The sequence below is a fragment of the Alligator mississippiensis genome, chromosome 2, assembly GCF_030867095.1.
Source record: "Alligator mississippiensis isolate rAllMis1 chromosome 2, rAllMis1, whole genome shotgun sequence".
NCBI classification, from domain to species: Eukaryota; Metazoa; Chordata; order Crocodylia; family Alligatoridae; genus Alligator; species Alligator mississippiensis.
The window spans coordinates 146,881,122-147,025,300 of record NC_081825.1 but is presented as its reverse complement, the minus strand read 5'-3'; the positions used below and the strand labels follow the sequence as shown (position 1 = coordinate 147,025,300).

Sequence of the window (144,179 nt, the reverse complement as noted above, 5' to 3'; positions counted from 1 at the left end):
GGCTTTCCTGGTTTGCTCTCTGCAAGTCCGGACCAGAGCAGAGTATTCCTCCTTGGTGGTGGTTCCAGTCCTCCATCCTATGTAGGTCTTCCTTTTAAGATGCAGCCTTTGGGTTGTGGCCCTTTATGGCCTCACTGACAAGCCTCCTGAGCTTGTCAAATCAGCTTTCCTGAAGTCGAGGACTTCTGTATTACTGTATTACTGACTGACTTGCCAGCTTTACCAGATGGTGAAGGTGATCAGCTCGTGGTCATTGACACCCAGCTTCTCTTCAATCATTAGGTTGCTGATTAGGTCATTCCCAGTTGCTAGTACCAGGGTGAGCAGTGCTTTATCTCTCATCAGCCTATAGACTTCCTGCATCAGATAGAGGTCATCCATGCATGAGAGAAAGCTTTGCGACCGCTTGGATTTGGCTGAACACTCCTCCCATGAGATGTCCAGATAGTTAAAGTCTCCCATGACAACCATACACTGGGAGCACGTGGCCTCAGCCAGTTCCCTGGCAAACTCCTGGTCAAGGTCTTGACCCTGGGTAGGGGGTCTGTAGTAGATTCTCACCATAGTATCCCCTGTGCCATGTTCTCCATGGATTTTAACCCAGAGGGTCTCAAGTCCACTATGGGAATCAATGTCGGCTTGCAGGGATGCACAGCTCTCCTTGATGTAGAGAGCTATGCCCCCACCCCCTTTGTCCACTCGATCCCTCCTGTATAGGGTATAGCCATCTATACCTGTGGCCCAGTCATGGGTGGAATCCCACCAGGTCTCCGTTATCCTTATGACATCATAGTTATTTGCATTTAGCAGGAGGACAAGTTCCTCCTGTTTGTTCCCCAAGCTCCTAGCATTTGTGTATAGGCATGCAAGTATCCCCTTGAAGGCCTTTGCCTTGCTTAGAGTTCATTCCAGGGCTGGGGCAGGGGTGGGCTATCTTAAGTGCCTTGGCCTGCTGGCTTTGCAAGGGTTGCTCATCAGGACAGCAGTGGCAGTAGTCGCCCCATCCCCTGGCAGGCTTAGTTTAAAGCCCGGTGGAGCAGGTCAGCCAGTCTGGCTTAGAATAGCCTCCTCCCCAGCGGAGAGTTCAGTGGATGTACTCTTCCTCTCAGAATACAGAAGATCCTCATTCAGTTCCTTCCTCTGCCTAAGGGGGTTTGGAGTGCATCTCCCATGTCCCCACTGACTGCTCTATCAAGTTGTAGTCTGGGATAGCACTTCTCAGTCCCTATTCCTGAAGCACTTCTGCTCTGCATTCTTTGGGCCACACAGAGAAAGCATGACTTAATAAACTCACAGGGAGCTTACAGGGAGGAGGAAAAACCTAGATTCCCAGTGCCCTAATTACAACTTGATGGTTAGACTAATCAGTTGACAGATGCAAGGGGCAGAAGCAAGATGTGTGTTCAAATTCCCCCTCAGAAAGAGAAGGGAATTGAACCCCAGTCTCCTACTTCACAGAAGAGTTTTCTAACCACTGATCTATTGGGTAAAAGATCAGGAGAGCTTCTCCTTAGAAAAGGCTGATTCTTCCAGGAGATGATTTAGGGTTGTGAACCATAATCAGTGAGAGGTGCTTCCCTACAGCCCAGGTAGGCAACTAAGTTCTGGAGAGAAATAAGGGCATAGTACACACCACTAGCCCCAGCATGTCCAGTTGACCAATTAGGGGGATTTATGGCTCCCATTCTTAAGCTGTCCATGAACTATACAATGAACCTAAGCAACCAACCCAGTGCTGTGGACTGTACTAAGCAGCAACACTATATGTTGTAAAGCTTAAGTCTTTCTGTGGATTCATTCCTTAGCATCTGATTCAAAACTGATTTAAGTCAATAGGAAAGATTACCACTGGCTTTACGAGCTTTGGAGCCAGTCTGTACCTTCTCTGTCTCTGTGGCCATATCTATACAAAATGCTTCTGCACAGAAGCAATGAGCAACTGCACAGTAGCTCATTGCTACTATGTAGTAGCATTGGGGGCACTAACCGTGACGTGATACTACTGTGCAGTAGTAATAAGTTACTGCACAGTAACACTAGCATAACAGTAGCATCAGAAAACAATGGTAACAGTAGCATCAGAAAAAAAACTGTGCAGCAAAGCTACTGCATAGTAACACCAGTTACTATGCAGTCATTTAATACTTGGTTATGCAAGTACTAAATGAGCGCAGCCTGCCACTCATGTAGATGTGGCCTGTAAGTAGTAGAGTTATTCATGTTTGTTCACCATTGTTAAAATGCACTTTGAGATATGTTTTTTAAAAGGCCTGTATAGGAAGAGCTGGGTCAAAATTCTTTTTGGGTAGAAGTTTTGTTATGTCAAAATACCATTTTTGCAAACTGGAAAATATTCATGAGGAAGTGCTGGTTTTTATTCACTTTTCCAAAAAAATTAGCATTTTGTTCCCTCATCCCCTTTTGTTTTTTGAATTTTCATTTTCTTTTTAGTAGCATAATGGAAACAAAGGGGGAAAAAAGAGGGATAAATGAAAGAAAAAAGGGAAGAGACAAGAAATAATCTTCATAAATTTCAAAAAATGAAGATTTCGATTTAAAATATTTTAAATGAAAATCTTTCCCTTCTAACACCCAGGGAATAAAAATAATAGAATATTTTACCGATTTTTTTTTAGTCTTTTGGTCAGCACTGGTGCTGTTATAACTACTAGGCCAGAAAATGGCCCATTATAATTGGAGCTTAAAGGGTATAAGGCACTTCTTTTAATCCTGGAACCCAATTCCCGTATTGTAAAGGACAGGAAAATGGGGAAGAATGCTTTTCAAGTGATACTGTTTCCTCTTCAGCAAAGGTGGGCAGGAAGTGGGTGGGCAGGGTTCCTACTGGCTACCTAGCTACTCCCTATTGAATAATTCATTCCCCAAAAGGGAGTTGAAAGAATTTTGACTCTATGAAGGCCAGGGTAGCTGTTCAGAAGAGAATATGTGGCAGTAAAAAGGGCTGTCAGAAATCAGTTCTCCCATGGAGGAAAGGGAAAACAAATGTTGTGTAACCCAGGCAGTACTCCAAGAGGTACCCCCTCTCCAATTGAAGGGATCAAAGCAGGTGCACAAGTGCTGTGGGAGGTGTAGGGACTCTCCTCCCGCTATAGAGCAGAGCCAGACCACCAATGAGGACTTAACCATATACCTTTTAATGAAGGAACAAATCCTGGGAACATAGGCATAAATCAGGGGGTATAGTTGACACCACAATGCCCCAAGGAGGCAGGATTCAACAAAGTTTAGACACTTACAATCAATGACAAAAGACAGGGTCAACAAAATATAAAACACAAACAACAGAGCAAACAATGCTGGCTGGTGAAATATAAAAAGGCACAAAATCCAAAATGTCAAATTACAAGGAAATATAGGGCCTAGGTACCTGGAAGGGGAGAAAGCACAATGGCCCCTTGCCACTGCAAGAAGACTTGCTTCTTGTTAGCTCACTCACCCCAAGTCACCCCAGCTGGGACTTGAACTCAGATTTCCCACATGGTAGACAGAAACACTGCCACACAGCCACTACTGGTAGCATTGCTCCAAGCTGCTAGGGGTCTTGACTTTCCAGGAGCCCCGGCCTCATGTCAACCTGCCTGGCCTCTGATTGGAGGAGCTGGAAGCCAAGCTGGGAACCTCTCAGGTTGCTGCTCAGATCTTGCTGGAGCTGGGGAGCCTCTCCTGCTGGCCACAGCCTCTTGTAGGGGATCCTGAAGCCCAGCGGGGAGCCTCTCCTGCCGACCGCACGCCACACTGCTGAGGGTCCAACTGCTGCCTGCAGGTCCTGCTCCTTCAGGTCCTTCTGGGGCAACTCCTCCTGCCCCGCTGGCCCAGCTCTTGCCAGTTCCTTGAAGCTCCTTCCTCGTGGTCCCTCACTGGTCTCTTCCCTGAGTCAGCCCCGCTGCCCCTTTTATCCCCCTCCAGGTGACCCAAGGGGCCAATCAGGGGACTTGGAGGGTAAGTCTCTGGGGCCTGATTGGTGAGGAAAGGGAATCCCAAGTCCTCCAATCATCTTTTACCCCTTCAAAACCCCTGGGCTAAGTCACCACCAGCTAGCCCATCACAGTTGAATTGTTCTCTGACTTGCAGCTTGGGTCCTGGCTCTTGAGGCAGCACAACAACTTACTGTCCCTTACTCAGACTTATAGCAAACATCTGATTTTACCCTCACATTTATGAAGAGCTATGGGCCACTCCAAATTTTAGTATAATACTCACATTGCGAACATGTGTGTCCTTTGCATTGTAATCCGTAAATCAAAAGGTTTTGTCCAGAAAAGTCACAGGAAATCCTTATATTTTAGAACCGTTTCACCTGTTTGCCCAGGGGTTTCTTTGTTTACTTACTTGTTTCAGTTTATGCATTGAGCTCTGCTCTCCTGGCGACAGCACAGAGAGTGCTTAGAATCAATTCATTAGTACATAACCCAATAGTTGCAGTAAGAGTCACCACTTAACAGAACTAACAAGTCTTGGTACCATATTATGCTGCAACTACAAGATGTGAAATATGCACTAGATGCACCATACATAGTCACCATTACATATCTGCTGAAGCTAACTTTTCTGTATAAGGCCACTCTTTCAGCCCCCATAGAAGAATCTTATAAAATAAGCTTCTACCATGCCACCCACTGAAAAGCATAGCACTAGCTTTTAAGTAAAAATATATCTCATGAGAAAACCTCAATCAGGGACAGCATTTGTATTTCCAGTTACAACAGAATTACATAACGCTCAACCACAGATACATATACAAACACTGCTGCAGCTTTATAAAGAGTTTTTTCACAGCATATAATCAGCATGCTGCAGTTTCAAAACCAGCCAAGTATATCTATTCACCATTGGTTCTTGCCCAAAACAAGGTTATTTAGTCCATCTAAAATATTCTAAAGCATTTTACATTTTGTTTCTTCAAAACTGATCTTTTCATGTTTTGTTTTTCAGCATTTTCTTTTCTTTTAATTTTTGTTTCAGTTTTAAAATTGGTTTATTTTCCAAAACTAAGTTTTGGCAAACCATATCACCAGGTAATTGAAATGACCAATCAAAACTGCCTATAGAAAAAAAGAACTTCATAGGATGGGGATGAAGGTAGTTGTGTAGGAAGATATATTGATGTAAAGGGGTATAGAATGGAGTCTGTATATGTATCTGTTGTAAAATTGTGGAGTGCATGTTGCAGCTATATCAGAGCTCTTAAAAGTAGAGACTCAGTCTAAAAGCAAAAATCAGCTGTGCCCACTGAGCTGGTAAAAAACAAGCTTGGATTCTGATGATTACTAAATAAGAACATAATTAATTATTTCTTCAACTGAATAGTTCTGAATCCTACCGCAAATCAATCAGCTCTCATAGCCTAAGAAGCTATAACTCTATTTTAGCTCAATGAAAACAAAATCAATGAAGGCCAATTATAACCCATCTCGTTAGAGTATGCAAATCGTGTGCCATACAAATGAGCAGCAATTGCCCAGGGGACTTCTGGAGCAGACTTTGGTGGTCACAGATACAAACATAAGCTGGTGCTGGCCCCTAGCTGTCTGTGCTATAAAACACCATTTCCACTTAGATTTATTTAAGGCAAATGCAAAAGAAGCAGATGATAGTTTGTATCCTTCAGGGCAGTTGTTCTGGAATTCCTTTAAGGAATTCATCAATGCTTGATTCCATGAACACATTTTGGGATACACATTTAATATATATTGCAATAAATGGTATACGCTAATATACAAATCTGCAAAAATAAAGCAAGTCTATTAAAACAGCTGAAGCCCTCCTGGCATCATGTTTGACTGACGAGAAAGCACTTTAAGAAGCATGGAATTGTGTGGCAAGACAGGGATTTCAGCTACTTATGATCTAGAACAATTAAACATCAAATGATAAATGAGTGAGGGATTATTTAAGGCCCAAAAATAGATTTTCAAAAACTGATGGGTACAAATGACATGTGTACACCTCCTTGGTTTGTGTGAATCTGCTGTTTTGCAGTGCTCCGAATTTGGAGTTGTACCCCAAATTGTGCCTTACTATTTCTTTACATTGCAGTTTGCTTGGATTTCTAAAATATTTTTAATAGGAAAAAGGTTGCGCCCTTTCCATTTGTGAAGAAAGGAAGACAAATTGTTGCTACTTACAACTCTAACAATATTTTTCACATTTCACATATTTTTTCACATTTCACATTTTTCACATCTATACATTAGACATGTGACCAAAACAAAACTCCAGGTCCACATGCCCCAATAAATGACATCAGGTCCTAATGTGTATTTGTAAGCAGTCTTTGTTTTTAGAACAAAACCAATGTCCCAGGCTGAAGCAACTGTGCACTGTAGGTTGTTTGAAATGAGGTTTTAAGTGTAGAATGAATTCTTCATTCTTTTGAATTTCAAGTAGCTCCCCAATTTTTATTTTTAATGTTTATGACTGGAAGCACACTAGAAAGCTAGCCCAGAACACTACTAAAATTGATTGATCATGCAATCAGCTTTATACCCAAATGAAAACTACATTTTCTTCAAATACTGCATTGAGGATGGCTGGCAGATTGTTGTGCAAACGAATGCTACTCTGAAAAAATAATTGCTTTGTTAATAGTCCTATTGGAAAACATCTCACAGGTTTTTTATGTTAAGGGAACAGACTCATTGCAGGACATGCATGAAGCATGCAATATGAGTGGAATTCTGAAAAGCTAAAAGGAAGGTAATTCTGTAAAGATTTAATGAGGTTTATTGGAACTGTCACCACATTCCAATGTACATGAAGGAGACAGGAAGCAGAAAAGAAGTCTTTAGGTCTATCAAGGTTATTCTCTCATTACCTCTTGGGATGTATTTCTGCTGCTTCCTCCCTGGGTCATGCCAGGTTTTTTAATTTTTCTTTGCTGGCCAAGTGCTTCATTTCCAACAGCACAAGTACTAGCACGGACCTTATCTCCTTAAAGAACCACAGCCTCGCATACTGGCAAACTTACTGTTCTTTGCTTATTTATCTGGTAAGTGCTTTTCTCTGTAACATTGCTACAAAGGTTGCACTACTAAAGGCCAGAATGTGAGACCATTAGGTGAATCAGGCCATCTTTCTCCTGAACAATCCCATGGGTAGCAGGGGAGTTACTTAAAAAGAAAGCTGCTGCTCATTCTGAAACCAACTGTCTAGGAAATTGCACCAGTTTAACTAAATTGGACTAGTTAATCTAATTAAATTAGTATTAGGGATTGATTTGATTAATCTAGTTAAACTGGATTAATCTCCTTTAGTTAATCTGGTTTAAAAGGGACCCATATCAGTGCTTTGCAATGCAGTTAATTCAGTACACAAGTATGGATTCATTTAAACCAGTTAACCCTACTTGGACAGAGTAAATTAAATTGGTAATGAACCAGGGTACAATGGCTGCTTACAGACGTTAAAAAACAAACAAACAAAAAACCCCATGTTTTACCAGAAGCAGCAGCAGGTTAGTTGGACCCAGCTCCACAGTGTCTGTATAGATCAGGTGCTTCAGTGAGGCTTTTGAAGCTTTTATCTAAAGTTGATTCAATCAGTTATTAAATAAAAACACCAAAAAAAGCCCCACTAAAGCACCTGGTCTATACAGATGTTGGGCAAGTCCGGTCCAACTAATGTGATGTCTCTTCTGGGTTTGGCATGACAACACACCAATTTTAAAGCAAAGCTCTGTTTGTTTGGGGTTTTTTTAACAACTATAAGCAGCCATGGTGTCGCTTTAAGCAAAAGTTCATCCAGTTTAAATGGCATTCAGCAAGCTATTTCATATACACATGCCTATCTTTAGGCAAATGACTAAGGGTAAAAACAAGCATTAGGTTTATCTTGGGACAAAGCCTGTTATATGGGAACCCAAGGTAAAAGAGAAAAAAAGAGGGTCTGAGTGCCCAGGGCTTTGACTCCCATCAAAACAGGCACAATGGTTTACATATGCAACTTGAATGGCAATTAACTTGAATAAGCCATGATGGTTCTGGGAAAAAGCATTCTCAGATATGTTACAGGTACTTAACGTGTGACAATGGGTTTGTACATCTGTAGAATCCTGAGTTAAAAGGCTTTGCCTGGGAGAAATCCAATGTCTGTTTTTAGATAACACTTTTTCCCAGGACAATTGAGTCTAAATCAAGTTAATTGCCTTTCATTCCAGAGACAACCTGTGTAAAGGGCTATGCCACTCCCAGATTTTGACTCAGATCAATCAGAACCAATTCAAATGCAACATCTGTTTCTACCCTTAGCCTCATTGGCTAGGGTCAGAAATTACAAATAAACTGGTATAAGTGATCAGAAACTGGTTCAAATCTGTGACAATAGAAATTCAATGCATATAAACCACTTTCAAAATGGCTGAAACTAATTTAAAATAAATCTAGATGGATGCAGTATCAGACTTAAATGATTTAGGTTAAATCGGTTTATTGAACTTCTGTTCCAGATCCCCTCCAGAGTCAAGTTAACACACAGTCCCCCAGCATCCCAGGATGCTTTGTACCTCCCCAGCAAACCCCCTGCCTTGCAGCATGGATGGGCAAGCCTTGGCTCAAGCTGTCTGCTCCAGCCAAGCAGGGAGGGCTGCTCTAGCACCCCTGGCTTCTGTCCTGGACTACTGCAGGCATGTGGCTGCATTTCTGGAATCAAAAGTGAATATCTGTTCACTTGATTATCAGTTCAATCTACGCAACTTAGACTAACCTGAAAAGCTTGAATTGATTCAGCCTCGGGCCTTTAGACTGTCTATACTTAGCCATTGACTTGAGCACATGCTTGAGTGCTTTGCTGACTTGGACCCCATGTCAGAACTGGGGTGGTAGCAGTTGGACAATCTCAGAACTGCTGACTAACTACATCTGCCTTCTGCCTACCTCTTCTTGTTGCTTACCCAGCACATCTTTTTGTACACATAAGCCATCTCTCTCATCAGTTGCTTCTTTTGTGTCTCTGACTCAAACCATATTGCTGCAAAGCATAATTTGTGAGATCCGCTTCTTACCATGAAAATGAATCTTAAGTTATGGTGAATAATGGCACCAGATCATCAGTGATGAATCAGGTCAAGAGGAGGCTGATGAAAAAGGATGAGAACTCTTGTTTATGTACAGCAATCAAATTCTGAGAATTACCCTTAGGCTTCATTGCAAAACTTGGAGATATTAGCTTTTGGGATGTATTTGTGTATAAGGAACTTTAATTGCACATTATAACATATATAAATCTCATGTTTTATTAGGAGCCAACAGTTTTTTATTGATTTACACATATATATATCTTTAGTTTAAATTATTCTAAAGTCCACTTAAAAATCATTGGTTTAACTGCTGAGCATTTCTTTTTATAATGCTATGGCTGCAGAAACTGTTTCCTTTAAGTAGTGTTTCACAGTAATATCAATGTTCTTATTTACCAGTTAGTATGCTAACCATATTACATGTATAATAAAAGGGCAAGTGTAATATACCAAAAAAAGAATGACGCTCACGTTCTGCAGGCTAAATATCAAGTTTTTGCCTGTGTATAGAATATCTGCCCTGCATTCTCTCCCCAGCACTCAGCATGATTTTAACACGGGTTTTTTTAATACTGAGCTGCATTAATTACTGCAAAAGGAACATAAAATTCCTTTTAGGTTTCCATTGTCCTTTCTAACTCTTCCAGTTTTTGTCTCTTTCTATTTCCTAGGTCATGATGAGCTCCTTGAAGTGGATCTGTTAATGTAGTGGTAATAAAATAAAAGAGACGTGCCTTGAAAATATGTGAGAAGTATAGGGCAGGGAAGGGGGGTTCCTTTGCTGTATTTAATTAAATCCCAGTACTTTATTTCTAAAACTTCGTTACCTTTCACATATTTCAGACAGATCCATGGGATAGAAAACTCATAAAGCTTCAAATATAGTTAAATGTAATGAGACTTTAAGGCAATGTTTATCTATATATGTGTGGCTGAAGGCTTTAAAAAACAAGTCAGATGCCTCAGGTCTCTGTCATAAGTAAACAAGAACTACATATGGTACAGTTAAAAGCAGTGTGATGTTTGGTCTCCTGTGTCCTCTTGTAAACAGTGTTCATTCCCAGTGTGCAGATTGCAATGTAGCCTGATTCCGTTTCTGTCATCTCTCTCCTCACTCACAAAGCTCTTACCAAACCAAGCCATTCTTGATGTTACTCCACAAAAGTTAATACTAAGAATCCTGTCGATGTCTCTATTTCTTTCACAACCATTTGCATCTGTGTGAGAGATATCAGTAACTCACATACTTCAAGCATTATTACTTCAGTTATCTCACAATGGGCAGGACTTGTAGCAATGAGTGCTCTAGCAGGAAGGGTTGGGAGTGCATGGCAACACTAGACAAAGAATCCAACCTTGCTTCCACTGATGTCAATGGTAGTTTTGCCACTTCATTCACTGGAAACAGATGCACACCTATCAAGAGGCTGAGGGACTGATACTATTAAGGGATAGTCTGAGGAAAGGGTCAATGACTTCTCAGTTATAGACTGCATACTAGGAAAAAAATGGTGCTTGAACCAATATTTCAGTGCTCCCAGTAACATAAGTAAGGGTGGGCAAAAGGGGTACCAGCCCCAGGTGCCAACTTAGGGGGGTGCCAAAGTTGTCCCCCACCCCTGCTGAGTCTGCACTCCCTTGGCAATGTAAACAGCCCCACAGCATTCCTCTTGCAGCAGCAGCCAGCGCTCAAACACCATGTGGCTGCTGCCTTAAGAGTAAGAGCTGAGAGGCAGAGCTTGTGGCGGCAGCAGCAGCAGCTGTCAGGAACTATTTTGGGTAAGATTCCTGAACCCCCCCTGCTCTTGAAGCCATGAGCTCCAAAGCCCCATCCCTGGTTCTCCCACAGGGTGCAATCCCTGCTTGTTACACTCAGTGGTTGCTAGGTAATTTCAGACAAGCAGTCAAGCTCAGATATTTGAAATAGTCTAGTTAGTACTGCTTTTGTCTGGTCTTCTTTAAAGCAGTGTAGACAACTGATAGCAAAGCAAGAGCTTTTAAATACTGTTCTCTTGAGTGACCAAACCTTGTTCAGGCAGGAGGGGTTTTGTGGGAAGCTGTACTCTACCACCAACAACTGTCACAGAGAGTTCTCTTTAAAGTGTTGTGGTGAACCTCCACTATCCCATGATCCCCAGGCACAGGAGCAAACACTGAGAAGTACTAAAACCAGACAGAGAGATGAGAATGAAACAAGAATAGGAGGAGTGCGACTAATAAAAATTCTGGAGGATTTAGAGGAGGACAAGAATGTGCAAAAACCTCAAAAATACTCCAGTGTGAAGGGAGATTGAACAGACTGGCATAGTTCCCTTTAGAAAGGGGATGAGCAAGACGGATTATGGTAAAATATCTGTGTGTATGCACACGCATGTCTAAAATAATTGATGGTGACGGAAGAGAAGTTCAGATGATAAAATCACAACTAGGAAAGTAAACTTTTCTGCACTAGTAATTGGACTGTGGAACACACTGTGATAGAAAACCTCTGGTACTGGACACTGTTGGAGCAAGGAAGCTGGATTGGATTTACTTCAGGTCCAATCCAGTGTGGCAAAACCTATGTTCCCATTGTTCCTTCCAATTTTAATAGGTTCAGAGCTGGTATATTAAGGCATGATTAAATTATCTGTGCCATTAACCTAACCAAGCAGGATTTGAAAAGAATACAGTGATCTGGTGATCTCATTTCATTTGGCAATCTGGTGATTGTGGCAAATGAAAAAGCTGACCTCTTTAACGAATTCTCTGCCTCCATATTCCTGAACAGGAACCGGGACATCTCCCCCACTAGAATTGCGGATGGACCCAAGGGAGGCACCACCATGCCTAGGGTCAGGGACGATCTAGTTAGAGAACTTTTGGAGGGGCTGGACATGTTTAAATCAGTAGGTCCAGATGCTCTTCACCTGAGGGTGCTGAGGGAATTGGCAGGGGTCATAGCGGGGCCCCTGGCACGACTCTACGAGTGCTCATGAGGCACTGGCCAGGTACCAGAGGATTGGAAAAGGGCCAGTGTGGTCCCCATTTACAAGAAGGGAAGAAAGGAGGACCCTGGCTATTATAGGCCAGTCAATCTTACCTCGGTCCTCAGGAAGACCTTTGAGAAAGTTATCAAGCAACACATCTGCAAGGGCCCAGCAGGGGAGGTAATGCTCAGGGGCAACCAACATGGGTTCATTGAGGGCTGGTCCTGCCAGACTAACCTGGTTTCTTTTTATGATCAGGTCACAAAGTCCCTGGACAAGGGTGTCAGGGTGGATGTCGGCTTCCTGGACTTTAAAAAGGCCTCTGACACAGTTTCCCACCACATTCTCTTAAAAAAACTTGGTGACTGTGGCATTGATGCCTATACAGTCAGCTGGGTGGCAAATTGGCTAGATGGTCACACCCAGAGAGTGGTGGTGGACGGGTCATTTTCGACCTGGAGGGATGTGGACAGTGGAGTCCCCAAGGGCTCGGTCCTGGGGCCTGTACTGTTCAACATCTTTATCAGCCATCTGGATGTGGGTGTGGGATGCATGCTGTCCAAATTCACTGATGACAGCAAGTTGTGGGACAAGGTGGGCACGCTGGAGGGGAGGGACAGAATCCAGCTAGATCTAGACAAATTACAGAGGTGGGTAGATGAGAATAGGACGGAATTCAACGCAGACATGTGCAAGGTACTACATCTAGGGAAAAGGAACCAGCAACACACCTATAGTCTGGGGAACACCCTTCTTGTTAACACAGTGGCAGAAAGGGATCTTGGAGTCATTGTTGACTCTAGGATGAACATGATTCACCAATGCGAGAAAGCAGTCAGTAAGGCTAACCACACCTTTTCATGCATCTACAGATGCATCACAAGCAGGTCCAGGGAGGTGATCCTTCCCCTCTATGCAGCTTTGGTCAGGCCACAGTTGGAGTACTGCATCCAGTTCTGGGCACAACACTTCAAGTCCAGAGGAGGGCCACTCGCATAGTCAAGGGGCAGCGGGGCAGGCCCTATGAAGGGAAGCTAAAGGGTCTGAACCTATTCAACCTCCACAAGAGAAGGCTGAGCGGTGATCTGGTGGCCATTTACAAACTCACCAGGGGGGACCAGTGGGAATTGGGGGAGGCTCTGTTCCCCCAGGCACCACCCAGGGTTACTAGAAATAACGGCCACAAATTGTTAGAGAGAAGGTTCAGTGTGGACATCAGGAAACATTACTTTATAGTTAGGGCTGCCAGGCTCTACTGAGAATCAACTTCCAAGTGAGGTGATGCTCTCTCCTACCTTGGGGGTCTTCAAGAGGAGGCTGGACAGATATTTGGCTGGGGTGATATGATCCCGGCACCCGTTCCTGCCTGGGGCAGGGGGTCAGACCTGATTATCTGTTTAGGTCCCTTCCGACCCTAAGTACTATGATACATGCCCCAGCCACCACCCAGTGCAAAGCTCTTGCATCATGGATTATACTGGGAAATGAAGGATTGTTATTCAAGGGTATTGTCAGTTTCATAATATTCTTACCTATTTCATATATATATATATATATATGTGCTCCTTAACTCATGCATATGTGATCATGGGACATATTTTAATTAGATCACAGTAAGTTTTACTACGAGTTAAAATGTTTTCTGAGTAGGTGCACAGTAATGCTTACTAGGGCTGTTCAAAGCTTCAGGTACTGATTTGATTCGGAGGAGATTCGGCCCAATTCAGCAGCCAAATCTCCAAATCTGAGTTGAATCAGGGGACCAATTAAAAGGCTTCGGCGATTCAGGCAGTCCCTGCTCACTGCAGCAGGGAGTTGGACCCGGACTCTGTGTTGGTAAGTAGGGGGTGGGGACAGAGTTGGGGGAGGGGACCATGGGGGGGACCCCTGCCACGGCCCATCCCCTGCCTGCTCCCCCAGTCCCCCCGAGTGCCTCCTGACCCCCGCCTGCTCTCCCAGCCCCTCCATGGCTGCCCTGCCCACCCCAGCTCCCAGTTGCTTAATAAAAAGTCCAGATTCACCAGCTGCTGCCAGGAGGGGGGCGATCCCCACTGCCCCACACCACATGGGGGGCTCACCCATGAGCCCTCCAACCCTCACCTGCCCTCCCAGACCTCCTCCCATGAACTTGATATGTAGTTTCAGTCAAACCATTTTTCCAGCCCTCTTAGTGAACTTCCAAAAGCCCTACAAAAACTACAGTCCTGATGGCATTCAAATAGCTTCAGTATCTGGAATGAATACACTCACTGAAAACATAAGTTTAAATCCTAGCAGAGCACTTTTTTCAGCTCAGAGTGCTTGACCAAGGAGGTAAATGGGATGCTTACATCACAAACATGTTCTGAATTTGGTTTTACTGGAAGATGTGGGATCTTGAGGACGGATTAAGGTGATGCCTATACCACATGGACTGTTCTAGAAAGCAACCACGAAAACAGCCCAATCCTTTTTTCCTCCCCCACCTGCACCAAGGTCACTCATGCTCCCACAAAGCAAATCGCAAACCTGTCAGGTCTAAGTAGAAACAGAACTGAAAGATGAAAGATGAAAGAAATCCAGAATGTGGAAAAGGAACATTAAATAAGCCTCAAAACAAAACAAAAGGTTATTTTTTCCTTTATTTGAACAGGAAAGTGCTAGCAGTCATATTGTTCAATGGATATCTGAAAGAGGCTGAGATACCAGAATGAAGCATGTGTTAGAAAAATCTGAACCAACTAGAAAATGGGAATGGTTTCAGAGTATCGATAGGATTCAGCAACCAATCTGCCACATCCCAGATTATTAACTATTTCCTAATTCAGGTGTTTGTTTGGAGCAGTTTTACATATGGGATTTTACTAAACATAACTCACTGGTGGGATTTTTTTTCTAAATTTTAAAGCAAATTGTTTCCCTGCCAGAGGTTCCTAAAAGCCATATTTTTCAAGATAGATTTTTTTAAAGATAGATATTTTTAAAGATTCAGATGCTTAAAGATACAAATAAATGCTCCTGCTATTTTCCAGAAAACCTATGTCCCATCAGACATCTTCCTGCATCTTAATTAGCTACTAAATGCTTTTGAAAACTCCACTAGACACCTATTTGAATCCTGACCTCAAAAAAATCTAGTTCTAACTCTTGCCTTAATCTAGCCCCAGCAAGTAGAATAGCTTGGCATAGACCTGGTGAATTCTCCACGGTTAACATGAGAACTAGTGCCAGTTCGTATACATTTTTTAACAAGATTCTCCATTTTTCTCTCTCTTAAATATGATGATATTTTCATTGTTAAGCATAACACAGAGGAGATTTCTGTTGCCAATCAGAAACCAGGCTTCCAAATTCTTTTCCTGTTCCTCAAGCACGAACCCAGCATTAGAAGCCACTTGTACAAGGGCAGATTTGATCATGATTGTTTGGAGAGGATTAATCCCTGCCCAGACAGCTGACCTTACCAGATGCAGAAATTAAATGAAGCTGTTGCATGAGGTGGAGCTAAAGGAAACAAATTACAGTACTTTGTGCAAGAGTTGTTTTGTAGTAGAGCTATCTCAATATTGGTTTAAATGTGATCATGCTCATTTTATGCTGTGCCGTCAAGCATCCAAGCTAATATATCGTCCTGGGATGAAGTGTGGAGGACACAGTGCTGACTTTTCTATGGGTTTTTTTTTCATTGTGCTGCAAAAGAAAAACAGTAGACAGAGGCTGACTGAACTACAGGAAGTCATTGTTTAGCAAAAAGGTTTAGGCCTTCTTTTTGAAAGATCTAACAATGCGTTAGTTGAATTATATGGCAAATCAGTAGTATAACGATGGATGGGTGCTGCCCAAGTGTGGGGCACCAGAATGGAGGTGGGGGAGGCCATCCTCCAGTGCCAACATGCAGAATTATAAAAGCTCATTGCAAGTTGTAGTAGCTTACTTAGAAGTATAAATAATTTTTTCTTTTGCATTCTGAATTCCTATAGAAGTTACTGAGGCATTTGGGCACACAAGGAATTTTGCAGAGAATGGAAAATCAGACCTAGAAGTACTGGTTTAGGCCAATTTATAGGGTTCCACAATGCTATAGTATGAAGGGCACAGATGTCCTGCTATTAAGAGAGCAAACTGTTGAATTGTCCATTTTTTAAATAAACAGACATTCTATAATAATGGTGCAACTCTTTGTAATTATATTCTTGAAAGTCACAGGTTAGTATCATTACATAGAGGGAGGTGTGTTTTATAGAGACTGTTTTTAATCATTTATGCACATGAAGATGTGAAACTAGCCTAATGCAATAGGAGCAACACACACCCAGTGCTAGGCACTTCCCAACATCCTGTCCCAGCTTGCTTTTCTTGTCTACCTCCCTCTGTCATACAAAACTCCCTGTTTCTTTTTTAAAAATCACTGCTTTAGGATAAGCACACTGGGCATGTATATTTTTCCTAACACTACCAATTACAAAAAGAAACATTTGATATTGTGACGGAAATATTATGGTCACAAGACTACTATCACATTGGCTATAATTTTAAAGAAAACCTTCTAACAGCAAACATAAACCTTGACTGATGCAAAGTTTAAAATACAAAATAATTACGTGGGTAACAAGGCAAACAGCAAAATCCTCTGTGTTGTAGGCTCATCAGTTGCTATTGTATGGTTCAGTCAGTGAGTGGTGTATTCTTCCAGATAGAAACCACTTTTTCATATAGCCAACATGAAGATGGGTCCTCCTCTCAGTCTAGTAGTGTCAGAAGGGAACACTGACACCATGTATGACCCAAAGACTGAGGAACTTTAAGGTATTAATAAGGGTGATTTGTTTAATATAAATTACAATAATTCATTGCAAAAAAATGGAATTATTCTTTGAATGTAAACCATGGGAAGAAATGAGAGAAGAGTCACAGTTAAACACAGAAAATAAATAAGACCCCAGCATTTGTGGTCATCCCTAGGAACAGTAATGTAATGTAAATTAAGCCGTAGCTGGGTAATTTTAGCAGCAGATTGTGCCCAGGTTTTTTTTTTTAAATCAATTTTTCTTAAGAGCTAAAGGGTAAGGAGAGGTCACATGCACAATTGTAGAGCCTAAAAGCCAGATATTATTTTTGAGAGACTGTAATAGCTTGGTGATCAGTTCAAGAAAATCACCGTCATTCAAGATGATGTCTTACATGCACTGGATTCTCAGTAAAATGAATTTACCTTTTCATTATTATTTACTGAGTATGCCTGTATTTCATTTGTATGGATTTTATCCAGCAAATAAAAAAAAAGAAAAAGAAAAAACCCACATAGAAAATCTAATAAGAAGATGGAGACAGTAAACAATCACTGGAGTCTGTATCTTGCCTTCTGAGGTCACATTTCTGCCTCTTTTATTATGCTCATTTAGGAGAAAGAAAAAATTATTCAGGATGGCATCAAATCAGATCCAATGACTAGACAGAGACATCTCTGAAGCAAAAGTACCAAGAGGCACAATTGCAATGAAGCCACTAACACTGATGCTACCTGAAGCAAGTTGCTGCTTGATTGGTCATTCATGATCTCAATGCCTGTAGCAAATGTTTTACTCCAAGTTAAGGTTGAGCACAAAAGTGTCCTGCAGTGCATCCTCCTATCTTGTCCCATGCCAATATAGAAGATTCGGTCCTTTTCTAGGATAGCGGTAATCAAGTCCAAATTTCTCCTTATCTAAAGAACCATAGATCAGAATTTTCAGTCATAGTGACAGATGGACCCTTGACTGTTATCCATGCCAATGGGGCTTCATGTAAGTCTAAGGCTTTCCTTATGCCATATCAAAAGATCAGAGTCCATAGCCTGGTCCTGGGAGAAGCTTGATGAACTCAGGTGTACCTGATCACAGCCTCATCTGACAAACCTACTGCAGTGAAACAGAAGCCCAGAAGCAAAAGTGCTTATGTGATCAAGTCACATTTGGGCAAATTCAAAGGCTAGGGACAGACATTCCCCTGCCACATCCCCTTCTTAGCCACTGGAGTGGCTGGAGGGGGGTGTGGGGGACAGAAGCCCACAGTGGGGCTTGGCTCTGCCCCCAGAGCTGGGAGTCATGCCCCCGCCCTCTCAGCTGGCCCAGAGGATGAGAAGAGGATGTGGCAGGGGACTTCAGCTTCTCCTAATCCTCCTTCCCTCACCTCCTCTCCCTTCTTCTCCCCTCCCCTCAGCACGGAGACTGACAAGAGGAGCTCTCTCACCTCCTGTGCTGAGAAGTCAGGATGCTGCCCTAGTCCTGGCACCCGCCACTTGGTCTGCACTTGGGCTAGCCCTCTCCCGGCAGGAGGGGACTTATTCCACTGGATGCTGCCCTGAGCACAGATGGGGCAGCAGCTGCCCAGCAGCCTGACTTCTCAGCACAGAAGAGGACAAAGTTCTTCTTCTCAGCCTTAGGGCTGGCTGGGAGGATCAAGGAGCCTGTATTGGGACTTGGCTCCACCACTCCAGAGCTGGGAGCAGGGCTGGAGTCCATTGCCATGTCCCTTTCTGTCTCTGGGCCAGCTGACCAGCAGGGGGTGGGAAGGAGGGACAGCAGAAGCTGAAGTCCCCTGCCACATCCCCTTCTCATCTTCTGGACCAGCTGAGAGGGTGCATGGCTCCCCGCTCTGGGGGCAGAGCCAAGCCCCACTGTGGGCTTCTGCCCCTCACACCCCCCACCAGACTCACCCAGCCCAGAGGCTGAGAATGGATGTGGCAGGGGACTCCTGCCCTGCAGTGGCGGGGCAGGGGCACAGCCAGATAGGGAACCTTGAGGGGGCAGGGATAAAGTTATCCCTCCTCCCTCCAGCATCCAGTGAAGGGGACAGCAAGGGGCCTGTTCCCTCACAGGGAGTGAGTGTGGTGGGGGTGACAGCAGGCAGACTGGGCTGTCAATGGGGGTAGAGTGGAGCCAAACTCTCCTCCCTGCCCCGCTTTGCCTCAGGGGCTATGGTGGCCCACTGCTGCAGCAGCAAGGGGAGCACCCAGCAGACCCAGCTTGGGTCCCTGCCAGTGGGATAGAGTGAGGGAATTAAACCCCTCCCTGGCCAGACCCCTGCCCCTGCCAGTCCCTGCTCAGGGAGCAGAGGGATGGGGCCAGCCTGGGTGGGCTGGAGCAGAGAGCCCAGCCCAGAGAGAGAGCATGCTGGGATGCTGGGGGTCTCTGGTTTAAGTTAAACCAGGAAGGGTTCTGGGACTGACATTGAATAAACCGGTTTGAACCAAATCAGTTAAGTCTGATACTACATTCAACCAGGTTTATCTCAAACTTGTTCCAGCCATTTTGAAACTGGTTTATGTGCACTGAATGTCTGTTCTGTTACAGGTTTAAACCAGTCTCTCATCACTTAAACTGGTTTATGTGTAATGTCTGTCCCTAGCCTAAGGGTGTTTATAAATGTGCTCCAGAAGAGGCTGGGGGGAGCTCTGAGAGCCATGCTAACTAAAAGTACCAGGAGCATCACATGTATCAGCATCTCTATGCTGAAAAATGGCAACAGGGCACTTTGGACTAAAGCTTGCCAAATGAACTTTAGTTTAAAGTGCCCCACCGCCATTTTTCAGCCCCAGGACACTAATACACATGATGCTAGAGTCTGCTGGAGTCGGTAATTTCTGCACTCCAGAAGACTCAGTTAATCAATTAATTGATTTACAGCGCTTTGGAGAAGCCTCTCTGCATGTGTGCAAGTGCCCTAAAAGTCCTTTTCATTAATGGGAAGTTTTAAGGGAAACCACTGCATCACAGATTTCACAGAGGTTCTTGCTCTGGGCCCAGGCTTTTATGCACTTTATGGGCACATCCACACAATCAAGCATATGCGCTTGCAGCAGCTCAAATAAAAGTGGTACAAATTTGAGCCAGGGCATGCTCGGACATGCACTTTGTTGTGGAGCAAATTGTGCCACTTGGGGCAAAATAACCCTGCACCTGTGCTGTCCTCAGCACCATGAAAAGCTGCCCAGTCCTGGCCCCATCACTACAAAAACCTGCCCTGGCCAGCAGCTCAGAATTACTCACTCTCAGGAGCTTCTGGGGGAGGAGCCTCTGGGAAGAATTTGGCCATACTCCTTCCTGTCCCAGGATGCTGCTGCTGTAAGCCTGGTCTCAGGAGCTTCTGGGGAAAAAATGGCCAGGCCCTTTTCTGCCTCTGGCTACTATTAGCTGCTGGCTTGGTCTCAGAGCTTTTGGAGTAAGTTGGCTGCACCCCTTCCTGCCTTTGGTGGCTGTTGTGGCTGTTGCTGCCTCCCCGGGGGGGCCCTCTGCTGTACGCACCTACCCCCCTCAGGGAAGGGCTCACTGTACCCCAGCACTGCACCCCAGATTCTACACCCCTGTTCCAGTCTGCTGCCCAGCCTGCCGCCAAGCCGCAGTTTGGGGACAGCCTGGGGAGGGAGCTTGTGCTGCCTGTGGGCCCCTCCCCCACCATCGCTGCTAGAGCCTAAAGGAACTTTGCCTGCCCCAGCTGCCTTGGCAGGCCAGCCCCCACCTTCACCTCCATTTTCACCAAAAGCACACCCTGAGTGACTGAACTGGATGGCTCCTAGCATCACTGCTGCAGCCCCCTTTCAGGAGGCAGGGAGATTCCCCGCTGCACCACCTTGCACCACTCAATGCCAAACCTGCATTGGATTAGTCCCTAATTGACTGGTTGCTCCTGCCCTCCCTTACAGCTGCCACACTGTATCCAATCCTGATTTGTCTTCCTGCCAACGGCTCTGCTGCTGAGTGATTGGCTGGAGGCCGATCTTCCACAAGCAAAGATCTTCCACAAACAAAGCCCCTTCACTGCTCCATCCATCTTTTACACCTGCCTCAGCAGCCTTCCCTGTGTGTTTTTGGCCTTGTGTGGTAAGTCCTGTGGTCCACCCCCCTAACCTGGTGTTTGTTGTGTGGCTGAGTAAGCCAGCTTGAGTTTCCCCAGCCCTTGTGTGTGTGTTCACCCTCCCCCACACATTCTCAAAACATAGGCCTCCCAGTTCTTTTTTTTCCTGTGGGGCTGTGGCTCAGTGAGCTTCAGCCCCCTTCCACCCTTTCTCCCTTTCCACCCCACAACCCCAGCCTGCCCCTACTAGATTAACCAGCTCCATGGGATATTTTGTTTTTCTTTATGGTCTTCCCTGCCCTCATGTGAATCAAAGGCAGGACAGGAACCTTCTGGGGGGGGGGGGCAGATGCCCCCACAGAGCTTCCTGCAGCCCCCACTATGGGGAGTGGATCCCAGCCAAGCCCCCAAGGGGATGCGTGCCCCTGCAGCCTCCACTCCAGAGGCAGAGTCCAACCAACCTCTTCTTGGGGTGGAGAAGCCTGCAACCTCCATTACAGGAGCAGGTGGGACTCCGGTAGGGAGCCAACAGGGCCAGGGGGTCACCCCTGGCCAGGCCCCCCTCTCTCCAGAAGGGTTCCCAAGCCCCCTCTCCTATCATCAGGGACCAAGGGCAAGGCAATGGGAAGGGCTCCTCTTCAACCTCCTCCACAGCTGGGGGTGGGAAGGGCAAGGGCTCTACACCAAAGCCAGGACCACCGGCGCCTAAGGGAACCAGGTGCACTACACCAGCCAGCACACCCACTCAGCCTGTCCCTGGCCCTAGCTCCAGCCCCAACAACATGGGCACCCAAGGGGGGAACCACAGCTATGCACAGACAGTTGTGGGGAGACCCAAACCTGGGGGGCCTGGATCCTCTACTGCCAGCCCTTCCAGCTCAGGCAGTGGGGCCCCCTTTCCAGCACTTGCCCGCAGGCATGGGGTGAAGTGCCAACTGTCCAAGCAAGAGAACCTGCACTTTGAAACCTGGGTGCAGGCCCTGGCTCAGGTAGTGGGGGCCCCCAAAATAATGGCAGCCTCCCACTTTCATGGCAAAGTGGTCTTTTTCCTTGCCTCGGAGGCCACTGCACAAAAGGTGGTGGAGAGGTGGCTTATGGTGGAGGGCAAGTATGTCCCCCTCGTGCCTCTAGAAGAGCTAGGGACCAGGGTGGTCCTCAGCTCCATCCCTTCCTATATCCCCAATTGGGCCCTGCTCCCCCAGCCCCAAACCCTGGGGTGAGTTATCTCTCCGGTGGTGGCCCTCTCACTGAGGTGCTGAGACTCTGTCCTCCGCCACATGTGCTCTTCCCATTGCCAGGTCATAATCCAGCTGGTGGCGGGAACGCGGCTGGAGGCTGAGGCATGCCTGGTAATTCCTTATCAGGGGGCCTGGTGAGGCTTTTCTACACTGGGGGACCTGCAGTGCTTCTAGTGCCATGCCCCAGGGCACTCGTCTCATGAGTGCCCCATGGGCCAGGTGAGGAGGGCATCTGTGGGTCCCACTAGAAAAAGGGATGCCCCTACCACTGGTGCCCCACCCCCCTCAGGCCCCCTTGGCACCTCAGCCACAACTACAAGCCCACCCATGAGTTCAAGGGACCCCACCCCCAACCAAGTTTAGTGGAGTCCCAGGGAGGGCATCAGCAACCAGGGGGGGAGAGGGAGCAGGGCCCCCCTGCCTCCAGTCATACCCCTGTTGTGCCTGCCCCACCCCCACAACCCTCACCTTCTCTTGCTGGAGCCTGTCCACCTGAGGACCACCCCATGGCTGAGTGGGTGCAGGTCCCCTCAGGGCATAAAGGCAAGAGGAAGGCCAGGGCACCCCTGGAGTTCTCTGACATGGAGGACTCCTCTCCTCCTCCCAAGATCATCACATCAGGGGGTGGGGGGGAAGGAGCGGCCCAGCCTCCAGGGGCCTCCCCAGCTGTGCCTGACACACAACACCCCCGGGAAAGATCAAACGGATGATTCCCATGGAGGAGGTTTCAGGGCTGCTGGATAGTCCCAAACAGGAGCCCATGGGGGAAGCCCTTCATTCTGTTGACCAAGGCCTACCCCTTGAAACCACGGGTGCTGAGGCTGAGGTCTACCCAAAGGAAGGCCTGGCGGCAGAGCCTCCTTCCTCTGATCTAGGGGATACAGAGACCTTGGTGCTCACTCCAATGAGTCCTGAGGGAGGAGGTCCCCTTTTCCAGGATCCCAAGGCAAACAATGAAGCCACCCTGGTGCCTGATGGGTCTCTTCACTCTCCCTCCCAGAAAAACCTCACCTCTAGCCTGCCCCATAATCCTGCACCAGAGGGGGTCGCAGTAGGTTCCCTTAATCAATGGGCTGATCTTATCAGGGACCTGCATAGACCCCCCCAGGGCTCCAGCACTACCCCACCATTTTGTGAAGAAGCCCCACCCCCACCCCTGTCCCAGGGGGCTGCAGAGCTCTCCCAATCCCAACCAAAGTCCAGGGTCTTCGCAGACCGAGGGCTTTAGATGGTGCCAGAAGAGCCCTCTGAGCTCCAGGACCAGGAGGAGGATGCCCAAGAACCAGCAGGCTCTGACCTCTCAGTCCCAGCAGTCCCCAGGGATGATCTACTTGCATTTCTTGACCATGATGACTCCTGCCAGTCCGCCAGCAAGGTACAGCTAGGCTTGGACCTCTGGGGAGATTTTGACAGCGTCCTTGCCACTACGAGGGTGCTGGCGGGGGAAGGCAAGGGGCCCAAAAGCTGCAATGCCCAGATCTATAGGCGGTCCCGCAGTTTCATAGATGCCCTCTATGCATATGGGAAGGTGCTACATGAACCGGTGGGCCCCACACCGGGCATTGAGATGCATGAGGCCCCTGCTGAACCATCTACTCCACTCACCAGCCATGAAGTCATTTAAGATCATGACCCTCAACGTCCATGGCTGCAGGAAGAGTTTCTGGAGGTGCTAGGTGCTCTCTTTCCTTCAGGAGGGAGGGTACCCCATGGTATTCTTGCAAAAGACCCTGACTACTCCAGCCGATGAACCAAATTGGTGGCTGGAGTGGGGAGGCAGGATCCCTTAGTCACCTCTCAGCCACCTCATTTGGGGTAGCGACCCTGTTCTCCCCAGGCCTACAGCTGGAGGTTCTCCAGGACAGTGAGGTGGTGCCGGGCTGCCTGCTGCACCTCTGGGTTTAGGTGCAGGGGCTGGTCCTGAACCTTCTAAATGTGTATGCCCCTGCAAAAGACCTGAAGTTGGTGGATTTCTACTGCCAGGCAGCCACATACATCAGCACCTTCAACCCTCGTGAGTGCATGGTCCTTGGTGGGGACTTTAAACATCACCCTAGATGCATGAGACTGGTCAGGCAAAGAGCAGAACCAGGCCACCGTGGGCGTCCTTGGGGAAATCCTGAGGGACTAGTCCCTGGTGGACATCTGGCATGCCTGTCATCCCATTGAACCACCTGCCTTCACCTATGTGAGTGTGGGGGAGGAGCAAGCATGCCACTCCTAGTTAGACCGGGTTTATATCTCTTTGCCACTCTTTGCCAAGGCCCACTCCTCTGGCATCCGGCCAACCCCCTTTCAGTGATCACCACCTTGTCTGGGCCCAGGCAACGCTGGGGCCTGGCCGTCTGGGGTCAGGCTACTGGTATTTTATTGCCTGCTGGAGGATGTGGGCTTCACAGAGGTTTTCCAGGGGTTCTGGATGGCCTGGCAGGAGCAATGGACAGCTTTCCCCTCGACTCAGAGACAGTGGGATGTGGGGAAGGTGCGCATCCGTATTTTTTGCCGCGGCTACACTCGGGGGCACACCTGGCAGAGGGAGGCGGTTCGGGAGCAGCTCAAGTGGGGAGTGCTAGAGCTGGAGAGGTGCCTAGCCACTGACCCAACCAACACATCCCTCTGTGGGGAGTGTCAGGAGAGGCGGGAAGAGCTTCATGCTCTGGACAACCACCGCACCTGCAGCGCATTTGTCCACTCACACGTCCAGCTCCTTCAAGAGATGGACCGCAGCTCCTACTTCTATGCCCTGGAGAGGAGGCAGGGGGCCAAAAAGTACATTGCCTGCCTTCTGGTGGGTGACTGCACCCCCCTCACAGATCCAGGCAAGATGCATCAGCACACGCGGGCCTTCTTCTTCCTGGGCCTTCTTCCTGGATCCAACCAATACTGAGGCCTGTCAGACCCTGTGGGAGGGACTCCCACAGGTCAGCATGAGTGACCAGGACTGGCTGGAAGCTTCTCTGTCTCTGGCTGAGTTTTTGGCCACCCTCTGCCTGATGCCTGGCAACAAGGCTCCAGGCATTGATGGGCTGACCTCAGGGTTCTACTGGGCTTTCTGGGACATCCTCAGCCCGGATCTTGCTGCAGTCTGGGACAAATCCAGGGGAAGTGGGGAGCTCCCCCTGTCATGCCAGATGGCCGTGCTGACCCTCCTGCTGAAGAAGGGAGATCCCCGTGACCTAAGGAATTGGTGTTCCATGTCCCTCCTCTGCACAGCTTACAAGGTGGTAGTGAAAGCCATCTCACTGCGCCTGTGGTCCGTGCTGATGGACATGATCCATCCCGACCAGACGTACATGATGCCCGGACACTCCATCTTTGACAACCTGTACCTGGTTCAGGACCTCCTGAAGCTAGCACACCAGGAGGGCCTGTCTTTCACCCTCCTATCCCTGGACCAAGAGTAGGCATTTGGGAGAGTGCTGGTGCTGAAACAGCTGGTCCTGTCCATGCTCTGGCACTGCTTACACACCTTGACTGGGCCCGCTGAGGTCCTGGCAGGACTCCAGAGTTTTTTTTTCCAGAGCACTGGAGTTTTTCTAGCCGTGACAGCACTGGGTTGCTGCAGAGGTCCTGAGCCTCCCCTTGCAGGAAAGCAGCCAGGGCCTGGTTTGCCTCCACAGCCAGGTCTTGGTATTCTGCCTTCAGGCTCTTCAGCAACTGCTATACGGTGTCAGCAGCCATGTGGCATGGGGTCACGTGGGGTGCGCTTTCCCCTGCCACTTCTGAGGGCTCTGATACCACTGGCAGCTCCGCAGCCTGTGGGACTTCTCCCTGCAGGACCTGTGAGGGCTGCCAGATTTCTGGTCTCCACCTCCAGGTCCCCTGCAACAGTCGCCCATAGTGCCAACCTGCTCATCAAGACCCTCCTCTGGAACCCCCAGCTGGAGGTGCCGACAGCAGAGGCATCCCAGATGCAACAGAGGTTGATCCTGGCTGGTGTCACCCATATTGGACACCTCCTGGACTATGATAGGCAGGAGTGGGTGGACCCTTCTGTGCTGACCTGGTGGTGAAATATGCCCTACCTCCTGACACCCTTGCCTTTATTGACCAGGTCATACACAGTGGTAGTCCCTGCCCCCACTGTGTCCTCCAGCCCACCGGAATTTGTCGTGGGGGCAGCGCCTCCCCGGCTTCACAGCGCTCCCTGCTCCACCACCTGAGCCAGCTGGAGGACACCAGACTGGTCCGCTTTTCCACCGTCTATCACTGTCACCTCTACACGCTTGTGCACCGCACTGTCCATCATGCCACCCTCGCATCCTGCCCAGACACCAGGTGGTGGGACCTGTTCACTGAGGGTGTGGCTGGGGCACCCCAGTGGCTGAGTCTGTACTCCACCCTCATCCCAGGAGCCACTGGGGACCTCAGCTGGTGGCTCCTCCATGGAGCTGTTGCCACGGGCGTGTATGTGGCAAGCGTCATGGACACCCCTGTCTCCTGCCCCTTCTGCAGGCAAGGGAGACCCTGGTGCACATGACCCTCGCATGTGCCAGGCTGCAGACCCTCCACCTCCAACTCCAGAGCTTCCTCTTGAGGTTCTGGTTGAATTTCACCCTCCACCTTTTTGTTTTTGGTCACCCCATCCGCAGCCCCACCAAGTCCCAGGACCTCCTGGTCATCCTCCTCCTGGCCCTAGCCAAGTGGGCCCTGTATTTGACCAGGAAGGAGGCTCTGGCCAGGAAGGTGCCCAGAGACTGCAGTGCAGCTTTCCTCTCACTTGTCTGTGCACGTCTCCAGGCGGGGCACCAGTGGGCAGCTTCCACCAGCTCCTTGGATGCCTTTGAGGACCGGAGGGTGCTGCCCAGGGGGGGTCTGCTTGGTGTCCCCCTCAGGTGCACTTATTTTTCACATTTTGACCCACACAACACTCCTATCCTGTTTTTTGCCTTTTTTGTCCCAAGAATTCTGTTGTATCTTCTCATCCATTGGCCCTACAGAGTAGGGGCTATTAGTTAGCCAGGTGGTCCTTAGAGCCCATGATACTTGAAGGATACAAATAGACAGGAGCTTCTGGGAGAGGAGCCTCTGGGAGGAAGTTGGCCACACCCTTCCTGTCCCAGGCTGCTGCAAGCTTGGTCTCAGGAGCTTCAGCCCCCCACACAGGGCCTATGGTCCCCCAAAAGGGGCCAAATGGCCCCCACTTGCACCCATAGGCCCCCATAGCTGCACCTCCAACCCCAGGCGCCTTCACTTTTTTTTTTTAAAGCCTCTACTTACCCTAGAAGCAGGGGCTGGGGAGGGCTCCAGGGCCTCCTGGCAGAGCCACAGCAGGGATCAGGGGGCCTCAAGGGGCAGGCAGGGGTGGAGCCAGGCAGGGCAGGGATTGGGGGCTTGGGGGACAGGTGAGGGGTGGGGCCAGGCACAGCAGGGATCAGGAGCCTTGGGGGAGTGGGCAGGGCTGGCGGAGGGTCCTCCCATAGTCCCCTCCCCCTCCTCCATCCCCCCCTCCCCCTTACTTACCAGTAGTGGAGCCCTGGTAGCGGCTCTGGATCTTCAGCACCAGGGTGAGGGGACAACCACAGAGATGCTCTGGCATCCAGTGTCTCTGTGAAGGACCCAGTCTCCAGTTGCCTCAGGGCATGGTCCGGGACTGTCCCCTGCCCCACTTTTTTAACTCTTTTTTTTAGACCCCTGGATATCCAGGGGACATTTTTTCATTCCCGCAGGTGCGTCTTGTCCCATCTCAAAGGTGCGTGCTCATCTGGCTGCGCCCTGTGTGTCTTACCCATGAAGCAAGCCCTAAGCATCCTTTTTTGTGAGAGTAGGCCTTTAAGTTAGAGCCCCCCTGATCGTCTCTATGCCCCACCCCAAACAGCAATCTCAGATTAGGTTTGAAGGAGGATTTTGCCATTGAACAGAAGAAATGAAACTTGAAGTGAATTGCTGTGAGGCTGGCAGCCTTTCTAAAACAAGCCAGTTTTTATTGTTCAAATGGAATATAGCATGCAGGGCCCTTGGGTCAGAGCAGCCAAGCCAAACAAATCAGATTCTGTCAGGTAATAGATCTAACAAGTCCAATCCATGTTGCCTCTGGACTAGTCCATCCTACAAAGCTTCACCAGCAGAACTCCAGTTCTGTCAGCAAAAATAGTGACTATGCTCATTCTCAGAGCCCTTTTGCCATTGCAAAACCCTCCACTCTGCTTGCAGAGTTACTCCAACTCTGCTGAACAGAAAAAGAGCCCACTGAAGCCACATGTAGATGCTCCTGCTCCTTCAACTAGCTACTGCATTCCATTCAGCAGCTGATGCTTTCCCAGAGTTTACTTTGTGCTGTAGCAGCACCAGGAGCATGTGCATGTGTGTGCACATGCTCTTTGGTGACAGGAGCCACTCTCCATCCCTGGAACTTTACAGCAGCAGAGGCAACTGAATGTCATAGACAGATACTCTCACACCATTGCTTTGGCTGACCTTTTGAAGCAGTCTATCTCTCCACCTGACCCATTCTCCCAGATGCCAATAGTTAAAAGATAAAATCTCCATTGTCTTGCCAAAATGCTGCTTCTTTCAGCAGATAGCCCCATTCACCAGCTGATGGTCCATCCTATCCCATGGCAGACAGCTATGTACAGCCACTCTCACTCTCCCCTCCTATCCAAGTGAGAAGTCAGGATCATAGGAAAGTAGGGCTAGAAGGGACCTCATGAGATCATCTAGTCCAACTCCCTGCTCAAGGTAGGATCATCCCTAATTAAACAAACCATCCCAGTCAAGCATCTGCCTAACGTGCTCTTGAAAATGTCCAGGGATAAAGATTCCACTACATCTTTAGGCAGCTTAACCCATTTGACCCTAGTGTATAACAGCATACAAAAGGTGGAAAAAATAAGTCATGCATAACTATCATAAAAATATTGCAATATTATACATGCACATGGCATCCAAGCAGCATGAATGGGGGTGGGGAGAGCAACTGTGGGTCCTGAGTGAGGGCACTGGCAGGGCCAGGGGCCTGTGGGTCAGAAGTGAGGAGCTCCAGTGGGGCTGGGGGCTGTGGCTCTGGCCCCTGGCCTGGGTAGGAGTCAGACTAGGGCTGGGACTGGGGCTGAGGCTGGAGCCACAGGAGCTACCCTACCACTGTGCTGTCTCCCCCACTAACCTCCCAGGCCAAACACTGGGCAGTCTCCCTTCACACCCCTCCTGCACTATATCGTCTCCCCTGCATTTCCCCCATACTGCATGACACACCATGTGGTCTCTCCCATGCCCCATGCCACCTTCCTCCCTCGTGACTCAGCTCCAGCACTAGTTCTCCAAACCAAGATAAGCCCTCTCCATGTTGAATGGGGAGGACCTTGTCTTAGATTCAAGTAAATAGAGTAAGTATCTATTTTCCTTTTCCCCTGCAAAACACTGATTTGATAGGACAACTTTTCCATTACTATACTAAAACTTCCCAACATTTTTAAACCAGTCAGTGATTTTGGGCATGTTACTTCTCTTCCAGGTTTTAGCAATTGTAAGTCTTGCAGCCAGCAGAAGACAAGTGATCAATTCCTTCCGACTCTTATATGTTACAGAGCTCTCAGGAAGATTCAACAGGAACACTAAGGGCATTTATACATGTGCTTCTGGAGTGGGTCAGGGCACTTTGATTAGAGCATCTAGAATTATAGCATGTGGGAGCAGTTCCCTGCTTCTGTACAGACCCCTAAGGGGCCTGATAGTTGGCATTCTTTTATTTTCCTCACATTTCCAACTTTCTTCCAGAAAAATTTCATGCTGAGATGCATTGACCACATGTGATAGAATTCTCCCAACTGACCGCACTCTCTCCAACATCTTCCTCTTCCTCTACCATAAAGACATTTAATTTTAAGTGGGATGAGATACCCTTGATATAGGATTTTAAAATACTTTTCCTTTATTGTCATTGAGATGGATGTGTGAGGACCATTGTTCTAGATGGTCTCCCATTCTTCAGTACTAATTTCTTTAAGGGTGCGTCTATATAAGACACTGTCTGCGCAGTAGCCAAAAAATACTGCACAGTAGCACATCACAACACAGACAGTATTAATATGATACTTCACAGTATTATGAGGCTATAGCACAGTAGTGTCACCAAAAAGATGTTCGCCAGCACTACTTGCTAATACAAGTACTAAATAAAAGCGCAGTAACAACCACACAGTACCATCTCATGTAGACACACCCTAAGGGAACTAACTAACATTAAAGAATTAACTAACTAAGTGTACTCATTTCCTTCTATTCTTTAAGAATAGAAATTCTTACTGATTTCTATTAAGGGACACAAATGGAGGAAGAGTCTGCTGCAGGGATCTCAGTACTTTGAAACCTCACAAAGGCAACAGGAGATGGAAAAGCGAGAGTGGCAGAAACAGCATGTTGCGGACCAAATCAAGAAACCAGCACCACCCACCCCACACAGAAACACATGTCTAAGCTGTAGTAAAGTCTGTCCATCCCAGATAGGCCTCATCAGCAATCTTCAGGCAAGCAGATAGGACAATCATGAAAGACAATCATCCTCGACCTCAAGGGACTGCTGAAGAAATGTCATTAGCCGGCTTTGTCATAAACTGTTTTTTCTTGTGTATGGCCATTTAGAATTGTTTTATATAACATAAACAATAGGCCTGTGTGTTTCATAGAATAACCACAATTTTCACAAATTCTGTCAGATTTTTATTGAGGTATACCTTTCTTTAGAAAAGTGTCTCAATTGCAGATAATGAAAAAATGAGATTTTAATGTCAATTGTAGTACTCTGTATTTCTTCAAAAGATCTAAATATATTTTCTTTGACTAATTGTCCAAAAAATTTTCATACCTATCTGTTTCCATATATTAAAGCATCCTGATATTGAATTTAATCCCAATTACTTATTTTTATTTAAAGGTGCTAAAAGTGATGGTTAAGAACTTGATTTCTTACATGTGTTATCTCAGGTTTCCATTATTGTTCTCATAAACAGATGATTCATAGGTTCATAGATTGTTAGGGGCTGGAAGGGGACCCTGCAGATCATCAGACCCAGCCCTCCCATTCTAGGCAGGAAGACAACTTAGGTGACCCCAGTGAGGTGACTGTCCAGTCTCCTCTTGAAAACCTTCAGGTTAGGTGACTGCACCACCTCTGGAGGGAGTTTATTTCACAGTCTAGACACCCTGGTTGTGAAGGAGTTTTTCCTGATATTAAGCCTGAAGCAGCCATCCAGGAGTTTATATCCATTGGTCCTGGTCTTCCCCAGGGGTGCCCTAGTGAACAGTTGTTCACGGAGCTCCTGATGCACTCCTCTGATATAGCAGTAAGCCACTATCAAGTCCCCTCTCAACCTTCTCTTCTTTAGGCTAGAGAGGCCCAGGTCCCTCAGCCTTTCCTCATACGGCTTGCCTTGCAAGTCCCTGATCGTACAGGTGTCTCTTCTCTCGCCCCTCTCAAGTTTTTCCACATCCTTATTGAAGTGCAGCACCCAGAACTGGACACAGTACTCCAACTGCGGTCTCACCAGTGCTGACTACAGCGGGAGTATCACTTCCTTAGTTTTACATGAGATGCGTCAGTTGATGCATGCCAGCGTGTTGTTTACCCTGCTGGCTACTGCATTGCACTGACACCTCATGTTCATGCGGTAGTCAATCATTACCCCTAGGTCCCTTTCAGCCGTGGTGCGGGTCAGGGTATGCCTGTATGCATGTTGAGGGTTATTTGTCCCCAGATGGAGCACCTTACACTTGGAAGTTTTAAACTTCATCTGGTTCTGGTCTGCCCAACTCTCAAGCCTGTCCAGGTCCACCTGTATCAGCAACTTATCTTCTGGTGTGGCCACGCTGCCCCATAACTTGGTGACATCCACAAACTTGGCCAGCAAGCTTTTCACTTCCCCATTCAAATCATTGATAAACATATTTAAAAGTACTGATCCAAGCACGGACCCCTGAGGGACACCACTGGCCACTTCGTGCCAAGACGACATAAATCCATTCATGAGAACTCTTGAGGTCCTACCCTGTGTCATGACCCAATGATTGTGTGTGTGCTTTGGCACTGCAGAATTATTTCCCACCACATGGAGCTTTCTTTGCATGGTGCAATTCTCAGCTGCAGAGAGAAATCCCCGGTGCAAAGGAGTTCCCGCCACCCGTATGTAAATTTGTTTCCCACTATTGGCTGTTTCTAAATTATTCCCACGTGGTGGCTAGCGATTGGCTTGCTAGTCATATAAGAGGTTTGAGCAGTTTCCGCCCAAGTTGTAGAGGACTCCACAACCATCTCGTGGGGACTCTGAGCACGCGGCAGAGTAATAGAAACTTTGTGTGTGTCTCAGAGGAGTTCGGCAGCCTGATCAACCACCAACCTCTTCCCGTCTCGTTCGTTAAATTCTTAAGACGTATCTACGGTTTTGCGCGCTCGTCAAGGGTATCCAGAGCTCTGTCATGTTTGTTTTTGCGGAGCCTAGCAAACTCCGTGCATGTGTCTTCAGTGGAGCCTAGCAAACTCCATTTGTGTTTGTCTGTAACTGCAACTCAAGAAAGTTTTTCCTGCCTGCACCGTGACCACCTACGGTGTAAGTAAAACAATCTTTAATTAACCGCTACGAGTCCGTGCCTAATTCTAGTCCATCGTGCAAAAGTACCCGCCCTACCATTGCGGGCTCCTGGCCACAGCCCGCCGCGCGCCCCCGAAAGCCTCGGACCACTCCCGGCCCGCACACCCTGTAGCCAGTTACCCACCCACTGAACCATCAAGCAGCTGAGCCCACAATCTTCCAGTTTTCACACAAGGATATCATGGGATATTAGATCAAAAGCCTTTTGGAAGTCTAGCTATATAACATCTACCACATCTCCTGTGTCCAGGTGGCGAGAGACCTGGTCATAGAAGGAGATAAGATTGGTAAGACAAGACCTATCCGCAACAAAGCCATGCTGGCTGTCGCTCAGAATCTTACCTTCCACGAGCACATAGATTCTTTGATGAGTTTTTCGAGGATTTTCCCTGGGATAGAGGTTAGGCTGATTGGCTTATAGTTGATAAGGCTGATTGGTCCTCTGTCTTTCCCTTCTTAAAGATGGGCACAATGTTGGCCCTCTTCCAATCCTCAGGGATCTTCCCTGTGCATCACGAATACTGAAAGAGCTTTGCCAGGGGTTCTGCAATGACCCCAGCCAGCTCCTTCAGCACTCATGGATGGAGTCCATCCAGTCCCACTACTTATAAATGTCTAGCTTTTCTAGTTGGTATTGCACTCGCTCAGCATCCACAGTGGGGAGGCTGTCAGTCCTGGCATGTCCCCTATGAGCCTTATCTCACTTGGCTTTCCCCTTGGTCCAGTGAAATACCAAAGCAAAGTGGGCATTCAGGAGTTCAGTTTTTTTCCTGAATGTTGGTTACCAGCTGTCCTGAGATATTAAGCAGGGGTCCCACATTTCCATTTACTTTCCTTCTACTGCCTACATACCTAAAGAAGGACTTCTTATTGCCCTTGACTCCCATGGCTAACCTAAACTCAGTCACTGCCTTGGCTTTCCTGATCATTTCCTACAAGTGCTGGCCACTAAAGTGTAGTCCTCCTTGAGGACCGTCCCTAACTTCCACTGTGTGTACACCTCTTTTTTCTTGTTTAAGAGGACCACAGTGTCCCTGTTAAGCCAGAAGGGCTTCCCAGCCCTCCTGCTACCTTTCCTCTTTGCAGGAATGGTGTTCTTTTGTGCTTGAGGATCATGCCCTTGAGCAACAACCACTCTTCATGCATTTGCCAAGATGGTCAGGCACAGTGAGGCAGTTGGCTCAATGCAGGAGCACACCGTACTGGCCTGCCACAGTCCCCTCTTTTGTTGAGGCCTTTGCAGGATGGAATTCTTGAATCTAGGTTTCTTATTTCCCCAAATCAATTTACTTATTGTTATCTACCACTCATCTATAGATTAGTTGGCTGGCAGTACAATAGGAAGAAGTTGGAAAAGAAAATTAAATTGAGCTAAAATATTCATTTTGATTGCTGCAGTTCTGCTTAACCATAAAATCAGTTTTCTAAATCTATTTTGATTCTTTCAGTCGAAGGAATATAACTAGAGCTGAACAAGTCCTGCCATTTTTTTTGTGATATTCATCCCTAAGTAGTTTAATGAAGTAGTTACCCATTTGTATTTATAACTTTTTTATCTCTTTTTGCCTCTCTGGTCCCACACTAATGTGTAGGAGTTCTGGCTTTCCATACTTAATTTTAAATCCTGAAATTCTGCCATAATTCAGACAAGGTGTCATTTGGTTTTGAAATTAAACATAGTATTGTCTTCATATAAAGCTAATTTATATTCCTCTTGCCCTATGTTTATTCCCCCTACATTCAGATTGTTTTGAACCGATGTCACAAATGGTTCCAGTACCATAGCCAAAAGGAGGAGTGATAACAAGCATCCTTGATGTGCATCTCTTAAAAAGGGAAATTTTTCTCATAAGTGTTCATTTACTCTTACAGCTGCATATGGTTGAAAGTATAGAGATGATACCCAGCTTTGAAAAGTTGATCCTAGGCCAAAAGCTTCTTCTTTTTTTTTTTTTATCTGCCAGTTAACTCAATCAAAAGATTTTTCAGTATCCAATGTGGAATGACATCTTATAACAATAGATGGGGGGTCATTAGTCAATTTGAAACTTTAAAAAATAGATCTAATACTCTATAGATACTATCAGTCAACTGTATATTCATAACAAAACATATTTGGTCTATATTAATATATTCAAGGAGCTTTTTTTAAAAAAAATGAATCTGTTTGATAAAATTGAGGAAACATTTTTTGCACCTTGGTTTAATAAAGACATAAGTCCATAGGCAATACAAGTAGATAAAGCTTTACTTAGAGCCTTTTATTCCTGCTGCACCCAAAGTTAAAAACCAACTACCTGGCAGTGGTAGCACCATTCTCCTCAGGCAGTGCTGAGGGAGTCAACTCACTTAATGGCTCACTGCAATCTACCTGACTCCTTCTAAAATCTTCATTTTACAGGTATTAGCAACTCTCTCCTTTTAAAAGATCTTTATGTTCTACCAATCAAACTATCTTCTGTTCTGCAATTCTGCTGTCTGTTAGCTTATCTTGATAATTAAGCTCCTATTTCACAGATTGTTTTTAACTCATTCCAAAGAAGTTTTTGCTTCCAATTTAAACTGAATAATACAACCCTAAGTCCATAGCCTATTCATACATCTTCGAGTTTATTTTTAAAAGAAAAATATGAATTGTTTTATATATGATGATGCACCTCACCATCTGCACACACACATCCCCTTCCGCCCCCAACTTCTCAAAATTCTAAAACTGCTTATGGTTTTGGGTTTGCTACAGTAAGTGCTTCACTCCAGGTATCATGAGGGTTTTTTGTCTTCAAAATCTCATTAAAAACTTCGGAAAATGGGTGCACTAATTCTGCACTAAAAAAAACTGTAAACCTCTGGAGGGAATTCATCTAGGCCTAGAGATTTACTATTGCAGAAAGATTAATATATCTTCTGGTTTGATGTCCTCTTTAATAAGCTGAATATGAGCCAACAGTGTGCCCTTATTGCAAAGAAGACTAATGGCAGACTGGGCTGTATTAGTAGAATTGTTGCCAGCAGGTTGAGGCAAGTGATTATTCCCCTCTATTCAGTGTGTTGAGGCCACATATGGAGTACTGTGTCCAGTTTTGGGTCCCCCACTACAGAAAGCGGGGAGTAGACAAATCAGAGAGAGTTCAGCAAAATGCAATGGAAATAATTCAAGGGCTGGGGCACATGACTTATGAGAAGAGGCTGGGGGAACTGGGCTTATTTAGTCTGGAGAAGAGAAAACAGAGGGCATTTAATAGCAGGCTTCAGCTACCTGAAGGGGGGTTCAAAAGAGAATAGAGCTAGACTGCCAGTGGTGGCAGATGGCAGGACAAGGAGCACTGGTCTCAAGTTGCAGCAGGGGAAGTTTAGGTTGGATATTAGGAAGAACTTTCTCACTAGGAGGGTAGTAAAGCACTAGAACAAGTTACCCAGAGAGGTTGTGGACTTTCCATTCTTGGCTGGGATGATCTAGTTGAGAACGGCCTTGCATTGAGCAGGGGGTTGGACAAGGTAACCTCCTGAGGTCCCTTCAAACCCTAATTTTCTATGATTTTGTGATTCTAAAACACCTTGGTCCTCAGGTGCTAAGCTAACAAAAATTGCTTTAATTAGGTAAATATGTATTTGTTTAGGATTTTCTGTATATAAAGAATAAAGACTGATATAACTTGCAGATACTTCACATGTGGCTTTTGAGGTGGATGCCAAGTCATTTGGGGCTCATCTACACATGCATTAACACACGAGTTAACTCACATTAAATTTAGCACCTCCATTGTGAGGTACTAGGACAAGGTACTTTAGCCTGGCTTAATGCACATTAACTAAAGAGTATGCTTTTTAAGTGACATTAATGCGCATTAACCTATTTTAATGCACATTAAGTAAAAAACACAGGGCTTTTATACACATACCTTTTTGTCCTGTGACACACTGGAGATCCACTACTTTGGAGCAGATGCGAGCTGATGGGAATTGGATTGCACTGCGTGCAGTTGTAGAAGTGGCAAAATGTGTGTCAGTGTGAAGAAAATGGCACTGGTGCACTTTTGAGTTAAAATACCTTTTATATGTATAGTTCAAAAGCATGCCACCACCATTTTCTCAGTGCTGACACATATTTCACCACTTGTACAATCACAAGCAATGCAGCACCAGGAGCTTTTAAAAACGCCCAGTTCTGCAGCACTTGCATGTGTAAAAATGCCCCAGGTTTTTACGTGATGCTTTAAAGTGCGTTAAAATAAGCTAATGAGCATTGTCACTTAAAAAGCAAGCTGTTTAGTCAAGGCACATTAAGCCAGGGTAAAGAATATTTTCCTACTACCTCACAAGCACAAGTGCAGATGCACTAATAGTCTATTACTTTTGGCTGCCTTCCACCCCGGTGTGATCTAGCTCAGAGGACAAGGAAGCAGCCCAGTTGAGCTGCGTCTCACTCCCAGCACAATCTAGCATGGAGGACAAGGAAACAGCCCAGCTGGGCTGCCTCCCCACCCCCTACCGGATCTTGCACTGGGGATGGGAATTCAGCCCAGGGGGACTGATTTCCCATCCCCAGCTTATGGTCGAAACATTTCGACTTTTGAAATGTTTCAATCAGCCTTGTTTTGTTTCGAGGCTATTTCAAGGGCCTTTTTTTTGTTTCGATTTTGCTGTTTCGACCTTGAAATTGGTTGAAACAATGTCGAAACAAAACGGCTGGTGACATTTCACACAGCCCTAATGCCAATGCTTACTGCATAGTCAATTAGTAAACTGTGGGGTTAATTTGCTACCTGCTGTGCAGTAGCCCATGTATAGACAGACAACCAGGAGCAAATTTGCTCCCAGTCAGCCCAGGCAGCAGGAGGCCTCTTCTTGCCTGCACCCCCCCCCCCCCAATTTTGTGCATTTCTTTTTCTTTCTAAGTATTGGCAGAGACCGACCACACTCATTGCATGGGTGTGGCAAGGCTTAGAGCAAGCCAGAAAGCTGAAGTGGCTTTCTGTAGGAGAAACGTAGAAAATACATCTACATAACAATTGAGCTAAGTGTCACTAAAGAAAATAAAAGAGCTAAAATATCCACTTCAACAACTGTAAATATGTCCTGGTGCTAACCTAACTCACTTACTGTCCCCAATAGCCTTTGATCCTCACTACCTCACATTGCATTTTATATATTTCTCACAGTGAATTTTTATATTTCATCTGTCTCATCTTTACTATGGCATTTTGTATTTTAGATTTTATACTTTTAAACCTTTAAGGAATGTACTCCCTGTAGAATGAAGTTACACCCTGGACTATTGTTTAAAACTGCATTGAAATTGTAATTGTAAAGTGATAAAATCTGCTATATTGGGCTGGTCCCTTGAGTGAATGCAAGTATGTACAGGCAACTCCTGCTTAACACGGTTTCACTTACCGCGGTTTCACTATAACACTTATTTAAAATATGTACCTGTTTTTACTTAGCACTCAGAGCATTTTGTTATAATGCTCAGTGCAGGGCTGGGTAGAAGCAGCTGCAGCAAGTGAAGTGGTGAGTGACAGCCAGCGGGGGCCCAGGGAAGGGCAGCAGGAGAGTGGGGTTTGCTCCAGCATGTGGTGCTGGAATCAGTGGGGAGGAGCAGCAGTGATGAGAAGGGTGAGAGGAGGGCAATGCATGACTGTGGAACCCAGGCTGGTGCCCAGGGTCAGGGCTGACAGGACCCAGGGCAGGGTGGCAGGAGCCCGGCAGGAGCCCATGGCCAGTGGGCAGGTGGGGAAGAGTGGTGGTGGCAGCAAGGAAGGGCAGGTGAGCAGGGGGCATGCGCATGGGGCCCAAGCTGGCAGGGCAGTGGAAGCATGGGGCTTGTGGTAACAGGACATGTATGCATTGACCACTCCCCAGGCCACAGCTGGGCCAAACCTGAAGATCTCCCCCCACCCCAGGCTGCAGCCCCCCTGCCCCCAGGCTGCAGCCCATGCCCTGAGTGGGGCACAGGCGCTGGTGGGCAGGTGGCCCCACTGCTTCCCCCCATGCCAGCCAGAGCCCTGCTGCCTTCTTGCTGTAAATCCCTGGCTGGCAGAACCCAGCACAGGGCAGCAGGATCATGGGGTCTGGGCCAGCAGGTTGTGTGGAACCAATTACATTTATTTACATTAAAACCTATGGAGAAATGGGTTTCACTTAATGCTGTTTCGCTTAGTGCTCAGTTTTTCCAGAACCAATTAAGAGCATGTAACAGGGTACCCTAGCCCTGTTACCAGAAGGCATGTCCGCCCCTTAAATGCCAGAACTTTCTGGGCATGGAGTACTGGAAAAGAAGGGGTTAAATGCTGAGCCTGGCCAGCTAGTCAGCTGACTGGAAGGGGCAGGACTATAAAAACCTTGGGCAGAGTGGCAGTTGGAGGGGAGCTGCTGAAGGAGAAGGAGCACCTCAGAGAGCTACATGGAGGAGTGGTCCAAAGGCGGGAAGAGGGGAGCCCCGGAAAGACATCAACCACATCACAGCAAGGTGTCACAACCCAAAGTTGTGATTTTTGTTTTGTGTGTGCTTTGGCACTGCTAAATTATTTTCCCGCCAAATTTGTAGCTTTCTTTGCAGTGTGCATTTCTTCTTTGCATTTGAGAAATGCTCGTTGCAAAGCGTTCCCGCCATTTGTATTAGAATTCGAGCCACATTATTGGCTAGTTCTAAAATATGCACATGTGGCAGCTAGTGATTGGCTTGCTAGCCGTATAAAAAGCTTGAGTGGTTTCTGCCCAAGGTGGAGGACTCCACGAACACCAGGAGGAGGGATATTCACGCTGTGTGAAGATCTCTAAGCGCTGCGGAGCCTATCGGACCCAGCGCATTTCAAGCAGGCAACAGAGGTCTGATCAGCCTCTAGCCTCTCCCCGTTGCCGTTCGCAATCCTTGACGTATCCCTCTCCCTGTGTGCAAAAAGGACCCACGGAGCCTAGAAAACTTCGTGTGAGTCTATTCAGAGCTCTTTGCCTCGAGTACTTTCTTTGGTTGGCGCGACGGGCTTGCGGTTTAGAGCCTCCAACCGGATGGGCTAGAAGAACGTTCACAGGAAGGAACTCTAGTCCTCCTCTCATCTTTTCTATCTGTAACCGCAACTCAAGCAAGTTTTCCTGCCTGCACCGCGACCATCTTCGGTGTAAGTAAAATAATCTTAAATCAACCACTGAGCGTCCGTGACTAATTCTAGCTCGCCACCTGTTTTCTCCGACCCCGCGTGCCCGGGCTGCTGGCCACAGCCCGCGCACACAAAAGGGCCCCGGATCACTCCCGGCCCGCACACAAGGATGTGAGCCGACGGTGGGGAGCCATAGCACGGACCTTGTGAATGTCAGCGGACATGCTGCTTTTCTTTATCACATTAGCTGGTGGCAGTTATTACCCATGGACGGGACTGTTTTGTTTTTTTTTTCTTTTTGATTAATACTGGCGGTTTGTGTGAGGCTATTAGGAGAAGAAGGAGGCCTTATTTTTGGGGACCCACTATGGAGTGGGGACCCTAGTGCCACCAAGAGTGCAGCTTTTGAGGGGCTCAGACCCTGGTGTCAGCAAGGGCATGGTTTTGTGGGGCACAGACCCTGGCCCCTGAAGGTGTGATCTTAAAAAGGCCAGGGAGGTCTGGTGCACCTGTGGTGCAACTTTATTTTGGTTTGGTTTTTTTTGTTGTTTTTGTTTTTTTTTTTAACTGAGAGGGTGCGAGTTCAGGGTTATCCCCTGGTTTTGAAGCTGTGACCCGACCCCCACCCCCCCTGACCCCCGGCTGTGGGGCTCGCACCCAGGCCTCTGGGCCAGGAGGGGGTCGAGCTCCAGAGTGGAGCAGAAAAGAGGGCCACGAGCCTCAAGACACCGGAAAAGGCTAAAGCCTCGGAGTCAAAACCTGTTTAGTGGGTTAGACAGGGAGGCCTAGCTAAAGAAAAACAGGGGTCAGGCCCACGTAGGTGAAAGGCCCCAACATACCCAAAACAATAGGCATTCTCCCGCTTGCAAGAACATCATCATCGTAATAATTTCCATCAAGACGTAGCAGGCGAGTATAGGGCAGGACATAAGAACCCCAAAGAAGGCTCCAGGGCACCCCACGTAAGGCACGGATTACCAGGAAGATGGTGCTGAGGAGGGTGACATGTTACAGAGCGCTAAGCAGGGGTTGCCAGTATGATGATCAGTAGGTAATTAAATAACAAAACAAGAACCTCTGGCTGTTAGTAGACAATAGCCCAGCCAGAGGAACTTACCATTATGAAACTCTAGTCTACAAGCCTTTTTAGGCTAATCAAATCAAGGAACTGATTGCTGGAACTGAGCACCCACCCTATTGACTATTCCTGTAACCCATGACAATACAGCCATTGAGTCCCTCAAGTCAAGGGAGGAAATAAAACAGAAAATCAATCGCCTCAAGATGGAGACAGTCAGTTGCACAAGCAGCCATATAACGAGTTAAGCTCAGGAGCTGCCTCTGGTGAACAAGCTAAGAGGCTGTGACTTGGATGGCTACACAGTCTGATGGGTGGCGAATTGGCTAGAGGGTCGCACCCAGAGAGTCGTGGTGGATGGGTCGGTTTCGACATGGAAGGGTGTGGGCAGTGGGGTCCCGCAGGGCTCGGTCCTTGGACCGATACTCTTTAATGTCTTCATCAGCGACTTGGACAAGGGAGTGAAGTGTACTCTGTCCAAGTACAAGGCACCAAATACTTCCCTCCTTAAGAATGGCCTTAACAAGAAGGGTGCCCTATTTAATTTCTGCAACTGGTGCATAATTGAACAGGCAGGTTGTATGCATGTGGCGTGACTGCTCTGTGAAACTTGTACCAAGATGTGCACGTCTACTTTAGAAACCAGGAAAATGGTTCAGTTTGCCTAACATTCATGATTACCAAATAGCTCTTTATTTTTATTCATCTGCTATGAAAGAAGTCAAATTAAAAGCTTCTCTTAATGAATCTCACTAGCAATCGTAAATACTGAGCAGGAGACACCTAGATTGGAAAAGAAAAATTCCTGCAGAACGGTTCTCTGGTTCTGAAGCATTTCTGTAAGAGTGGGTTTGGCTGGTTGGGGTCTGGTCCTCCTGACCATTGCAGGGAATCCTTTAAAGTGCAGCTAATGGCAGAAAAGGGACAAACAATTCTTGTTCAGTACATCTGCAGTTAAGAGGCTGTGATGTGGATGACTGCACGGTCCGGTGGGTGGCGAATTGGCTAGAGGGTCGCACCCAAAGAGTCGTGGTAGATGGGTCAGTCTCGACCTGGAAGGGTGTGGGCAGTGGGGTCCCGCAGGGTTCGGTCCTTGGACCGATACTCTTTAATGTCTTCATCAGCGACTTGGACGTGGGAGTGAAATGTACTCTGTCCAAGTTTGCAGATGACACAAAGCTATGGGGAGAAGTGGACACGCCGGAGGGCAGGGAACAGCTGCAGGCAGACCTGGATAGGTTGGACAAGTGGGCAGAAAACAACAGGATGCAGTTCAACAAGGAGAAATGCAAAGTGCTGCACCTAGGGAGGAAAAATGTCCAGCACACCTACAGCCTAGGGAATGACCTGCTGGGTGGCACAGAGGTGGAAAGGGATCTTGGAGTCCTAGTGGACTCCAAGATGAACATGAGCCGGCAGTGTGACGAAGCCATCAGAAAAGCCAATGGCACTTTATCGTGCATCAGCAGATGCATGACAAATAGGTCCAGGGAGGTGATACTTCCCCTCTATAGGGCGTTGGTCAGACCGCAGTTGGAGTACTGCGTGCAATTCTGGGCGCCACACTTCAAGAAGGATGCGGATAACCTGGAGAGGGTACAGCGAAGGGCAACTCGTATGGTCAAGGGCCTGCAGACCAAGCCCTACGAGGAGAGACTAGAGAAACTGGACCTTTTCAGCCTCCGCAAGAGAAGGTTGAGAGGCGACCTTGTAGCTGCCTATAAGTTCATCACGGGGGCACAGAAGGGAATTGGTGAGGATTTATTCACCAAGGCGCCCCCGGGGGTTACAAGAAACAATGGCCACAAGCTAGTAGAGAGCAGATTTAGACTGGACATAAGGAAGAACTTCTTCACAGTTCGAGTGGCCAAGGTCTGGAACGGGCTCCCAAGGGAGGTGGTGCTCTCCCCTACCCTGGGGGTCTTCAAGAGGAGGTTAGATGAGTATCTAGCTGGGGTCATCTAGACCCAGCACTCTTTCCTGCTTATGCAGGGGGTCGGACTTGATGATCTATTGAGGTCCCTTCCAACCCTAACATCTATGAATCTATGAATCTATAAGTTTGCGGATGACACGAAACTGTGGGGAGAAGTGGACACACCGGAGGGCAGGGAACAGCTGCAAGCAGACCTGGATAGGTTGGGCAAGTGGGCAGAAAACAACAGAATGCAATTCAACAAGGAGAAATGCAAAGTGCTGCACCTAGGGAGGAAAAATGTCCAGCACACCTACTGCCTAGGAAATGATCTGCAGGGTGGCATGGAAGTGGAAAGGGATCTTGGAGTCCTAGTGGACTCCAAGATGAACATGAGTCGGCAGTGTGACGAAGCCATCAGAAAAGCTAATGGCACTTTATCATGCATCAGCAGATGCATGACAAATAGATCCAAAGAGGTGATACTTCCCCTCTATCGGGTGCTGGTCAGACCGCAGTTGGAGTACTGCGTGCAATTCTGGGCACCGCACTTCAAGAGGGATGCAGATAACCTGGAGAGCATCCAGAGAAGGGCCACTCATATGGTTAAGGGCTTGCAAGCCAAGCACTATGAGGAAAGACTAGAGAACCTGGACCTTTTCAGCCTCCGCAAGAGAAGGTTGAGAGGCAACCTTGTGGCTGCCTATAAGTTCATCATGGGGGCACAGAAGGGAATTGGTGAGGTTTTATTCATCAAGGCACCCCTGGGGGTTACAAGAAATAATGGCCACAAGCTAGCAGAGAGCAGATTTAGACTAGACATTAGGAAGAACTTCTTCACAGTTTGAGTGGCCAAGGTCTGGAACGGGCTCCCAAGAGAGATGGTGCTCTCCCCTACCCTGGGGGTCTTTAAGAGGAGGTTGGATATGCATCTAGCTGGGGTCATCTAGACCCAGCACTCTTTCCTGCCTGTGCAGGGGGTCGGACTCGATGATCTATTGAGGTCCCTTCCAACCCTAACATCTATGAATCTATGAGTTTTGCCTGTCAGCAGCCAGAGGTGCAGGGCCCCAGAACCCTCCTGCCCCTATCTCCTCAACAGCTGGCAGGCTTCGTGGCTGCAGCAGGGGCTACCATCCCTCCAGCTTTCACCCTGCTGCACCTTAACACGCACAAGTTCATCTATATCATGAGTTTTGCCTGTCAGCAGCTTGAGTTGCAGTTTTCCCCAAACCCCTGCACCAATCTTCTTGAAACTTGGCAGGCTTTGTGGCCTCACCAGAGGCTACCACCCCTGCAGTTTTCACCCCCCTGTGTTGAAACACATAGATGTGACAGGAGTTTTGCTTTCAAGAATTTGGGGTGCAGTTCCCCCCGAACCCCTGCACCAATCTTCTAACAACTTGGCAGGCTTCGTGCTCTTATCAGAGGCTACAAACTCTGCAAGTTTCATTGAAATAAGACAAAAAACAACAAAGTTTATAGATATTTCATTACTTTCCCCATTATACCCTATGGCCGGATCTCCAAAGCAGCTCTGAAGCTTTTCTGAAGCACTTCAGAAGCTCTGAACCACTTCAGAAAACCTAACAAATCCAGCACTTTTATCCAGACAAGCTGCTTCAGATGACAAAGTGTCCGAATCCTCTCCGGATCCGAAGCCTTGCACAGCCCTACCTCTTATCCAGCACCTGACCGACCAAGACAGAAGGACAAGCAGGCAATCCCCTTCAGGAGAAGACATCGCCTTGAAGGAAGCTGACCATTGACAGCGGACTCCAGGGCCTCAGATAGGTAGATATACTAGCACCAGTGCTCTCACAATCTCTACAGCAGCTACTATACACTGTACTACATGGGTTTGAATAACATGGGTTTCAATGAGTGCATGTGTGCGCACCAAGGTGACCAGTACCACTCATAACTCAAAGTTTTGCATTTATTATTTTATTGGTAAGTTCACATCCCATACAATAAATTAAAATTCATTATGATCCTGTGAGCTGGTCCTTTGTAGCCAACATCAGCACACACTCCAATTGCAGAGCTGGGTCCAGGAGCTGCCTGTACCTGGAGAGTTTCCTGCCCTGCCTGGGGCTGGCTAGGACCTGCCCCAAAACAAGACAGGTTGCAGCCAGCCCCAGGAAGCCCTGCTGGGAACAGGGCTCATCCTCATGTGCACAGGGCAGGAGAGCTCTGCAGCAGCAGCTCTCCTGCCCTGTGCACATCAGGACCCCTCCCAATGTGTATGGGGCCAGGAGACAGCGGTCTCCTGGCTCCGTACTCCCTGCCAGCCCCTGGGCTAGCACCCAGAGAGAGTCTGGAGCTATCAGATTTAGTTTTGGTTTCCCCCTATGAAATTAACTTTGGTTTGGAGTCCTTTATTGGCTTGAAAGTTTCTATACACATTTTTCTCAGCATCTGTAACTCTCCTTCTAAGTTCTGCCATCTCTTGACTCCTATAAAGGATTTAAGAGATCTGAATTCTGATAAACTCAAAGTTGTCTGTGATGACAGAACCCAGTCCTTTAGCAAGTGGGGTGACTGCATAGGAAGCTAAAGCAAAGGGGTGCCATCAGGTGCTTCCCAGTCAGGGCATGGTACAGGACAGAGCTGCAAGCAGAGCAGAGTAGCTCATTTTTGGGGGGGGGCAGCACAGAAAAGGGGAAAAGGTGGTTCCCACTGCTGCGTGCACTCCTGAACAAGCATCTTGAGCAAGCAGCCTGCCCCCATCCAGATCTGTGCACAGGGTAGAGGGCAAGCTGCTACTCTGGGCTTTGCCCTGGGCACCAAACTTCATTGCTACAGCACTGACAGAACCTGCTTTGGTCTTCCACTTTTTTTCCTTATTTGCCTTAGTTCTAGCTCCAGCAGCCATCTTTGATTCTTCAGGATCTGCCAGCTGTTTTGCAGTTTCTTCTTCTGATCTTCTCACAACTTTCTTTGGGAAAGATAGCTTCTTATGATACCTGTCTCTTTGTATGCAGCTGCCCTTTAGTGTTCAGGGGGAAATGTTTTTGGAAGTCTGAAAGCAGTTAGAGAGAGGGCAAACCTGTGGATTATGCCAAATTTCTCCCTGCAGCTCTATCTCTGAACAGCCATTGTCCCCAGCAAAATCCACTAATATATTTCTGTGAAAGACTGGGAAATTGCAAGAAAAATAAATAAATAGAGGCCAGGACTGGGCCAAATAGTCCCATCACACCATCTCTCAGCAGAGCTAGTTAAACACGTCATATATGCAAGAGACTCAGCCTTGGTCAGAAACCTCTGTGGAACTGTTGATACTAAGGCCAATACAGAAACTGCTACATTCATAAACCTGACCCCAAAGCAACTCTTTGACCACTTCCCAGAAGTTTTTGGAGCATTAGTGGATTAATCATAATGAATTTCCAAAGACTGTACTGTATTGTTTCAAGGATTCTTCATCTCAAGTAAGAGGGTTATGCAGTAAGAGCCCAAGTATATTTAGCAATTGCCCGTAATTTCATATTATCTAGGAGAGGGTAATTGGGGACAAAGTTCTCCAAATATGGAAAAAGCAAATCAAAAAATTATTATTATTGTACTGTAAGTAGTTGAATGAGAAGATACTTGATGAAGTGGAAATAATTAGTGACATTGAAACTGGACTCTGAAGAATATAAGCATTCACTGCTTTCGTTTAAAGTTAAACACAGAGTAATGCTTTGAGGATGTTCTTTTGCCAAGGCTCTTGGATTGCAGTTCTGAGGGGACAGGTTAATTACTTGCCTCTGTCACAAACTTTTGACATGAGCTTATGAAAGTCATTTAGTGTTTAGGACTCAGATCCCCCTGTATGAAAGAGGGGGTAATGGAAAGACTGTTGCACAGATAACATTCATTAATGGGTTAGTTCATGCAGTAGTTGATGGTTAAACACAGTAGAAATATGGGCTGCAGGAACAGTTAGAAATGAAAATTGCCTATAAAAAATCAGAGCAAAAAATCCACCCCATTCATGCTTCTTTGAACTCTTGGATTCAAATTGGGCCCAGAACAAGAAACATTGAAATGTCCCAGTTGTTCGCATCAGAAAAGTGTTTTAGTGTAATTTCTAGTATGCAAGAATCCCCATGCAACTCCTCCAGTCAGCCGCTTGCACCATTCCCAGCCAACTGCTTGAGGAAAAATGAGGGAAGAGGTAGAAAGGCAGCTCTTTCACTCCTAAACACCAGCCTCTCTGCTGCATGTGGTGGGTCCATCACAAAAAATATGTATTACACTTAAATGTGACCACACTAAAACAGATACTTTTCATAGTATTCAATACTGCCAACCCAACACATTAGAAGCCATTGTTTACCAAAGCAAGATAATAAGCTTGTGGTTCTTATTTGCTTTATGATTTTTTGAGCCCTCTGAATTCTCATTCTCTTTCACTATACTTATGAGGAGTTTTAGATAGATAGATAGATAGATAGATAGATAGATAGATAGATAGATAGATAGATAGATAGATAGATAGATAGATAGATAGATAGATAGATAGATAGATAGATAGATAGATAGTGTGTGTGTGCATGTGTGTACACACACACACACACACACACAATATTTTCCCAAGGGCAAACAATACTGCCTAATTCAGCAGTAAAATTCCCAGACAGACAGACTAGTCTGAGAAATTATTAAAACTGAACAGAAAATCTCACAAAGGACAGAGAAGGGAAGGAGCCAGGGGGAGGGTGGCCAGGACAGGAAGGGATTAGTTTGTGTTGATTTTGAGGCAAGAGGCATTTTGAATCCTGAAGTAACACACAGATCAGGAGATTCTGGAGCCTTCCCCCAATCTCCAACTCCATAGCATTTATAAAACAGACACAAAACTCTGTCCTACACTAGCATTTCCAAGGATGAGACGGGCTCCTCAAAAGCATTAAATCCTTCTTTCACTAGGGAGGCAGTGTTGGGGTCAACACTAGAATAGAAGCAGTCACCATACATACACTTCTTTAGTATAGGCCAAAGAAGTGCTTACAATAAAAAGAGCCATTGTAGGAAGCAGTAAACTTGCCTTGTAACTTAGAAAAGAAGGTAAAGGGGTCAAGAAATTAATTTTCACTGTGTGCACACAGATCGGAGCTTTGCCAGGCTCTGCATTATCAGCTTGCTAGTGTTGTCCTCCAAATTCAGGGTGCTAAAATACCCTGGGATGAGGCAAGATCCTTTAAGGGTGCTGCAGGATGTTATTGGCACTGTTAGGTGTGCAAGCACCTACACAAGATTTACAAGATCATTCCAGAGATTTCAAATACCTAAGAATCCATACTGGCAAATAAATACTAAATAAATAAATCTATTCTGACTCATCATGCACTGTGTTCTTTGCAACAGAAGGATTAATCTATTATTTTTCTGTAGCCAAAGTATAAAGAGTGAAAGCTAAGAGCAGGCATTTTCCAAGGGATGCGTTGAGTCTAAGGAGGTTGAGAACCATTGTTCTAGACAATTAAGAGCTACCTGAGGAATGCCACCATCTGGTGGAAGTCTAGATGCACTCCCATTGGGCCCTTTTTCCAATTTAGCTGATACTTTTAATAAGCTTTGCGATCAACTACCCTCTGCAGAGGATAGAAAAGGGAGCAACACACATCATGTTAGCAACTGATTTAAACAGATACCACGTTTTAATATTATTATAAAGAAGTAATTAAATATTAAAAGCCCCCCTATACCAGTGGTCACCAACCAGTGGATCTCGATCCACTGGTGGATCTCACAGCCTCATGGTAGATCTTGGAGCCTCCTGGAGTCGACCCAAGGCTGGGGCGGGGGGCTGAATGCCTGTGTCTACGCACGCATATGCCCCAGCCCAGCAGGACAGTCCATGGGGAAGGGAAGGGAAGGGGGCTAGATCAAGGCCCCCATGGTGAAGGACAGTGCCAGAGGCAAGGGTAAGTTGCGTGGGGCCCTGGCTGGGTGGGACTTACCTGCTGGGGAGGCACACCCCCAAATATTTTTCTCCCTCCACCTCAATCTGCCTCCTCCTTCCCTCCCCACAGACTCACCTGCTGGGAGGAGGGGTTGGCAGCGCACAGTAGATCTTGGGTTGCTTTTAAATGCCAAAGGTAATCTCCTACTTAAAAAGTTTGGAGACCACTGCCCTATAACAAATCTCCAGAACAACTGAAGTTAAGAGATTAACTGAAGGAGATATTTTTCTTTGCTCAAATTTTACCTTTAGCAAAGCTCTTGTGCTTTTTCCATACTTCCTTTTCAGAGATGCATAACTGCAACACCAGCCTGATAAGTTCTTGCATGCACTAGGAAACACTGATTTTTTTCATGGAATTGTTCAAAAGTTCCTGAGCCCATGAAAGCAGGAAGGGGGCAGAGGTACAAATAGCCTCACAGACCAGGTACAGACATTACAGTTTTAGCAGTATAAGTGATCAGAAACTGGTTTATACCCATAACAGAATACAAGTTCAGCACATAGACTGGTTTAAAAATGGGGGAAACCAATCCAAGATTTCCCCTTCACCCCCAGGGTGAATGCCTGTGCTGTTCACTACCTATCTAAACTATGCCACTTACAAAAAAAACACACACATAACTTGAAATCAATTCCACCTAGGGTTTTTTGAACGTCTGTACCTTAGCAGTACAAACTTCAGCCAGGTTTGCCCCTGAACGGCTATAGAGACTTCTCTTCTGTGAAGGGGGCAGTTATGGCAGGTTAAATTCAACCCATTTTAGAATTTCTCCTCTTTCAGCTATGGGATGAAACATAGTTCTCTTCAACATGCAGACACCAGACTGTTTGTATAAAATGTTATCTAAAGCTTCCTAAACATGCAGAAATCAAAATGAAGAAAGTTTCACCCTAACTTAAGTTATAACCAACAAGACTGAGGGCTTAGAACATGAATTGTTGTTACCTTTGAACTGGTGGGTGCCAAAATGATGAAACTTAACTAACAACATTGAGTTTAAGGTTCAAAATGAAAAGTTGAGTTTTAGGACAAGAATAAAAGGAAAAAAAAATTCTTCACGAAGATGTCCAAAATCAGTTTCCTCTTCTCCTAGTTGTTTGTCACTCCAAATCACCTCCTTAATATTCCCCCATGTGCTCCAGCTCTCAAATCTTTCTAAAATGCATACCTACCTTTCAGGATTTTGTTCAAATTGCTTAGTCTGCTCAAAGACTTTTTTTTTTTGAGAAAAAAAAAGTTCGATTCAAAATGAATCAATGAGGACTAGACTCTCACCCCAAGCAAGCAATTCTTCCACTATTGTTCAAGGTACCTTAAAGCAACCTGAAGGTTAGTGCTCAGTGCTTTGAGGAAAGAGTCACATGGCTGAAATGGCTGCCAGTAGAGGCATAACAAAACAGCTGTGCATCTAGGGTAGAGACACAATATATAGGAAAGTCTACATAGACTTCCACTGGTTTTTGAATCAAGGTCCCCAAGTTGTGTGTTTATAACATGTACTTACAATGAGAAGTTTCATGTGAGCAAACTGTTTACATAGACTCATAGTTCTCAGTATGAAAATCCCTATTTTAGATTTAGAAGTACTGGGGAAAATCCTAATTCATATTATGACTTGGTTAGATGTCATCTCACTGCAGATGATGCAGATGAGTTGGTTTGTTTGTTTTTTAATGAATTTGTTCATAGGTTGTGAGTGAAACTCCTTAGGTGTGTCTACACATTGCCCTACAGCAATATTGTTACTGTGCCATGCTTTACTACTTCCTTTTGGAAGTACTAAAGCACAACGCAATAACTGCCCATACTGTGCCATGCACACAGTGCACGATTAGTTTTAGCTGCTAATTTGCCGTAGTGGCACACTAAAACAAGGAAGCACGCTACTACGACGAAGTGGCTGCCAGTCACATGTAGACTCTTGTGATCGCTACGTCACCATAGTACATTGTACAGCGACATACAGTGACATGTAGACACATCCCTTGTTAGTTTTCTATTTAAAACTGTAGATTTGGCCTGGTGGCTCTTGGGTATTCCCCTCATGTTCCACCTCAAAAGTTAAGCATTCATCCTCTGTTTCCTAAACAAAAAAATTGCAAGTCATGCCATCGCCTTTTATCAAAAATAAATAAATTGACTGATTAATTAATAAGAGTTGGGCGGGGCGGGGGGGGGTGGCTCACAAGATGCCACATCCAGGTGCTTCCCCTCCCCCCCCTCTTCCCCTCCCCCCCCCCCCCGCAAATCCCACCCCCACACATGTTAGCAGATGTTAGATTCCAAAATTATGGCATGTCACTTACACTCCTTCCTAAAGTATAAAAGGACCTCAAGGAAGGGTACCTTGTGCCCAAAAGTTTATCTAAAAAAGCTCTTCCAACTATGCAGGTGGACCAATAAAAAGACATTTCCCCAAATACTCTTGCATATTTGCTAGATCATCATGGATACAACATCACTCCAACACTATCATTTTATGCTCTACGCAGTTGTCATTAAAGTAAGTTAACTTCCGTGACCCATCTTGTATTCTTTTTACTTTTACAACTAATTTCAGAAAGTAGTTATAAAAGCAGAACGCAAGTCTTTCATGAAGTAGCAAAGGTAACACACAAAACTCATTAAAAATATAGAATTTATTTCTGTTTACAATAAAACAGCAGTACAATTGGTTTCCAACATGTTGTTTCTTGCATGGTAGGCAACATGAATTCTGTTTAGAGTTTAAATAGATTTTGCTAGGCCAGGTCAGCATGAAATACATTTTTGTAGAGGCTCTCCTTAGATTTTAACCTGTTAGCAGTTAAGTTTTGCAGAATGCCAGTCTTAAAAACACATCTGCTACAATACAGTAGTATCAATCTTCAGTAATTGCACTGCCATCCATCTCTTTCTTTTGCAGTTCCCAGTTTGAAGAAACAGTAGTTTAACTAGTACCAGTGTAGAGGAAATTCCAACATTTCTGCCACTACCTTCTTTAGATCATTTTTCAGAGGTTGGCTTATATAGATATGGAATTGCCCATGTTCTTCATTCAGTTTGAAAGGCATGATCTGGCTGGCCGGGACTTTCCCCACTGGTTGGGACCCATCATTTACAAACAATTCTACCCCATACACACAAAAGGTGCAAAATAATGGACATGGTGAATACTGTGGCTTGGGTGCTATTTTGAGACCCATTCTTTTTTTTCCAAGGATCCTGCAACAAAACCACAGACAAGTGTAATAAAAAGGGGAAGAGGACAGGAGGCCTTAAGCTATTCAGGAAACAAGTCTGTCAGGTTTAAAGCTTCCGGATAATTGGAGTGAAAAAAAGAGTTACTCACACCACCAGTAAAGTCAAGTGTCCTATTACAATGGTTTACAACGTGTGCTTCTGTTTCCTCATTAGATATTCAATTTTTTATTTACTATTTCTGAACTGCAGGTTTCCTTTCCCTCCCACCCTTGACTCCCTATCATCTCCACAATACCAGCAGCTGCAATTCAATGATATAGTGTCATGCTTGCAAAGAGCAGGGAAAAAGTCAGGACACTGGCCCATGTGCAAATTCCATGTCATCCATGAAAGGATAACCATACACACGTTGCAAAAACAACAAAAGGTCGGGGGGGGGGAGGGGGAAGGGAAGGCGCGTGGAGAGAAAGTATAAGAATCCCCATCATGCTTGCAGGGCTAGTCTTGGGAAACTTGGTTGGAAGAGCTGGCATTCAGTCAGGTTCAGTTCCTGAAGACAGATTCCCAGATGATCCATTTCCTACTATCATCTTGCTGTAGTTTTTCTGCTGCTCCTCCTTGAAAGTCTCTTTGACTTTGGCCCTTTTCAAACCTCCATCCCTAGAGCATACACACAAAGAAAAGATGCACTCAGAGTTAATTCCGGCGTTAGAAGGCAGAAAAATGTCTAAAAATATTTTGATTTCCTATTTAAAAGCCTTGTTCATTTCAATATCTTCTTCTGGATGACAGTTTCATCCTGCAAAAGGCTGTTCATGACCCCCTTATCTGGAATAACTGTAAATAGCTTCCCCATCCCACCCCTCCCTGAGGGAGAATAGTTATACAAGTCAGCACTGAACATGCAACCCAAAAAATCTGGCCTTAGCACTAGTGAAACAAAAGACATACTTAGACTGCTAGCATTTGCAGTATTCATAAGAACCTTACATATCTGGGGTGATATTCCTGTAGATATGGAATATCATATGGAAGGAGATGCTTGTGAGAGGATATACAATTAGACCCTTGTTCCTTTATTGTGACATTCCACAAGGCACAAGATAAGGCCTTCTCACCAAGGCCTTGTTCTAAAAAAATCTTATTTAGCATAATCTACATATGCTTTTCTTGTACTTTAGAAGTTCCTAGAGGCAGTTCATTCTGCAAGAGGCTGTAGATTGGGACTTAAGATTTCATTCTCAACTCTATTGCATCAGCTTGGACAAGGGATTTCATTTCATGAGACATGAGAATCCAATGGAAAACAGTTAAAACTTTTAGATGATACTCACATATTGTCGAACACTATATGTTTTTTTCTACATGGAAATGTCTGAACAGCCAAGAGTTTCTTGTTTACTTTTCTCCCATATCCTGAATAGGGATCATTTAATTTAACAAACAAAAGGTCTGGGCAATTTTGATATCTGCCATTGTAATGTGCATCCCCTTGCTTTACAACTTTGTTCTTTACGAGCAAAGACTGTAGCACACTAAGCCCAAGAAAAACTGAAGCCTCTTACCAGGGAAGTTCAGTCAATCCTCCTTGGAGGGCAATGGCCGATTTCACTCTGTTGGCAAACTGGACGGCATCTTCTCCTTCCTGCAAAGAACACACACGGGACTCATTTAACTATGGATTGCTTTAGAAGATTGTGTTACAAGTCGCATGACAGATTCCGTTACTAAAAGGCTCTTTTTGAGAACTGTTTCTTTTTGGCAGGAATTGGAAGGGAGTAGATCTGAATGAATAGCTTTATCCTTTCTTTCTAAAGATTGCAGTGCATTTGTGACCATGAACTCTTCATCATACCATGAACATAATCTTCCATTTTTCACATCTTAAACAAGTTCAGTCCATGTTTAGTTTTCATTCAGAAGTGACACATTGGAAGGAAAGTTCCCCTCCCACACAGGATGGAAACTATAGTTATGATACTGCTTACTTTAGCGTCAATTATTAATATACCAGTGCAATTATTCAAAGCATTGTTGGCTAATCTCAGTTTCCCTTCCCAGTGACTAATCTACCTCACAATGCTTCAAGTTTAAGTTCTATATAGTTAAACAATGCTACTAAGGCAGCATTAAGAGAAATGCCATTTAAAACCAATTTGTACATGAAGTCTGTTTCACTAACTCCTATCAAAGGAAGTATCTAGACTGTCAAGCAATTGCATGTTAAAATACCTCTCTGACCATCGGCGGCAGGTACCACACATTGCACACAATAGCCCAACTGGTCATTAGTCGCAAGAGGTAGCTCACTGCATTGTATTTACTGCTGTTCCAGAACGCGTCGCCAAACTGGGGGTCATACTGTAGTGAGGCAAAAGGCAAGAGTTTAAGCCAGTTCTCTCCTACATAACTGAGCAGACAAATCAAATATAGCTACATCCCAGGTATATGGAGGCACAGCCTTGCAACTGAAGCAATGGCATGCTTGCCATTTCAAACTGGCCGGAGCCAAAGCAGTGGGGGTTTTCTTGATTTTTTTGTTGTTTTTTTAAATATGAACAACCAATACTTGCTACAGGAACTAGCCTGATAACATTCAATATGCAAATCTCACCAGACTCCAATGCAAGCAGCAAACCCTAATAGGCCCTGTTCTAAACACCAGATTATTTTCACTTCTAGTGTTTATTCAGACATTCATTTCTGATGGTCAAGTATACCAAATGGCCACTTGTAAGGTTTTTATGCATCTCTCCAGACTACAGGACCAACTCCATACCCCACACTGAATAGCCATAAGAGTAAGTCTTTCTACCAATAAGCAGCAGTGTCTGGAAGAACAATGCTTTTGAATCATACCTTGATTGCAACTGGATAGATTGTTCCTCCTATTTCAAAGCTCCCTTTCTTAAACATCATTACCGATGTATTATTTATACAGGTGCCTAGCCAAAAAAGAACAAACATTAACTGTCAAGAAGTTGAAGGCAACACAATGTAGCCCAACCAAGTCAGCCAACAAGGTCACACCTGGTCACCAAGCAATGAAAACTCTTCTACAGAAAACAAGGTTCCCCCTCTTGTCCCCCACCCAGTTCTGTCACGGTCTGGCACTGGGGTTCAGGACTGTTGGCCTAAGAGCCTTGCTCTGCCTGCTAAAACATTAGGCTTGTAAAGGATTGTAGGGGTGGAGAGGGAAGGGGACAGGTTCAGTGCAGCTCCTCCCCCCTCCCCTCCCCCCCCCAGCCATGGTGCTCTACCCAGCTATGCACAAACCCAGCAACATAACTTAATGCATCTACAGGTGGGTGAGTGAGGCACAAGCCCCAGACACTGCCTAAGGTTGGGGAATGGGGGGGCGGGTGCCAGAACAGAGCTACAGGGGATGCTTCACCTGTGTTCTCCACTCCCCCCTGCACCTTCCCTGCAGCAGGAAGGGCAGAAAAGCAGTGGTGAGGCACAGTGCAGGAGGAGAAGCCTGAACACTCCTGCTAAGGTAGATGCCACCTTCTCCCACCCCTGCCTCGCAGCCCGAAAGTTTTTTTGCCACTAGACAGGCATATTGGCAGCAAAAAAAAAAAAGGTGACATCTCCCTCAGCAGCACTGAACCTCTAGCCACTCCTCCGATGCATGCAACTCCTAACAAAGCCCCTTGCTCTGTATTAGCAACGTGCAACAGGCATCACAGAAGAGGGACATGACCCTTGGAAAGCTCAGCAGAAGGAAACAGCAGTACAGTTTCTTACCTTCTGGGAAGATTAGGATGGGCAATTTGTTTTTATCTGCTACATGTTCTTTCAGTCTGTACAGAGAAAAAGGAAGTACAATTTAAACAATCCCTAATTAAAATGTTCCACCCTCCCTACAAAAACATGTATGTAAATCATTGCCTTACAACCCACGGAAAATAATAAGCCAACGCATAGCACCAAGAGCTAGAGTTTGTTGACAAGAAATTGCAAGGTTTTTTCCTCCAAACTAATTTTCTTCCAAAAAAGTGGTTTTTTTGCCTAGCTCTAGTAACAAGCAGCTAAATTATTTACACACAATTTTGTAAAAAAATTAAAATAGAACAAGAAGTGTCTCTTGTGGTAGGAATTTCACAACCAGTGACTGAAAGTTAAGAATTAGCCATAGTATACTGTAATGAGGTCCCTAGCCAGCTGAAGGAATGGGCATTTTTTACCTTTTCATCACTAGATGGCGGTCTTTCACTTCTGAGCGTTCAAACCAGACATGGGGACAGGCCTTTACAGTCGCTCTCTGAATAACTCCCATTAGCCCACCATGAGCCTGTCCAACCTGCAAACCCAGACAAGACAGGTTAATACATACACACACACCATTGCAAATGAAGGTTCATCCATTTCATGGATATTAGAGAGCCCCAGCCAGATCAGAATTTTACAACACACCTAAAAGGTTTAAGAAAGTGTTCTCTTATCTTCCTTAACATATGGTACTGGCTGTGTTCAAACATTCTACAGCATAATTCAACCCATGTCAATATAGACATATTAGTAAAAGAGATGAGGCAGCTAATTCCCAAATTTTACTTTTGTGCATTTTTAAATGAGTTACTTCAGACAGATCAGAGAAATGAAATTTCAGAAGCATGTTTTGGAGCAAACAGATTATTTGTACAGCTAAAGAAAAAAGTCTTTTCCAATATGCTGCCTTCACAAGACTGTTAAAGAGTTTGTACAATGTTGTCATTACAAGCAGTTCTCAACTTACAATGTTTATAAACTGACACCCTATTTCAACTTTCTGACATTAGTTTTGACTTTCCAACGCTTGATCCGACGCCACGCCATGCCAGCGAACAAGTTCGCTGCATCGCCGATCCCCCTGGAGAACATCTGTCCAAACTTCCTTGGACACTTCCTTTAAGAAAGCAGACAAGACTCCAGAAAAACCTGCAGCCAAGACTCCTCAGAAGACTCCAGCCAAGAACCCTTCAAAGTCTAGCAAAGTAACCCCAAATAAGTCCTTCCAAATCAATATGATTTACAATATAAATACATTAATGTAGCTGTATTACTCATCTGTAATTGAGTACAAAATTCTGGGTTATTTTTGGTGAAAATAAGGTATCGGGCCTTGGTTCAGGAACCAATCCCCTATTTATAAACATTGTTTCTTACGGGGAAAAAAAAAATCGGTTCCAAGTTGCAACATTTCAACTTAAGACATGGTTTTCAGGAACCAATTGTGTCGTAAGTCTAAGGACTGCCTGTACATCATTTTGGACTATGCTGTTTCATACGCATTAGCGCAGGTACGTAACTGAAATTAATACCCTTCTACATTTATGCATATGCCCTTCTTACTGGGCACATCTACATGTGATATTAAGGCCACACAACTAACTCTGACACAGTTCACAGCTCTACCAGCTATTTGCATAGATCTTAGAAATGTAGTCATTTAATAATTATTTTTAATTAAGACACTGGGACTATTGCTATATGTAGTGTACTAAGGATTCCCCACAGGCTTAAAATGTATGATCTTTTCTAATAGGCATTTTTATAAACCAGATGCCCTAGCTACTAATTTGATTTTTATGCTGCACCTCTTCTCCAGAACTGACTGTAGTCACACTGAAGTATTCTATCTTCAACTATATGAGGAACAGGCCACTACAAAGGAGTATCAGTTATTGCTGCTATTCTGGGTATCCTTTCATAGGGTGGGAACAAACTTATTAGAGCTGCTACTGAAAATAGCTGATGTTGGGATGAGCTACATACTCTTACCACTGCTGCCTAACTACATGCCTTGATTCTGGGAAACAAACTGCAGTTTAACTCAAAAAGTAGAAAGCTGGGTTGTCTACCCTGATCTCTCTTGTGTACACAAGTACCAGTTATATAATCATACCATTGCATAGCATCCATCATTGGTCAGGATGATAACATCTATAGGAGATGTGTGATTGGCAACACAGATACCACCCTTCTGGGGTTTGTTTTCCCTGTAATCATAAGAAGCATCATTTACTTAGTGGTCTGAAGCACATTACTGTAACTACTTTTACACTAGATTTCCAGGTTACTAACAAGCACGGGCTAGTCTGATGCCAACTGCAGTCAAAGGTTTAACAAGCATCAATTCTAGTCAGTGTTTCAAACTTTTAGCTATTCTGCTGAGGTTCATTTCTCCATGTAGTAACAACAACAGCAGTTTACACCAAGGCACCTGCATTCCTGGATATGGTCTGGGTTGTTTTCCAAGCTTCTGTGATAAATAGAGACTACATACTTACTCTATGGTTAAGGAAACTACATAAAGAAACATGCAAAGATATGAATCATGCTTGAAGAACAGCCCATGGCAAGATGTTGCTGTCATATCAGCTAGTAAGTTAATACTGAGAAAATCCCTCTACCACTCAGTTATTATACGTCTTCCATTAAAAAAGGTCCTCCTTTTGTCTTCTCTACGGAACTGTTTTACTTTTGCTAACGCCATGCCTATAGGAGTAACTAGGTATCTGTTCACTTACAATACTGTAACACTGGCTCAACTCACTTGTTATGGTAATGAATAGTACCAGAAAGAGCTCTGACAAGGATCCGGGAACACGTTAGGTGGACTAGTTCACTCAGCCAGTCTTTAATGCTGAAAAAGACATACATATATGGTTAAAGTTCTAAAGTCTTGGAAGGTACCTATAACAGAAACAGTTTTTGTCAACCCACATCCAGAATCTATTGCCATAGTAGTGTCCCTGGTGACTAGACAATACAGACATGGGTTCTCCCCCGGACCCCACACTTCCACTTGTAATACCAACCTGCTGTAACACCTTGGGCAAACCATCTCTGTTCCCTTTCATCTTTGGTCTTGTCTACTTCAAGGAGAAGCTAAAGTAGGGAGTCACTGTATATTTTATCTATAAAAAGATGATCCAATCTCGCCTGTGGAATAAAGGCTAAACCCACCATTTTAAGGTGTTAGTGCAGTTCTGATGATTTGGGCCTTGTGACTAGCTCTGGTTATGCTACACAAACAGCCACCTCCTCCCCCAACCCGAAGAGACACAAAGGCCCTGCAGAAGGAAAGGGAAAAAGTCTAAAAGTTTCTTCCTTATTTAATCTTTAGACTAACTTTACATTTGAAGTCCCCCCTTTCTGCTAGGTACCAATTACTTTCTCACACCATCTTCTCCTTTCCCTTCTCCTACCTCACTTTCCCATATTGCCTCCCATATTTGTCTTCACACCCTTGCTCTTCTATCAGCCATCCTCTGTCAGTCTCTCCTCTTACCATCTTGAGGCCTGCTTTTTTTGGGGGGGTGGGGGGAGGGGGCTTATTCTCTTCATTTATCTATGCCCCATGCTTGTCCTCTCTTCCCCACATTTTGCGTATCTTCAGGCTGCCCCTTGGAGTCTATTCCCACCAGTCATAGTCCAGTACCAGCACTCTTCTCCAGAACCCCATTCTATCATCATAGTTTCATAGGGTTGGAAGGGACCTGAGGAGATAGTCTAGTCCGACCCCCTGCCGTAGCAGGAAAGAGTACTGGAGTCAAACGACCCCGGCCACATGTTCATCCAACCTTTTTTTTTTTAAAAGACCCCCAGGGTAGAAGCCAGCACCACTTCTTTTGGAAGTTGGTTCCAGGTCCTAGCCGCCCTGACAGTGAAACAGCAACTCCTAACGTCTAGCCTGAAACTACCCTCTGCCAGCTTGTGCCCATTGTTTCTTGTAACTCCCAGGAGTGCTCGGGGGAACAGGGACTCTCCCAATGCCTGCTGGTCCCCCTTGACTAGTTTATAGACTGCCACTAGATCCCCTCTCAGCCTTCTCTCGTGGAGGCTGAACAGGTTTAGGTCTCTCAGCCTCTCCTCGTAGGGCCTGCCCTGCTGACCCCTGATCATAAGGGTGGCCCTCCTTTGGACGCTCTCCATATTGGCCACATCCCTCCTGAAGTGCGGCGCCCAGAACTGGACGCAGTACTCCAGCTGCGGCCTCACCAGTGCTGCATAGAGGGGGAGGATCACTTCCTCAGACCTGCCTGAGATGCATCTGTGGATGCACGACAAGGTATGGTTGGCCTTCCTGACCGCGTTCCCACACTGTTGGCCATGTTCATTGTGGCACCAATGATGACTCCAAGATCCTTTTCTGTCTCGACACTGGCGAGAAGGGAATTCCCCAGCCTGTAAGTGTCCCGCTGGTTCCTCCTTCCCAGGTGCAGCACCTTGCACTTGTCAGTGTTGAACCCCATCCTGTTCTCGTCAGCCCACCCCTGTAACCTGTCTAGATCCGCTTGCAGCCTGTTCGAAGGAACTAGCATACCCACTTCACCCCACATCTTAGTATCATCTGCGAATCTGAACAGGGTGCTTTCTACCCCCTCACCCAAGTCACTGATGAAGATGTTGAATAGTGCAGGCCCAAGGACCGAGCCCTGGGGAACCCCACTGCCCACATCCCTCCAGGTCAAATAAGACCTGTTCACCACCACACTCTGGGTGCAGCCCTCCAGCCAGTTAGTGACTCATCTGACCCTGTAGGCATCAACACCACTGTCTCCACATCAAGGAACTAGAATAGCTAGTTTCCCTTTTGTATTCCTACCAGGTCCATCAGAGCAGCTCATCCAAGTGCCTCCACAGAGCACTGCCAACCCAGTTTTCCCCCTCCAAGCACAGTGGAAGCAGAGCAGAACTGCCCTTCCCTCATTACAACTTCCAGCTCCTTTCTATGGATTTCAAAATGGTGACCATATAGGCCTGGTTCCCCTCTATCCTTTAAGGCATCCCATCTTGCTGACTCAGCTTTGAGCCAGAGGTCCTCAACTATATAGTCTTGACCTACCTATGTTCTGGTCTCAACTCTTCACAGACATCCCAGTCTTTACACTTTACTGCTTCTATGACTCGCGTTCAGCACAACCAAGTTCCAGGAAAGGGAGAGGTCACCTTTCCATTTCCCCAAGTCCCAAGGCTAGCTCTGAACCAAGCATGTTCCAGTTTGGAAGGACATACTAGCAAAATGCTCAGGTTCAACCACAGTTACTGGGTTATGTTCTGTGGCCTGCAAGAGCCCCACCATTAGCTTTTCATCCTTCTTACCGATAGCAATGCTTGCTGTTGCAGGGACAAGCCTCATAACACACCCCAAAACAGCAGTTAGTAGAAAGGCACACACCTACCTGCCATTTGGCAGACAGCCTACCAACGTTGTTCCCACAATCATCGAGTGAATCCCAATGGTGGCCAATGTAAGACTAAACAAAAGAAGAGGAGAATAAGTATTTGCCACCCAAGGACCCCTGTTGGAGATAATCTTAAAATAATTGATGGCATGAACCATTCAAAGAGAACTGTACAGCATTAAAATGCTGGAATGTAAGATGAATAGTTTGAGCTACAGCAACAGTTTCAGGTTTAAGAAGGTTTACAAAAAAAGCTGTGCCAGACATCCCTAGGGCAGTCGCTGCGCAAAAAAATTAAGTAGTTCAGCTTGCATGTCTGTCATCATACCCCGCATGACTTGGTTCAGAAGCTTTAGACTGATTTGTTTCATATGAATGAGTCTCCCAGCATTGGGCTCACCGAAGAGGCAATAGGAGGCAGTACCGCACCAGGACCCCAATGACCCAAACTATGGTCAGCCGCAGGCTGATATACTGGAAGTTGACATTAGTCCTTGTGAGGAGATTCCAGGAGACCAGCTCCTCTGAAGAAAACCTTTGGGTGACTTCATCTTCCACAATGGCCTCAAACCCCTTCCTGCAGAAATAGAAGATGTCGGAGAGTTCAAAGTCTGCTCGATGCAGGCTCGCGATCTCCTTCTCCATGGTGGTGTTGACTCGTTGTATGATCCCTTAAAGAACAAAAGGGGAACTATGAGGAAATTACTCCAGATAACCAAAAAAAATCCTCTAGTCAGAGGAAGTTGTTCTGTAGATTACTGAACCATTCAAACAGTGAACTCAAAATATAAATCAGAGAAAGGCATGTTATACAACCATAGAAACCAGTCATAGAACATTTGTGCATGCTATAGAGCAGTGGTTGGCAACATTTTCTAGCAGCAGGCTGGAATGACCCAACTGAGGTCTGAGACAGGCTGGCACTAGGCTGCTGCCACCACAGAGTTTCTTTCTCCTGTTGCTGTATCTCCTTAAAGCCTGGCCACATGAGCGACCTCCTTCTTCTCCCCTCCCCCCCTCATCCCCAACAACTGCCAAAACATCACTGAAGTCCTCTGGTTTTGCAGGCCAGATCCAATGACTCTATGGCCCACAACCAGCTTGCAGGCCATAGGTTGCTATCCCCTGCTATTGAGCAGACTAGGTCTCCTTCCCTGCCCAGTGTAAACCATTCAGCAGGCATCTTCCAGTTTACCACAAAAATCAATCACTGTGAGTTATATGGACAGCCATACATACCCCTTTCTACCAAGTAAATGGTCACAAGGTAACTGAGGGGGGTATGACAGGGTAACAAAATAATGAATGACATGGGTAAATAGTGAATCCCTATTTATTTTTTCATCTCATTGTACAAAAACTAGTGGATAAGAAAATTTGGAACAGGTCTGAAACTAACAAAAGAAAGCTTGCAATTAGCTTGTGAAATTCCTTGCAGCAATGTTGTGGAGGCTGATAATTTAATCAGGCTCAAAAGAGAATTACACTAATTCATTCAGCAGAAGGTTCCCATCAGTAGGTATTAAACATGAGGCTGCAACCTCCAAGTTAGAACTTCCTGAGCATTTAAAATGCTTGAAGCTGCTAGAAAGGAAGAGGAGCAAAGGACAGATAAGTCTGGACAGGCCCTGCATAAATTATGCCTACCACAAATAGTTCAGCAACTTTCTGCTTGAATATAGGAAGGAGAAATACACGCAGCTAGGTCACTTGCCTTGCTCCTGTGGCTGTCTGGACTTTTCCTTAGTATTTCTATACCCAGGTAAGTATTAAATGTGGTATATGCCTCCATGCCATAGCCATGCTCCAGCTAGCTAATCGCTCTCTGTCACACCACACAGACACAGAAGTGAATTCAGGGGAATACTCATCTTCCAGAAAAACTGCAGTAAGGATAAACACGTTCCAGTTTTTTTGTTTGTTTGTTTTTTTTAGAAAACAGGGCATTTAGACAAGGTGCTAGAAGCATTCCACTTGAAGCACAGAACAAGGTCTCGTTCTCACATGAATAATGGACCCTTTAGACCTCTTTCACAATGCATTGCAACCCTAACAAGGAGACTTTGCCCTGCCAAAAGTACAAGTGGATAGGGCTCTGTGAAACAGCATCGTTTCATTTTGACATCCGTTTTGCTGTTTCGAAGAAAAAGTGTTTCATTTAGTTTCGAATCACTGTCCTCTTCCGTTTCAACAAAACTGTTTTGACGTTTCACCCATATCCTATAGTGGGGAATCATGAAAATGCCTAAAACATTGTCATTTGTTGCCTGATTTGGATGCAAATTGCAGGGATGGTAGCCCCTTTGGAGGGCATGAAACCTGCCAAGCTTCAAGAAGCTAGGTGCAGTGGTTTCTGGGAAACTGCACCTCAAAGTCTTGAAATAAAATTTGCCAGCAGCGGCAGCCTCCTGTCATCCGGCACGCAGATCTGGGGTCTCACACCCAGGGGTGCAGGCCCTAAGATCTGTGCCAGATGACAGGAGGCTGCCTCTGCCGCCTGGGACCGGCACTGGGCTCAACCCGCACCCAGCGCCGGGAAAGACAGATGCTGCTGCTAGACACAGGCAGCAGCCTCAGCCTCCTGTCATCCAATGCAGATCCAGGGGCCCGCACGCCGGGAAGGAATCCAGCACAGCCCCACAGCCCCTGGATCTGTACCCCCAGATGAGAGGAGGCTCAGGCTGCCTCTCTCACCTAGGACCAGCGCTGGGTACAGGCTGTGCCCAGAACCGGACAAGATTGCTGCTGCTGCTGCCTGAGCTTCCTCTCATCCGGGGCTCAGATCCTGGGGCCTGCAACCCCCAAGAGGCCTGCCGGGCTGTGCTGGACTCCTCCCGGGGGTGCGAGCCCCCAGATCTGTGCACTGGATGAGGGGAGGCTGCTGCTGCTTCCTGGGACAGGCAGCAGCAGCAATTTTCTCCAGTGCTGGAGGACTATCCAGTGCCAGCGCACCGCTCTCCCCACCTCCCACAGCTGGTGCTGTGCTCTACCTCCTGCTGCCAGGCTGAGCTCCATGGGGCTGGTGAAGCCGATTGGAGCGCAGCCCAGCGGTGGGAGGCAGACAGAGCTGGCGCTATGCTCTGATCATCTCTGCCAGCCCCATGGAGCACAGCCCGGCGGCGGGGAGAGCCAGGGCTGTGTTCCCTGCTGGGCTGAGGTACATGGGGCTGCAAAGCCACTTGGAGCGCAGCCCTGGCTCTCCCCTGCCTCCCACCACCAGGCTTCTTTGAAACTTGAAACATTTCGAAACTTTCAAAACGTTTTGAGTGCCCTCATTTCATTTTGAAGCTGTTTCTATGCTTTTTGTTTAATTTCAATGTCGCTGTTTTGAGCTTGAAACAGCTTTTAAACAAAACACGTGGCAAAATTTCACACAGCCCTACAAGTGGAGTTTCGCCCATAAATTCTTATTCCCCAAGGCTCTAAATACTCTACTGCAGTCTTTCCTATACCTGGCACTCATCTTGCATGATATTTTTGTTCCATGCTGTCACAGGTGTTTGTTTCAGCCACAGCTCCTGAAAAGGGGCTTAGAACAGTTTGTCTTGGTTTATACCTGCACACTATTTGCTACCCATTCAGTTGCACACACACACACACACACCCCCTTGTCACAGAGGGTTAATGCTATATAGATATGACAAGTCACAACTTTATTTGGATATAAAAAAAGAGGAAAGAGTCCTGAAAGCAGTTGTACCAAATGGTCCCGTATAGGACCTATCTCTAGAAGTTTTTATTTCACAAGAGGGCCATAAAAATTGAACTGCAACATCTGAACTTTGCCCATGTAATGCAACACAGATGCAAGGTGAACCTGAAGAGTTGTTCTGAATTGCATTCAAAACAGCAATATCCATTGGGCAATGCTTTTATTGCAGCACACCAAGTCAGCGATGGGAATTGTTCCATGACCCTTTCAAAGATATGGGGCAAACCCCCAAGAGATAAAATACAGATTAAGTCTCTATTTTGACAGAAGCTGCAAATATAGCTCTACAAGCTGACTGGAGTGACCCAGTCATTTGTTAAAACTAGTGAACCAAAATCTAGGAAATTAAAGTTCAGTTGCATGTGACACGTAATCTGGGGTTAGTCACTTAACCCTCTATTCCAGACTTCCTCCATGGAGGTACAAATTCCTAAAAACAGTGGAAGAACAAGGAGTGAGAGAACATGCTGGATATGCACCAGCTAATCTTTTCCTAGTGATCTGATGTCAAATGTCTTATCAGCTTGCCTTCTCTGCCAAGCACTTGGATGACTCTAGGAGCACCCAAGAATACCATCTACAGAGTGAGTATGTGGCCTTTAAGAGTCATTAAAAAACTCCCCTCCTAAGATTTTAGCCTTCATACATCAAATCTCCTCCACCCATATTTGTTCCTTGAAAAAGAAAAAAAAAAAAAGTAGATCTTCTTGGATAGAAGATTCTTGTGGAGAGGCATTTAAAAGAACCACACCCAATTGTATTTTTATAAAGGCCCCTATTGCTTGGAGAAGGTGCATTCTTTTTCCCCTTGAAGGTAAAAAGGTGTTTTAAGCGGGGTGTTTTGTTACAAGTTTCGAACCAATATGAGGCATAATCATGAGTTCTTGCTGTACTAACACAATTCAAGTCCTCTTGTACCATCAATTTGAAATATCATTGCAAATGAAGCATCTCATTTTGCACATAACAGTCAAGTACATATTTGGGACTGGATCACCCTTTACCTATAAAAATTCAGTTTATTTTGCAACATGCTTTACTCCTCTTAACCCCTTGCCCAGTTCTCGTCTAAACTGAATCTATGCATCTCCACGTTTGCAAACACAGAAGTGTGTCAAGCGTGCTACTGTAAAAACAGACTACAATGTTCTACAGCCTGAGCTCTTCCAGTGACTCAGTATACAACTGTAAGCACATCACACTTCTGTGAAGAAGGAAAATATCTAGTTGCATCAGAGTATTTGCAAGAGATTCAGTAAGGGAGACAGTGTTAATAATGGCTTCAAAATAAGAAGAAAAAAAAGAAAAAAGGGGGGGAGGGAAGGAAAAACCCAGCTACAAAATATACTGGTAGATTTGAGCCATTTATTAAACGCTCCCCTTCTCACTTGGCTAAAGTTAAAGATTTAAATTTTGATCATTAAATCAATGAGCATTCCAAATGGTCTTAAACTGAGGAGCTTATAGCTATATAGCATCTCTATTAGTCAGTCACTACTTCTGAATGATGGGTAAGCATGCCACTGCCAAAGAGATTTATGGCTAATATAAAGGAAATCTTGCATTTCCAGAGTCCAGAATTCCACCATCAGCTCTGGTGCTCCTTTGAAAAGGAAAGGCTTAGTAGCAGTAGCTATGGGGAAGCTGGAGAGGGTGTCACATTGTGCCCCGACTAGAAAAAATCCACACGAGAGTTATTTTGTCAGACCTAAAAAGCAATGCATTTATTCAACCAGAGATGGCAAAGCCTACAAAAAGATCCTATTTTCAGCTATACTGAGAGATGATTTATAAAGTGTAGCTGGGTATAAATGACACAAGGTAACACTGGGGTAGGATTAAATTTATCATTTCATTACCAATTTGATAATGTAGACAGCCAACATACGGAAAGAGATGAATAAGGAGGAGTTTGTAGCTACTCGATAGCATGTTTGCCTTCCTCAGATTTCTTAGTTAAGTTCAGGCAACTTCTATGTGGACAGCTTCATGGAAGACCTCAACAGCATTTTAACAGTCAAACATGGCCTATTGCAACGTGCCATGACAAATGCAATGTATTGGATAACTCACAGTGTGAGGATTTTGAAATTAGAGTAAAGGAAGGAGAATTGGGCAATTCTTTGGCTCTCCTGTGAAAGAAAACTAGGACAAGAAGTTCATCTGGCAAGGACTGAAGTAACACCAGGGAAACAGTAAAAGCAATGATGCAAAGTTAGTACTCCAGCAGCTTAACAAATATGCACTGTAGGCCTTGTGAAAATATAGGCCTTTTAGACTTGAACTTTGTTTAACATCTCATCACTGCAATTCTGGACTCTCCAGAAAATAAAATAAAAAGCTTGTATGCAACAGGTTACACCTGAGCTAGTCTGTCTGTGCTTCTTATTCCCAAAACACACACTGAGACTTGTTCTTAGATCAGTCCTAAACTCCAGTTTCAAATCAATGCACTGGCAGATTGCTTAGAACTCAGACCACCCCCGAAACCTAATGTAACCAATACTGGGTTGAAAGATTCCATCAATTCTCTATTACACAAGGGCATCTTATATTCCAAGTATTTCTAAGCTTCTTAAACCAAGAGGACCACTTAAAGAGGTCTGTTCATCCTATGGTACAATATAGGAAAACCAATATGTAACAGCAGGGTATCTTCTCTATCCCACTCCAATGTACTGTACTTCCCAAGCAGAAGGAGTTGTGCATGCTATTTTAAAATGTGGTTTTTTCCCCTTCCCCCTCTCCTTTTTGTCAGGAAATCACTGATCCTTTCTCCATTCAGAACTTACCATTAGATGCAGAGTCTTTTAACATCCGTGCCTGCTGTTTTTTAACTCCTTTCTCAATCCGTCTCGTAGCCCACTGTTCGAGAAAAAGGAAAAAAAGCTTTAAAAGTAGTATTTAAGATTGTAACATTTACACCTTACTTAAAAAGGGTTTTCTACAGAGAAGAGGAACTATAAGTTAAGCAGATGGTTTTCAAGGAATCCCTGCATTAGGTAGAAGAAACTGCCTACCCATACAGGACCTGAAAATATTTATTGTTGTTTAAAAAAAAACAAACAAAACTTGCCAATGAAACCCAATGGAAAACCAGTAGTTCTAGACTCACTACCAACCTTCAGGGAACAAAACACCAGTTCACCCTCACAGGAATTTTCTAGATATGCATTTTAAAAGATCCTTACCAAGCCAAGCATACTGGTCCTGCAATGTTGCCAGTTACCAAATCTGTATTTCACCTAGCTGCCAAGACAAGAATATTTCACAAGGCTCAGCTTCCAGCTGATTGGGAATGAGACTTGTGGCTATCCCTTGTGGCTAGGGGGATAAGCTGGAAAACATGACCCAAATGTACACTGGATGCTCAGAAAACAAGCTGCCCCATCCCAAAAGAAAAATAAAACCATGTACCTGCTGGACTTGAAGTATTTGAGCTGGATACTGAATATGGAATGAACTGCAAGCCAGTCACCATCTTACAGGTAGGCTGGAAGGACCTTCTCTGAGTCACTTGCATACCACAGTGTGATCCATTAGGCCATCGTAAACAGACTGCATTGCACCGACCCCTCCAGTCCCTTTACATTTAGGGAGTTTAAGGCTGCAGGATGATCCACAAGAAGCTGAGGACTGAAAGCAATGTTTGAAAACTGCCATCCTTAGTCAAAACCAGTCCCCTGTTATTTAAGGGAACTGTTTCAAAGCCTCAAGTTTACTAAACCCCATGCCTAGTAGTTGGCAGAGCTGGCCAACTAGTAGTGCTTCAGTCAAGGACAGGATTCCCCCTTTCTTCCCTCAGGCAAAGAGGTTTGTCGAGTTTGAATCTAAAAAGACCAGATCTGCATTTTCCTCACAAGCTGGAAGCTCCTTGGACCCTTGCAGCTATAGTGAAATGCACGCTCAGCAGCTTCACTACTAAGGAAACATCTCTGGCTCAGTGAATCAGCTTCTTCAAATTTCGCTATTTTGTCAGAATATTTTCAATCAGCTATACTACTCCATTCCTTCTACTATGCATATCAGACAGCCAGAACCTCTCAGATGCTTAGACACCTTCCCCCAATTGCCAGTTTAAGTGTCTGTAAACTGGCCATGGATAAACTTAGTCTTATACCAAGGACAGCCTTCAACTTCAATAGCTCTGCTCTCTTCCAAGGATTTACATCCTCAAAAATACAAGCCACAACTCCTCTCATCCTTCATTTTGTCAGCCAGCCAAGCAACACCCCTCCAATTACCTGTCATTCAATAGGCTTTTCATTCCCCTAATCATCCCCACAGTCCTTCCCCACAATTCTTCAAAAACATTTATTCAAAATCATGACATGGTATGACTAGAACTGTACAGGGTGTTCCAGAATAGACACAACAATGCCTTGTGCAATATTACTAGTACTTCCGTACTACTAACTACCTCATCTGCTGCAGTTGTAGGCTTGCAGACACCCATTTTGCTGCCATATCACACTAGCAACAGAGATTACAGTAACATCATGACATATTAGATTTTCTCCTGTAATTTCCTGTGCTTTGATGCAAAGTAAAGACTTAAGAAGGGATCTAAGCATACCATTGAATAGAGGGCACTTGCTTTGAACAAGAGTGAGCTTCTGAGCTACAGACTCATAGGCTAGATCCAGATATGCAGGCACATACAGTTTTGGTGCTGCAAATATCTTTGCAGTGCCAGAAAGGAAACGAGTTGCACATTAATCTGTGCACGACACAGCTAATTTACAGCACTGGGGCAAAATTTGCGACCAGGTACCAAAAAAAAAAACCCAACCCCGAAATAAAAGCAGTGCAAAGCATGACAAAGTGGCATGCACCAGGACAAATTCAGAGACGGCGGAGCAAGCAGCCCACGGCTGTTGGCTCCCCATCTCCACTGGCTGCAGAGCCCCTGCGCTGAGGCACCCTGTGTCACAGCCAACCACTCTCTGACTGAGGCACAGGGTGCCTTGAGATGGGGAAGCAGGAAGCAAGGGGCTAGCTGCTCCCTTGTCTCCATATGCCTCAGTGCAGGGCGCTGAGATATGTGGAGCCCCTGTGCTGAGGTACACTGTGCCCCAGCCAGCCATAAAGCAGCTGGCTGGGATGCAGTGTGCCTCAAGACAGGAAACCAGAGAGCCCAGGGCTGCCTGCTCCCCTGTCTCCATGTGCCTGAGCGCGGGCACTCTGCCACGTGTGCTGCAGGGGGTGGGGAGGGGCTGGCTGGGGCACAGGGTGCCTCAGCGCAGGGCTAGCTGACAGGCAGCCTGTGTGCTGAGGCACCTTGTGCCCTGGCAAGCCAGGGAGCAGCATGTGGAGACAGAGGAGCTGGCAGCACAAGGCTGCCTGCTCCCCAGTCTTCACATGCTGCTGAGCCCAGGGCTACCTGCTTCCCCACCCTGAGGCATGCTGCACCCCAGCCAGCCACTCCAGCTAGGGCACAGAGAGTCTCAGAGCGGTGGCTCCAAAGCACACAGATAGGGGAGCAGGCAGCCCGGGGCTTAAGTTGAGGGGACACAGCGCTGAGGCACACGGAGACAAGGGAACAGCCAGCCCAGGCCTTCTTACTCCACTGTCTCCAGGCACCCTGAGCCCTAGGCAGGGCACAGAATGCCTCAGTGCAGGGCCTCCACAGCATGCAGAGAAAAGGAAGCAGGCAGACCAGGGCTGCCTGCTCCCCCATCTCCATATGCCATTTCCTAGCTGGCCAAGGCACCAGGTGCCTTAGTGCAGGGGCTGCCTGCCGGCTCTGTGCCCCAGCCAGACCTCTCCACAGCACATGAAGCAGCAAGACAACGTGTCCCACTGCAAAGAGAATGGGCAGCAGCATGCACTGCAGCACAAAGCAGCAGCACAATTTGTGCTGCTGCAAACATATGCCCCTGTTCATGTGGATGTGACCATACAGTCCAATCAGCCTCTTCAACAGCCACTCAGAAATACTCTATGACAAGAGGATAACAGCGAAAGGAACATGTGTTAGTGTTCCTGGAAAGGGGGAAGATAGTAAATGCAAGCGATCCACCTTGCCTACTTCTTTCTAGAGTTCCATTTCTTCAATGAAGATTGGTTCTTTTGTGCCTTCCCACTTTCTAAGGGTTAAATCCATAGATTTCAGAACACCCACCTACTTTACAGTGCTGCATACAGTGGTCACCATACTCTCTAATGAATTCACTAACAAACTGTATTCAAGTGGGAGCTCAAGGACAACAGCCTGAAGTGCGAGTGACCTGAACTGCAGTTGGGGCCTTCCTTGGCAAAAAGTATCAGTTAAGATGGCTGTGAAAGGACTAGATAGGCATCCTTTAAACATCATTAAAAGGTTTCCTTTTTAGATTACTAGGCACCTATTCCTTGGAAAGCAGCAACAGTTCTTCTTGCCTGCCAGTTTGTGGGACTCAAAGTTTGCTCTGGCAACAACGTGTGCCCATACCCAGGGATCAGAGCCTTATCTTGTTCACCAGACTGTAGTTTCCTCTTTCAGCATCCTGAACCAAAGTATTGCTGGAGCACATAGGAAGGACTCTGGGTGCCATGCAGATAGTCCCAGCCTAAAAGAAACTCTAGTCTGAATAGAAAAAAAGGAAGAGAGTAAAGCAACTTGTCCAAGTTCACAGCAGGACAATGGCAGAGGTAGGAACAGAATTCATGTCTCCCCAAGCACCCCTCCAACATCATAGCTGTCCTCAGTAGAATAGTCAATTGATTAAGAGCCAGTGTACTCTAATGTGTCAGTGTACTGGACTGCACAAAGCTCAAATTATTGTAATGCTCCAAGGCACAGTGTTAGTGGTGTGTACCATTCCTGAACTTTGTGATCCAAAAATCAGACACCCAATAAAGCGCAAGTGGAGCTACCATCATGGCTCTGCACAGTTTCCAATTCAAAGTGCTGTGTCCCCTCAACCTAAGCTCAACTGCAGGTTATGAAGATTTTAGGAAATCATCAGGCCTTCAAAAGACCGCAAGTGATAGAATAATCCACATCATAAATACATTTTAATGATTATTCACTGTAAGAAACAGGTTCATTTCTACTTCTAGCTTCAGGTTTCTAGGTACTGGATATTTTGTGCCTTAGCCTGCAAAGGTGAAGGGCATTCTGTAAGAAACTGACATAAACCATTACTGCAAGGCAGAGGCTCACCTACATAAAGCTGAGCATTTTAGAATTCCAGCCTTGAAACACCTTGGCTGCGAGTGATTACTGAACACCACACAGTAGGTCACACACGCAAAGAGAGAGTACTTAGCTACCTGCAAAACAGAGGTGCCAGGGAAAAAAGACAAAAGGTAGCTTTATTTGACAGTAGCTGATTTTAAAGTACTGGACATTTAAGAACTAAGTTACCCTTCCTCTGTCTAAGAGAGCAGAAAAGTTTATTATAGAAGCTTGGAGTACTGCAATCCATATAAAAAACAAGCCAATGAGGAATATTTAAATAGAGGACATAAAAAAAGACAGAATCTGAATAACCTAAGTCAGTACAGCCAGCAAGTCTTGTCATTTCAGGGAACCAAGCTAGCCCTGCAAAAAGCCAATTGTGATCAGTATCTGAGATACCACTGTGGCGGGCCAGTACGGCGTGCTCCTGCGCTGAGCCACCCATCTCATTGTACCCGACCACCTTCTAGGCTCCAAGTGCCTCTCTGGGGGTGCCTAATGTCTGACCGACCCCCTTCCTGGAGTACACCCACTAGCCTGGGGGTACTGCTGCCACCACCCAGGGAAGGACTTGATCTTGACACTGTGTGCTCTGGGAAACACAAACCTAGTAGCCCTAAAGGGTACTTAACTCACTTCAATAACTTGGGGTGCTTCCCTCAGTCGAAAGTCCAAGTAGTGGTCTCCCTGAGTCAGCTGAACCAAAGGGACCCCAAGGCATAATCTAGACCCACTCCCAATAAGTCTCCCACACTAGATACAAAAGAGAATTTTATTGGTTATAAGGAATAGGGTACAGAGTTGAGTAGTATCAGAGAAATCCCATAGAGCAAACAGGGTGGCTGGGGTAGCCTTTGATCATGCATCTGAACTATGTATCTAGTTAGATCTCATGTAGCTTACTCACAAGTACCATCCAGATGCAAGTGGAGATTCCCTCTGGAGGCAGGCAGTTCATTGATCATGAGTTTCCAGAGATAGCAAGTTTCAGATGGTTCAGCTCTTCTCTCTGAGTTTTCATCATGGCTACTCCCCCTCCTCCTGGGCAGTCCTTAACTTATATAGCCCTTATGACCCCATTTACCTGGTCCAATGAAGGGCAGCACCTGTTGGCTGCCAGCCAACCTATTTGAAATGCATCACTGGTTGCTGGGCAGACTGGCATAGCTCAGAACAATAGGAAGCCCAAGCACACACCCAGGTATGTGATGTCAGTCACGTAGGCAGAGGGAGCAGGTTTCTTCCCTCCCTCAGGAATGTATTTAACTTGGGTTACAACTCAGGGTTACCTAAAGAGCCCATAGGATGTCTGCCCTTTGCAGTGACCATGTTAACCAAATTGTCGCACAGCAGAGTTTTTGGGGGACAGCACACCAATCCCATGGAAAGGGTGTAATATGGAAGATCCAGAATTAACCCTCTGAAGTAGCTATAATAAGCCATGCAGGAAAAGTCATGGAGTCCAGGCTGAAATTACGGGGTGCCTGTACACGAGTGCAGAGGCTGCTGTGATGTACTGCAATTACAGCACGTCAGAGCAGACTCAATCGAGTCTGCTGGAGCATGGTAATTACTGTGCTCCAACCAGCCTCTGCATCTCGTGTATCAGTGTCCCCACACTTCAAAATGCCAGTAAGGGTGCTTTAACTAGAGTTCATTAAACAAGCTTTAGTTCAAGTGCCCCCGTCACCATTTTGAAGTGCAGGGACACTGATACACAAGATGCTGTGGCATTTGAATTAGAGCAGTTCTCAGAGCCACTCTAAAGCGCTGCCCCCCCCCACCTCCAGAGCACATGTAAAATTGCCCATGGTGTGTGGACAGTGCTCCAACACTGCAACCATGATAGAGAATTCAAAATCTTACAAGAGACCCAAAACCAAAAGGCATGCAGGGCTCAAAACTACCTGAAATTGCAAGCACAGTGACAGAACACCATAAGCCAAGAAAGTACCCAGAATTTGGAAAGAGATGCAAGAACTGTAACATTTGCATAACTTTGTGCTTTCTTGGCTGGTAGCTACAAAACAACAGTATTGCCCATAGGAATTCATAACAGCCATAGACAATGGTTGCAAAAGAAGGCAGACTACAACCTGACAGTAAGGGAGACATTTTGTTAGTATTAGCCAAGGCTCGTGTACAAGTCAATGCTGTGTTTTGGACAGTAAAGCCACAGGTAGCAGATGGTAACAGAACAAATCAAAACTTAGTGGTACTATTCCACTAAGAGAGAATGTAAACTAATGTAGGGACAAAAACAATTGGCAAAGAGAGCTCACTTATAAAACAGTACTGGGGAAAGTACCTCTTATTATTAATGTATTAAGCCCCTGGTTTTAATCAAGGTGACACACAGCATGAAGCCCAGTGAGGAAGGGTTCAAAGATCCCCTTATGAGTAGGGGTGCACCGATAGAGATTTTCTTGGCTGATACAGACAGCCAATTATTCACCAGGCATATTGGCTGATACCGATCTGATAACTGATTTACAGGAGCACAGGTGGGCAGTATGGAGAGCAGTGCCCTGCAGGAAAGTCTGAGATGGGGAAGGGACACGAGGCAGCAGATCGAGGCCCCCACAGTGAAGGAAGGGGTGGAGCTGGGGCTGGGGGCACTGCCCAGCCAGGGCAGTGAACAGGAAGCTGGGGCCAGGGCGGGGAGCAAAACCAAGTGACAAGCGGCTCATCCAAGGGATCAGTGTGCCGGCACTTAAAAATGGTGGTAGCGGCACTTGAACTAAAGCTTATCTAATGAGCTTTTAGCTCAGGCACTACCACCACCATTTTAAAACATGGGGACACATCTAGGAGTGGAACACAGCAGGGTGAGAGTGGAGATGGGCTGCCCGCTACGGACTCGGGGCTCTCCGCCCTGCTGCCTTTTCCCTGGGAGCTGTGCACTGGCCGCAGGAAAAGCCCTCCAAGTACAGAAGGTAACTGGAAGACCCCAACCACCCTATATGTGGCCACCACGTATATATGACAATACAAAGACAATTTTGAAATGATCATGGATATTTCTTTAAAGACTGGGCTGATGTTTGCAGCAAGTAGGAGGTTAGGAATTAAAAAAGAAATTAGGATGGGGGACAGAAACATGTCATTATACCACTATACAGAGCTATGCTACATTCACACTTTGAACACTAGAAATGTAGTTCTAGTCCCCCCACTCCAAAAATTACAGAAAGGGCAACAAGGATGATCAGAGGCATGGAGAGACTTCCATATGAGGAGACACTAAATAGGCTAAAACTTCACAGCTGAAAAAAAGACAACTGGGGGAAGAGTAGGTCTAGAGAGGCCTATACTTTTGTGTACACCATTCATGATTTGTAAAGAGGGATTCACTACTTGGCATCTTTCACAATACTACAACTAGGGAATAAACCATTACATTATTAGGTAGCAGATTTCAAACAAAGAAATCTTATTTTTCCACACAACATGTAATTAACTTGTGGAACTCAGCGTCACAGCCACTTGATGGTATAATCGGATTTAAATGCACGCAGGACTGGTCCGTTAGTGGGCACCAAACATGACCGTTTAAAGGCTGCAACCTCTCAATACCAGAAGATATAGGGGGAGAGAGGGAAGGGACAAATCACTCTGGATAGGTCCTGCTTAAATCTCCTTACCCTTTCCATCTAATCAATGACAGCTTTCCTCTACACCCAAGCAGAGATATGTTGCCAGGACAACTCCTCTGGGGAAAGTCAGTAGAAGAGCACAACAAGAAGTTTCAAACAACTTTCGAGGGGAGAAAAAAAGTTTGAGCTAAAGCAAATTTAAGGTTTTGCTTCAGTAACGTGAACAGGGAGATGGCATCAGCTTAACTTTGATCAATATGCCTGTCCCGACATACCAGGATAAGACATGAGCAAGTTCTTGGAATGGTGAACCATTTAGGTACCTAATCTACCTGTCCCACTGTACAGCTAAATAATGGTCATGGAATGCAACTCTAAGTGTCCAAGAAACTGAGGGAGTCAAAACAGCCCTAGACTTAGGCTACTATGACAGTAAGAGCGAAATTGGAGTTTCCTACAGGTATATCTAAAGAAGCTCTGCCACAGTACCCTTACAGTAAAAAATGATGGAAATAAGTGACTTATACCTCCTGGCTGTTGAGAGATGAATATCAATACAAACCAAGAGGGAAAATTGGCCTGAGTCACAGGGAAGCATTTTTATATCTATTTTGGGGAACTCCTGTAGGTGAAGCTGACCATAAGCCACAGATTGCTAGCCCTCTTTTAGCCATAACCAACACCTCTAGCACCCAGCTGTGAAAATACCAAGGCTGAACTTTTGACAAACCTTCTAGAGAAGGTCATAAGCCACGAAGTCTCTTCCAAGTTTGTTCATTTTGCAATATATACATCCATAGATGAAGAGCAATAAAGCAAAGCCCAGACACCAGTTAGGCCAACCAATCTGTTAAAAGCCTTCTCCAATGCAAAATGAAGACGTGTAGACTGCCTGTCAGAGCTACTGCAGAATAAAACCCTACAGAAAGGAGTTCAAACTCTCTGCCTAGGATGGCCTGACAGAACACTCCCAGCCCCATCACCAATGAGAGGGATATATCACTCAGCAGTCGGCAAGATTTTGGTTGGGGACACTAGTATAGGAATTTTGGAAGGTGTGAGAAAGAAGAGTGAAAGGAGCTGCATGAGGGACATTCAGGAACTGACAAATCCAAGGGCCAAATGTTTTAAGTTAGCCTCAACTGGACGTTAGGGAAGCTGTAACAACCTGGAACACAGAGGCCAAGTCAACCAAGAAAGGCCATTTTTCTCCAAATCCCAGAAGGAAGGAAGGTAACAAGCACCAACTCAATTTAACTCAACAGGGTCTCAGATACAGAACCACCACAGCAAGACACATGGCAGACTCATAGACTCATCACTGCCAACAGCAGACTTGCAAGTCCACAAAACAGCACAGAGCAGCAGACAGACTCACTTAGCAGTGTTAGGAGGCTCTTTAGAATTCATTTGAAATTCAGTAGTAGGTTAATTGTTAGTTCTTTTTAGCTGAGAAAGAACACACCTTTAAGAGCCAGCAGAATAAGGCATTTGGAACTGGTTATGCCAAAACTCACGTTACATAATGTCAGTAAAATTGGAACAGGAGGAACAGTGAATAAAGCAGATTTCAGGGCCAAGGAATATGACAAGATTTATGACTGCACCCTCCATAAGGAATTTTTCCTATACAGATATACCTAAACCCCTACTGAGCTTAAGAGAAGTTTCAGTAGATTTGAGCTTCGTTATTCTCTTGCTGCAAATCAGGTTTTTTTGAAAAGCTTGTGTTGGTTTTTTGCTCTTTTCCAAGCTCTTCCTCACATCAACATAGTTTTTAAAAGATGTTAATAAAAGAACTGTTCAGCAGCTGTTTTGCCACTGCTATCCAGCAACAACCCTGCCCTTACTTTTTGTAATACTGCCCTGCTTTTACAGAAGACTGTCTCCACTGTGGCAGTCTTCCCAGGTGCACAGCTGGTTCTACTTCACATTCAGATGGTTCTACCCTCCTGACCCCAAAGACTGTGAGTCATCACTTTGAGTGCACAAATCACAACCCACATCCTTTGTTCCTAGCTGCACCCACCTTGCATTTTTAATACAGTTAACAAATATCCGTTTTACAGGATGAGGGCAGGTTCACTTGACTGTTCAGACGTTTATCAACCTGATCTTTGTTATCTGCAAATCTTACCAATAACTTTTCAGTTTTCAGCTGGCTCACCGATCAAAATATTGAATAGGACAGCCCAAGAAAAGCTAGAAACCCCCCTTCTGGCTTATGATTTTGTTTCATTACTTGATTCTGAGTCCGATTTCAATATTATTATTGAACAACAACAACAAATCTAGCTGTGTGGTTTCCAGTCATGCATCTGTAGAACATTTAAATACATTGTATCAGTCACCTTGTCAATTAAGCGCAAGATCTTAATAAAATGGGATCAAATTTATCAAAACTAGTTTTCTAGGCTGACTGGCATAGCTTATGCTGCCAGCCATTTGAATTTGTGCTGACTGACCAGAACCCTGGCACTGGGAGTGCAGTTTTGCCTTGAATTGATATCAATTAGTTAACAATACCCCAATTATCCTGTTTTCCATCTCCTCCCCTTTTTACATGCATATTTAACAATTATTTACATTTCAGCTCCTCCCTCCTATCCTCTATGCTTCCCCCTGAATTTCAGAGTTTCTTCCCATGCTTTCCTCAGACAAGCACACTTTTCCCCACTTGAGAAAGCAGACTTCCCTAGTAAGATTACTGCCTCACATGGCCCACACTACAAAAAGGTAGCCAGACAGCTGAACACGCATTGTTTCCAAAAGCTAAACAGTGAAGGGAGCAAGGCATTTACCCTCACAAGGGGCAATCCAGTGAGATTTTACTCAGATAAAAGTAACCACATCAAATGTAGGGCATTTTAAAGCCAAGCTGAGCAGCTACCCCCACAGAGGCTGCCTCAGCATCACAAGATAAAGCAAGGCAATAAAATGCTAACAAAGCCAGCCTCCTGGGCTAAATACAGACAGTCAAAAAGCCCAAGGCAGAATCGAGTCAATCTACGCAGCTCTCTGAACCATGTAGACTGGACTATTAACAAGCATAATACACATTCACTCATCAATTGGCTATAGCAGGTAGATGCCTGCATTGGCCAAGGCCAGAAGGCAGGGGGCACTCGCACATGCCTCCCAGCTTACCAAGCTGCAAACACCCCTGCCCTGCCTCCTTGCCAACCCCCCCACCTCTCAGCTGCAGGGGTGGGATGGGGACAGGGCAGGGGTGGGAGAATAGACCGTGCTCTGGTCCCCCAACTAGGGTCTGCAGTGTGGGGGGAGCTGGGGCATTCACAGGCTGATGGAGCTGTGCTGCAGGGGGAAACCCCCCACCTTGAAGGCTTTTCCCCCTCACCCACTGTACTGACCCTGGCTAGGGGGGCCAGAGCAGGGGTTCTCCACCCCCACAAACACCACCCCATGGCTACCAAACAAGGGGGTGGTGAGAGGGAGGGGCTGGGGCATTCACAAACCCGGAGACCCATGCTGTGGGAGGGAGGGACGTTACCAAGTAAGTACTCATCTACTTGATGGGGGATCCAGCCAATGAAATTCTGATGTCACGAACTCTTACAAATGCAGAGAAAAAGCCATATGCTGATGTGGTAGAGGCACTAACTGAACATTTTTGGGCAAAAGAAATGTGATTTATGAATGAGCTAGATTCAGGTTTCCCTAAACAGGATCCTTCAGGACCTATGAACAGCTTTATTACATCTTTGCATACATTGGCTGAAATTTTGCCAATATGGGGAGCTCAAGGAAAAACTAATTAGGAACTGTTTAGTTGCAGGTCTTCACAATGAAGAGCTCTCACAAAGACTACAGTTGGATTTAACACTCCAGAAGGCTGTCACACAAGCCGGCCAGAGTTAGTTAAGCAGCAACAAAGGGAAATCAGAAACAATTCCAAGTCCCATCAGGTATCAGCTAACATGGATGCAATACACATTGTCAAGAAACTACAACCAAAAATAAATAGAATTGCCATGCACAACGAATGAGAGAGAGAGATCCCACCAGCATCCACAGCAACAACCAAGTAGGAAAGGGGGCCAATACCGCCAATGTGGTAAAACCCCTTGACATAGCTATGCTATGTGTCCTGTTAAAGAGGAGATAATGTTGACAGTGTAAAAAGTAAGGTCACTATGCTTTAATTTGCTGCTCAACCACGGGAATCCCTGAAGTCACAGAACAGGAGTATTGTGCTGCGTTATTAAAAGAACTTACAGAGTCTTTGTCACACCCAGGAGTCTGGATGACAGAAACAGAGCTCAATGTACAATCAGTTCCATTTAAAACTGATACAGGAGCAGCAGTTTCAGCTATACCTGATACTTACTACAGCCAACACAGGGATGAGCTACTCCTTCCTTACCAAAAAGTTACAGGGACCAGGTGACATTACCTTCGAAGTACTGGGATCCTTCAATGCAAAAGTGACACCGAAGCAGACAACTATATATCAGGAAGTTTATGTCATCTGTGATCTTGCTGTGCCTTTGCTTGGCTTACTGGCCATGCAGGCACTATACTTTGCCCATCAACTGGATGAAATAACAGACCAGAAATCCTCGGAGTAGTACTACAGAATCAAATACTCACCCTTCTTCTCAGGTCTTGGAAAAATGTTGGGTGAATACAAGATACGCCTAAAAGCTAATGCAGTTCCATATGCATTAACTACACCAAAACGAATACCCTTGCCACTAATGGACCAAGTAAAAACAGAACTAGCACGAATGGAAGAAATGGGAATAATCACAAAGATTGAAGAACCTACTTCTTGGTGTTCTGGGCTGGTGGTTGTGCCAAAACCCAGTGGTAAAATTAGGATGTGTTGTCCTCACAGTTGAACACATGTGCGTGTTGAGAAAGATATATCCTTCCTTCAGTGGAACACACCTTGGCTCAACTTGCAGGAACCAAGGTCTTGACAAAATTGGATGCTGGAACAAGATTCTGGCAGATTTCTCCAGCTGTTGAATCATCCAAGCTAATAACTTTAAATCGGTATCATCCAGATGGAGTAATAAAAGTTACCTTTTGGGATCTCACCAGCTCCTGAATTCTTTCAGCTTCGGATGTCACAGATACTGGATGGCCTGGAAGGTGTTCTCTGTCATGCTGGTGCCATTTTGGGTTCTGGGACCACTAAGGCACAACACGATACAAGATTGGATACAACACTCAGAAAACCGAAGCTAGAGTTACACTTAATGAAAAGTACACTTTTGCTAGCTCTCAGTTCATGTTTGTGGGACATTGGATCATACCACAAGGAATCCAAACAGATACAGCACAAGTTGAAGCTATTAAGGGGTTGCCAGAAGTCAAGCATGGCCCAGAATTATGCAGATTTTTAGGAATGGCCATATACTTGGGCCATTATGTGCAAAACCTGGCAACAATAACAAAACCTTTAACAGACCTTTTTAAGCGACAAGAACATAAGACTCTAGGATCTCCTACAACAATCAGCTTCTAATGAGATCAAATCAATAATTAGTTCATCCCTGATATTATCCCAATACGATCTGGCATGCGAAACACATATTGCAGCAGATGTCTCCTATGGACTTGTGGGAGTGTTAAAACGTCAAAAAGCTGACCATTGGGCCCCTCCTGCCTTTGTGTCAAGAGCACTTGCTCCACCTGAAACTCGATATGCAAAAATAGAAAAAGAAGCACCAGCAGTTACATGGACATGCGAATTACTTGGAACTTTCCTTGCTGGCCTGACTCTTGCTTTACATATAGATCATAAGCCACTTGCACCCCTGTTAGGAGACAAACCTCTCAAACTCCTACTGAGAACCCAGAGTTTTCACCTTAGGATGCTGAAATTCACCTACAGTATTGTACACATTCCTGGAATAGAGCTATAGACAGCTGATACTCTTTCTAGGACACCATTACAGACACCACTGTTTCCAGAAGAACTCTGCCAAGAACGAATTATTACAGTTTATGTAAACCTTATTGAAGAGGGGATACCCCTATCTGTTTCATTAGACAAGGATCCAGGAAGCTCAAGAAGTTGATCCTTTCTGTCAAAAGATAAATAAGTACTGCTTAGAAGGATGGCCTCAAGCAAGATTCAAAGACTGTGAACTGGCAAGGTACTAACAAGAGAAACTCAACCTTCATGTTGTCAGGGATTTAGTCATGTTCCACAACAGAGTACTGATATCTTCCGCTCTATGCCAGGAAATCCTACAGAAGATTCATAAAGCTCATCAGGGTACTAGAAGATGTCAAGCCAGGGCTTATCAGACAGTTTGGTGACTGTCCATCAGTGATGATGCTATATAGAACTGGGTAGCTAGTTGTAAGTTTTGTGCTCAACACTGACCAGACCCTGTAGAGCCATGTTTTATGACTGAATTACCAGATTATCCATGGCAGATGGTGAGTGCCAATTTACTGACCTGGAAGGGTTCTGTTTACCTTGTTGCTATCAACTATTATTTCAGTTACTCGGAGATGGCAGTTACAGACCGCAACAGAGAAGGTTATAATGGTGTTGAAGAGTATATGTGCTTGCCATGGCATATTGTCAGTTTTAAGAACAGATAATGGTCCACAATTTTCTGGAGCTGCATTTAAGCAGTGTGCAGCCCAGTATGACTTCAGCATATCACCAGCAGTCTGTATTTCCCACCTAGTAATGGGGAAGCAGAATGTGCAGTGCAGACTATGAAGAATTTGCTTGAGAAAAAATGAAGATCTCTATAAGGTTCTCCTAATACACCCTTCAATACCATTAGAGCATAGATGGAGTCCAGCTGAGTTGCTTCTGAGTCACTGATTCCATATAAGCCTACCCAACTTTGATAGGTGGTTTCAAAACTTGTGGATACACAGGAATTTGATGAGAAAGACAGAAATGGAATTATCAGTTTAACTGTCCTTTATAACACCAGGCATGCCTCAAGAAGTGTCCCTGCTCCTTCCCCATATCAGGAAAGTTTGGATTCCAGATGCAGGAGTACAAAGCACCATCTAGGCTAGGGCGGACAGCCCTTGTTCATATTGGGTGGAGACACCTAGAGGTCTTCTCCTTCAAGAAAATTGAGAGAATCTCCTTCATATTACACTTGTTTACCATATTAGGTCAGGATGTGCGTCAGATTCACCAAATAGACTAGATTTGTGAACTTAACTGCTTGAAAAGGGTTATTGATGTTTCTGATTTGATTATTCTCTTTTTGTAGAAAAGTGAGTGGTAAAGACTCACAAGAGCAATGTGCTTGCAACCTCTCCACTCAAGATGACTTTGCAGTTCTTTGAAAATCCTTCAGGTTTTTCTTAAGAAAGGGGGATGTAGTAGTAAGCCCTTCCTGAGGGCTGACACAATTATATCAACAGGAAGTTGTCAGCCATCTTTCTGTGTGGTTTAGCAGTTGCAATAAAGTCCTTTTGAGAGCAAGAAGTCTCCCTGCCTTTTCCTGAGCTATGAGATAGCACAGGGGCAGGGATCCATTAGCTCCTCACCTGCCCCCATGCCATGACCCACAGGGCTAGGGAGGCTGCCTCAGCTCTATGACAGAAGGCATGGGGCCACTGGCTGGCCTGGAGCGGACAAGCTGGGGTGGAGGCTAGCTGACCGCGAGATGGGGGCCTCTAAGCTGCGCAGCAGAACAGGTGCGCCTGGCAGTGCAGCATGAGTGTGCCTACATAGCTGCACATACCACAGAGCTTAGAGGGAATGCTGGATGGGGGTTAGCGGGGGGCTGCAATGTATCCTGGGATGCCAGAGGACTAAGCTCTAACTTGTGTTTGGAGGGGATCTAGGACACAAGTCTGATAACTGGTGTAACCTAAATCAGTTAATTCTGATACTACATCCATATCCATCTCAAACCAGTTTGTCATTTTGATACCAGTCTACGTGCACTGAACTTCTGTTGTGTTACAGGTTTAAACCAACTTCCAATCACTTATACCAGCTCATATATAATCACTGTCCCTAGGCCAGAAGTGGCTCCCCAAAGCACCAAAACTGGATCACCTCTGAGCCTAGACAGATTGCAGTGTTAGCCTATTATGTCAGCTCAAATAAACTGGGGAGCATACCACTTCAGAACTGTATTCTTTTGGGGATGTGGGAGCTAGCCTGATGTTTATCTGCCTCAGTGGTCTCCAACCTTTTTAAGTAGGAGATCACCTTTGGCATTTAAAAGCAATCCAAGATCTACTGTGCACAGCTGCCACCACCTCCACCCAGCAGGTAAGTCTGCAGGCAAGGAAGAGGGGGGGCAGACTGAGGCAGAAAAAATTATTTGGGGTCATGCCTCCCCTGCAGGTAAGTCCCACCTGGCCAGGACCCCATTCAACTTACCCCTGCTCCTGCCTCTGCAGCACTGTCCTTCACCATGGGGGCCTTGATCTAGCCCCCATCCCTTCCCTCCCCCCCACATGGACTGACCTGCTGGGCTGGGACACATGCACTCAGCACCCCACCCCAGCCTTGGATCAACTCCAAGAGGCTCCAAAGATCTACTGGTGGATCGAGATCCACTGTTGATGACCGCTGATCTACCTACTCTGGCCGAAGGCATAACATAGACACGTGCCCATGTATACCTTGAGTTCACATATCCTCTGAGCCTGCAAGATGGGGGGAAGGTTCGAACACCTGGAAGGGAGAGAGGATGGGGGGGAGGAGGGGTCGAACAGCTGGAAGGGGAAAGTTTCGACAGCTGGGACAGGATTGAAGTGGGGTGGTGCAGGTTCGAACAGCTGGCGGGGGGGGGGGGGGAGGAAAGATTCCAACAGCTGGGGAGAGGGGTCAGGGGGTGTTTCCAATCCCAGGTGACTGGGGAGGCAGGCTGGGCTGGGTTCCCGAAGGCATCCGCAGGACTCAGGAAAGAGCGGCAGAGCCTCCCACTCACCTCCAGGGTCTTGACCAGGACGGTCATGTAGAGCTCGGAGATACCCAGCGACACGCCGATGACCGACGGCAGCAGGATGAGGCCGAGCACCAGGGCAAGCCACACGGACAGCGCCACGGTCGCCGCCGCGCCCCACGCCTCCATGGCCCGGCTCTACGTCCGCTTGCAAGGGCGGTGGCTCGACTCGGCGGGGGGAGGAGGAGTGACCTAGAGGCTGCCGAGCGCTGCCCCGCCCCCTTCGCCCGCCCAGCCCAGCCCAGCTGTGCGCAGCTGCGTGCGGCCCTCTCAGCCCTGCCTGAGGCCGCCAGCGGCAGATCACGGGTTCCGGCTTCCTGGCTTGGTCGTAGTTAGTCGTCACGGTGTCTGCTGAAGCGAGCTTCAGCTCACAAAGCTTGTGATTACACACACACATACACACACACGTGCTATAGGGCGATACATGTACAGATGTGCTATAGACAGAGAGGTAGGTGTATGTTTGTGTATCTACCTGCCTACGGCCGGTGTGTGTGTAATTAAGTGTGGAGGGGGTTAGAGGCAGCGCTCCCCTGAGTTTCCTGCTCCAAATAGGAAGAACCTACTTGCACTGGACAGTGATCATTAGTGTGCGCTTAATGCACAGGAAAGTTTTGATGGTTATCCAGATTTTGAGTGGCCACATCCTTTTCTGCCCTTTGTCTTCCTAATTTCCAGGTAGGCAAGATTATTTAAGTAGATGCAATATCTTTATTAGACCAAATGAGTACTTGGAAAAAAGTTATAATCAAGCTGTCGGGTGCAGTCACCCTTCCTCAGGCATAGGAGGTCTCTGCTGTTCTGAGACTCCAAGGAATGAGAGGTGCTAAAAGTGTGGCAAGATGTCAGTGAGAATGTAAATAGGTCCTTTTTCACAGACAGCCTCTTTTCTGCCTTAACAATCTACTGCTGTAGAGTCTCCCTTACTCACCTTTGGCTTTTTCCCCCCTCATTCTCCTCCCCACTTCCCTGCTCTACCTGTTTTGTTTTCCTAATTCCCACCTATTTACATTCTCACTGACATCCTGTCACCCTTTTAGCTTCTCATTCCTCAGAGTCTCAGAACAGCAGAGGCTTCCTACGCCTGAAGAAGGGCGTTTGTGCCGGAAATCCTCCAGAAAACTTTTTTCCAACTACTCAGTTGGTCTGATATAAGATATCACATCTACCCAAAGAATCTTGTCTGACAAATACACACACTTCAAACACTGAGCATGACCATCAATTAAAAAGCTGCAAAAAAATCAGACAAAAATTGTAGGGTGCACTTAATACTTAAATTGGTAAGACCCAACTGACTTCCCCTATTGAAGGGGAGCTGCCAACCCTCCCCTTTTTATAGTTTAAAACGTGATATTATGTAATAATACTTTCAAATGCAGAACAACCTCGTTATAATAAACTCCAGAATCAAGAGAAGAGTTCATGAAAAAGAGTTTATCTGTTATAATAGGGATAGTTAATTTGCTGCATCATAACACTGTAATATGGGGGAGTGGGGAAGAGAGAGAGTTTCCTTCTGCTGAGTTGTTGAAAGCTGACATTTGTTCCAAACAAGGTTTCTTAGCAGGAGATTATACTATACTTACTTTGCAACTGTTAAAATAGGAACAAACATATACATTTTGCAAAAGAGCACAGCCTTCCCTCATACTTTTTATTTATCTAGTTAACTCAGTAGATTAAGTACTCAACTGCTAATAGTTTTAAATTTCAAAGATTAATTAACAGAATAGTGTACTAGTCACTATGGGAGCCAGGGTTTGACAGTCAAACAGACCACACGAAACATTTATCCACAAAGAGTTAGCACATTTATATTTCCTGCAATTAAGCAAGGAATGGTGGTTTTTGAAAATAGCGGTTAACGTTTACATGCCATAATTCTCACAGCAGAAAGGCAGTTTTACCACAAACTTTGTATTACTCCAACCCCACAGCCAGCTTTAGTTTTCTTTGGGATACTAATTCTCCCCTTACGTTTGCTATTAGGAGAATAAAAGATTACGATAATAACATAATATATACACATTTGTGTATGATACCTATGACTATAATAATTCTGAATACTATTCGGCATTTCTACAGAAAAACATTTCAAAGGCACTTTATGACAATAAGGAAAGTAACATGATCTTCAGTTTAGGTAGTGAAACTGACACAAAAAGACATAGGTAGGTGTTTTGCCCAAGGACCCAAAGTCAAGTCTCTGTGTGAACCTTAATCTCCTGAATACCCAACCCTGAGGTCCTACCCCCAAAAAGTTCCTTATTTATCCATGCTGTGGCTTTGCTGACAGAGCCATCAATAACCTGCTCAAGAAAGAGAAGGGCAGATGCTACTAACAAAACGTAAATATTTTGCTAGTGCCACTCTAGATTTAAGCACTGAGAAAGGACATTCAGAGAGCTTGACACAGTAGAAAGTGGAGAACTGTCAGCAATTCTCCCATTGGTGATATCTCCAACAGGGTTATCACCAGGGTGGTTTAGAACTCTGCCACAGTTATCAGAGTAGTTCAGTCCTGAACTCTCATTATGAGGTCAGTAGTGAAGAACTGTTAAGCATTCTTTAAAACACAAAAACTTCTTTGTTTCCCTGGGCAGCAACAGACAGACAGACATAGCTAAAATTAAGTGCCCAACTGTCCCAGATTTTCCAGAACATCCCAAATGTCAGAGCTGTGTTCTGCTGTCATTGAAGACTCCCTGACCCACAGTTTTTACACTGAATTTGAAAAGTTGGTCTCAAATCAGAGCCACTCCCCAGTTAGAGGCAGCATTTGCAAACTATGATATTGCATGGGACTCTGACCTGGTCAAGCATCCCCGTCACTAGCTGTTGCACTGAGTAGCTGTGATCATTTTCATAGCTGTTACCACCAGCCATCAAACTAATGAGCCACTAATAATTTCAGGTCTATGAATAGTAGTTTATGGAGCATATGGACTGTGACCTGAACTCTACTTGCTGGAGGTTGGTCACTTTAGCTAAAAAGTGAAAGTGATCTGCACATGGGATTTGCAGCCAGGAAGTCATGTGGTTTCTTCTTTGCCCTGTTACTGTCTCTTTGATGCAGTGAAAGAGTCACTGCTGCTAGTATAAACCCAGACAGAGGTTAAAGTCCACCCTGGTGGAAGGCTGCAATGGCATGATGGTGCTATAGTACTCTTGTCTATGCTAGGAGGCCTCCTGAGTCAGAGGGGGCACGTGCAGGACCAGCAGCCAGTCAGTGACTGGGGGGGGGGGGGCCCCCCACAGCTGATTTCGCCAACCAGGGGGGCCCTGCAGCCAATCGCGCTGATCAGGAAGCACAAGCAGGGCACCCAAAAGTGCCAGCAGTGCTCCTGGAAGTGCCAGTGGCACTTTTCCTGGTGCCCCCACTCCCCGGCTGGTGCTCACAGGGAGGGACCCATCACCTAAGCAGGGAGCGCTGCTGTCAGGGGGTACACCAGCACTCTCAGGAGTACATATGCACCCCTGTGGACCTCCATGCATCGCCACCGCTAGGAGGCTCTAAAATGAACTTTGAAAAATGAGAAGCAATGAGCAGAGAAAAGCCATGGTAAGGACAGCTACAAGATGTGTTGGGACAGGAAGCTGGTGTTTTAGTCAGTATTTGTCATGCTATGTGGAATGTATATATCCAAATGTCACTGAAGCTTTGTGCATCGATTCAAGAAGTTCCTATTATCCTAGGACACAGACCAGATAGGAAATAGACCTTAGAACAGTTACACACTGGGTGCATCTATGTATCACCGCACAGCGACCTTGCTATGGTGCCATGGTTTAGTACTTCCTTTATGAAACTGTATCTAATGTGCAATCATCCTTCATGGCTTAGACATCCCATCATCCTTTACACATTGCTAACTGCTGCCATGGATTAGGCCCTGTCCAAGCAAAGTTGAGGCTAACACTCAAACAATTCACCTTTCTCAAAATCACACAAAAAAAGTCTGTGTCAGATCTGGGAATACAATCCAGACTCCCTGTTTCCAATGCTTTCTCCATTATGCTTTTCCCATTAGAAATGCTACACTGTCTGGCAACAATTTAGCTACAGGGAAGCAGATATGACTTTTCTAACTGAACAGTTTTTATTTGTTAAAGGCAGCTTTGGTAGTGAATGTAAAGTGGAAAAAAGGAGAAGAGTAATTTAAGGGAAGAATAATCCAGGACAGTTATTAAGGAATGGCGGTTCCACAACAGCTGCTCCTGAATAATCCCATGTGTAAACACTTTTATTCTGGAATAAAAGCACCTTACTGCATTTCATATCAATCCATTGTAAAATTGACTGAACCAAATGGACCAAGCCATTTTTATTTTGGAATAAACTTATCCATAGATGGAATAACCAGGAATATCTATAATACTTTCAAATTTATACTCTGCCTTATTCCAAATTGACTTTCAGGTGAAGACAAGCACTAGTAGTAGTAAGTTCTTTGGAGAAGAATTAAATCTTGGTTCTTTTTTTTTTTTTTTTTAATTATAAAAATGTAAAGTTTATCTGTCACTTAACAAATCCACAGACACTTCAGGCATCATTTAATGTACTCCCTGTCCTTAATGGTAAAAGTATAGTCAATTGCACAAACAAGAACCTGGAGGAAAATGATGCAAACTTATATTTATTTTTCAGTGTTCAGTATCATTCAAGTGAAAACTTGAGATAACTGTCTAGTTTGCCATGCATGTCACAAGGAAAGGCTGCGGTAGCATTTCCCTTTAAATGTTACAACACCTGGGTAGGGCAGTACACAAGTAGGAATGATGCATCTCTTTTCAACCAGCCTTTCATCTTATCAACATTCCTCAGAGTCATTTCCCCCTAAGCAGAGACAGTCTGCAGAGGTGAATATGCAGTTATTAGACTGTCCCTTGTGAATCAACCCTCCCACCAAAGAGCTGCTGATGGAGTAATTTAAAATTAAACCATAACACCACACTGGCTGGCAGAGATCCCACAAGAAAGGAAATCACTTTAAAAGCATCTTGCCATTTCTACCCTACCCTGGAAAGTCCACAAGGGAATAGAAATCCAGCACTGAGAACATTTGGAGAGAAATATATTTCATTCCTCTGGGCTAGATGACTGTAACAACTACTTACACACTTTCACTGTTCTGAGTTTCTGGAAAAACTTCAACAGATAAGAAAAAGGATGGGGAAAGTGATGTTTACTGACTTCATGAATGGGTTTAAGCAGAGAGTAAACACATTTTCCTTTGAGGACAAGGCCCCAGAGACAGCAAACGTGGAACTCCTCCATGTTATTTTTACGGACTCATTTTCCAGAGCAGAGAGCAACCACACTTAAACTTATAGCCAGGAAGCCAGAACTAGGTATAACCGTTTGAATTCTGGACTGAAAAAATACACACGGTCTATTTCACAGACAGATAACATGATCCTAATGTGGCCTTTCGGTCTCCATAGGTTCAATAAATGTAGGAAACAAATGATTTTTATGACTTCCCCTAAAAACAGACAGAGGTTCCTGTCCCCATTGACATTTGTGGAAATTTTTCCTTTGACTTCATTGACAGGACTTAACCAAGAGGCAATATCTGACTTTTAGACTAGACCAGTGGGGGCCAAACTTTTTGGCAGGCATGCCCCACATAGGCCCTGGGTGCTACTTCACTCCCCTTCCCCTGCCTGATCTGCTTCCTCTGCTTGCTGCTCCCTGCCTAGTCTGCTACTGTGCTGCTTGTCCTCTCCCTGATCTGCCATGTGGCACACATATAGGCTGCCCATGCTACTTGTGGCAAAGTTGGCCACCCCTGGACTAGACAATGTTAGCCAATTGAAAGCCTTGGCTACTACGTGTAGTACTGCCTTTGACATGATGGAATCAGAAATATTCAAGTATGTGACATAGACCATACACTGCTAATAGAACATGGAGAATCTCCTTTAGCTTAAGTAGCATATGACTGTTTTTAAGGGCCCAAGACACACCGGTTCTCTCTGCAGTGTCAGTAGGTTGTTTCAGTCAACCATAAAGTGAAGCATGCTGACCACCACAATATTTTTTTAAGAGGCCACAGATTTTTTTCTTCCTGTGGTTCATCCCAGGGCCTAGCATGAGTGGCCAGTCTGTGTACAGCAAGCACAACAAGTGTATTGTCTCCAAGGCAGTGAAAATACAAACACACACTGCTATTTTAGTGCATAGAGGATTTCTTTTTCCTCCTTGAATATTTCATGAATCCATCAATATTAGAGCAAAGAGAAATCAATTCTTGCCTTGAGTTGCTCTTGGAATCTTCTCTTGCTCAAGGTACAGCAGGAAAAACATGCCTAATCACTTGACAGCATCCTTTTAATTATAGAGCTGGTAGCAAATCCCTACAATAAATGAGGCTAAAGTTCATTTTCAGCATGTATCGTGCGTTCTGATCAAATAATTACTGGTGGTTAACTGCCAAAATATAGATGACTTATAAAAACATTGCTGTCTTTGCACTATGGCCTTTGTCTTAAAAATACAGCTATTATAAACCAGTAAATATACACTAATAAATAGCATTCAAGATTTCCCCTGTTTCATTTTATTTGACCTGCCCCCCCCCATCTTCTCTGAGGACAGAAGGCACAATTATATTGCATTCTTCTGGATTGATTACCATTTCAGCTAAGCCTAGGTTGTATCAGAAATCCTGTGGCCAGATTCTGTCCTACCCATTAGGTGCCTAAGCTTGATCCTATTCCACACTAGTCAGGTCCCTGGAAAAAAAAAAAATGCTACGAGCCTAATTTTGTAACATCTTAGCTTTATGACCAAGACACAAAAGCAACAGGCTTGAGGACAACCTACCTACAGTTTGCATTAACTTTGTCACAGTCTCAAGCAGGGTGGAACAGGATAATGCGTAGGTGCCTACTAGCCAGAAAAGGATCTGACCTCTGGTCTGGAAACTGGGTGACATTCTACACTCAACCCCTTAAAGCAGATCTTCAGCTTGGATAAATTCATAGAAAGTGAGGGTTGGAAGGGACCCCAGGAGGTCATCTAGTCCAATCCCCTGCTCAAAGTAGGACCATCCCCAACTAGCCAAAGCATCCAAGCCAAAGTTTTGGAGGTTTTCAAAAGCCAACTAGACAAAGATTGAGCTTCCTCCACCTCTCTGGGTAACCTATTCCGTTGTTTTACTAGCCTCCTAGTGACAAAATACTTCCTAATATCTAACCTAAACTTCCCTTGCTGTAACTTGAGACCATTGCTCCTTGTTCTGTCATCTGCCACCACTGAGAACAGTCTAGCTTCATCTTCTTTTGAACCCAACTTCAGGTAGTTGAAGGCTGTTATTAAGTCCCATCTCAGTCTCCTCTTCTCTAAACTAAATAAGCCCAGTTCCTTCAGTCTTTCCACGTAAGTCATGTCCCCCAGCCCTCTCACCATTCTTGTTGCCCTCTGCTGGACTCTCTCCAATTTGTCTCCAAATTGCCATAGCTCTCTTAATTAGCACAGTCCTATTTATTTTTTCACCACGTTAAGGGTTGGCCTCTCAATTAGATGGGGTAGAAGTTGCCCCCATTTCTCCATCAAAAGTATGCAGAACTCCTGAGCTGAAGGTTGTGAAGCCTACACAGAGGCACAGTGAAAGGGATAAATTCAGTCCTTTCCCCAAAAGACTGGAACAGAGGGGCAGCCTTCCAAGACCACTATTAAAGTCTCCTGGTCACCAGCAGACAGTGGCCCTAAATTCATCAACTCTCACCATTGTGTCACCTGCTCAGTGTGCCCTCTTTGTTCTTCTTGGCCACATCCACGCAAGCAGGGCCATGCATTTGCAGCAACATAAATAGTAGCGGCACAAATTTGTGCTTCTACTTTGTGACATAGCACACACCCCTACCTCTACCTACCTGTGCGCTTTCCAGTAGAAAACATTGTCCTGCTGCTCCATGTGCTGCAGGGTGGGCTGGCTGGGGTACAGGGTGCCTCAGCACAGGGCTAGCAAGCAGGCAGCCCCTGCGCTGAGGCACTGTGTGCTTCAACCAGCCAGGGGAGCCACATGTGGACTGCCTGCTCCTGCAGAGCCCTCATGCTGAGGCATGTTCCCTTTGAAGTAGCCAAACTCTTATGTGTTCTGTGTCCTCCAGCTACAAGGTCCCTGCCCCATCCTTTTCTATGCCCTCCCAGATCCACTTCTGCTGAGGCATTGTAGTCATATAGTTAAAGCAAACAAACTGAAAAAGGGCTCCTTTCTTCTATTCCTACCTCTGAGACTAATGTATCATGTGATCTTCAATAAGCCCCAAAGCCATCTTTGTGCCTCAGTTTCTCCAGCTGGGGATAGAAAGACTTACTCACATTACAACGTAATTACCAGTTCAGTGCATTAAGGTTGGCTGATTTATTTGATATCTTCAGATAAAAAGACACAATACGTAAAGTACAAAGAACTGTGTTGTTGATTTGCCTTGTGTGTGGTGCAGAAATCACTTTTTTTTTTTATATATATACCTCCAGTAGCTAAAGGTGCAAGACCTTTGAATGCTATAATTAACAGCCATGAAGTTAGTCTTTTTTTTCTTTTCTTTCACTTTATGCATACATATGCAAACAGAGACACCAGTTTTACTCAACCCCAGTTGGAAACTGCATTTAAAAAGAAACAAGGCATGCCCTTTCTTGAAGGACTGTTTCTACCAGTAGGCCTTTGCAGTAAGGTATGATGGCCCCTTAACCAAAGAAAGGATTCTGGTTATCCATTTCATTCCATTTTCTTTCATAAGCTAATTGTTTCATGCTCTTTTATAAATGTAAATACAATATGGGGAAAAATGCAATCAAAATTAAAAATTTTCAACTTATCTAAATTAAGAAGTTTCCATTGACCCCAAATGATTTCTTTTTTCCCAAAAGTTGAGGTTGTGGGAAATGTTTAATTTTTGTTCTTTTAGTCCAAAAATGCTAATAAAAATAGTCGTACTAAAAAAGCTCTAAGTAATAAAACTGCCCTTTACTTCATTGCTTGAAATATAAAATAATATGCTAAGACATGCAATATAATGATGTGATAGTGATGTCTGGCCAAATATGAGATGCTGAAGACTGGTCTCTGCTGCCTTTGCCATCTAGAAGATTCCCTTTTTCATTCATTCCTACTTTGCATGTGCCAAATCCTGGAAAGGAGAAAACGGAGCTACTTTAGAGCAACTGCAATCATATGTCAATAAGCACATCTAAGCCAGAGAGCCTAAGAGCAGTACTGGGCACACACTCAACACTGCTCTGAATAGACTATATTATCTCTTTTCTGGGTTTGGCATATGCAGACTGGGAGCAAGCCAGGGGTGGATGGAGGGGGGGGGAGGGGAGAGGGGCAGTGCATTTGTACTTCTCATTGATTTCTGCTGCACTCTGTGAAGAAATCCCCCTATATCTGTCCCTGCCTTGGGTCATTCCAACTGTACCCCTCTGGTGACAGGGGTGCCTCTTCTGGAGTCTGTCTATCAGTGACTGTGTCCTCCTGTTATGGGCCAACCACCCGCCTTCTCATCTGCCATGCCTTGATCTTAATTCATTAATGGATGTTTATTGCCCCGGTGCCAGGGGGCGCTATCTGCGGCTCCTTTTCCTCCCCTACACCACAGCCCAAGCCTCGCGGATGATACTGATGTGGTTTGATCTGGGCCTCGTTGTAATTTGGCCCTCCCCTTGTCCTCCCTGGGCTTTCTACACCCCTATCTCACTCTGCGCTTTCCTGGTGCTCGGGCTCCCCGCAGCCCTGTCTGGCACTGCGCCTTCACTGACGCTCGGGCTCTCCGTGGCCCAGGCTCGCACTGTACCTCACCGACACTCACTGCCCCCTCTCTCTGGGGCTTCTCACCACCCCCTTGGGGCTGGGGTTCCCACACTGCTGCAGGTCCCCTATGAGGCCTCCTCCATCCCCTAATAGCCTCACCCAAACCGCCAGTTAAAATAGCAAACACAAAACACAAGCCCCTGGGCTATAACAAAAAAAAACAAAAACAAAAAAAAAATCCAAGCCACCCAGCTAAAACATCATTCAATCCCTACCAGGGAATACTCCATCCCACAACAGCATCAGGAACTGGTTGTGCAGTCAGGCCTCTCCCCTTCGGCTTGTTCCGGCAGAGCTCCCTTCCCCCTTAGCTGCCAGCAGGGAACTGCCCTCCTGGCCTCAGGCCTGGGATTTATGCGAGAGCCAGGCCCTGCCCCTTCCAGTCAGCTGACCAAGCACGGGTGCGGCCAATTCCCTCCTTAACCGGTTTTCCCGGCAGCCGGCACCTGGGGTCCTGCCTCTGCTCTGAGAGTAGCAGGCACCTTAGTCTCCTGCTACACACCTTCCCCCCTTAAGGCCCTCACTCACTCAGGTGGGTCCTCATGTTTGCAGGTACCGCCTTGGTCCTGGGCGTCTCTTGGCCTTTCTTCGGTCACCCAGTAACTCAGGAGGCGGAGGTTTTCAGGTGCCTCCTGCTTGCCTTTTCCCAAGGTCGCACCATGTGGGATAAGCTGGGAGTTACCCTGCCACAGGTAAGCCCCCCCACATTAGCCAGCCTTGGTAGGGTGCCACTTAGGCCTGTCTTTTCTCTACAGCTTTTAAATGATCGTGAGGATGGCCCCGAGCATGGCGTATTCTTCTGACCGAGACAGCAGGCGTATTACCATAGTTGCTGGGAGTCTGTCTCTCTGCCACCCCTCTGTCCTTCTCTGTTTGCCATTTGTGAGATCTTGAACTTTCTTCTCCTGTTGTCTGACTGGCTAGCCCCGATTGAAAGGTTCCAGACTTAGAGGGGTCACCATGCCCCTTAGTAACAGGGTTAGGGTTCATTGTTACACACACCCCTCTCCTCTCTTGTCTGGGATCCCTCTGTTTTTCCTAGCCCCTCTTCTTTCTTGTATTGTCTCGAGAAGAAATCTGCGTTTATATTCTGGGTTCCAGGGCAGTGCTTTACCTCAAAGCACGATGGTTGCAGACTAAGGGCCCATCTCATCAATCTTGCGTTGTCCGTTTTCATGCTCTGCAACCAGCGTAGGGGCGCGTGATCAGTGATCAGTGTGAACCGCCGCCCTAACAAATAATATCGGAGTTTTTCAATAGCCCACTTAATCATCAAACACTCCTTCTCTATCATGGTGTAACTCTGTTCCAGTGGGTGTAATTGCCTACTTATGTAGGCTATAGGGCGCTCTTCTTCTCCTTCTCTCTGAACCAATACTGCTCCGATAGCCACATTTGATGCATCGGTCTGCACCAGGAAAGGTTTATTAAAATCCAGTGTATATAGGAGTGGTTGTAAGCATAGTGCATCCTTCATCACTCGGAATGCCTTTTCCGCCTCCAGCGTCCATCTCACTTTGGTTGGAGCCCCCGCTTTTATCATCTCCGTCAAAGGTACTACTAAATCCGCAAAGTGAAGTACAAACCTTCTATAATAACTGGCTAGCCCCAAAAAAGCCCTCACTTGTTTTTTAGTATGAAGTGCTTGATATCTTCTCAGTGCTTTCACCTCGCTCAACAACAGTCTCACCTTCCCGCTTCCTACTAAGAACCCCAGGTATTGCGTTTAATTTTTTCCTCTAGTATATTTCTTCAGATTGGCTGTCAGCCCAGCCCTTCTCAAGTCTTGCATTGCTGCTGTCAGTGCGGTGAGGTGTTCAGCCCAGTTCTCAGTGTATATAATAATATCGTCAATGTATGCTACAGCGTAACCCCCATGGGGAGCCAAAACTCTGTCCGTTAACCGCTGAAACGTAACTGCGGCTCCACGTACCCTGAACAGCTTGCGTCAGAACTGGAAGAGACCCCACAGGGTGGTGAATCCTGTCTTTTCTTGATCTTCAGGCGCTAGTGGGACCTGCCAGTAACCTATTGTCAGGTCTAAAGTGGAAATGTAGCAAGCTTGCCCAATGTTTTCCACCAGTTCGTCCACTCTCGGCATCGGGCAGGCATCAAACTTAGCTACTGCATTCACCATCCGGAAATCAATACAGAGACGGATTTTTCCATCAGGCTTAGGTACTGCTATGATGGGGCTCCACCAGTCGCTGTGGGATTCGCATATGATACCTTTCTCTAGCATCATTGCAATCTCCGTTTTTAATCTGGCTTTGAAGTCGCTGGGGAATCTGTCTCCAGTTCTCACGGACCACCTGGCCCAGAGGAGTCTTTATCTGGTGTACCACACCCCAAGCTTCCTCAGGAGTTACCTGGAACACATCTCTATACTCCCTGACTAGTTTGGCAGCCTGTCTTCTCTGTTCTTCCGACAGTCGCGGGGCCAGTTCTACGTCACCCAGTCCACCTCCCTCTGTCAACGCGGGTCCCAATTCTAACTCCTCGGGATGAGGGGCTAAGTACATACACTCCCAGTCTTCCCACTTCAACATATTAACATGGTATGCCTGCTTCTTTTTCTGCTTATCTGTCTGATACACCTCGTAGTCCATGGGCCCCGCTTGGCATGTGACTTCATAGGGTCCCTGACACAGGGCAAGTAACTTACTCTCACTGTCCAGCAATAGAACCAACACACGGTCCCCAATGTCAAATTTCCTTTCCCGGACGCCTCAGTTGTAATGCCTCACTTGTCATTGCTGGGCTTCTCTGAGATTTCCTAAAACCTCGTTCTAAGCTGCTTCCAGGCATTCGTTCCCGCAGTTGGATCACGTATTGGATCACATTCTGGTCTTTACTCTGCTGTTCTTCACAACTCTCTTTAATCACATCCAGGATTCCCCTTGGTTGCCGGTCGTATAATAATTCAAAGGATGAAAACCCAGTTGAGGCCTGGGGTGCCTCTCTTACAGCAAACAACAAAGGTGGTATAATTTTATCCCAGTTCTGAGGACTCTTGACTACAAACTTCTTTAGCATCTGTTTCGGTGTCCAATTAAAACGTTCCATGAGCCCGTCCGTTTGGGGATGATACACGGCTGTCTTCAGGTGTTTAATCCCCAAAGCTTTACTCACTCCCTCGAACACGTGTGATGTAAAATTCATTCCCTGATCAATCAGCAGTTCTCTCTGGAGTTCTGCTCGGGAGAATATCTTCAAAAGTTCGTTCACCGCCTTTGGCGCAAACACTCCACATCGGCATGGCTTCCGGGTACGGGTTGCATAATCCAGTAAAACTTGTATGTACTGGTTTCCAGTGCTGCTTCGGGGAAGTGGCCCCACGATGTCCACCGCCACCCTCTCAAAAGGAACCTTTACCAGAGGCATCGGAATTAAAGGAGCCTTTGGGGGCGTGCCTTGGGTTCACTTTTTGGCACACGGGACATGAAGTGCAGTACCTCGCCACTTCCCACGACAGTCCTAGCCAAAAAAATCTTGCCTGAATGTGGGCTTCAGTTTTGTCCTGGCCCAAGTCTCCACCCATAGGCAGCTCATGAGCCACCTTGCTAGACTTTAGGAAAGCTGATCTCAATGAACTCAGGCTATTAGTCAAGGACGCACTGCAGAGTAGGAGTTTTGAAGGGATGGGAGCCCAAGAAGGGTGGCTGTGCCTTAAGGAAATGATCCTTCGGGCACAAAGCAAGACAATCCCCGAGCGAGGCAAAAGAGGGAAAGGGGCCAGGAGGCTTCCCTGGCTGGCCAGAGAAATCCAGGACAGCCTAAGGGACAAAAGGGGAGCACATAAAAAGTGGAAACAGGGAGAGATCACCAAAGACTAACATACCTCCTCTGCTCATAGATTCATAGATGTTAGGGTCGGAAGGGACCTCAATAGATCATCAAGTCCGACCCCCTGCATAAGCAGGAAAGAGTGCTGGGTCTAAATGACCCCAGCTAGATACTCGTCTAACCTCCTCTTGAAGACCCCCAGGGTAGGGGAGAGCACCACCTCCCTTGGGAGCCCGTTCCAGACCTTGGCCACTCGAACTGTGAAGAAGTTCTTCCTAATGTCCAGTCTAAATCTGCTCTCTGCTAGCTTGTGGCCATTGTTTCTTGTAACCCCCGGGGGCGCCTTGGTGAATAAATCCTCACCAATTTCCTTCTGTGCCCCCGTGATGAACTTATAGGCAGCCACAAGGTCGCCTCTCAACCTTCTCTTGCGGAGGCTGAAAAGGTCCAGTTTCTCTAGTCTCTCCTCGTAGGGCTTGGTCTGCAGGCCCTTGACCATACGAGTTGCCCTTCGCTGTACCCTCTCCAGGTTATCCGCATCCTTCTTGAAGTGTGGCGCCCAGAATTGCACGCAGTACTCCAACTGCGGTCTGACCAACGCCCTATAGAGGGGAAGTATCACCTCCCTGGACCTATTTGTCATGCATCTGCTGATGCACGATAAAGTGCCATTGGCTTTTCTGATGGCTTCGTCACACTGCTGACTCATGTTCATCTTGGAGTCCACTAGGACTCCAAGATCCCTTTCCACCTCCGTGCCACCCAGCAGGTCATTCCCTAGGCTGTAGGTGTGCTGGACATTTTTCCTCCCTAGGTGCAGCACTTTGCATTTCTCCTTGTTGAACTGCATCCTGTTGTTTTCTGCCCACTTGTCCAGCCTATCCAGGTCTGCCTGCAGCTGTTCCCTGCCCTCCGGCGTGTCCACTTCTCCCCATAGCTTTGTGTCATCTGCAAACTTGGACAGAGTACATTTCACTCCCTCGTCCAAGTCGCTGATGAAGACATTAAAGAGTATCGGTCCAAGGACCGAACCCTGCGGGACCCCACTGCCCACACCCTTCCAGGTCGAGACCGACCCATCTACCACGACTCTTTGGGTGCGACCCTCTAGCCAATTCGCCACCCACCGGACTGTGCAGTCATCCACATCACAGCCTCTTAATTTGTTCACCAGTATGGGGTGGGATACCGTATCAAAGGCCTTCCTGAAGTCCAGGTATACGACATCCACCCCTCCTCCTGTGTCCAGGCGTTTCGTAACCTGGTCATAGAAAGAGACTAGGTTGGTCAGGCACGATCTGCCCGCCACAAACCCATGCTGGTTTCCCCTCAGCATAATTTGTCCTGCTGGGCTCTCACAAATGTGAGCCTTGATAATTTTTTCAAATACTTTACCAAGGATGGAGGTGAGACTGACCGGCCTATAGTTGCCCGGGTCCTCCTTCCTCCCCTTTTTGAAAATGGGGACCACGTTAGCCCTTTTCCAGTCCTCCGGGACTTGGCCCGTGCGCTACGAGCATTCGAATATTCCCGCCAGTGGCTCTGCAATGACGTCGGCCAGTGCCTTCAGCACCCTCGGATGGAGCCCATCCGGGCCTGCCGACTTAAAGTCATCCAGTTCTTCCAAGTGACTCTGCACCACCTCAGGATCTACGCATGGAAGTCTGGCGCCTTGCTGCTGCCTCTCTACAACCCCAGTGAGAGACTTGTCGTGCCCCTCGCTTAGGAACACTGAGGCAAAGAACTCGTTGAGGAGTTCAGCCTTGTCCCCTCTATCTGTCACCAATTGTTTCTGCCCATTTAGCAGGGGTCCTATTCCTCCCTGGGCCTTCCTTTTACTCCCTATGTATCTAAAAAACAATTTCTTGTTGTCCTTTACTTGGGTTGCCATCCTCAGCTCCATGGTAGCTTTGGCCCGCCTAACTGCCTCCCTACAAGCACGAGCAGAGGAGGTATATTCATCTTTAGTGATCTCACCCTGTTTCCACTTTTTATGTGCTCCCCTTTTGGCCCTTAGGCTGCCCTGGATTTCTCTGGTCAGCCATGGAAGCCTCCTGGCCCCTTTCCCTCTTTTCCCTCGCTCGGGGATCGTCTTGCTTTGTGCCCAAAGGATCGTTTCCTTTAGGCACAGCCACCCTTCTTGGGCACCCATCCCATCAAAACTCCTACTCTGCAGTGCTTCCTTGACTAATCGCCTGAGTACAATGAGATCAGCTTTCCTAAAGTCTAGCACTTTCACCCTACTAGTTACCTTACCCACTCGCCGTCTTATGTTGAATTCTATCATAAGGTGATCACTGTCCCCCAGATAGCTACCGATTTGGAGGTCCCCTATCATGTCATCTCCCGTTGCCAATACCAGATCCAGTATGGCATTCCCCCTAGTGGGACCATGCACCTCCTGTGTCAGGTGGAGGTCCTGTACACAGGTTAGAAACCTGCGTGAGCGATGGGACCTTGCTGTCTGCGTCTCCCAGCAGATGTCCGGGTAGTTTAGGTCCCCCATGACTACCGCCTCTTTAGCTTTTATGGTCTCCGAGAGTTGCCTCAGGAGCCCCGCATTTATTTCTTCCCCTTGGTGTGGGGGTCTGTAACAGACCCCTACCACCAAATCCCTTTCTCCTTGCCCCCCCATGTAGCCTAACCCACAATCCTTCTACTTCCTCAGCCTCGGATTCTGTCTTGATGAGGGTTGATGTATATTGCTCACTGACATAAAGTGCAACCCCCCCCCCTTTCTTCCCCGACCTGTCCTTTCTGTACAATCTATAGCCCTCAATATGTACCGCCCAGTCATGGGATGAATCCCACCAGGTCTCTGTTAGCCCCACTAAGTCATAGGTATTTAGTGCAAGCAGGAGCGCTAGTTCATCCTGCTTGTTCCCCATGCTCCTAGCATTAGTATATAGGCACTTGAGCCCTGCGACTGGCGCCTTTGCTGCCCCCCCGCTCCCAGTCCCATGGGGCCCATCGTTTCTTACCTTCTTGTTCCTTACCTGTTCTGTTGTGCTGGCCTCCCCATGGCTTTCAGGTTCCCAATGTTCTCCTTCTTCAGGCTGGGCTGTCCTTGTGGGTGCCACATGGTTTGGAGGTCCACAGCTTCCCCTGCTCGTGCTTGTAGGGAGGCAGTTAGACGGGCCAAGGCTACCATGGAGCTGAGGATGGCAACCCAAGTAAAAGACAACAAGAAATTGTTTTTTAGATATAGAGGGAGTAAAAGGAAGGCCCAGGGAGGAATAGGACCCCTGCTAAATGGGCAGAAACAATTGGTGACGGACAGGGGGGACAAGGCTGAACTCCTCGACGAGTTCTTTGCTTCACTGTTCATAAGTCAGGGACACGACAAGTCTCTCACTGGGGTTGTAGAGAGACAGCAGCAAGGCACCAGACTTCCATGCGTAGACCCTGAGATGGTGCAGAGTCACTTGGAAGAACTGGATGCCTTTAAGTCAGCAGGCCTGGATGAGCTCCATCCAAGCGTGCTGAAGGCACTGGCCGACATCATTGCAGAGCCACTGGCGGGAATATTTGAAAGCTAGTGGCGCACAGGCCAAGTCCTGGAGGACTGGAAAAGGGCCAACGTGGTCCCCATTTTCAAGAAGGGGAGGAAGGAGGACCCGGGCAACTATAGGCCAGTCAGTCTCACCTCCATCCTTGGCGAAGTCTTTGAAAAAATTATCAAGGCTCACATTTGTGAGAGCCCGGCAGGACAAATTATGCTGAGGGGAAACCAGCATGGGTTTGTGGCAGGCAGATTGTGCCTGACCAATCTAGTTTCTTTTTATGACCAGGTTACGAAACACTTGGACACAGGAGGAGGGGTGGATGTCGTATACTTAGACTTCAGGAAGGCCTTCGATACGGTATCCCACCCCATACTGGTGAACAAGTTAAGAGGCTGTGACGTGGATGACTACACAGTCCGGTGGGTGGCGAATTGACTAGAGGGTCGCACCCCGAGAGTCGTGGTGGATGGGTCGGTCTTGACCTGGAAGGGTGTGGGCAGTGGGGTCCCGCAGGGCTCGGTCCTTGGACCAATACTCTTTAATGTCTTCATCAGTGACTTGGATGAGGAAGTGAAATGTACTCTGCCCAAGTTTGCAGATGACACAAAGCTATGGGGAGATGTGGACACGCCGGAGGGCAGGGAACATCTGCAGGCAGACCTGGATAGGTTGGACAAGTGGGCAGAAAACAACAGAATGCAGTTCAACAAGGAGAAATGCAAAGTGCTGCACCTAGGGAGGAAAAATGTCCAGCACACCTACAGCCTAGGGAATGACCTGCTGGGTGGCACAGGGGTGGAAAGGGATCTTGGAGTCCTAGTAGACTCCAAGATGAACATGAGTCAGCAGTGTGACGAAGCCATCAAAAAAGCCAATGGCACTTTATCGTGCATCAGCAGATACATGACGAATAGGTCCAATACTTCCCCTCTATCGGGCACTGGTCAGACCGCAGTTGGAGTACTGCGTGCACTTCTGGGCGCCACACTTCAAGAAGGATGCGGATAACCTGGAGAGGGTCCAGAGAAGGGCCACTCGTATGGTTAAGGGCCTGCAGACCAAGCCCTACGAGGAGAGACTAGAGAAACTGGAACTTTTCAGCCTCCGCAAGAGAAGGTTGAGCGGCGACCTTGTGGCTGCCTATAAGTTCATCGTGGGGGCACAGAAGGGAATTGGTGAGTATTTATTCACCAAGGCACCCCCAGGGGTTACAAGAAACAATGGCCACAGGCTAGCAGAGAGCAGATTTAGATTGGACATTAGGAAGAACTTCTTCACAGTTCGAGTGGCCAAGGTCTGGAACGGGCTCCCAAGGGAGGTGGTGCTCTCCCCTACCCTGGGGGTTTTCAAGAGGAGGTTAGATGAGTATCTAGCTGGGGTCATCTAGACCCAGCACTCTTTCCTGCTTATGCAGGGGGTCGAACTCGATGATTTATTGAGGTCCCTTCTGACCCTAACGTCTATGAATCTATGAAACCTTCAATAAGGCCTGTGGAATCAGAAAAAAATATATGCCTTAAACTTTGATTATTTTAGTTATAAGATGACATAACCGCTTTGTGGAGAATTGCTGGCTCTGTACAGTAGAACAGATAAGGGCAAGTGTTTGTTCTTTGTAACTCCTCTGCAACTGCTTCGCTCACCGCGGCCTTGAAGGTAGCAAAAAAAGTATGTACAAATTTAATTTCCAGGTGCAAGAAGGAGGTTTGTGAACTAACCTCGCCTCCCCCATTAGTTCCCATCCTGATTACAGCAAAGAAATAAATGAAGTAATATTATAGCCGCTTTTCATGCTAATTTCACTATATGATCACGTGAGTTGTAAGCAACTGTTAAAAAGTATATAAGCCTCCTGATTTGCTCTTGGGGGGGGACCCCTTCCAAGTGCTTGGGAAATCCATGTCACTTTGGAACTCCCCCTACAGCTGTAGTTTCTTTTGAATAAAAGCTTCTGCTGACCTGATCCAAAAGTATGCTGCATGTGTTTCCACGACAGGCCCGTCGATATCACTGAGGTACCAACAACTGTACGACCTCCCCTCCTTCTGGCTTCCCTTGCTCAATTCGGTACAGGAGGTCATTTCTTACCTTGAACCTTAGGGTTGTCTTCATCAGCTCCAGTCTCGATACCTCACCGTTTCATTGGGCTAGGTGTTCCTGCAGCGCATACCGAAAATCTGCCTCCCGACTCTGCTCCAACTGGAAATGTTAGTCTTCCCACAAATGTGCGACATTCACCCCTTGTTCAGCCTCTTCTTCAGGAGGAGATTGTTCGGTTTCACCCGCGAATCCCTCAGCGGTCTCCTCTTGCCCCACACTGGCTATCTCTTTTAACAACTCAGGCCAGTCACAGCCCAGTACTACTGGGTAGGGTAAATGCTCTGCGACCCCAACTAGCATCTGGCGGGTCTTATTACCTACTTGTAGGGTGACCCTCACCCTGTCGATTTCGAGGAAGTCCCTGCACCAACATTGCACCATCGCGCAATCCGCTATTTCCCTCTCTTTTGCCAGTAAGACATCGCTCCGCACCATCGTCTGCAATGAGCCTCACTCCAGCATACCCAATATCCTTTTTCCCTCCGTTGTCACTTCCGCCAAAAATGCAAGTGACCCGTCTCCCGTCTCAGAGTCAACTCGGGCTCCATAGCCGCACATTCCTACCTGAATCATTGGTCAAGGGTGGATGTCTCTGATCACGGTGGCTAACAGTGCCTGTTGTCTTGCGGCTTAATCCAGTAGGCCTTGTACTGTTTGATGTAGCTGATCCAAAACTTGTTGCCATGACTCTGGGTCCAGGATTAGCATCTGTTCTCATTTCTCTCTCCCCATGGACCCAAGGGTTCTTTTCTTCATACAGGCAAACCAGCATTCTATGATGCATACTGCCATATAAAACTTTCCCGGCCAATGCACCATTGTGACAGGGGTGCCTCTTCTGGAGTCCATCTATCGGTGACTCCGCCCTCCTGTTATGGGCCAACCACCCACCTTCTCTCCAGCCCAAGCCTCATGGATGATACTGACATGGTTTGATCTGGACCTTGTTGTAATTTGGCCCTCCCCTTGTCCTCCCTGGGCTCTCCACAGCCCTATCTCACTCTGCACTTCCCTGGCACTTGGGCTGTCTGCAGCCCTGTCTGGCACTATGCCTTCACTGGCTTTCGGGCTCTCCGTGGCCCAGTCTCACGCTGCACCTCACCGGCGCTTGCCACCCCCTCTCTCTGGAGCTTCTCGCCACCCCCTCTCTCTGGGGCTGGGGTTCCCACACTGCTGCGGGTCCCCTATGAGGCCTCCTCCATCCCCTAATAGCCTCACCCAAACTGCCAGTTAAAACAGCAAATGCAAAACACAAGCCCCTGGGCTATAACAAAAAAAAATCCAAGCTGCCCGGCTAAAACATCATTCAATCCCTACCAGGGAATACTCCATCCCATAACAGCATCAGGAACTGGTTGTGCAGTCAGGCCTCTCCCCTTCGGCTTGTTCTAGCAGAGCTCCCTTCCCCCTTGGCTGCCAGCAAGGAACTGCCCTCCTGGCCTCAGGCCTGGGATTTATGCGAGAGCCAGGCCCTGCCCCTTCCAGTCAGCTGACGAAGCGCGGGTGCAGCTAATTCCCTCCTTAACTGGTTTTCCCGGCAGCTGGCACCTCGGTTCCTGCCTCTGCTCTGAGAGTAGCAGGCACCTTAGTGTCCTGCTACACCCTCTGTGTCTCACTTACTTTCTCTTTGGTCCAGGCTGGTCAGCCAAGTGACTGGGTCAGATAAATTTCTGAGGGGAGTGGGGAGGCTGTTCTCTTCCTCCAGTGGGCATTTTGAAAAGCCACAAGCAGAGTGCCTCCAGGCTGCAGCCTGGATGAATTCCTATAAGTAAAAACTTGGAAATTAGCCAGGAGTGAGGATTTATGTCTAGGCAGACATGTTTTAAAAGGGCTATTACATCCCAGACTGTGTAAGACTCTGATTGATTAGGTTTGCTCAAAGTGTATTCTGACTTCCTTGTTCTACCCCTACCTCTCCCCCGATCAATAAAGGTATCAGGTTACAGCGTGCCTGGCTGATTAACTGTAGGGGTGAGAGGCAAGCTTTTTGATCCTGGACCAGCCACAGAGCTTGTCTATGTTCCCTCAGTCATACCTGAGGTTATCTGTGGATGCTTTGGGCTTAAAGTGGCAACCAGAAATATTACTAGTGGGCAAAGTACCCCCAAGGCTTGCAGGGTCTGTGTGCCCTGGGCTGCACAGAGCCCTAACAGAGACCAGTGCCTGGGTGGTGGCAGCATTACCCCAGGTTTGCAGGTGTTTTCCAGGAAGCAGGACAGCTAACAGTAGTCAACCCATGGGAGACTCCTGAAGTGAGGTCTTTGGGCCTCGCAGAGAGGAGGGTGGCTCTGTGTTGTAGTGCCCCCTACTGTGCTACCATATACCCAAAGTTTAAAACCAAATGCCTGGCAGTGGCAGCAGTCAGGCACAACTGAGGAAGGCAATTGACTTCATGGCTCACTATAATCCATTAGACCCTGTAGGGTTAAAAGCTATTTTAGCAAATGCTTAGCCATTTTGTGTAACACTAAAAACAAAGCAAGTGAGCTACACTTTGAGGTGTCCCATTTGGTGACTTTTTTGTAACCCCTAGCTGTGAGCAGATAGCAAAAGGATGTGGTTTAACACTTCAGATTTTAGCGAACAGTCTGAGGCACCAGGATACAGGTGGCATGTATATAAGCAGAATGACTGGATGCTGGTATAGCGCAGCTGGCAACTGCAAAAGTTGTTTTTCGAGGCCTGAAAACCACAAATAAAATTAATCCATACCAAGAATAAATTGTAAAATGTGATTGTTTCATTCTAAAAATCACAGTAAAACCCCTTCGACAGAACATAATATGCCCGAGCAACCATAGCAAATTGGAAGTGCCAGAATTCACCTGACACCCAGAGGTCCCATGAGAAATGCTCAGCAAGGTGCCTGGCCAGTGGACTTTGGGGATCCTGACACTGAAGTCCTCCACAGCTGCAATTGCACCTCTGCAGTATGTTATGTTATACTGTAAGCAAAGCAAACTTGTAGTTTGTTATTAGATCAAGCCAATTAGTGGCATGAATCCTTGGTCTTAATCACCACTTCACCCACCAATTCCAAAATTATTCCCAATATTCATAACAATCCTTTCTACGCTCCTCATTTCATGGATGTTAATGACCCTCTCTTCTTTTTAATGGTCTTGATGTTCCACCAACCAAGCTAAGCACTCCTTTGTTCTGCAATTCTGCTCTCTGTCAGCTGCTCCTGGTACTGAAGCTGCTATTTCACAGCCCCACAGATTGTTTTTAACTCACTCAAACTTAGTTATATTGGTTTTTGCTTTGATCTTAAACTGAATAACACAGCCCTAGGCCCGTAGCATATTAATAACATTTCTAGTTTATTTTTAACTGGAGAAAAATATGTGGTTTCATGTGCGATGGTGCACCTCACCATCTGCACCCTGCTTTTTTAAGTTTCTAGATCCACCCATTGAGCAAGCATACAGGGCATACTTCTCAGCAGTGCCCCTCTGTGCCCAGAGAGCACAGACAAGCCCTCTACATATATAAAAACCTCTCATTGATTTCCCCTGTCAGTTATTGCTCTGATGAGTCCATGTACATTCTTTAGGATTTTTTTTTTTTTAAGTATTAGTTATCGTACAGAGAGTGAGGGAGGGAGTACACAACTTTCTTTCCAAGGTTAAAAAAAATGCTTTAACTGATTCAGAAAGAAAATCTAGAAAACATCTCTTCATTCAACAGTCACACTGTTCATTTTGTTATTTCATGTGTTATTGGTTGCTAGTAGGTCAGATCTAATAAAAAGTAGCTTTTCATTTGTCCCCTGTCAGTAGAGTCAAGCAGCTTCAGAATATCAAGCAGTTTAATCTCATGTAAATATCAGCATTTTATTTTATTGCAAATAAATATGGTCTGACACATCATACTTGGCCTCAGAACTTTTTTTTAATATGCTGTCATTCAAGAATGGCAGGTAGCCAGTAAACCACTCAGTGGAATTTTTCAATCATTCATTTGTCTTTTGATTGCAGGCAGGTCATACTTCTTCTCTACTGCTGTATTTGCTATAATTAATTGTAAAAATTGATATGCTTTATACATAGAGTCAGCTTATTGATGTGTAAGGGGAGTCTGGCCCTTCATTTGGAATTGTGACTTTCATGGGACAGCAAGGCTTGTAAGAGATAGATAATGCAGTACAAATCCCTCTGTAGTGCATGCCTATGGCTACATCTGTCTCTCATAAGGTCTTCATTAGATGCCTTAGTACAATGGGGCCTTCATCTTCATTAAGGCCTGCAGGCAATACTGTAATACAAAAAATAAATGCTAATAGAGAAAAGAAATTTTAGAATTAAGAATTAATATTCATATTTGTATTTTATTATCCCATTCTACTGCTCTGCAGCAGACCTAACCTCCTTAGCTTACTCATGAAAATGCCATGGGAGAATGTCAAAATCAAGGCATGTCACATCCACTGCTCTCCCTCCATCCACACAGTGTTTTACACACCTTGTTGTAAAAAAAAAGGTTGGTTAAGCATGACTTGATCCTGACAAATGCATATTACTTGGGCCTGTTCACCCTGTTCTCTTCTAGGTGTTTAAAATAGATTCCATAACTTTTCTAGGTATTATGATTAAACTGACCAGCCTATAATTCCCTGGGTCATTCTTCTTCCCTTTCTTAAAGATGGTCACTCTATTTGGCCTTTTCCAGTCATTTAGGATCACACACAACCTCCATGAGTCAAAGAGAATAGCTAATGGCTTTGAAAGGACCTCAGCTAATTTCTTGAGAAGTCTAGGATGATTCTTTACTAGCCCCACTGACTTGAAAACATCCAGCTTCTCTTAGTAATCTCCAACCTGTTCTTTCCCTCCTGTAGGCTGCTTAGCTGCTCCCCTACCCTGCTGCCAACTGTGCTTGTCATCCAAAAGCTGACCTTACTCAAAAAGACTGAAGTAAAATAGACATCTTTCTCCCCATCATCCATTATTGGATTGCATTTCACATGCAGTAAAGCACCATCACTTTCCTTTGGTCTTCCTCTTCTTTCTAACATTGTGATAGAAAGCTTTCTATTGCCTTTTACCTCTCCCTGCATGCCTATCCATTATTCTTATACTCATCTCTAGCAATATGGCCAGCTTCAACATTCTGTAAGATTCCTTTGCTTTTTAGCTAGGCTAGTCTTCTGCTGCACTTCCTTTGTACTGGAATAGCCTGCTTTTGTACCCTTGATATGGTCTCTTTAAAGGTACAGCCCCTTCTCCTGGACTCCTTTTTCCCCCTCAGAGTTGCCTCCCATAGGATCCTGCCTACTTATTCCCTGACTTTGTTAAAGTCTGCTTTCTCTCTTTCTTCATTCCAGGAAATACTTGTTTAGGCATGCGAAGTGGAACACTTTCCACAGAAGATATTCCACCCTGCATAAACAATAAACCAGGGGTTCTCAACCTTTTTAGTCTCAGGGTACCCCTCATTAGACTCAAGGCACACCTCCATAACTTTTGTGAACTGAGCAGCACCTCATTTAAAAAAATTATAGTGCTTACCTCCTTACAGAGAGGTCAAGTAGTGGGGACAAGGGAATGACCAAACAGGGACTGACTCTGAGTCCAAACCTATCTGCTTATCTCTCCAAACCTTGAGTCACCCTTCAAACAATCTTGCAGCATTCCTGGTTGCCTTGTCATCTTGGTTGAGGATCACTGCTATACTAGGTACCTTTTCCAGAATTTCTGTGCATCTCAGACACTATGGAAATGATCCTCCATACACTCCTGTGAGGTATGTAATGATTAATCCACTTTACAGATTGGGAACTGAGGCACAGTAGGGTAAAGATCAAGACTGGAGACAGTATTCTTCCGTAATTGATGTACGGGTTAGGTTTTGAAGTGGTAGTTGCCATTGGAACATGTTTGGCCTAGTGTGCAAAAAGGGGGCAGGGTCTAATAAACAGAACTATTTTGAATATCTAATTACTGATTTTTGTGCCTACAGGTTACCTGAGCTCTTGGGCAAGTTATTAAGGTTTTCCAAAGGTCACAGAGGAAGCCTTTGCCAATGTTGGGAATGGTGTCCAAAATATCTAACCTCTAGGGCAAAGCCAAAACCACAGGGATGTTCCCCAACTTTCTTCAGCATGTACATAAAGGAAAATTCAGTCAGAAAATTCATAGCGACTGAAAAACTAGGCCACAAATATTGCATGTGATATGTATGCCTCTTTGTAGATGCTAATCATGCATAAGCTTCAATAGTTAGGGCAAAGCTTGCCTTAGCCTAAAGCAGAGATGCTCATCTAGCAACCACGTGAAATGTTTAGCCGAGCCTTGTTCTCCCACTTTCTTATGAAGTGTCCTAACCACAGGTCCAGAGAGTCAGTTTCTCATATGCACTCTCTCTCTCTGGCCTGATGAATATTTAATCATCTACCACTAAGTGCAACAGCTTTCACAGAAGAGATTAAAAGAAAGCTGTAGATGACCCTAGCTTAGTGGTTAATACAAGTCAGATACAATGCAGGAGACAAAGATTCTAGGCTCTTTAATGAAAAGCTAATTATGCACAGCAAGTGGAAGAGTTATAGCAGGATAGATCTATAAGGTTGACTCCCAATATCAAGACCTTTGTAGTAAAAATTCTCTCACAGGACAGACATTCAAAAAGCCTGAGCCTGAATTGATTCAGTCTTTGCAGGTTAGTCTAACCTGGATAGGCTGAACCAGTCTGTAACCACATGGACATTCCCTCTGGACTGAAGAAATGCAGGCACATGTCTCTTCAAACCTTGAGTCACCACTGAACCTAGAAGCCAGGGGGTGCTAGAGCAGCCCTCCATTCCTTTCCACAATGCTGAGCTGATGGGGGATGTGGCCAGGCCCTGGCAGGATGCTCTGATCAGGGAGGGGTTCCCTCCCACCCTCGCTGCTCCTCTGAGCCAGCAAGGAGTTGAACAGCATTTACTTACACAGCAGGGAGTTACACCGCATTTAATCAGCCCATCAGTAAAACAAAAACTTCTCTCATTAGTTCAAACTCTTCTTAGACAATTTTTTCCAAGGCAGTAGCAAAGGGACATTACCAGCTACCTGTTGATTAGCTCCAAAAAGCCCTAAGCAGACATGGTCTTGTCTGCATTACACAGACACCTCTCAGCATTAGCTAGCAAACCGCATGCTGGCTACAGTCTGTGCTATGGGAGAGACGAGGGAGGGATCCCTGCTTGAGCAGCGAGTTGTGGGGGTGGTGAAAAGGGATGAGAACGGGGCAGGAGGAAGCCAAGCAGACCAGCCAAGGAGTGGAAGAGCAGGGCCAGCCCTGCTCTTGAGCAGAGAGCCCCGCCCAGGGCTGCAAAGCATCTGGGAAGCTGGGGGACTCTGGTTTAAGTTAAACCAGGAAGGGGTCTGGGACAGACATTGCATAAACCAGTTTGACCCAAATCAGTTAAGTCTGATACTACATTCAACCAGGTTTATCTCAAACTGGTTTATGTGTATTGAATGTCTGTTCTGTTACAGGTTTAAACTAGTTTCTGATCACTTAAACCAGTTTATAAACTTTCATTTCTAGCCAGGAGAACTTTTACAATCTACTCTCCAATGCCTGAAGAAGGGTGTTTGTGCCCAAAAGCTTGCAATTAAAATTTTTTTTTTTGCAAAAATCTTGTTGGTTTAATAAAAGATATCATCTCTACTAGGAGTCCTGATTGCCTTTTCCTCTAGACCAATATAGCTACAACCTGGATACCTAAACTAATAATGCACCTTTCTGCTCAAACTATATCACCTAAAGAAGAAAAACACAGTGTTGTCCAATAAATGGAGTTATTTTTTTTTCAATAAATAACATTAAGAAGTAACATTAACATTCAAGTTTCTCAAGTGGATATTAATAAGGATATAACCTTTGCCATCATTAATTGTTTCATGGAATACAAATGGACTGCTGCCACCTTTTGGTTGTACAAGGCAAACAAGTGACATTGGTATCCCATCTATCTATTGATATTGCTGCAGAACAAAAGTTAAAGCATGCCTACTGCAATATCTAAAATAATCTATAGAATTTATAAATGTGGGTGATTAGTTAGCAAAGAATCAAGCAACTGATTGCTGATACAAGATGTTTATCTTCCTCCACCACGGTCATTATATATATATTAAGTATATTTCTATCTATATACACACAAACCTTTGTATACATACACATACATATATACAGACATTAATCTTTATATGTTGATGTGTGGGTGTGTGTGCGCGCGCACGTGCGTATGTATGTACACACACATAAAGAGCTTTATGTACATAGATAAAAATATACTCAGGTCTATATCTATAAATCGATATAGTAATGAGATACTTAAAAGGCAACATGGCTGATGGTTGGTATATAATAAAATATTAGATATTAGCTACCTCATGTGTTTTAAGTATCTTTATATCACATTATATTAAAAGCATATAATATCTGTAGTAGTTATATAAAAAAAAAAAGTGTATGAAGTGATATATGCACACTTGCTTTATGACAATTTAATACCAATTAATAGGGTTAACATTTTTTTAAAAATGTATTTTCTTCACAGCCAAATAGAAATGCACTCCTAGGGATACGGATTGATGTCAATAATCTACTGTCACTTACAAGTAATGACTACTGAGTAATAATTCAATTATCATATTAAAAGTTCAACAGGACCCAACATACTGTAAAATTAGAAGCCAGTCAATACCACAGTCATTATGTATAATACCATTGATTGGGTGTACCAAACCCTATCCTTGATGACAGTTGATTACAATGATCCTTGTACACAAACACTGAAGAGCCATCCTTAAATAGAACAATAAACCAAAGACAGGAGGGGAGAGAAGAGAAGAGAAGGCATGCGGGGTATGATTCTCAATAGCTAAATGAAAAAAGCAAAGAGTATCTTTCCAATAAATATTCTAAAACTAAACATTGCCCATCCAAAGTCAGATGTCTGCTACCAGATTATTTCCAGAAATCAAGCACTTAAAATCTAGCAAATGAATAGTTGAGTGCATATGCACATAGTGCAATCATATCCAGAAGTCAATCCTTCAGCAAAGCCAGTAGACCTGAATGGACTGTCTAAAAAACATTTACACGTTCTGTGTCTTTTAGCATTTCAGGCTTCATATTATATTTGTACTCCACATTATTGGGGTTACCATATTTCCAAGTCCAGAAGAGGAAACCTCTCATGCAGGGCAGGGGAGCAGGGGGAATGACAGCGCCAAGGGGGGCGGGGGGGGGGCAGTGACATGTTGGTGCCCTGCCCCCGCCTATTCTGTTGCCCCTCACTCCTAAGCCACAGCCTTGCCCAGCCCTGCTGCTAACCCTCACTCCTAACACACTGACCCCAGCCTTGCCAGTGCCCCTCACTCTCAAAGCAAAGACCCTGCCCCCCTGGGCCATGATGGTGTCCCTCACTCACGACCCACAGCCCCCTGCCCCCCCAGCCCTGCTGGAGGGGCCCCAGCTGTCCCCATCCTGACTTGGCCAGAGTGCGGTGGCTCCGATTCATGCAGGCAGCAGCAGAATGGGTCTGGGAGGAAAGTGGAGAGGAGGCTTGTGGCACCACCCTGGGCTGGGGCTGCTGTGCCGCAGCCTGGCCACAGAGTTCCCCACTGCCCTTAAAGCCCACCCCCAGCCCTTTCCCCCCCACTGGAGGGGCAGACATCCCTCCCATCCCATCACAGCCCCAGCCCCAACCCCCACCTGCCCTGATCAAATGTCCAGGATTTTGCTTTGCTCTGCTGGTGAGAGCAGGTGGAGGACAAAGTTCCCTTCCAGCCCTAAACTTCTGCAAATCTGATCAGAGGCAGCAGAGAGCATCACATGGGTCTGTGCATGCCTCTGCAGCTGCAGACAGGTATGTCTGTGCTCCCTGATGCCTCCGATCACCCTCCCCCTGCTTGCACCAGTGGAGCAAAGCAAAATCCCAGCCATTTGGTCAGATTTTAAAAACCTGCCCGGACAGAGATGAGTGGGTTCAAAAAGAAGAGGACATGTATGGAAAAACCTGGACATATGGTAACCCTATGCATTATACTTGTGCTCCTAGGTACCATGTGAAATGTTGTCCACTTCCTCCTGTAGCCTCCTCTTTCTAAGTTCTGGGTGGTTTTCTTTACTTGGCACTATCAGTGAATCTCATCCTCTCCCAAACTGAAAAATCTGTCCTTTCTAAAGGCCTACATTTCTGTCCAGAAAAATACCCTAACAAAATACTTCAATGTGGAGAACTAGAAGAATTCTTCCGATGCCTGCGCCTCAAAGAATATTTCCATGACCAAACTGAACCCACTCCCAACAACAACTCATCCTCTGACAACATTCAGGAAAGGATCAATGAATGCCAAAAAGCCCAAAAAAAACATCAGATTGGGCACCTCGCAGTGGACAAAACCCTAACCTTGACCACTACATTGACTGCTTCAGGGAAAGAATGAACAATGAAATAATCAGCAACACACGCCACCACAACCACCTCTCTCTACCAGAGAAAAAGGCCATAGAATCTCTAAGATCCAACCACCAAATAGTAATAAAACCAGCAGATAAAGAGGAGCCAGTCATCCTAAACCATGAGGATTACATAAAGGAAGCCAACAGACAGCTCTCCGACACCACCTACTACAGAGAACTACAAGAAGATCCTACTCCCCTTTTCACCAAAAAACTCAACAATACCATCAAATCATTTCCATCAAGACTACAAGAGAAACTACAGACCTTGATGCCCCTCCTACCTAACCTGGGGACTTTTTACATGCTCCCTAAAATCCACAAACAAGGGAACCCTGGCAGACCTATCATATCCAACCATGGGACCCTAACTGAGGAAATATCAGGTTTTGTTGAATCAATCCTAAAACCGCTCGTCACCCACAGAGCAAGTTTTGTACAAGACACTGCAGACTTTCTACGGAAACTTAAAAACCTAGACCACCTTCCCAGCATCACAGTCCTAGCTACCATGGATGTTACCAGCCTATATACCAACATCCCACACCAGGATGGCATCCATGCCTGCCTTACATATCTACAGGAACAAGATTACAACTCAGAATACAGACCCAAAGATATTACTGACCTAATACACTTGATCCTCACACACAACAATTTCACTTTTAATAATCAACACTTCCTCCAGATGATGGGAACAGCTATGGGCACTAAAGTGGCCCCACAGTATGCCAACCTTTTTATGAGCCACCTGAAAGACAACTTCCTCAAGAACTGCACCATCAAACCCTTGCTATACTTAAGATCCATTGATGACATCTTCATCATTTGGAGTGAGAACCTGCAGTTTGATTGAGTTCCACCAGAAATTCAACAGTCACCATCCCTCCATCCAACTTTCTTTAGAATACTCCAGCACCAACATCTCCTTTTTAGACACAATGATCTGTATCCAGAAGGGTAAAATACAGACCACAGTATACAAGAAACCCACAGACCAACATACATATCTGCACAGAACCAGCAATCACCCTAAACGCACCAAAAAAGCTGTGATATACAGCCAAGCCCTCAGATACCACCGCATTTGTACTGAAGAGAACACCCAGGATTGCCACCTCACCAATCTTAAAAAGGCTTTCACCCAACAAGGACATTTGTCCAGAGAGGTAGATCGCATGTTTGAAAGAGCCACGTGGATACCATGTGAAGAACTGCTGCAGTACAGAAGAAAAACCCCCACAAATCACACACTGCTGGTTATGACATATCACCCCTCCCTTGAACCTGTACGGAAAATCCTCAAGAAGTTGCAACCCATACTAGACAGAGACCCTATTCTTAAAAAGATCTTCCCAGAGCCACCCATCCTAGCTTTCAGACAAGCACCAAACCTTGCCAACCTCAACACCAGATGCGAACTTCCTCAAGCCCAGAACACACCAAAAGGATCCAGACCGTGCCATGACAAGAAATGCAAAAACCTGCCAACCCATCTCCACCACCCCCACTATTACTACACCCCACAACAGAGCATCCCAGGATCTTACAACTGCACCTCCAGAAGTAATATACCTCATCCAATGCACCAAATGCCTGATGGAAAATATGTAGGAGAGACCAAACAACAACTGCGCACCAGAATGAATGCACACCGGAAATCCATCAAAGACAGAAATGTGCCCCCACCAGTAATTGGGTATTTCTCACAGGAGGGCCACTCTCTCTCCAATCTCTCAGTCCTGATCCTCAAGGGAACCTTATACAACACTTCCCAGAGACGAGCCTATGAACTCCATTTCATCAACCTCCTGGATACTAGAGATCAGGGACTAAACATAGACATTGGATTTTTGATACATGATAATCTGCCTGGCAACTGACTCCCCAGCCCAGCCCCTGGCTTTTTTTACTTTTCATTCCATCCAGGAAGAGCACACACCAACTGCTGAAACTTCCTCAGGCTGACAAAGAGTTTTTGAACCCGAAAGCTTGCTTAATAAATATTCTCCAACTATTTGGGTTGGTCTAATAAAAGATATCAAAATTCACCCGAGGAACCTTGTGTGCCTCTCCCAAGGAGACATTTGAGGGCATAAAGCTAGTTTGGAAGCTGGAAAAAAAAAAGACAAAAAAACAAAAAAAACAAAAACCACACACCAAACAAATCACCCTCTACACCTTTTTTTCCCCCAGAGGTGGTTCCAGGTCCAGAATGGGATCAGAGTATAAAAGGTGTAAAAGAACCCAGCGTGTTCAGAGACAAATGTAACATTTGGTCATTGCAATAACAAGCAACAAGTTACTTTCAAGAACATACCAGGTTTGCAACATATGGAGAACTAAATCCAAGTAAGCTCTCCTTTCCCCACTTTACTTGCTATAGGGGTAATTCAGGGACTGCTCCTTACTGTTGATTAGGCATAGCAAGAAGATAACCCTACCCCTACATAACTAGGTATCTCCCTTAAGACTGAGATTTTCAAATTTGGATGGATGGAGTTAGACCTTGCACAGCCTCTCGGTTATCTTAGAGGGAAACAACAGCAATCCTTGCAGTTGCTTGTTGGTGACCCTGGTTCATAATAAGCCCTGCAAAGGCCACAGAAATATTAGCTGTAATCCATAGAGGTACAGGGACCAGGATGCCTTGTCTCTGAGCTTCCTATTGGCACGGTATTATACAGGAAGATTGTCATTTTACTGCCAAAACATGTGGACCTGCAGTTTTTTGCATCGCAGCAACGTAGCCCAAAGCTGAGGATAGCATCTTAGCATTGGCGATTCTCAGAAATGTAAGGTTCCAGCTAAGACCCAAGAGTCCAAAGGAAATATAATAAGCACAGAGCAAGCCAATTACCGAGTTGTCTGACACCAACCCACACTCCCTCCAAAAGAATGCATTAGTCTGAGTACAATCACAGGCCCTACAGCATCCTCTTGTGGCCACTGAGTTTGGAAACAGCCTGCAGGTTACATTACATAGAAGGTCACATCATACCATTTCATTGAAAGCAGCTGCAGGCAACCCCTTCTTAGTGCTCTTAATCGGTTCCTGAAAAATTGAGCATTAAGCAAAACGAGCGTTAAATGAAACCGAAAGTAATTTGACAACCCAAGAAGGCAACTGCAATTGTTTTTAATGACCCAAGATGGCGACCACGAGCATTACAATGAAACTCACTGAGCACTAAGTGAAATCAGGTATCAATTTCAAATGAGCGTTACAGCGAAATAGTGCTAAGCAAAACAGCATTAAGCGAGGGTTGCCTGTAGTAACTATGCCCTGTTCTAGAGGGGTTATGGAGTTTTCCTTTTTTTCTAGGTCTCTTTTCCAGTTAGCACTTATAATATGTATCGGGTGTCCACCCTTGTGATTCAAGTTTTCACCTTTTTATTGTTCCTCCTGAATTTTCCAGTTTGTAGGAGAAAAATTATGTATACTAAAAATACAATTATGTTTATTATCCAATAGGTGCTAAAGGGAAGGCAACAAAGCAGATTGCATGCTGTGCAGCTCACTTCAGAGCTGTTCAGGGCCAAGCCCCAAACCCTGGACCACATGGGACTGTATTCACAAGAGTTGGACATCAAGCAGATCTACCTGATCCATTTCCCATTCTCATCTTACTGTGTTTCTTCTGCTGATCTTCCTTAAACAGTTCAGTGACAGGCCTTTTCAGATCACCATCCCTGGGACATAGGAGAAAAGACACAGTTTAGAGTTTACAGTTACTTTTAAAAGAAAGTTGGGTTACCATATTTTTTGGTTCCTATGCAGGGTATCACTCATTCTAAAGAATACATGGGTACTCATATTTGTAGCCACAAGTCATTGTCCCATGACAGTAGTGACACCCCCTGTTCCGCCAACCAAACATGTATTGTGATACCGTTATGTGAATGGTCTGTAGTAGGCAGCCTTTTCTTCCTGCAGGCTGGACTGACCCACCTCGGGTCAGAGCTAAGTGGGCACTAGAATCCGGTTGCTGTTGCCATTTGTCTCTTCTTGCAGGGGCAGATTAAGATTCATTGGGGCTCTGGGCCTGGGCCTGGCCCCCCTCCATGGCCTGGGCCCCCCTGACCCATGCCTTGCCCCACAGCCATGGGCTTTGTCCCCAGCCAGTGCAGCAGGAGCAGTGGCTGGGGCAGGACATGCTGTCCCCTAGGCTCTGGGCAGAAGCCGTGGCCACCCCTGGCCACAGGTCCACACTGGAGCCAATGTCAGGGGTGCAGAGCCGCTGCCTGGCAGGCACCTGCAGCATGGACCGAGCTCCAGGGGCAGCCCCTCACCCTGTCGCAGCTCAATCCAGCTGCAGCAACTCCTGATAAAAAGACATCCAGCAGCCACAGCCTGCTGGCCTGCGCCCAGCTGGCTCATGCATTAATCCGCCTATGTCCCCTTGGTGGCATGGGCAAACTGCCTGCAAAATGTGTGGAAAGACCCTCCAAAAGGTGCTTCCTCTCCTCCCTGCTGCCAAATGCTGCTGAAGCCCCACATCCATGGGTTGGATATAAAAGGTCCCACATGCTGGATCTAGTCCACAAGCCATAAGTTGCTGGCACCTGGTCTTTACAGAGGGTAACAGCCTACTTTTACAACCAATTACTCCAGTAGCGGAAGAAGTAGCAGTGTGGGCTGTGATTTGTGCGTGTCCTTCCATGGCCAAAAAGATTAAACTATACTCATACGCTATGAGTTCTAGTCCCAATCTAGCTTTAAAAAGGGCTCATAAAATAAAAGCAAACATCAATTACTTCAGTCCCTTTATAGGGCTTAGCAAACGTAAAGTTGCAAAGACAACCTCCATTCTGGAATTGTCCAATTTCTGAGCACTAGAGTTTGCAAACGTAATGCTTGTGGTTTATATTATGGGTTCCTATCAGAAATTACAGGTGACACTCTAGTAAGCACTGTATCAACATATAGTAAGAGACACGATCTCTGCTCCCAAGAATTTATAGCAGGGGTGGGCAATTATTTCAGGTGGAAGGCTGCTTACTGAGTTTTGGCAAGCTGTCCAGGGCCACATGGGTAGCCCTGCCCCCTGACAGGTGCCACACCCCCTGGTTGCCATCTTAGGACCAGAAGTTCTGCCCGCTAACCCCCAGCATTTGCCACCAGAAGTCCCTCCCCTTGCCCTCAGGAGTACTCCTTTCAGCAAAGGGTTTGCCATCTCAGAACCAGAAAAATACCAAATTATGTTCTAAAAATCAAACATCTACAACATTTATTAACTTGATTTAAAAATGCATTTTTGTCCTGATTTACATGCATTTCTGTAGTGCACACAGAGGTGATTGCACAATAGCTTAAAATGAAGTCTTACTCTTGTATATTGTGCAGAGGTGAAAGGCATGGGGTGGGTAAAGGTTTGTGAATGTGTGGGTATGTGGGGGAGGGTATGGGTGGATATGGGGTTTGTGGGGGGGGGAAAAAGAGTGGCTGTGGGTGTGTGAGGGTTTGCGTGTATGGTGGGGTGTGCTTGTGGGACTTGCCCTATGAACACACACACACACACACACACACACACACACACACACACCCCTCTCTCTCTCTGATTGCTTTCCGTCTCTCTCCCTTCCTCACTGCACACACACACCCTCCCCTTCCTGGCCCCAGGGTACTAGCGCAGCCCCGTGCTGCCAAAGTCCGGTGATGCCATGTGGTGCTGGAGCAGGCACGCAGAGACGCAGTTAAAGCCAGGGCAGGCAGAGGCTTCCAGTTGGTGGGGCGGGGGTGGGATGGGGCTGGACCAGCCTTGTTGCTGGCTCCTGCCGGCTCTCCCTGGCTCCTACTGCCCCTGGCTCCTGTCATCTTTGACAGGCATCTAGGAGCAGATAAATATTACATTTTCTAAATGTTTTAGTGACCCCACAGGCTGGATAGAATGGTCTGGTGGGTTGAATCTAGCCTGTGGACTGTATTTTACCTGCCCCTGGTTTATAGCCAAGGTTAGCAACAAGGTACAGCAGGTAAAATTAAAAAACACATGTGTAGGGAGGCAGGGAGAGAGAAGATGAGAAAACAGAGATGGACCTATTTACATACAAACTCTCCATGCAGTTCAGACAGTTCCACAAACCTAACCATTATCAGCTGGCAATACTCTGAACATTACAACAAAAGCAAGTTCTAGGGTGTGTACAGAAGTGTTCTGTGCATGTTTTACTGTGCTGTAATTTAGAGCACTTTTTGTAGAACTATAAAGTTACAGCGTTCCTAAACATGACAGAAGTGCAGTGTTTGGTGGGAGGGGAGGGGTGGGGTCTCTGAGCCTCCGTGCACTTTCCAGGCTAGGAAGTAGGGAGTGTTCCACAGAGAAGCAGCTCTGGTCATACCTCATTTAAAAAGGGTTCATTTAAAGTGCTGTACTTATTTTTAAAGTACTGTAAAGCTGTGCACTTCTGTTAAGTCATGGCAATAAAGCACTTTAAAGGGGGGGGCGGGGAAAACCAACCCAACTTCTGTACACACCCTTTAGCTCCTAAAGTTTAGAATAGTAAGAGACTATGGTCCAAGTTTATACCTTTTGTTAACTTCATTGAAATTCACAGAGTTATACCACAGATGCATTTGGTCACTTTCAGCCTAGTCTTATACCCATGTGAAGGAAGGCAGAAGAATCTACTTACTGCCACTGTCTCTCTAGAAGCAGAGGTGACTGACCCAGCCCTCTCCTTCCTAGGTGGTAGTCTTTCATTTCTGAGTATTCAAACAAGAGGTCTGGGTGACAGACCTCAGAGGAACTTCCATTAGATCCTATCCCCATGAGCTGGCCAATTTACAAGCCCATAACAAATAAATTCCTGGACAAATTACTGTATATGCAACCAACACACACACACCTCTTAGAGAAAAGGAAATCTAGAGTCAAATGCATCAATCACTGAGCCCCTTCACCACAAATACAGATTTCATGGACCAAATCCCTGGAGTTTGACACACACTGGTTCTCTCTTTCTGATGTCCTATATTTCTTTAAGAGCAGTTTTACTTTTCTCATCCTACTTCTGTAGCATGAACTAAGCCTGAGGTAAAACACAATTAGAAAGTAGGAGTGATTTTATATATAAAAGCACAGGGTGCATCTACACATTTATTAATGTGCTTTTGCTAATGTACATTAAATTTAGTGCCCTGGGTGCCTGTACATAAGCATGGAGGCTGCTCCAACACACTGGAATTCCAGCGCATTGGAGTAGACTGGATTAATTGAGTCTGCTAGAGCACAGTAAGTGCCATGCTCCAGCAGTCTCCTACACCTCATTATCAGAGTCCCCATGCTTAAAAAATGGTGGTGGGGGCACTTGAACTGAAATTCATTCAATGAGCTTTAGTTCAAGTGCCCCCACCACCATTTTTAAGCATGGGGACATTGATACATTAGACATGGCAGCGCTTTAATTAGAGTGGCTCTCAGAGCTGCCTCCTCCCCTCCTCCTGCCCCCACATCCTCAGAGCATGTGTAAAAGTGCACTCCATTGGAGGAACTAGAAAAAGGCACATTAGCCTATTTTAATGTGCATTAGCGAAAATGCATTTTCTGTGTTACTTTAATGCGCATTAAAACAAACTAATGTGCATTAAAGCTCATGCATAGACACACCCACTGTGTGCAAATACTCGTTCAAATTCTGCCAATCTGAAATGGTTCTATTTAACCATTTAACCAATAAAGAATGCACATGAGGCCTTTTTCACTAAGTCAAATCCCACCTGAGCTGCCAGAGCACAAACAAAAATAGCTGAAGGCAAATCAAATCAGGGAACAGAAAACAAACACATACATGAGAGCATCCATACATGTGCTCCAGAGTGGAGGGGGTAGGGGCACTTTAATTAGAGTATCTCTCAGATCTGCTTTAATTAAAGTGCCCACAGTGTCGCATGTATTCAGCATCCAGCACTTAGTGTCCCTGCTGCCATTTTGAACTAAAGCTCATTTGAAGAGCTTTAGTTAAAGTGCCCCCACTGCCATACTAGGATTCTTTTTGCCAGAGCCCCCCAAGGACTGACACAAGCCCCTTGTCTGATTTGGTATCAAGTAAACTTTAATAGCAATCCCTAATCTTTATTACAGGTTCCCTCCCCATAATATGACCTGGCAATTTGTTATAGGGAAACTGTTGTGCCCTGCTCACCCAGTGCCCAATCACAGCACTCACATCTCTCAGTGCCAAATAAGGCACTCTGTTCAATTTTGTTGCTTAGTTCCAGGGAGGCCTGGCCTGGCAAAAAGCCAGTTTGCCTGCTAACGGGTGTGGGTGCTTTAATTAGAGCAGCTCTCAGATCTGCTCTAGTTAAAGTGCCTGCAGTGTCACATGTATTCATAATCCAGCACTTCAAAATGGTATTGGGGGCACTTTAACTAAAGCTCATTCGACAAGCGTTGGTTAAAACACCCCTGCTGCCATTTTGAAATGTGGGGACACCGAATACTCGTGGCATGGAGGCTGCTGCAGCACGCTCCAGCAGACTCACAAACACAGTGAGTTGTACACATTGTACAACTAGTACACATTGGAGCACTACATGTATAGGTGCCCTGAGTCTCTTTAGTAGCCAGTCATATAGAACAATCAGTGCTGAAGTGATGGATAATCTACAGACTGTAGCTTGCCTCAAAAAAAATGATTCGCTGAATATATGAAACTTTTGGATGTTTTCAAGTCTGCTGGGCCAGATGATCTGCATCCGAGAGTCCTGAAAGAACTGTAGCTGTTTGAAGAGTTGCGGGACTTGGGAGTGGTCCCAAATGACTGAAAGAGGGCCAACATGCTACTCATCTTTAAGAAAGGGAAGAGGGATGACCCTGCAAACTATAGACTGGTCAGTCTGACTATAGTCCTGGGAAAAAATGGTTAAAGAGGCCATCAATTACAAGCTTGTAACTGGTGGGGTATTAAGAAGCAACCAGCATGGCTTTGTCAAGAGTAGATCATGCCCGACAAACCCGGTGTCCTTTTATGACGAGGTAACTAACCAACTGCACAAGGGACATGTGGTTTATATCATTTACTTCGACTTCCATAAAGCCTTTGACTCTGTTTCCCATGAGATTCTCTCAATTAAATTGGAGGGTAGTGGGCTGGGCCAGTCTACAGTGAGGTGGGTGGACAACTGGCTTAAGGGCCAATCCCAGACACTGACTTAGTGTCCCCTAGGGATTGGTGCTTGGACCCATGCTCTTTAAACACATTTATCAATTACTTGGATGAGGGTGTGGGAAGCTCAATGATTAAGTTTGTGGATGATACCAACCCGTGGGGAAATGCAGGCACATCAGAGGATAGAGTAAGGATCCAGGATGACGTTGACAGACTGGTTCTATAGGCTGAACAGAATCAGATGAAGAACCCCATCACTTTTCCCTGTTAAATCTCATCTGGGGAGGAAGAACCTTCATCATAACTACATGAGGGGTGATGGTCCACTGGCTGGCACAGCATCTGAACAGGACTTGGAGGTCACAACCAACCAGAAGAAAAACATGAGCCAGTGCAATGAAGTCACCAGCAGGGTAAACAGAACTCTGGTGTGCATTATCTGCTGTGTTGCCAGTAGATCAGGGAGGTGCTTCTCCCTCTATTTGGCATTGGTGAGGCCACAGGTTGATTACTGTGTCCAGCTCTGGGCACTGCACTTCGGGAAAGGTGTGTGTAACAGGGACTCCGGCCAGAGCCTTGTTACTTAGACTAGGTCGGGCCAGATTGACTTGATGATGAATCCTGCCAGGTGGGAGAAATTGCACACCTGGGAGAGAACCAGGTGATTAGCCTGCTGAACCGAGCATAAAAATGGCAGCAGGGAAAAGAACTTTTGCCTTCGGTCACCAGGAGGAAGAGCAAGGAGTGGTGATGTGCTCAGAGGGAGGGAGACCTACCAGGAAGAAGAAAGAACTCCAAGAAGAGGGAGGCTCCTGAAATATGCAGCAGGTCAGTGACAAAGTTTGCCTTCCCGGGAACCTTGTCATATTGACAAATGCAAGAGGAGCAGAGACACCAGGTGATGGATCCCCGAGAGGCGTGGCAGATCAGCAACAAAGAGGCTTGCCCTGCCGGTGATCCCCACTGTGCCGGTGAGGGCAGGGGAGCCTGAAACACCAAGTGGCAGATCCTCGAGTGACGCAGCAAAAAGACTGTCTCTGCCAGCAACTCCTGCTGTGCCAGCAAGTTGAGGGGAAGAGTCTGAAGTGCCGGGCAGTAAATTCCCCTGGGACCTCTAAGGAGGAGAAATAGTGCTCCTCATCAAGATAAAAGGGGTCTGGGGTTAATCCCAAGAGTGGATTCCAATGGGAGTGTGGAAACTGGGAGCAGGAAATCCAGTTGAGAGGGAGAGAATGGCAGGAGACTACCCTCTGGATCGTGCACATGCAGAGAATGAGAGATGCTGAGGGTGTGTGCCACTAATGAGGTAATTAGCAGTGAAGAATCTCTGCCCAATGTATACAAAGTAACTAATCTGAAGGACTCTTGATTGTAACACTGCCTACTTTGCCAATGAAGTAATTGGCAAGAACATTGTTATTTCAGCACTGTTAAGCTAGAAATAAAAAACTTACACTGTGAGCATTTAACATCAGAGTGGCATTAATCTATCCAAGAACAACTAAAAATATTAACCTCCTTCCTTTTCCCTTTTTTATCTAAGTCATGGCAGGCGAGTATAAAGGAGAGCTGAGGATAAGATTGGCCATCCTGCTCAATGTGGATAATCTTGAGAGAGTACAGAGAGGGGGCACCCATATGATTAGGGGTCTGGAGGGTGGGCCCTATGAGGAGAGACTCTGGGTATTGGGCCTGTTCAGTCTGAGTAAGAGAAGGCTGAGAGGTGACTTCATAGCCTCCTACAAGTACATCAGGGGTGAGCAGCAACATCTAAGGGAGCAACTCTTCAAGAATGCACCCCTTGGAAGGATGAGGACCAATGGGCACAAGCTAATTGAGGGAAAATTTAGGCTGGACTTAAAGAAAATTTTCTTTCCCTTAAGAGTAACTAGAATCTAGAGCACACTCCCAGCAGAAGTGGTGCAGTCATCATCCCTGAAGGTGTTCAAGAGGAGGCTGGATAAGCACCTCGTTGATCTTGTTTGAGCCCAATAACAATCTACCCATGGTAGGGGACCAGACTTGATGATCTTGCAGTCCTCCGATTCTGTGATATATAAAGAAGAAACTATTATAGGCAAAGTAATTGATTTGACAACAAGCTTAAGAGTAGGAAAAAAAAAAAAATAGCTTGTTAGAAAACATTCCTTCCTCCCCCCCTCTCCAGTGGGAGTTCTAAGTGGTTATAATACAAACAAAGCATTTTCTACCATTCACGCTATAGTGCTGAACATAATTCAGAAGTCAAGCAGAGTTTAAACTATTTGCAATAGTCTAAACATAATAGTACAGGGATTTAGGCTTGTGTGCCTGATTCAAGCATGAATTATATGAAACAAAAGGTAGAGGGGTTTCATAGTTGGTAGGGTCGGAAGTGACCTAAGCAGATCATCAAGTCCAACCCCCTGCCATGGGCAGAAAAGAATGCTGGGGTCAAATGACTTCAGCTAGATGATTATCTAGCCTCCTTTTGAAGACCCCCAGGGTAGAAGCGAGCACCACTTCCCTTGCAAGTTGGTTCCAGATCCTAGCCACCCTGACTGTGAAGTAGTGCTTCCTGATGTCTAGCCTGAACCTACTCTCAAACAACTTGTGGCCGTTATTCCTAGTTACTCCTGGTAGTGGTCAGGGGAACAGGGACTCTCCCATTCCCCGCAGATCCCCCCTGGTAAGTTTATAGACAGCCACCAGATCCCCTCTCAGCCTTCTCTTGTGGAGGCTGAACAGGTTCAGGTCCCTTAGCCTCTCTTCATAGGGCCTGTCCTGCTGCCCCCTGACCATGCAAGTGGCCCTCCTTTGGACCCTTTCAATGCTGTCCACATCCCTCCTGAAGTGCAGTGACCAGAACTGGACGCAGTACTCCAATTGTGGCCTGACCAGTGTTGCATAGAGGGGGAGGATCACCTCCTTGGACCTGCTTGAGATGCATCTGTGGATGCACAATAAGGTGCAGTTAGCCTTACTGACTGCGTCCTCACATTGGCGGGCCATGTTATTATTGATTTCAAGATGGACTCCAAGGTCCTTTTCTGCCTCTGTGTTGATGGGAAGGGAGTTCCCCAGCCTATAGGTATGCTGCTGGTTCTTCCTCCCTAGGTGCAGTACCTTGCACTTGTCAGTATTGAATCCCACCCTATTCTCATCCTCCCACCCCTGTAACCCATCCAGATCTAGTTGTAGCCTGTCCCTCCCTTCTATCATGCCCACCTCTCCCCACATCTTAGTGTCATCTGTGAATTTGATCAAGGTGCTTTTCACCCCCTCGTTCAAATCGCTGATGAAGATGTTGAACAGTGCAGGCCTGAGGCAAGAGCCCTGGGGGACCCCAATGCCCACATCTCTCCAGGACAAAAATGACTCATCCACCACTACTCTCTGGGTGCAGCCCTCCAGCCAATTTGTGACCCATCCGACTGTGTAGGCATCAATGCCTACCTAATTTTTTTGATGAGAATGGGGCGAGAGACAGCGTTGAAGGCCTTCCTAAAGTCCAGAAAGACTATGTCCACTGCTACTCCTGCATCTAAGGATTTTGTGACCTAATTGTAAAAGGCAACCAGGTTGGTTGCCCCCAAGCATAATCTCCCCTGCTGGTCCCTTGCAGATGTGCTCCTAGATTATTCTCTCAAAAGAGCTTCCCCAGGACTGAGGTAAGACTAACAGGTCTATAGTTTCCTGGGTCCTCCTTCCTCCCTTTTTTGAAATTGGGGACCACATTAGCCCCTTTTCTAGTCCTCTGGCACCTGGCCAAAGCACCATGAGTGCTTATAAAGCTATGCCAGGAGTCACGCAATGACCCCTGCCAATTCCCTCAGCACCCTGGGGTAGAGATCATTTGGACCTGCCAATTTAAAAAAAAAAAAAAACAAAAAAAAAAAAAAAAAACCACACATTCAGCCCCACCAGAAGTTCCCTAACTATTCACTCTCTGACCCTAGGCCTGGCTGTGCCTCTCCCGAGTCTGTCCAGAATCCTGGTGGTGGGGAATGTCCCAGTCCCTGCTCAGAAAAATGGAGGCAAAGGATTTGTTAAAGAGGTCAGCTTTATTGTCTGGCGCAATCACCAGGTTGCCAACCATGTCCGCAGGGGCCTGACATTACCCAGTGCCTTGTTTTTACTCCCTACGTATTCAAAAAAAGGACTTCTTGTTATCTTTGATCCTGGTTGCTAGTCCTAGTTCTGTCTCCACCTTGGTCTTCCTAACAGCCCCCCTACAGTCTCGAGTAACAGAGGTATAATCCTTCTTGGCGATGGCCCATCCCTTCCACTGGGTGTACACCTCTTTTTAGCTTTCAGATGTTCCTGAATGCCTTTGAGCCATGGGGGCTTTTGAGCACTCTTTCCCCCTTTGGTTCACATTGGGACTGTCACCCTTTGGGCTCAGAGGATTGTCTCCTTAAGGAACAACCGCTCATCTTGGACTCCCAACTCCCCTGCCCTCTGGGACCTCAGTGCCTACTTGACTAGTCTCCTTAATCTCATTGAAATCGTCCCTCCTGAAGTCCAGGGGTACTGCCTTGCTGCAGGCCTTTGACACCCTGCGCTGGATGGTGAATTCTAGTAGGTGATGATTACCATCGCCCAGGTGGTTGAGAACTCACAGTCCCTTCACCAGGTTGTCACCTGTGGCCAGGACCAGGTCCAGCAAGGCATTTCCCCTGGTGGGACCGTGCACCTCCTAGGTAAGGTGGAGGTCCTGTATCTCAGCTAGGAACCTACGTGAGCAGTCAGACCTGGGTGACTGCTCCTCCCAGCAGATGTCCAGGTAGTTTAGGTCACCCATGATGACCATGTCCCTTGACTTAACTACCTCCGCGAGCTGACCTCCAAAGGGTATGTTCTTGGTTTCCATTTGTGTACGTCATAATACCTTCCATTATTTATTTTACTGACCGTGTTGCTTATATCAAAGAGTAGCATCCGTTATCCACCTAGATTATAACATCCAATGGAGAAATTTAGTGGGCTGCACAAATGACTTCTGTTTGAGGCATGCCATTTCTTTGTACTGTGCACTTACATTCATACAAACATACAGGAACAATCACTTAGTAGCTCCCACAAGCATAAATGCAGAGCTACAACTAGTAATTGTCTAGTGCATAAGAAATGGAACTGCCTCTACAAAGCCCCTCACATTCTGCCACACAAGCTACTGAACCTTATTTATTGGTACAGAGGCAAGAATGTTTCACCACCATCATCCAGATAATCACTGGGCCTTGAAATAGACCCTCCTAGAACCAGCATTCCCTCTAAACTTCATGGGGTGTGTGTGTGTGTGTGTGTGTGTGTGTGTGTGTGTGTGTGTGTGTGTGTGTGTGTGTGTGTGGCCACGCAGATGTGCCTGGAAGCCTTTTACGAGCGCCCCTGCGTGGGCACACATGGCGCACACCTTAGAGGGAACACTGCCTAGAAGTAGAACAGGAGTGCCTGGAGTTAGGTGAAAGGATGAAGCACCACCACACAAGGCAGATTCAGATTCACTTTATTACAAGCAAAGGTTACTTTTAAATGAATAGACCCTGGATTTGTTCAATGGTTTGCTGGAAATCTAGAGAAAAAAATTTGCGAATTAAAAGATTCATATCTCAGTATATCTTGGGAGCCACCTGCATCTCTTATGTCAGCAGTTCCCAATCTGTAGTACAGGTAGTACCAGTGGTACACAGACAACCCGTCAGTGGTACGTGTTTACAGATTTATTACAATTACTTTATCTGGCAAAAAGTTTGCTGATAGTACTTAAAGTTAGTGGTGATTTTAAATTGGTGGTGTGCAATGTCAGAGTTTGGGAACCGCTGTCCTATGTAGTTTAAAAATGCAGCTCCTCGTGATCAGGGATCCTAGTTTTATCTGTTTAAAGTTGTAAATTCTCTGATAAATACACACAAATTCTCCGATTAAAAACCCCCAAATCTGTCACTCCCCCCCACATCCCCCCCCCCCCCACGCTGGTGCTCCTCACTCCCCACCCACAGCTACCCAGTGCACAGGAGGCAGCTGCTGTGGTACAGTGGAATGGAGTGCAGAGCCCAGCTCCCCCTTCCCTGTGGGTGGTACAGTCAGAGTGCAACTCATACAGGGTGCAGATGTGAGATGCCCACTGCAGGTTCAGGCTCCCCACCTTGCTGCCCTCACCCCAGGTCCTCCGCAGCCCAGCTGGCAAGACCTGGCACAGCAGGGCAGAGCAAGGCCAGGCAGGAAAATTTGGTGCCACCACCATAAGCCAAATGCCTCCCTGGCAATGTGCACCCTGCAGCAGTGACAGTGGTGGTGCAGGGTTGTGCCCCTTGCTGCTGCCAGGTGGGCAAGGGGCACCTTGACAGGGTGGCACAGGGCCCACAGCAGTGACATCGAGCTTCCCTACCCCACTCTGCCCTGCTGCGCCAGGTCTCACCTGCTGGGCCGAGAAGGCCCCAAGGGGAGGGAAATAGGGCGGGGAGCCCTGACCCCACGGTGGGCAGCCAGCACCCACCCCCTGTGCACAAATTTGAGGGCATATGCATTTGTAGGTACAAATTGACTCATGATTAGTGAGACTTACTGCATAGCAAGCATGTCCATGTGTAAACACACATTCTTACTGCATAGTAAGCTATGCTACTGTGCAGTTAAGTGTCTTGTGTAGACACATTTACTGAGAACAGATTCCATCTTAAATGCAGCAATCAAGACCTGCAGGAGAATAATTTTATAGAACTAGTTGGAATTAGAGGATTTCATGCTCCCACATGCCACTAGATGGCATTTCTTTGCCATGTCTATAAAGCATGTTATACTGCTTATTACAGGTACAGCTGCTTAACAAAGCTTGTTCAGCAATATTAAGTACATCATGAAGCAGAGCCATAACCGGGTAGCCATATGTCCTGGCAGTAGCAGCACATGAGGAAATCACCTGTGGCAGCTGCTATTTCTGCCCCCCACCCCTACTCCCACACCCCAGTTACACCACTGTTATGCCATAAGTCAAATAGCAGAGTAGTGGGGAACCATCTGGCATATTGTACATTTGCTCTTAAAACAGAAGGTCAGCTATAGGTCAGTGACAGGTACATTTGTGTCACCCCCAGATGCACAGAGAGGAAAACAGCAGCAGGCAAAAAACACTGAAGGGAAGAAAGCATCTGAAGAAAGGCAAAACAGGGACTCAAAGCCACCCTTCCATTAGGGCATCTCAGTAGGGCTGTGCAAAGCTTCAGTCCCTAACTCGACTTGGCCACTGAATTGGGCCGAATCGGAATTGAATCAGGAGACCCTTTAATCTCTCCGAAGCAAAATCGGAACCCTCCAAATCAGCTTGGAGAGATTCAGCAATTCAGACATAGACACAGCTTTAAAGGTTTTTTTTCTACATACCTCAAGGTACCAGGTAGTTCATGAATGCTGCAATGCTGGGGTGCATGGAGTGTCCCACAGAAGCACAGGGGGCTCCCCAGTGCACTCGGCAGCAGACCTGGAAGTGGACCAGAAGCACTTTCAGTCCACTTCCGGGTCTCCCAGGGAGTGCGCAGGGCCCACCCCCCTATGTCCCCCTGGCTCAGCAACTGCTGCCTCCTGGGTCTGCGAGGGCATCCAGGGTCCCATGCTTCCTAGTGGACCCAGAAGTGGACCAGTAGTACTTCCGGTTCACTGCCAAGAATGTGGGGGGGCCCCCCCTGCACCCTTGTGGGAGGCTCCATCTGCCGCAGCATCACAGTGTTCATGAGCCATGCCTGGTTACTCAAGGTACGTAGAAAAAAAAAAAAAACAAAACAAAAAAAAAAAACACCATTTAAAGCTGTGTCTGTCTGAATCGCTGATTCTCCAAATCAGCAACTAATCTTCAGATTCGGCCAAATCGAAATCAGGGACAGTGATCCAAATCAACAAATTGAATCACTGTCCCCAGTTGAATCCAAATTGAATACAGCCCACTTCACACACCCGTACATCTCAGTGAACAACTTACAGGCATTTTAATAAGTGTTAAATGCATTGGTAGAGAGTCTAAGAGAACATTAACTATGTATACCCACCTACATTGTGTCCACTGACATACTTGAAGTAGGGGTGGCCAACCTGCAGCATGTGTATCAAAAGTCTCATGGGCAGCCTCTGTGTGTTGTATGCAGCAAACTGGGCAGGGAGCAGAAAGGAGAGTGGCAGATCCAGTAGGGAGAGAATCAGAGTGGCACTTGATGAGTTCCCCCCCTCCCCCAGACTTAATAATATTCATAGAACATGTGCTAGTTGTCCATTCATTCTTTAAAAACTATTTCTAAATGTGCTTGTCCTGTAAGTCATTACTACCACCACCACCACATTTTCCATGGGTAGCTGAGAGTTTGTGCCATTTTTTGTTTTTTTAAAAATGAGTTTAGCCTAGATAAACCCACTGAACGTTGTTACTTCAAAGGCACTGACAGTCATTTGTTACTCTGCAAAACTGAAGAATTTGTTCAGAGAATTACAGTACCCAAATCACATTGAGACAAGAGCCTGGTTGTCATTTGCATTAAAGTCAATTGACATTAAAATAAATTGAAAGCCTGAGGGGCCTGGGACCCTTCAGTCTGAAAAAGAGAAGGCTGAGAGGTGACTTCATAGCAGCTTACTGCTACATCAAGGGAATACATCAGGGGCTCAGTGAACAACTGTTCACCAGGGCACCCTTGGGGAAAACCAGGAGTAATGGCCACCTACACAGCCCAATGTCCCACTTTAAGTTCCTGTAAAGTTGTGAGATAACATTTTTCCCTGGGAAAATTGGGGCCAATTCCAATTAATTGCCATTCAAATTGTGGGTGTAAATGACTGTCCTTCCCTGTCCCCCTCACCCTCCACCTGTTTTGATGGGAGTCAAAGACCAGGACAATCAGACCCAGGATAAGCCCACCTCTATTTTTAGCCTATATCAGGGGTCAGCATGTACCAGAGCATGGTATGCAAAGTCATTTTGCTCAGTACAACACAGCTGGCTTAAGCTCTGGGCAGCTGTTGCTAGCCATGAAACCCCAGACTTCCTGCAGCAGGCAGCTGGGAGGCTGCAAGCAGCCTAGACTTCCTGGCAGGCAGCAGCTGCCCATAGCCTGGGGCAACTGTGGCAGGCAGCCAGGAGGCTACAAACAGCTGCACTGGGGTCCAGAGCCTCTGCAGTGGCAGCTGCACATGTGCCTTGAAGCGCATGGTCAGGAAGGGGCCTGGGGCAGCACAACCCCAGCCCTTCCCCATTCCTCTGCCTGGAGGTGCACATGTACCTGCCACCAGCAACAAGGATTGGGCCAGCTAGTCATCTCCCCTCTGAGCAATTTGGATACTGACACCACAAAAACACCTCCTCCACCATCCTGAGCGTGATATCCACACTGTCCTTGGGCCTATATTATTCAACATCTTCATTAATGATGTGCATATTGGCATCAGAAGCAGACTGACCAAGTTCACTGACAACACCAAACTTTGGGATAAAGCATCCATACCCGAGGACAGGAAGACAATACAGGCTAACCTTGACAGGCTCAGGAAATGGGCAGACAAGAACCTGATGGTGTTTAGCACCAAAAAAAATGCAAGGTTCTTGGAACAGGGGAGGGTGACCTGTTACATCTTCCCTGTTAATCCACACCTTATGTGGGGCGCCCTTGGAGTCTTCTTTAGAGTTCTTATGTCCCGCTCTCTACTCATCTGCCACATCTTGATGAAAGTTATTATGCTGATGTTCTTGCGAGTGGGAGACTGCCTATTGTATTTTGTGGCCTTTTGCCTAAATGGGCCTTGACCCCAGTTCCTCTAGCTAGGCCTCCCCCTCTAAACACACCACACCGGGTTTGACTCCAAGGCTCTAGCCTTTTCCAGCATCTTGAGGCTTGTGACCCTCTTTTCTACTCCAATCTAGAGCCCAGCCTCCCTGGCCCAGAGGCCCAGCCACTAGTCCTACAGACAGGGGATTGCTAGTTCAAATCTGGAGAATGGCCCTGAACTCACACTACCCCAGTCCACAGAAGAAAAATAAATAAATAAATAAATAAATAAATAAATAAAGATTACTCCTCAGGTGCACCAGACCACCCCAGCCTTTTAAGATCATTCTTTCTGGCACCAGGGTCTGCACCCCCAAAAAGCCACACCTTCACTGGTGCCAGGGTCCCCACTTTGTAGTGGGCCTCCTCCTTCCCCTAATAGCCTCACCCAAACCACCAGTGTTATTCAATAACCAAAGGAAAAAAAAATAAACAGTCCCATCCATGGGCAAAAACTGCCACCAAAAAAAATGCAATTAAGGAAAGCAGCATGCCAGCTTACATTTATGCCAGGTTCAGGCTTTGGCTCCCCACCATCGGCTACAGTCCTTACTCTGGGGCAGCTGCTGTCTCTCCGGGGCTTTCATAGCTCCCCTCCTCCAGCCTTTGGACTGCTTACCAAGCCTCTCCAGAGAGCTCTAGTATACACTCCTTCCCCTTTGGCTGCTGGTCCCTTACTACCACTCTGCCCAGGGTTTTTATAGTCCTGGCCAGCCCCTTCCAGTCAGCTGACTAGCTGGCCAGGCTCAGCACTTAACCCCCTGCTTACCAGCACTCCATACCCAGAAAGTTCTGACCTTAAAAGGGAGGACTTGTCTTACGGTGACAGGGCTATGATTCCCTGTTACAATTCTCTACCTTTGGAAGAAAAACCCACAGCATGCTTATAGGCTCAGCAGTGCTACGCTGGCTAGCACTATAGACGAAAGGGACTTGGGGGTCATGATTGACCACAAGATGAATATGAGCCTTCAATGTGATGCTGCGGCTAGTAAAGCGAGCAAAACGCTGGCTTGTATCCATAGATGCTTCTCAAGCAAATCCCAGGACATCATTCTCCTGTTGTACTCGGCCTTGGTGAGGCCACAGCTGGAGTACTGCATCCAGTTTTGGGTTCCACAATTCAAAAAGGATGTGGAGAAGATTGAGAGAGTCCAGAGGAGAGCCACGCACATGATCAGAGGTCAGGAAAGCAGACCTTATAATGAGAGGCTGAGAGCTATGGGACTCTTCAGCCTGGAAAAGCACAGGCTCAGGGATGATCTGGTGGCCACCTATAAGTTTATTAGGGGTGTTCACCGAGATCTGGGTGAACATCTGTTCACCAGAGCTCCCCAAGGGAGGACAAGATCAAACTGTCACAAACTCCTCCATGACTGTTTCAGGCTAGAAATAAGGAAGAACTTCTTTACTGTCTGAGTCTCCAAGGTTTGGAATAGACTGCTGCTGGAGATGGTTCAAGCACCTACTTTGAACGTCTTCAAGAGTCATTTGGATGATTATCTTGCTGGGATCCTATGACCCCTGCTGACTTCCTGCCCCTGGGGCAGGAGGCTGGACTCGAAGATCTTCTGAGGTCCCTTCCAGCCCTAACGTCTATGAATGTATGAATCCAAAATCTGAGGAAGTGCAGGAGTTCATACATACCCCTGACTGCAGCACTTTCATTGACTTACTGTAGGCACCTCCCTGTTGGGTAACTAAGAGCCTTGTTACACCTTTTGCTGGACTAAATAAATATAGTTTCCACATCATGGCATGAAGTGTATACTCAGCAAGGCATGAAGTGTATACTCAGCAAGTCTTCAGATGACACCAAGCTGTGGGGAGCAGGGGGGTAGGGTTAGGATTCAGAGTGACCTAGACACATTGGAGCATTGGGCCAAAAGATATCTCATGAGATTCAACAAGAACAAGTGCAAAGTCCTGCATTTAGGATGGAACAATCCCATGCTCCAGCCTCTGGCCCCCGGCTCCCATCCCCTGGCCCCCAGCTCCAGCCTCCAGCCGCCAGCTCCAGCCCCTAGCCCCCAGCTCCCAGCTCCAGCCCCTAGCCCCTGGCCCCAGCCCCTGGCCCCCAGCCCCAGCCTCCAGCCACCGGCCCCCAGCTCCAGCCCCTGGCCCCTGGTCCCAGCCCCTGACTCTCAGCTTCTGGCTCCAGCCTCTGGCCCCTGGCCCCAGCTTCTGGCCCCCAGCATCCAGCCCAACCCCCAGCTCCAGCCTCCAGCCCCAGACCCTGGCCTCTGGCCCCCAGCCCTCTTCAGTAAGTGTCCCAGGTGGCACACTCATGGACTGAGGTGGCGCACTCATGGACCGTTGCTCCTTAGAGGGAACATTGGTTAAGAGCTCTAGGAGATGCCCACAATTATTACATAAGAAGGCCCACAGTGATCTAGATATTCCTTGGCTCTCCCCAGACACTGGAATTCCAGTGCATCACAGCATACTCAATTAATCAAGTCTTAATGAAGTATATAACAGGTATAGTAGGCATGTTCTTATAGAGAATATTCAAACAGTTCCTTACAAACTACTCTGAAGATTTTCTATTCTTTCTTCTCGTCTGTGACATTTTCTCGCCATGCTCCATGCAGCCTCCTGCATCTCATTTATCAGCATCTCCACGCTTAAAAATGGCAGCAGAGGCACTTGAACTAAAGCTCATCAAACAAGCAAAGCACCCCTGCCACCATTTTTAAGTGCAGGAACACTGATACATAAGACATGGAGGCACTTTAATTAGAATGGCTCTTGGAGTCAATCTAATTAAGGCGCTGCCACCATCTCCCCCTGGAGAATGTGCAAAAGTCCCCTCAGATGTAAAGGTTGACTTACTGGTGAATTAGGATCTGGCCCACCATTTAAATTAAAGCAAGCAGTTCTGAATTTCAGCTTCTCTGCCCAATGCCTCGGACTTCTAAACCAGCATTTATTTCTTTATTTCATCATACGCTTATTTTGCAGCAGTCTCATTTGATATCAGGCATCTCAGAAGCTCAGAAGGATTCTGTGGGCAGCACTCAGACTGTTTGCTTCTGAACTGCCTCAACCTGTTTGTAGTTCATGAATCTGTTAATGTATTAAAAGTACAGACCATGCACAACAGAAAGGAAAAATAAAAGCCATGAGAGAGCATGAATTCACAGTTTAAATAGAAGCACACCCAAGAAAGAAAAAATACTCATAAACATTACTACTAAAGATGGAGAAACATTTTATAGCAGGGCACTCCACTTGATACTGGCTGTCAACTGGACATCAAGCCATTTCTTTCTACCCTCTGAGCCTGATGCTTCAGCTAGTTTTCTATCCGCCTTACAGTCCATTCATTCAGCCTGTATTTCCTTAGCTTGCCTATGAAAATGTTGTGGGAGACCGTATCAAAAGCCTTGCTAAAATCAAGGTACACGACATCCACTGGTCTCCCTGCATGCACAGAGCCAGTCATCTAATCATGGAAGGCAATTAGGTTGGTCAGGCATGACTTACCCTTGGTGAATCCCCCAGATCCTGATGCACACCCCTGATGTACTTATAGGCTGCCACTAGGTAACCCCTGAGCCTGCACTTTTCCAGGCTGAAGAGTCCCATGGCTCTCAGCCTCTCGTCATAAAACCTGTTCTCCTGTCCTCTGATCATAGATTCATAGAATCATAGATGCTAGGGTCGGAAGGGACCTCAAGAGATCATCGAGTCCGACCCCCTGCATAGGCAGGAAAGAGTGCTGGGTTCAGATGACCCCAGCTAGATGCTTATCTAACCTCCTATCGAAGACCCCCAGGGTAGGGGAGAGCACCACCTCCCTTGGGAGCCTATTCCAGACCTTGGCCACTCGAACTGTGAAGAAGTTCTTCCTAATGTCTAGTCTAAATCTGCTCTCTGCTAGCTTGTGGCCATTATTTCTTGTAACCCCCGGGGGCGCCTTGGTGAATAAAACTTCACCAATTCCCTTCTGTGCCCCCGTGATAAACTTATAGGCAGCCACAAGGTTGCCTCTCAACCTTCTCTTGCGGAGGCTGAAGAGGTCCAGGTGCCCTAGTCTCTCCTCATAGGGCTTGGCCCGCAAGCCCTTAACCATACAAGTGGCCCTTCTCTGGACCCTCTCCAGGTTATCCACATCCCTCTTGAAGTGTGGCGCCCAAAACTGCATGCAGTATTCCAACTGTGGTCTGGCCAGCGCCCGATAGAGGGGGAGTATCACCTCCTTGGATCTGTTCGTCATGCATCTGCTGATGCACGATAAAGTGCCATTAGCTTTTCTGATGGCTTCGTCACACTGCCGATTCATGTTCATCTTGGAGTCCACTAGGACTCCAAGATCCCTTTCTGCTTCCATGCCACCAAGCAGGTCATTTCCTAGGCAGTAGGTATGCTGGACATTTTTCCTCCCTAGGTGCAGCACTTTGCATTTCTCCTTGTTGAATTGCATTCTGTTGTTTTCTGCCCATATGTCCAACCTGTCCAGGTCTGCTTGTAATTGTTCCCTGCCCTCTGGCGTGTCCACTTCTCCCCACAGTTTTGTGTCATCCGCAAACTTGGACAGAGTACATTTGACTCCCTCGTCCAAGTCGCTGATGAAGACATTGAAGAGTATCGGTCCAAGGACCGAGCCCTGCGGGACCCCACTGTCCACACCCTTCCAGGTCGATACCGACCTATCCACTACGACTCTCTGGGTGCGACCCTCTAGCCAATTCACCACCCACTGGACTGTGTAGTCATCCAAGTCACAGCCTCTTAACTTGTTCACCAGTATGGTGTGGGATACTGTATCGAAGGCCTTCCTGAAGTCTAAGTATACGACATCAACCCCTACTCCTGCGTCCAGGTGTTTTGTAACCTGGTCATAAAAAGAGACTAGACATGTGCGTGGCTTTCCTCTGGAGTCTCTCAAGCTTCTCCACATCCTTCCTGAATTGTAGAGCCTAGAATTGGATGCAGTACTCCAGCTGCAGCCTCACCAAGACCGAGTACAACGGGAGAATGACATCCTGAGATTTACTTGAGATGCGCCAGAGTTTGGTTTGCTTTACCAGCTGCAACATCGCGTTAGTGGCTCATGTTCATTTTTTGGTCAATCATGACCCCTAAGTCTCTTTCAGCCTTGGTGCTAGCAAGCGTAGCACTGCCGAGCCTTTAAGCATGCTGCAGGGGGTTTTTTTCCCCAAGGTGGAGTACCTTACATATGTTGATATTGAAAGTCATCAGGTTTGTATCTGCCCACTTTTTCAGCCTACCCAAGTCAGCCTGGATCACCATCCTATCCTCAGATGTGGACACTCTACCACAAAGTTTGGTGTCATTGGCAAACTTGGCCAGTCCACTTCTGACACCAGTATCCACGTCATTGATAAAGACGTTAAAGAGAACAGGTCCAAGAACAGAGCCTTGGGGGACACCACTGGTCATGGAGCACCACGATGATTCACCTCCATTGACCACCACTCTCTGAGTCCAGCCTCGGAGCCAATTCCCCAGCCATCAGACTGTGATGCAGCCAAGGCCACAGTTGGCCAATTTTTCCAAGAGGAGATCATGGGACACCAGATCAAAGGCTTTTTTAAAGTCCAGATATATGACACCAATCTCTTCTCCCTTGTCCAGGTGATATGTCACCTGTTCATAGAAGGAGATGAGATTGGTCAGGCAAGACCTACCCACAACAAACCCATGCTGGCTGTCCCTCAGGATGTTGCCATCAGCCAGCTTGTCAAGAATGGACTCTGATGATTTTTTTCTAGAATCTTACTAGGGATTGAGGTCAAGCTGATTGACCTGTAGTTTCCTGGATCTACTTTCCTCCCTTTCTTGAAGATAGGCACCACATTGGCCTTCTTCCAATCTTCAGGTACTTCACCTGAATGCCAGGAGTTTTTGAAAATCTTTGCCAGTGGCTGGGCTATGACTCCTGCCAGCTCCTTAAGTACTCTGGGGTGCAATATGTCAGGACCAGCTGACTTGAAGGTGTCCAGCCTCTCAAGGTGTTCCTTTACAAGGTCTACACCAATGCTGCATATAAATTCACCCTCACCCTGGCCATCCCGCATCTTGCTAGGCAGGACAGACCCTTTGGGTTGATGAAAAACCAATACGAAGTACCCATTAAGCAGGTTAGCTTTATCCTGGGTGTCAGTTGTCAGTTGTCCCATTTGGTTTATCAGGGGTCCAATATAAAGTGCTTTAAATGGTTTTACACTATTCTCAACTATTCTCATTCTAAATTATTCTCTATATATTTTATTATTATATTTACCTAAATCCAAGGTGACTTTGAATTAAAGATGACCATGCAAAAATTAGACTTGATACATGGAAAACTATAAATTTGTAATAATTTTCCATGCATACAATCTGTGGAGGGTTGTCTTAAATTCATCCCTCCCTCCACCACCACCACCACCACCTCTGTAGCAGGGAAAGCAGCAGCAGGGAGGCAAGTGGTAGAGGGCAAGTAGTTCAGGGCACAGGGAGCCTGACCCCAGACCCTTCCCCACACTATACTTTGCCCCCTGTCATTTGCCTCCCCATTCCTTTTGCCTGCTACAGTGCCTGCCTCCTCACTGCCATATGCTGCGTTGCTGCATGCTATGTGCTGGGTCAGCACTACCTGACTCTGAACTGATTCCCTCACTCAGTATGAGTCACAGAGCAGGGCAGGACCCAACGTGGAGCCAGAGCAGCAAGGAAATCTGTAGTGGGTCCTGCATGACTCCCTGGCTTGGCTTGATGCCTGATTCCTCCACTGCTCCCTGACTCTGCACTGAGTCTTGCCTTGCTCCCTAGTTCCATGCTGAGCCAGGGAGCAGTGAGAGAAGGAGCACAGAGCCAGGGAGCAGCACAGAGCCAGAAAGTGACACAGGAACAGGTGTTAAGTGCAGGCACTGCATTTTTACATGGTACTCAGCTCTAAGATAAGGCTTCCTTTTTTCCACATGTTGAATGGGAGAAAAAAACCTTGTCTTGGAATCAGCTAACTAGTAATATTTCAGGTAGAAATATTTCAGAAATCACTTGGACACAACAAGCAATTAGGTCACAGAACTAGCGTTAAAAAACAAAATGAGCCAAATTGACAAACTTTTCTGCTGCAAACCTGAAGTACAGATTGAAGGTAAGAAACATTGCAAATAGCCCAAAGGGAATATCATCCTTTCATCTCTCTCACACTCCACCCAGTTACTCCCACCAATCATCTCATCACTAACAATATTTAGAAAGGTGATTGTTTGGATCAGTCAAGAAGAGATTGGTAATATCTAAGGACCCACCTAAGTTGCAGCAACACAACAGGTTTTTTGAGGCCCGCTCACAGAGCACAAGGCCAATTTTGTGGCCATTTCACCATGGCCCCAGCCCTCACCACTGATTGGTGGAGGGGTTCCAACAGCCCCACCCCTTGCTGCTGATTGGCAGAGGGCACCTTCACTCAGTCAACATCACTAGCACTTTCTTTGTCTTGCCCCTTGTTGCTGATTGGCAGATGGTGCACTCAGTCTACCTCACTACTCTTTTTTTGGTTGATTTCATGGGAAATCATGGCCAATGATGGATTTCCCAGTGATAATGGACAACACTGTTTTTGTGATTTCTGCAAAATCCACAAAACTGCAATTTAGGGAGGTCCCTAGTAAATATCTAATGTTTAGGTTTCTGCAAGCGTCTGTACAACAAATTGCACCAGTAAGGAAGGTGGTTTTCACAATCACATAGCTGCTTAATTAAATTCAATTAACTGTTAACATTATGGGTTCTCTTCTGCATATACCCATTGATCTTTTATACATACTGCTACTCATTTTGATCTGAACAGCCACAAATCCAAGGTCTCTTTCTTAGTTAGGAGAAGAAATTCATAATGGAGTCAGCTGCTTTTATGGTGCAAGCCTATATAAAGTCCTGTGTCCCTGAACACAAAAGGCAGCAAACAAGAGACACTGTCTTGTTACCAGATTTGCTCATTACTTTGGGGTGTGCTCATTTATTAGGGATACGTTTCTAGGACCTTGGTAATTCTGTCAATGTGCTGCTTGTGTTACTTCTGCTTCTATATGGAGCTGTATATCTCCCTTCTTCAAGTCCTCACCCCCAATGGAGCTATCTTGCAGGACTCAGTCTCAATGGGGATGGGTTCCTCCAGTCACGAAATCAGTCATACACACAAACACACACAAATTAACGTGACACGCCTGACCCGGCTGGGTTGATCAGCATGGGCAGGCTGACACCCTCATATGCCAAGAATCAGTTCATCAGAGCAACAATAAACTGCAGCCAGACACAAGCACACAGGTAAATCCAGCTGGGTGTCCAGCTGACACCCTCATGGGCCAGCATTCAGTTCATAAGGGCACATCTGAGTCAAACTGGGTCAATCAGCCTGTACAAGCTGATCCCCTTATGTGTTTCAAACTCAGCACATCCCAATCTTTGGCCTCTTGATGAGCAGACCCCACAGTATTTTTGGGCTTGACAGGGATCTTTAGCTTAGGTAAAAGAAGCGTTGCTGCAGAGCACGGGAGGAAAGAGAAGCAGAGAAGGAAAAATATATCCAGTTACTACCAGTTTGACTATAAAAGTTATTTATTGCTAACCATATGAAACATATAATGGTACTAGTAGTAATAGACATGCAAAATTAGTAGTAATAGACATGCACCGATTACTACCCCATGGTCCTAGTCCATGTGGGTACTAATGATGCGGCCAGGAGAAGCCCCGATCACCTGATGACGGACTACAATGCTCTGGGCAGCGTGCTGAGGGAGATCGGTGCACAGGTGGTATTCTCTTCCATCCTACCAGTGAGCAGATGCGCAACACGGCATGAGAACTGCATTAGAGAGACCAACGGGCGGCTTCAGCAATGGTGTCTCGAGGCAGGCTTCGGCTTCCTGGACAATAACCCGCACATCACGACGAGGGACATGCTCAGTTGGGATGGGCTTCATCTGTCCCCCAAAGGTAAGCATGTGTTCTCTTCTAGATTGGTGGATCTCCTCCAGCAGGCTTTAAACTAGGCTTATCGGGGGGAGGGGAAGATGAGGGAAGGGGAAGCTGTGGACCACCAAACCATGTGGCACCCACAAGGACAGCCCAGCCTGAAGAAGAAGAACACTGGGAACCTGCAAGCCATGGGGCGGCCAGCACTACAGCACAGGTAAGCAATAAGCAGGTAAGAAATAAGGGGCCCCTTGGGAATCGGAGCTGGGGGGCAGCAAAGGCACCAGTCACAGGGCTCAACTGCCTATATACTAATGCTAGGAGCATGGGGAACAAGCAGGATGAACTAGCGCTCCTGCTTGCAGAAAACACCTGCGACTTAGTAGGGCTAACAGAAACCTGGTGGGATTCATCCCATGACTGGGTGGTACATATTGAGGGTTATAGGCTGTACAGAAAGGACAGGGTGGGGAAGAAAGGGGGAGGGATTGTGCTCTATGTCAATGAGCAATATACATCAACCCTCATCAAGACGGAATCGAAGGATGAGAAAGTAGAAGGATTGTGGGTTAGGTTACATGGGGGTCAAGGAGAAAGGGATTTGGTAGTAGGGGTCTGCTACAGACCCCCACACCAAGGGGAGGAACTAGATTCGGGGCTCCTGAGGCAGCTCTCAGAGACCATAAAAACTAAGAAGGCGGTAGTCATGGGGGACCTAAACTACCCAGACATCTGCTGGGAGACGCAGACAGCAAAGTCCCACCATTCACGCAGGTTCTTATCCTGTGTACAGGAACTCCACCTGATGCAAGAGGTACATGGTCCCACTAGGGGGAATGCCTTACTGGACCTGGTATTGGCAACGGGAGATGATATGGTAGGGGACCTACAGATCGGTGGTCATCTGGGGGACAGTGATCACCAAATAATAGAATTCTTCATAAGACGTCGAGTGGGTAAGGTAACTAGTAGGGTGAAAGTGCTAGACTTTAGGAAAGCTGATTTCAATGAGCTCAGGCGATTAGTCAAGGATGCACTGCAGAGTAGGAGTTTTGAAGAGATGGGAGCCCAGGAAGGGTGGCTGTGCCTTAAGGAAATGATCCTTCGGCCACAGAGGGAGATGATCCTGATGTGAGGAAAAAGAGGGAAAGGGGCCAGGAGGCTTCCTTGGCTGACCAGAGAAATCCAGGGCAGCCTAAGGGCCAAAAGGGGGGCACATAAAAAGTGGAAACAGGGAGAGATTACCAAAGAGGAGTATGCCTCCTCTGCTCGCGCTTGTAGGGAGGCAGTTAGCCGGGCCAAAGCTACCATGGAGCTGAGGATGGCATCCCAAGTTAAGGATAACAAAAAATTGTTTTTTAGATATATAGGGAGTAAAAGGAAGGCCCAGGGAGGAATAGGACCCCTACTAAATGGGCAGAAGCAATTGGTGGCAGACAGGGGGGACAAGGCTGAACTCCTCAACGAGTTCTTTGCCTCAGTGTTCCTAAGTGAGGGGCAAGACAAGTCTCTCACTGGGATTGTAGAGAGGCAGCAGCAAGGCACCAGACTACCATGCATAGACCCTGAGATGGTGCAGAGTCACTTGGAGGAACTGGATGCCTTTAAGTCAGCAGGCCCGGATGAGCTTCATCCGAGGGTACTGAAGGCACTGGCTGACGTCATTGCATAGCCACTGGCAGGAATATTCGAATGCTCGTGGCACACAGGTCAAGTCCCAGAGGACTGGAAAAGGGCCAATGTGGTCCCCATTTTCAAGAAGGGGAGGAAGGAGGACCTGGGCAACTATAGGCCAGTCAGTCTCACCTCCATCCTTGGCAAAGTCTTGGAAAAAATTATCAAAGCCCACATTTGCGAGAGCCCGGCAGGACAAATTATGCTGAGGGGAAACCAGCATGGGTTTGTAGCAGGCAGATCATGCCTGACTAATCTAATCTCTTTTTATGACCAGGTTACAAAATGCCTGGACGCAGGAGTAGGGGTGGATGTTGCATACTTAGACTTCAGGAAGGCCTTCGATACGGGAACCCACCCCATACTGGTGAACAAATTAAGAGGCTGTGACTTGGACGACTACACAGCCCGGTGGGTGGTGAATTGGCTAGAGGGTCGTACCCAGAGAGTCGTAGTGGATGGGTCGGTTTTGACCTGGAAGGGTGTGGGCAGTGGGGTCCTGCAGGGCTCGGTCCTTGGACCAATACTCTTTAATGTCTTCATCAGCGACT

At 46.3% G+C, this 144,179-nt stretch overlaps 1 protein-coding gene across 7 annotated transcripts; it reads right to left on the bottom strand.

Moving 5' to 3' along the window:
* Positions 1-51,309: 51,309 nt before the first annotated feature.
* GPAT3 (glycerol-3-phosphate acyltransferase 3) lies at positions 51,310-133,676 on the bottom strand. 7 transcript variants are annotated; one of them, XM_059722251.1, is made up of 14 exons: positions 133,517-133,676; positions 131,251-131,350; positions 117,723-117,811; positions 67,549-67,621; positions 61,445-61,715; positions 61,042-61,116; positions 58,410-58,499; positions 57,759-57,852; positions 56,059-56,174; positions 55,619-55,674; positions 54,731-54,816; positions 54,104-54,232; positions 53,437-53,516; positions 51,310-52,531 (listed from the first exon to the last, which is right to left on the bottom strand). In XM_059722251.1, the coding sequence occupies exons 3-14, from the start codon at positions 117,729-117,731 to the stop codon at positions 52,405-52,407; spliced, it is 1,206 nt and encodes a 401-aa protein (XP_059578234.1). In that variant the 5' UTR covers positions 117,732-117,811; positions 131,251-131,350; positions 133,517-133,676; the 3' UTR covers positions 51,310-52,404. The 7 variants fall into 7 exon arrangements, with proteins under 7 accessions (XP_059578234.1, XP_059578235.1, XP_019339492.1 ...); XM_059722252.1 differs by lacking the exon at positions 131,251-131,350; XM_019483947.2 differs by lacking the exons at positions 131,251-131,350; positions 133,517-133,676 and adding an exon at positions 130,592-130,681.
* Positions 133,677-144,179: the final 10,503 nt, after the last annotated feature.

Bases quoted from the DNA above. Each gene is read 5' to 3' on its own strand.
- GPAT3 (XM_006273529.3), bottom strand. From the start codon at position 84,564: ATGGAGGCGTGGGGCGCGGCGGCGACCGTGGCGCTGTCCGTGTGGCTT. The intron at 56,175-57,758 runs GTATGATTATAT...CTGGGTTTGCAG, and splicing joins ATGATGGATGCTATGCAATG to GTTGGACAGGCTCATGGTGG. The intron at 53,517-54,103 runs GTATTTTAACAT...TGTTCTTTGCAG, and splicing joins TGCCGCCGATGGTCAGAGAG to GAAGGAGAAGATGCCGTCCA.